The sequence below is a fragment of the Pelecanus crispus genome, chromosome 4 (genome assembly GCF_030463565.1).
Source record: "Pelecanus crispus isolate bPelCri1 chromosome 4, bPelCri1.pri, whole genome shotgun sequence".
Lineage (NCBI taxonomy): Eukaryota > Metazoa > Chordata > Aves > Pelecaniformes > Pelecanidae > Pelecanus > Pelecanus crispus.
The window spans coordinates 27,492,123-27,626,963 of record NC_134646.1 but is presented as its reverse complement, the minus strand read 5'-3'; the positions used below and the strand labels follow the sequence as shown (position 1 = coordinate 27,626,963).

The following is a 134,841-nucleotide window of genomic DNA, read 5'->3' as shown; positions in this document are numbered from 1 at the left end:
AGCGCCTTTGTCAACAGGTCCGTCACCCCACTTGCTAGCTTCTCACCCAGTCATGCTCTCTTTTGGCAAGGAAATTGTAGCAGCTAACTGAATGCTTCCTCCATGGGAATAAAGTTCGTCCCAAGCAAGAATAGAGATTGTTTTCCCTTCAATCTTAAACAAAGATAATTTTTTCAAAGTTTCCTTTAAATCATGGTGCCAAAGGAATGGGAAGAGGAATTAGCACAAGAACAAAACTAAGCTTTCTTTAAAGTTCAAGCCCAGAAAGTTGAAAACCTAGTAGCTTAGGATCCAAGCTTGCAATGAAAGCTGTGAAGTATTTTTCCTGAAATGGCAGATTCCAGAAAGTTTTAAGAGGAAAAAAATGCTTTTGTGGTTTTCAGGTCCAGCTGGGGAAGGAAGTTAAATACCCTCTCGTTCCCCAAAATACCATCTCTGGAGAGAAGGAACTTGTGAAGAGCAACAGCCACTGGTCAGCCAGGTGCAATCCAGATGTAGGATTGCAGGCCATTGCAGAGCCCGCTCTCCCTTTTGCCTAGCACATGAACATGCAGACTGCAACATATCCAGTGCCTTTGCCTCTCAAATCCCATTTCTGGAAGGACTGGAAGGAATAGAGAAAGGCAGGTCAGTAGAAAGCCTGCATGTGGACTGTGCATCTGTGGTAACTTTGCACTGCAGACTAGAGACTGGTTAATACCAGAACAGTCTCTCATAAACCAGGAGAGGTTCTTCGAAGTATTTCTTGTGCACATCTTCTAGCTGGCTTCCAAATGGAGAGCCGTCAGGCTAGGTGAGGACAGCCCTGTTCAAGTGAAACAGGAGTTACGCAATGAGTGGCAAGAACTTTGTTAGAAGAGGGTTCGTGCTTAGAGAGTACGTCACACAAATCCTGTAATTATATGCTACCCTCTAATTATGACATCAAGATTTTCATTTTGTGTCTTTGAAAACAAGTTTAAGAAGTTCTGATGCAACACTTACTCCAAAGTTTAGGATTCATAAATAAGTCCTGCTTGTGAAATATCTTTTTTAAAGGAAAATATTGGCTCCCATTCTACCATTTAATGACCAATGGAGAGACTATCTTTAGTTAAAATACAAAAATATTTTATTCTGGCTCTCTCTATATATTGGCTTTGGAAGCTTTCCCAGTTTATAATAATTATAACAGTACTCAGCTCAAGCTGCAACTGTGGAAGATGCTTAAACAAAGAACTGATGAGTCACTTTTTAACCAATGCTACTCTCTAAAGTTAAAGTTTTATAGTTTAACTTTGTTATTCTAACTATTCCTCCCTCTACAGAGTTATAATCCCTGTAAGGTATATATTACTTAACAGTATAAACAGTCTCTATGAATTCAAGAAGGACTATTTGTACTACTCCTGCACAATTTATGACTACTGCCATGGATGTCAGTAGGTACAGGGAAGTGTGAATTGGAATAGCTCAATCAAACAGCAAAAAGGACTAGAAGTTTCATGTTTTCAGCCCTTGCAAAGAATTATGAAAGTCAGTGGATAATATTATCTTACTTTTTGGAACCAGTGAAAGGCATCCAAATGGGACATGCCAACAAAAGGAGTAACAAATGATGAAATAAGGAGGTAGCTTGTAGATACCTGAGAGGAACTTTGAGGGAAAAGTTAAATAAATAGTTTAAGCTCTGGAGACCCACAGAATTACAACCACTGCCTTAGCCAGATGGTGTCTGTCTCACCTAGGCAATTTCAGTAAAAACTAGAAAGTCTGAAAAGTTTAACCTGCCTAATTGACACTGATTGTGAGGGTAAAGATAACTGGGTTCAGTACACTGATATAAATGGGGCCATCAGTGTTGAGAGCTCGTCAGTCACTGCACTTGAACCCAGTGTTATCAGGAAGAAAAAAAGAAGTCTATTAACAAACTTATTGTGGCTAACAGCAGGTTCACAACTGACTAGCTACAAGCACTTATACACATCTCACCAAGCAGTCAAAGTCATTAAGCCATGGATATAAATAATCCTACATCTGGAGTTTGGTAAGTGAACTGGTTCTGTACATTGCAATGCCACCATCACAGCTCTGTAGGCTATTGCACTTGCAAAGCCTTTGCTTCTTGTTATTCTTAGTACTTTCATTTCTATGTTTTGTCTGGGGACATGTCTCAGGCTCACTTTTTCTACCTCCTTGCAGCAGAGAGGATACAAGTGCCCAGCCAGCCCTGGCCTTTGGCGGTCCGGGCACCTGCTTTGAAGACGCAGATGCCCCATTTCAGAACCTCCAGTGGCAATTAAGTGATTGTGAGCAGCCTCTGTACCTGCAATCTCCTCAGACACATGAAGCGAGTTCAGGTGACTCTTTTACCATTTCATCAGGCATCATCTGGAAAAATGACTCATTTCTTTTCCCCCTTTTCCCCTTTTTTAGACTTGCCAGTGTGTTATAGAGAAACTAGACTGGGAGAAGCATTTGCTCAAAGTAATAGACACAAAGCCAGATGAAACCTGTGTGCTTCACTCCTCTTCGGCAGGGAATGACTCAGAAACAGGCGGCTGTGTGTAGAATCACAGTGGATAAGAGTTTACAAAGGAAGGTCTGCATAAAAACACACAGTTCTTAAACCTGCAGTGTCTGCCATACTGTAGCATTAAGCTTATCAGTAGGAGTGAAGAACAGTTGACTTGAAGCAGTAGCCTGGACTTTTTCTTTTAAACTGCCATTACTGTTTAACTTTAAAAAACAAAAAGTGACAGCTGCAAAATAACCAAGTTGTTGATGTCTGATGAACACACTTCACTCTGCAGGCAGCTGACCGGCACTGTGGGTTTTTAACTATTGAGACCTTTCCCACTGGGGGAGTGAGGTCATGGAGGAGTGGCAAGTGAATGCTGCATACAGGGTTATACAAGCCCTTTTTGAAGGCAGCATCAGGAACAAAACTGTACTCTGTAAACTTACTTTATACTTTGGTTGCCATTTCACAGATCTGCTTGCAACACTGCAAATTCAAAATTTGCATAGGATACTTTCAAGCAAAGAGCTGTCATTCAAAATTAGTTATATGTTTCTTTGAAAATCTCCTGATTTTAAGAACAAACTCAGTTGCTACCTTTTAAGAAAATAACGCAAAAAACTTCTATACATCAAATATTCACCTATGAGACCTTTGTCATTAAAATATTGGTATTTTTATATATAAATGCACACGTACTTTTGATGAGTTTTCTAGATTTCTACAGAATTTGAGCAGTGAAGTTAGCTCCTGGTGCCTCATACTGTCACTATCTTACACAGAGGAGGATGAGAAAGTGGAAAAAAAGAAGAAAATTAAAAAAACCCCACACAGTTGAGAGCAATTAAGAGCATCTCCTAGAGACCGTCATAGAGCTTGGACTTACTGAAGCTGTGCACAATTAAAGTTCACTCCTTTAAAAGACAGGAATCCTCTCCCGGTCAAGGAGCGATGCACGCCCGCAGTCCCCGGTGGGCAGCAGCCCCGGGTAGCCGGACAGCCCGGCACAGGCGCTGCTCAGCCTCCCCAGGCGCACGGGCAAGCAGGCGGCTCCGGCTGTACCAACGTACCGTACCGGAGACACCGCAGCATGTGCTGGTTTTCCAAGCTGTGACAGAGACTTTTGGTCATATTTGCTGTACCTGCAGTTATAAAAAGGCAGGCTTAGGAAAGACTGTCTGGGTGAGGATGACAACTTGTTTGTCCTCTTCCAAATGCTAGCAACATTTTTTCTGTTTTACACCTGAAGTTGTTTAATTTTTTCAGAAATTTAGTGCTTTTATTTCCCAGAGTAAGACCCTCAAGCTCATTAGCATTGCTCTACTGAGGGAGGTGAAAGGGAAAGGAGCCTTTTTCTTGCCCATTTTTCGATGGCTCCTTCACTAGATCCTCCCTATGGTGTTGTATGACGCTAGAAGACAGAGATGTCTCTGTTTCTGAGGCTCCCATGCAGTATTTCCTTGCCAAGCTTTCTTTCTCTGAGCCGTGCAGTTTCATGCACATGGCCTGGAGCTCCTAGCAGTCCCACAGGCAGCACACAGGACCTGCCACCAGCACTCCTGCTGCTCTCCGGGACAGTACACAGCTTTAACACAGCAGCCACCTCCTTCACTGCTACAAATGAATCATTTCTTCTGCTCAGAGCAAAGCACTTTGCCTCACCCACTGATGCACAGAGAGAGGCCACATCTTGAGGTTGCACAGGAGGGACCAAGTAATATTTTGTCAAGGCAGTGCAAGAAGCAAGCAGCCCCTGGGTGCTAGAGTGCTACCGCATGTTGCCCACCCCCTCCTATGACAGCAAGGATGACCAATTTAGCAAAGGAAGGTTAAAGCTGCTTACAGCTGCAGGGAAGAAAGCAACCTCGTGCCAACCTCGTGTGAGTCCTTGGTTGCTGTCTACCAGGGATTTCTATCTGATCCGCTCACACTGAGCAAGCCAGGTGTTTCCAGCCTCTGTGTGCAAAGCCATACAAGCCACCAACATTATACACCACATGCAATGATCCTGGCCAACTGCCACATCTCATTTCTTGTATTCTTCTTCAGCTTGAAGGAACAGGTGCTGCCTGATGTAATTCAAACAAGCCTAGGATCAAGCAGAGAAAATATCAGCTCAAAGGTGTCCTCTTGAAGAGACATATATTGCATAGGAGCAGACATTTTGGAAGTTGGTTCCCTGGCTGTAGTCATGCTTAAAAATGTTTAACTGACACAAATTTTTCTCCTGCCCCACAAGATGTATTGCACTGGATGGTTTTGTATTGACAAGTCTGGCTGCAGTGGTGGAAAGTGGGGTGGGAGTTCACAGGGGAACTCAGCTAGAACCAGGACCTTAGGCTGGAGTCTTTGTAGTTTTCCCAGTTTTCTCTTGAATGCCCCCTCAGCTAAAAACAGCGGATGTTTCTGAGAAGCCAAGTTTCCTGTCCATACCCTCCTTTTCTGTTTTAAATAAGCCCTGTGAAGAATATGACCAGCCAGGTTAGCTCAGTTGGTTAGAACATGGTGCTAATAATGCCAAGTTCACAGGTTCAATCCCTGCTTACTGCAGGGGGGGGTTGAGCTCGATGATCTCTCAAGGTTCCTTCCAACCCAAAGCATTCTATGATTCTATGAGCATCTATACTATCCTCAACATACTACAAGCATTGGCTGCCACACACTCGAATTGCATCTTATAGCTTCAGTCACTCTGCATGGGTGGGTCAAGGTCCTCTTCTGCCAATCTAATACAACAGCTGCATGGGGCAAGCTGAGGGGCAGAAGTCCCACCAAGAGGAGCCCTCAGACCACACCTTGCGGTCAGCCCACCGGCCAAGGCTGGCTAGGTCTTCTCCAGGCTCCCTGGGAGCACCTGCGTCCCCCTCTGCCTCTGTGGGGGAGTTGCTGCCCACAGACGGGGCCAGGGACCCCCCAGGATGGGTATTTCTCACAACTGCAGGATGCTAGGCCCAGCACATCTCCTGCAGATGCACTCTCTCTAGCTTTTGCATGTGGCTCCAGACCCCACGCTTGCATCATGCTGGTTGCCAGGTGTGGGGCAAAGGAGGTGGTGTTTACTTGGGGCTTGCAAAAAGCTCTACCTGAAGCAACAGTTATATGAGCTATGCTTGAAGTGATGTAACATCCTTCTAGCCTAAAACTCTACAGGCGTCTGTAGTCATGAATTAAACTCCGAAATGGCACAGAGTTGCCTTCACAAAAATGCATAACCCTCTTAAGTGATAACAGGCCTGAACTGCTTTTATCTCCCTAGACCTAGCCTCTGTTACACAACAGAAAAAATGTTCCGACGCAAACAGTACTCCCCCAAACAGCCGTGACCTTACCTATCTTACAGACAGATAATTGACAGAATGGTCATAAGCTTACGTGTGCTCAGTTTATCTTATATAGATAAAGCCATGTTGAAAGAAAAGCTTTAGTGAGAAAGCAGAAGAGGTAAACAGCAAAGTCTTTGTTAAATGTATTTAGCTGTCTGTCTAATGAATACTTGGGAAAAAGGATTTAAGCGCCCTCAGCAGTTCCAGTGCCACCATTTGGGTGTAAATGCCAGCATTGGACTGACCAAACCTAGGATCCCTGGTATTAAAAAGTACTGACCCCCAAAAATCCTGTATGTGTGACCTTTAAGGTTCTTTTCGCAAAAAATTATCCTGTATAACAAATTCCAAAATTGGTATTTTCTATTAGTCTCCTTTATTATAACGTCACCTACTACCATTTCCATGGTTACATGAGTTAGATGTAAAATACACAAGAAGCCACATGGCTCATTTTTAACAGGTCAAATTAAATTTCTGCATCATTTGACACTGAAGCTGACACAGTTAAGTGTTGATACTTCATTAATAATTTTGCATGGAAATGCAGTATTTCTATTAATGGTGAATTGCATTAACATCCCTAAACTAGCATGACCTGAACAGGTGACACAACGCCCTGCAATTTCATTCCTATTGGAGGCGCAAAATAGGACATGGAGAAGCTTAGTGCAATCTTCTTTGTCATCTGCCCCATGGGTTAGTGGAGATGCTGGCTGCTCTGGGTGGCAGCAGCTGAGGTGCATTGCTGGGGCATGAAGAATTACAGTGATTGCAGCAGCAGAAAGGATTCAAGCAATGAATTGCAAATTCAAGGAAATGCAGCTGGTGACAGCGGGATGGGGACTGAAGCTGGTAAGCTCACAGGTGAATGGAAAAGTCCTCCTTTGTGGCTAGCCTGGGGCAGCTCAGGAACAAGGACAAAACTGTTGAGCAAAACAGTGGAACTCTGCCTGGGCTGAACAGGCAGACCTCCAAAAACCTTGAAGCAGCAGGGCCCGGGGCTGTCTTTAGGCTTATTGCGTAGAGCAGAGAGGAAAGCTGAAGGGTGGTGCAGATGAGAGGCGAGACACCGTGCCCCATCAGAGTTCATCTGGCTTCACCTGTCTTCCCCAGATTGGTAATTTAGGCAATGCAGCCTACTCCTTTGCTATGAAAGACGTTATAACTAACTCCTTTTAGGCCTTCTCTGGTGACCTTGTGACAGAGCGGCAGCAAGGGTTTGCTCCCTGCCAAGCCCTTAGGCCTCTGAAGGGCTGGAAGGTGGCAGAGCCGGCGCAACTGAAGGCGTTTATGTGGGTTTTTCAGGAAGGGATTTTGTGGACACATCACTCCGAGGGAGCACAGAGGGCACCAAGCTGCTTGGAGGAGAACGCACAAAGAATGTTTATTCAGCATTTTCACATTAAGCAATGTGGCAAAGCCTCAAGAAACTCCTTCGTCAAGCCCAGCATCAACATGAAATCTGTGTTTGCTTGCACGGCCTTACCATCAGCTTTGTGGTGAACCGCTTCAGCTTTGTCTTTAAGGCAATCGCTATGCATGAGGGACAAGGTGTAGTACATCCACAAAAGCTGTACTCCTTTGTTTTCCACAGAATCTTTATAAAAGGAGGATTTGCATGCTTCATCTCTGTTCTTACCTCAAATACAACTGTAATCCAGTCTGGGTCACAGATAGCTTTCAGAAGTATAGAGAGGTGGTTAGTGAGCTACGGAAATGTAGTTTCTGCCATAAGCCTGAAAAAATCCTATACTGCCCACAACTTTTTTTTCTCCCCAGTTATTGTTAGAGTTCTTCCCAACAGCAGAGATGGACCTACCTTGGAAATCCCGCTCTGCTTTGCTACATTTGCCCTTCCACTCCCCCTGTGATAATATTGAAGATGGTAGGCAGCACTCCCTGGTCCGTATATCCAATTCCCTCTTCTTGATGCTCCACTTCCAGGCTGCTCCTTGGGCTGGTTCCCAAACCAGTCCTCAGGAAGGTCACCAGGGTGTCTCACAGCCCCATGTGTGCCCATCATGGGCTTCCCACTCTGCTTTACCTGCCTCCCCCCACCTCCAGCTCATGCTGCCTTTGCTCAGAAACCTGTTGTGGGGCTGGAAACCTTCCCAGGGGGAGAGTGGTGGGGTTTCCGCAGAGATAAGCTGCAGCCCAAGCATTTACACTTTGGGTCCTGCCTCAGTCTTCGGTTAGTCCTGCAATAGATGTAAGTCACCTTATTGATTTGTGTATATGGGACAACCAAGCTTTTAATTTCCTTTATGGACTGCTTTGGTTTAACTACAAAATATTAAGAGCAAAACAAGCCATGAAATGCTCTTGCTGTGCAGAGCAGGGATGGCTATGCCCATCATTCAGCATGGGTGCTTGTCTGCATGAGTTGTGCTGCAGGGAGAGGGATGGGTAAAAGTGATGTTCAGGGAACAAAGGACACATGACTGTTCAGAAAAAGGCTGGTGCAGAAGTGCTACAGAGCAGCCAGTGCCATCAGGAGCTGTATGACAGTGCTGGCTGGGCTCACGGGCGAGTGTTGCTGTGTTTGCATGGTCCCCCTGCTCAGAAGGTATCATGATGGACAGGGGTTTTGTTTCTTACCAGAGATGCAGAGATCAGGATTTCCAAAGTGTAAGCCTGTAGAAACAGGACATTCAAGCACTGATTAGCTGTATGATATGCACTCATGTCATACAGATGCATGTGCACACATACACACACACACACAAAGAAAAAAACCATATAATGCTTCTATGTGGTACACAAAAATATGAACTTGATAGAGATTTGCTGGGAAGTGAAAGACAGAGTAGCCACACTGTAGTCTCATAGCTGGAGAACCGCTTGTCTTTCTCAATAGCTGGACTTGGTGGCAGTATAGAGAATGAAATGAATGTTACAGATTAATAAAACACAGAGACAGAATTTATTTTGAACCAAAAGTTAAAATTTTATTTGGAATATCAACATACCCCCAAAAATAAAAATAAAAACTTCCTTTTATGTAGTGAAATAGCCATTTGAAAATGGTAAAATAAAGATATTTCTCATACTATTATCTCCTAGTTATTGTACACATATTTAAGGTTGTTTTTTTCTTAATATAAATCTAGCTTGAGCTTTAAGGCTCCAAAAAGCCTAAAGCATGTAGTGGCTCTTTTGAGAAAGCAGATAAGTCAATCAGAGCTGTGTTTTTTCAGCAGACAGGCCTGTTTGAAGCTGTCCAGGACTGGACAGAAGTGAGACTTCTCAGGAAGGTCGGTTTCAGGGGAGTATTATTTTATACCCATTGGGAAATACACTCTAACGCCACTTCATGCAGCATTTTATTGAGCTTTATGATGTACTGGGGAGGGCCCTGGTTCCCCTTAGCTGTCAAGTTCTTGTGCAGATCCGATCTTATTTGTGTTGGTACAGTTGGTTTAATTTAAGAAATCAAATCCTACCCTGTGCTGTTTGCTCTGCTAGAAATTAAGTCTGTAACAAGGCACTGATCCCGCCTTCACCCCTGTAAGCAAAAGGTTTCTGTGCCCCATGTATAGTTGCACTGACCGCAACGGCGCATTTACGAAAGGATCGGGGACTTGTCCTTTAGCTTGCTTTTCATAAAATAAATGGAACGGAATGGAAAATGTATTGAAATAAAACAGTAGAAACCCACTGACAATTCTCAGTTGTAGTTCTTCCCTTTGAGAGGGCTCATTGATGCTAGGCTGGAAAATATGACTGAAGACCCACGTCAGGGCCTGAGCGATGCCCCGAGTGGTTCATGTCACCACTAAGTAAACAACAAGGGGATTTAGGTCTTGCATCGCCCTCGGCAACCGGGCTGCAGCGGGCTGAAGCAATGCTCACTGAAGTCACTGGACATCTCACCAACAATCTCACTTTCAGCAGGCATTGGACCAAGTCCTGAACTTACGCGGTATGGTCTGCAATTTGCTTGATTCCTTCCTTGATTAAAGCATGTCTGTATTTATGATTTGTATATAAACATGTTATAGGTCTGTTACCAGTTCTGAAGTATAGGGCAGACTACAACTACTAGAGATATTACTGCACTAAGGTGTTGTATCTGGCACTGCTTACAAAGGCTGCTGTTTCACGGTCACTGTAATTCATGTCTTATGCTCTTTGTTGCCTGAAAACCACCTGAATATTGATCCCTGAGGTACCATTGCTCTCAACTAAAACATTGTCCCAGGTTTTTACTTTCAGGACAGAAAAATGAAATACACCCAGATCTTGAAGTTCACAAGTTGTTAGACCACGGATGTTCCCCCAAACAAATCCACAGACCCACGCTTGCACTCAGGGAGCCACTGCATAATTGACTTCTGCAGGAGGGGGCCCCTTCACGCAAGCCTTTTTCCACCAGCCACCCCATCCTGGGCCCTTGGCACTAAGCAGCCTGCCCTCCTCCCGCTTTCAATTTCCTCATCTTGGGAAGGAGTGAGCATTCAGCCTGGAAATACTTTCTCCTGGGATACGGAATAGGTCTTCTCCCTCCTTGTCTCTCCTGCATCTTGTGCTCAATACTTTATTCCCACTACCCAGCTTGGCTCTTTCGAGTGATTCCTTTTGCACGCTTTGGCCCTTATCTTGTAAGTAAAAGCTTGTATTAGTTTACTGTGAGATTCTGCTGAGAGGTCTCTTTTGGAGCCAGCTGCTCTTAGTTGGGTGTTATCAGTGAGCCCAGACATAAATCATTCGTGACTCTGAGTTACAGAAGGTGTGTAAGCATGAAGGGTTTCCTTCTCACCACAGGCACAATTTAAAGAGGCTGCAGAATTACCCAAGTTTTTGTTCTTCCACTAACTAGTTGAAAATATTTTCCTTAAAGTGTTCACTACACAGAATGAGCGTTCAGGAAGAGCCAAATTCTGCTCGTAGCTGCCTAAGCATAAATCCACACCAGCCTTTCTGGTTTTATTTCAGTACACTGCATTAATGCGTCAAAACATAAAACACAGGCTTTGACCCTGGCAGACTAACCTTATCACCAGTGTAACTTTCCTGGCTTTAATAGTGAATCCTGTAACAGCATTTCCAGCACCTGTGGTGGTTGTCACAGGTCCCACAATGCTTGGTAATTTATATAAAGTTCGAGTCCCCATGGCATGTGTGAATGCAATAGAATTACAGCTTTATTTAAAATAATTAGGGAAAAAAGGGTTCTGGCAGTGGACAGAAAAATTTGAAAGCATGACCCCAAGGCTCAAACCAGGGGGAAATAAATAGGACCCAATTAGCTGTGTTTATATCTTGTGGCTCGTAGGTTGGAACAGCTGGAGTATTGTTGAGGTGTCATGATATTAGGGTTTACTGGCTCAGTATTTAAGGACATGTGAGTGCGTTAAACGTGATGTCTAAACATCATGCGTGCATGTTTTAGGTAGAAAAAAAAAGTAAGAAAACCAGTGCAAGCTGGTTTTGGTCTTATCCTCAATTTCTTTAATGTAAGTTACACATTTGACTTCAGTGGAAAACCTCAGAGGAAAAGCTCAATTGTATAGTAGGGCCATAGGACTCACGTAAATGCATGTGAGATGCGTCATCTCCTGAAGCAAATGGCAGTGTGACGGCCAATTTCCAGTGTGATGATAAATGTACCCTAATTTACCACTGTCCCTTACCTGCCGGATCTTGCTGCCCCTTCCCTACACATATGCTTGCCTCCAGCCTAGTCACCTGCCAGGACACCCACTGAATTTCATGCCGAGTCCCCCCTGTACACCAGGGGTACACCCGCAGTGCGTTTTGAGGAGGTCACTTGGGCTGGTTTCTGCACTGGAGCCGCTTCCCAGGCAGTCAGGCAGGTGGCCCTCGCCCGCCCGGCCCCGGCTGCTGGGGTGGTGGGCACGCTGGGGAGCAGGCGCTGGCAACGGTGCAGAGGTACCTGCGAGGGCTTTGGGAGGATTCGGTAAGAGCGGGTGAAATTCTTGCTCCACTGAAGTCAGTGTCGGCATTGCCATCCAGCATGCACAGGTGCGTTTTTTTTTTCTCTTATGCAATTAAGGAAAACAGCATATGGAACACAGTAGGTTGTTTGCAACCCACCCTGTTTTCTGCCTGTGTTAAACTTAGGCTGCGAGTCCTTGCCTTGCTGTGGCGTCACTTCTTATTGATAAAGTTTACGGGGCTTTTAAGTCATTAGCCATAAGCCTCAAATTAGCAGATGTGTGCGATTCCTTCCCCTCTGCTCAGCTAAAAGGCAGTTGGACACACTGGCCCCGTTCAAAGCAGAGCAAAGCCTCCACTGACTTCACAGCATCCAAGATTTCTGCTCCAGCTTCAGCTCCAGACGCTGGACCACTTCCACCTGCTCTTGCTTTATTTGAGAGACCTAAGACACACAGGCCTGAGGGTCCAAATGGCACAATGGTGGGCTTCTACCAGCGCTTCTCATCTAATTGCAGTAGACTTTAATTTTGCCTTTTCCACTCTTAATTGGTCTTCTTAACCTGCTTCTTAGCCAGGGCAAAATTAAGCACGAGGAAAAAGGCTTATTCAGCATTATAATTATCTACTCCCAAGCTGTATAACAAAATGGTTTACACATTTAATTGGTTTCGTCTAATATTTCCACGTATACAGTAGTCCTATTAATGAATATCATAGCTTCATTACTGCGTATCACATTTTGCTATTTGTTGTGCACCATAAAATAACGTCAGCACATCAATAACTTAAATAACACAAATGTAAACTCATTTTCTTTTTGTTATAATTATGATTTTAGTCTGCAAAGGCTTTTTGATTTGTAAGACCATTCACATAACATGGAATGTAACTTTATTTGTTTTTCTTTTGTATATAATGAGACACCGAAAGCCCTTGTCATCTCTTAACAGGATACTAAAGCAGCTCTTTTTCATGAATGACAGCACAATTAAAGCTAAAAATCATATTAAAAAAACCCCGTTGTACTGTACAATCTCAAATTAAAGCAAGAAAGATAATGACAATCTTTTGCATTAGCCAGGAAACGTGATTCTCTGCCACTGGGCTTTTTTTTCTTGTTGACAATTCACAGAATGTGTATATGGGTGTAGTTATAGGTGTGTGTGTATATCCTATGCAGAACAGCAGTCCCTATTTTGTTGATCTAGTTCTTCTAATTGTTTAGTTAAACTACCTAACTGATACAATTTAGAATACTACATTAACACATTTAACATCAAGTTTACATACTTGCGTCTTTGAAATACTAGGAACTTTTACACATTTCATTTGGCTTTGTAAGGACTGGAATATCACAGATAATGCAATCTACTTGTCTTTGAAAGAATATGGCTGTTCTCAACTAACACTCTAAGGTTCAGAGTGAAATACGTTTCTCCTTATATCTGTAGCTGACTTCAGAGAAGAAAGTGTCTTCTTAAGTGGTCAGTCTGATGTTACAGTACAGATTCTGCAGAGAGAGAGATATATATTTAATGAAGGATAATTCTCTCTGGACTTTAGAGTTAAGCTGTTGCAGCAAAATTACTCCGGTTAGACTAATTTTTTTTATACAAATCTCAAGAAAAACCTATTCCAAGTATGTTTTGTAGTAGTATCTCCACATGACCAGAGGAGGGCACTTTGAACATCTCTGCACTGCCCAGGAGGCAGATGCAGAAGCACAGTGTTACCCAATGTCGCACAGTCCAGCCACCTCTTCCCACCCAGGCAGGTATCCTTGTCTCCACAAAAATACAGAATCCGTATTGCACCACAGGGTTCTGTTCTGAAAACAGTGGGCAGATATATCACTCTCTTCTCACTAACTACGATTTCTTCCGATTTCCCCCATTTAATTCAGTGTCACTGCGGGTTAAATTGAGATTAAGAGATAATTCCTAAAAATCATGTGAGGGGAGTTGTCTCCCTCTCCTGAACATCCCTCTGCTATTAGACCCTGGTAATTTAGCAAATATTGATTGATTTAACCTTCTATGACTTATTCTTCTGCAGAAATTCCTTGCCTTTAACTGAAAAATGCACTTGGAAAATGCACTCTCTGAGATATGTATTGCAACAGTGCATCTTTTCACATTAAACTCTTGTAGAAGTACTGCTCCTTTCTGCCTTCTGAGGGAGGCGACTCTGCATCCCAGATCTGCTCCCCCAGCAGAGTACATAGCGGAGAAATCAATCTCTTCTCTTTTCCATTCATGACCATAGTGTGGGGTTCAGCCACTTTCCGTGCAGGAAACATCCTTTTGGGTTTCATTTTGGCTAAAGGTATCAACCTTCTATGGAAAAGATTTTAATTTTGCAATCTTACTGTTATCATAGACAGATATTTTTTGTCACCTCTCTGCTTTGTTCAAGTTTAACACTGAAAAATTATTAGAAAGAATTTAGAAACTTTTTTTTTTAAAAAAATAAAAGTCTTTCCTCCACCCTGGGGAAACACACTGCTTATTTAATGTACTTTTTTTTCCCTCAACATTATTCCTTTTCTCTTTTCTTGTCTTCTCTTTTCTTCTCTTTTTTTCTTTTCTTTTTTTCTCTTCTTTCTTTTTCTCCTTTCTTTTCTAGAGCAGACAGGTACAAGAAGGAAGTTGTCTTTCATCAGCAGTCCCTTGAGATAGAGTAGAATTCAGTGAGTCCTCACCATGATAGGATCATAAACTTACTGGGTTAAACCAAGATAACTTTCCTTAAGCTGCCAAGTTTTAGCCGCACCATACATATATGTGTTTCCTTGTGCCATTTTCTTTTCTTATGATTTTGTTTTTCTTGATGACCCTGAGCTATGGCTTCTGTCTCGTTTCTACCACTAGTCAACCTTCCTTTCTTTTCTGGTTTTGCCGATATAGGCCTCAAAGAAAAAGTGGCAGAAGAGCACAAAGTAGCTGAGGTACATGAGAGAGGACCAGATGATGTTCTGCACGTGGGAATGGCACTGGCCCTGCTGCATCCAGGAGAAGACCAGGTAATTGATCACGCAACCGATCAACATCTGAGTGATCTGCGACAAGGTGATGAACATGGCGAACTTGCGTGAGACTCTGAAGCCAGCAGCCCGCAAGGCATAGTAAGAGTACATAACGGCGTGTACTCCATAGTTCATGGTCATGAACCAGCCACCGCCAGCCACCATGTCCTTGTAGGAATACCAAGAATAAAGTAACACAGTAATGTGATGGTACCAGTGTAAGAAGATAAGCTTCTGTTTCCTAAGAATAATGAATATTGTATCACCTGTAACAAAACCAAAAAAAAAGGAAAAAAAAAAAAAAAAAAAGGAGGGAAGGAAATGAGAAAACATATTGAACAATTCCACAATTACTGCAGTGCTCTCTTCCCTTTGTTGTTGCTAGCATATACACTATTTTGGAGCAGGAAAACCCACCTCAGCTCTAGATCTGAGAACCTGTCTGATCTGAGCACCAGCTTGGCTCCTAATCTCTATGGAATCTTTGGAAAACCAACATATCCACATTTTCCCGTGTGGATAACCCGTGTTTGAAAACTCCATAGGTTTACTTGGTAGTCCTTTGCTGCAAACATAACCCGTGCAAGTCTGAGGTGAGGTAGGTGGATGTAAATGTATCATCTCTGACTGTGAGATTGTCCATTATATACTGGGACTAGAAGAGAAATGCAGCTCAACAGAGAGCAGAAAACCTGAAGAGGAAGCAGCACAGTGTCCTCTGATTCAAATGCCTACCTGCAAACTGAACCTAGTTAAAATCAGTAGAGCTTTTGAGCTACTATGCAAAAAGCTATTGCAAATGCAACCTACAATACTGAAAGGTATATAATTGCCAGAAAAAATGCTTCTAGAAAGAAATTCAGTTTATGTTGAAATGCACATCGTTTTCTGCAAATTCATGTTGCTGTTGTAGAAAAGTAAATTTTATTCCTCTTTCCTGCTTTTTTCTTCCTTCTGCTTCTCATGATTGCACTGAGCACCTATATAGATATATGTATAGCACCTATATAGATATATGTATATATGCATGCTACTTGTTTTCTATTGTTGTAGACACAGTGTTTCCAAACAGGTCCCTGAGATTTGAATCTGGGGACTTATTTCTACCTATATGTATCCCAGGAAATACAAATCATGAGTATTATTAGTGATGGGTGTAACCAAAACTGCACTGTCTGCACAAGGTCTGTAATAAGCCATAATGCTACTGTTTACTTCATTAGCTACAAGATGTTGATTCACATTTTAATAAGTAATCATACGTTCAATTTATTGTTGCTGTGCAGTTCTAGCTGATGTTTTCCAGTTTCAACAACCACATTTCCGTGGTTTTGCAGTAATCTAAGCAGCTGGAAACCAAGGGATTCTGACACAGCAAGGCAACTGGTGTCTGTCTCTTTCCAGTTCTTATGCTGATGAACTGCTGTCCTGTAATTTGCTGAATCAAATTCTCTGCTGAAAGATAAAGACTTATTTTTGCTGTACACCTGAACACAGTGAGTGCCACAGCCCTTTGAGGTTTAGTAAGGGCATCCTCCAAAATGAAAGCTGGAGGGCTGCTAAACCACTGCCTCCTCCTTCCCATTTAAACAATCCTTTCTTACACTAATAAGCCACGGGATGAGAACACATGCAGACTGGCTATTAAGTTGGCTTTGGCATGTATGTCATAAGTATCCTTACCAAAAAAAAAATGCTGGGGAGACAGGAGTTTATGAGAATCAAGACTGGAAAAGCTAGGGATATTGTGGGAAATTGGTTTCTATTTGGAGGAAGCAGCCAGCCACAGCTTTCAGTGTTTAGGGAGGAAGCACGTTACTGTCCATAATTGTACGCCTACATGTGAATTTAAGGATGAACACTGCAGAATGGAGGCAGAACCTGATTCAAAGCTTCTTGCTAACGCAGCTGCTGTAGCCCACCCTTCACTTCTGTACCCACAAGGGTGCATGACTGCCAATTACGCTACTCATATTTGCCTACAAGTAGCTAAGGAAGAGGTATGGACCAGATTGCTCTTACCTCTTGACTGCCCTGCTGTACATAATCACTGCAGTTTACTGCTGGGCTGGGAATGGTCTTATTCAACTGCACATTGCTCTAACTTCAGCCAAGCTGGACTTAATCTCTAGAGACTAACACATGCAGAGTTTGGGTTTGGTTTTGTTTACTCAGTTTTTCTAAGACTCAAATGAGATTTCAACAGCACTGAGACCCTTCTTGTGCTTCCTGCACAGACATTTCTGCTCTAAATATACATAGTGAGAGAAAGGGACAGAGGGTACTCACCTAATTCGGGTGCTTTGCTTAGCACAAATGCATATGCCCAGAATTTGCTGACAGGTCCAATGTAAAAACCCTGGTCACACACTGACTGCTTCAGGCCTTTGGTCATCAAAATGTACAGCATATAAGCACCAGTTCGAACAGCACCGAATATACTTTAAGACAAAAAGAGAACGAAGAAAGTTGAGGAAGGACACTTGACATCTACATGCCATCACTTCAAATCATTATGAGAAAAAGGCCATAAATATGCTGAAAGAAGTTTGAGGCAGCCTTAAAGCTGGAGCAACTCTGCTGGCTTCTAGGAAGTTATTCCGAACTCAGATTTATAAACCGGACTGCAGCTGTATCCCCTGGCAAAAGTCTGGAACGGTAACATCAATGTTTTTTATTTCATTACTACAGGAATGATCCTTCAGTTTTCAGGAGCAGTAGGAGATACCTACTTCAGCTGAAAACAACATGCAGAGTTTTGAAGCTGACGGCTGGGAGACTACAAGAAATGAGTTGATAAAGAGCTGTCATCAACATAATCAGGACCAATTCCCTCTTCGGATTTCCTCAGAGTTTTCTCTTGTCTCTTGCTGTGTTTGTTACACCCACAGGAACTCTGAGCACAGACAAACCCAGGTAGGGCGCACAGATTTTGATGGGGGCGTCTCAGTCAGGGCTGGTGTTTTGGTGCACGTGCTGACTTCATACTTCATCTCTTAACAGGTCATTGCTAACAGAGGAATTGACTAGTTGAATTGAGTTGTAAACAGCAGATTCACCCTCACCTCATCAAAGTGAGATGCAAGGTAACAGTGTTCTGTAAATGAGAAACATCAAGTGATTTGCAATGGTATTAATTAGTGCAATTAAAGAGGGGATAGGTTCAGCTAACAAGAGACTTCCAGCTGAGATAAGGAACAAAGGCTTCTGTCTCAGCAGTGTGGAGCTCTGCAGAAGGAATTGCCTCACTGTTTTACAGGAAGAACACAGAATCATAGAATCATTTAGGTTGGAAAAGACCTTTAAGATCACCCAGTCCAACCATTAACCTAACATTACCAAGTCCACCACTAAACCAATTAAGGGTAGAGTAGCAATTTCATGTTTCCTGGCTTGGTAGCTGGATTATTTATAATGAAAGTAAAAACTAGGAATCATCAAGATTAGAAAGGACCTCTAAGGTCATCAGTCCAATCATCAACCCAACACCACCATGCCCACTAAACCATGTCACAAAGTGCCACATCTACCTGTTTTTTGAACACTTCCAGGGATAGGGACTCCACCACCTCTCTGGGCAGCCTGTTCCAATGCTTGACTACCCTTTCCGTGAAGAAATTTTTCCTAATATCTAATCTAAACCTCCCCTGGCGCAGCTTGAGCCCATTTCCTCTCGTCCTATTGCTAGCTACTTGGGAAAAGAGACCAACACCCACCTCACTACAACCTCCTTTCAGGTAGTTGTAGAGAGCGATAAGGTCTCCCCTCAGCCTCCTCTTCTCTAGGCTAAACAACCCCAGCTCCCTCAGCCGCTCCTCATAAGGCCTGTGCTCCACACCCTTCACCAGCTTCGTTAACATGCTTGCCCATTGTCCACCATTGTAGCTTGTTGGCCCTTTAAAAGCTGTGATGAATACTGGGTGAAACAAGCAGCTTTCAGAAAAATGGAGCAAAGAAAGACCCAATCTCCTCTGGGGTTGAGTATATCTTACTTAATGCCTACATCATATGTTCCTGCGCCTCTACACAGCTCCATCTTATCTCCCCTCTAGCTTCTTTGTGACCTTGTCCTACTCATGCATCCTGTTTCCTGCTCTGCCTTGATGTCTTTTGTGATTACTGCACGGCAGCAAGCAAACCAAGCAACCTAAAATTGATGTGTAGACACATGTGGACAATGCAAGCTACCATGTGTGCAAAGCATTTGAAATAAGGAACAGTTCACCTGAAGTTAATAGATTCTCTGTTACTTGTCCTTGTCTTGTGAAGTCAGTATTCTTTAAAAAACATGTTTTAAAATAATCAAGGCAGCCTCAAAAGTTGAGGTCTATGGCAGTCCTTATGGCACTTGGTCAGAGTAGACAGTTCAAGTAAGCCTGCCAAGCATAAAAACTGTTGACCTACGTTTTTATAGTTTTTGCACAAAGTATTTCAATTTCCAAATCTGCAGCATTGATATACCCAGTCAAATCTGCCTGCTGCTAAGGAGCAATGCACCTTGCTCTCCCCTGTCCGCTGCATGCACTCTGCAGCTGAGCGGAGTACTGTGGTGCCTGGTGCTCTTCAGGCTCTGTCATTGGCATCACAGATGGGGCTCTACAGCCAGGTCACACCCAAGGAGAAGTGTTATGTCCCGGTTCCTGCAGCATTCCATTCTGATGCCTGAAGTTTCACTGTGCCATCAGGAAATTCAGACAACAGCGAGCACTTAAGAAGCTACTATTATTATCTGCTATTTTTATGGTGGTATTTGCTCATGGGCTCTACTGCCCAATGAAAGATAAAAAAAGCTTCCTGCTGTGGTACAGATTTACTGAAGGAGTTTAGCTGAGTTTGTGCTTCCCATTAGCACTGCCCAAAGCAGTACACATATTCCCAGGTTTAAGCAAGACAGCCGTTGCAGTCTCTCACATTCATCCATCCCTGCATGCAGAAAAGAAAGTACAGTATTCTTAGCATCTACGCAGCCCGTAGTGCATCCTCTCCATGTAGGGTTGTTCCCTCCCAGAAATGCTGTCTCAGCATGCTTTTCTCACGCCTTTCAGGGACCAGTCCTTTTAACTCAGCAGAGTGCCAAAGCCTGCAGGAGGAGTTTTGAAACGAGGTGCAACTCATTCTGTATCTTCTCTCTGGCATTTAACACATGCCCTTTTTTTTTCTCAGGAGTTGCATTTCTCATTCCCAGGAAGACAGAAGATCCTGAGAGATGTGATCTGATCACTTCCTGAGGCAGTGAGCTCCTCATGCTAGCCAGGGCAGGCGGCTGCTTGCTCCTATGTTTGGGGTGGTAGCAAAACTGGGTGGAGGAGGATCAGGCAGAATATCTAATGATACGTTGGTTATCCCATTAGCAAATACTTCAGTGCTGACATTAAAATGGGGGGGAAAAAAGGAAATTTTTAATTATGAAATCAAATAGCTGCAAGCAATACGCCTTTCCTTGTACAGAAGTTGTATTGCTTTTCTAAAATATAATTTATTATTAAAGTTTTAAAACCAAAGAGAATTCTGTGCCATGAACACAAACTCAGATGAGAAGAGCGCTTGTTCGGGCAACAGGCAAACGTTGACTTAAGTGATTTGAGTATGGACACCCAGGGATTTAATCCGGACTGATAACAGAGCCAAAGAGCATTTGCCCTGTGGGGATTACAGAGTTTCACTTTGCTGCCCATGAGATTGGAACGATGTAATTCTTCCTGTCTTTCTGTTTATCAGCTACGCAGAGCTCTCCCGCATACACACACACACATGCACACTTACTTTTCTATAATTTCGCAGCATGGTGGCTTCCTCTAGTTCCATGACTCTAGAATAAGTGACTCCAGCTACAGTTCTACATGGTGTGAGTCAGACTAATCTGAATTTTTAATCAGTAAAAACCAAGTTACATTTTTGCATAATTCACAAGGGAAGGCTTTATAAATAAGGAGGATGGCAAACTGGAAGTAACTGATTCAATTACCTAAATAGATGCCATGAGCAGGTAGCTGTTTATGAGGTGTGCTGCATGCCAAAACACTGTTTTGCCAACAAGCACACGCCACTGGAGATAGAAAAAGATCTACTGCATGCCTGCAAATGTACCTTGGACCCAGACAGCCAGGACTACTTTTTGTGCCTCTGCCACTGAATCTTGTTTGTTCTGTAAGGTAAGATCAACCAACAAATTTCTATCTTGCAAAGACATGATGTGCAGCAGAGTGATGACATTGCTTGCTCAGTAAATCACTTCTGTTCCATTTTGTGCTCGCCCTGCTCTCTGCTGTAGCTTTTGTGAGGTACTGAAATGAACTGCTTACCAAAGCAGTCTGGCTGGTGGGAATCATCTGCAGAGATTTTAGAAATAAGGTAGCAGTGAATTACTGTACAATTACAGCCTTTTGCAACTAGAGAGACTGATCAGAAACAAACGACACCGGCTAATGCAGTTTTATCATCTGTTCAGACTCAAAATGTCCTACATTCTCCTCCCTTCAGGCAGTGACTTCTCTGGTAGATTAACAAGTGCCCAACTGATATTTTACCATCCCTAATATGATCAAAACATATCCATGAGTAAAATAAAAACTAATACTTGTCCCTCACAAACTTGTTTTCAAACAAGGGCCTCAAAACACATCCCATGCATGGGTTAGGCGCACCATTAAGAAGGAGGGAAACTGAAGGCTAGGGAGCTGGCTGCTGGGAAGACAACGCAGGCATTAGTTCTCCTATTTGTGCTTTCTGTTCCCTCCATCCTACTTAACAAGAGGGAGTGAAGTACTTGTTTCTAAAAAGCCTGAGAGGGCAGCAGGTAGCTCAAGACTTCAGTTCAACCCTGGCTGCCATTGTAGCAGGCTCAGCTCCTCCTCGCAGCGAGGAGGGCACTGCCCATTTTTGCTAGGGCTGCTTTCTATGCAGACCCATCACTACACTTGGCTCCTAACACCTCTGGACATCCCAGTCCAGGATCAGCATTGCAGAATTGAGCAGGGAATGTGACTTCCACATAAAAAACAATTTAAAAGTTCAGCACAGAACACAGCAACATTTCCTAAAGCATTTTAGTGCTGTGATAATTCTGCTCTGGTTTGTGTTTTAAAAAACCCCCTTAAACTAACAAAGCACACCATGCAAACTGTTCTGCAGAAGTAGGTGAAGATGGCACTGAGTGGAATAACAGTCTTTACTATGGTTAAGGTGAATGTAAAACACGTTAGCTACAAGCTACATGTCAAAAGTGGAGTACCTTTATTTTCGAAAGCACGCCATCCTGCGTACCCAGCGCCAGCAGAGAGCAGCAGGGAGCCCTCAGACAGCAAGACCCAGCTGTGCTGCACAAAATTAAGGGCTGGTGGGGACTTCAAGCAGACACCTCCTTAACCAGGCCCACAGGCTGTTCAGCATGGCCCAAACCACAGGCGCCCAGCTGGTTTGACCAGTCTCGGAGGCATCAGAATATCTTCCACCATAGGTGTGCTGGGCGAGTCCGGATCCAGCTCCAAACCCTGGGGCCTGGCTGGAGGACAGAAGAAATCTTAATTCTGTCCCGACCTGCTTACAGGGTGACTCACGGGAGTCCCAGCAGGTGAGTCTGTGCCCCGGGCACACAGGGAAGTGGCAGAGAGCACATGGTCCTCCTCAGCGAAAGCCGCATGGAAGAGACAGCAGTCCTGGGAGAGCAGCCGAGATCACCTCACATGTGGAGTCACAGCCCTCAGACTGCAGCCTGCTTGCTTATATCATAACAGCGAGAAAACAGGGATGCAGGTTTTTGGTTGGGTTTTTTTTTTTTTTTCATTTTAGCATGCAAAATATTTACAGAGGAAGCACTCTGAGTTAGAAAGAAATGTTGAAAGGTCAGCAGGTGAAGAACGTGGAGTTTCCTCCACCTTCCTTTGTGACAAATCAAACCGTGTCCACCTTTCCGTTCTATTCAGCGGGAGTATTTCAGTGGTCATATCAAGTTTCCTTTCTGCTGCTGAAGAGCTGGTCTCTTAACACAATAAAATGGCCTTCCTGTGCCCTGCTGATTTAAAACCTGCAGTCCTCAGAAAAGAGGAACGAGTTGTGGTGCTAATGATGCGGCACAGGAGCGCGGGATGCACAGCGACCCCTTGGTCTGACAGGCCAGAGCGGCAGGGTAGTCTGAGAGCACGCCTAGAGAAAGCAGTTACTGGGAAAGGGCAACAGAATATTTCTGTGCTTAGCCAAGCAGCACAAAACATGTAAAATACGAACTGATACTGGGAAAATGCACAGAGAAAGCATCTGTAAGAGAAACAACTCTGTGAACTAAGTTTCTTAAAAAGAAATGCAGCTGAAGCCACCTTCATCAGACAGCTCTGAACTCCCCAAATGGGCAGTTACCCCCAAATCAGTAAAGAAACTCAGAAACTCCTAGTTTTATCAAGCAGCATGTGCCAAAGTGGGTGCATCTCCATGTGAGTATCTTTCAGCCATTTGCTCGCTGTCCTCTTTGATGAATTCCTAAAAATAAGTTTGTAACAAAGCAATGTTGCAACACGACCAGTAGGTTTGTTTTGTAGTTCTTTGGAAGTACTTATAGAGCCTTTCTTCTCCACCTGGTAAGGACGAGCTTCTTTCAAATCACTCTTACCTTCTGCAGTCTCATGAAACACAGTCCCAGAGTACCAGTGCATCAATGATACACACCAAGCAGATGAGGCGGTAGGGTCAGGGCTGGGTGACAGCCTTCTTAAGGAACTGATGAATTTTTTTTTTTTGCCGGAAATGAAACTGTAGGAGACTTCTACCTGTCTCTCACAAAACTCCGCTTCAGCCATGTGAGAAGGAACAGTAGATTAGGCTACCTAAAAAACCACAGAGATGCCTCTGGAGGATGCAAGCATTGAAAGGGCAGCTTGCCTTGAAAACCAGCAGAGAAAGGTTTTTTCCAAACTTGACACAGAATTATTTTTTCCTAGGTGACTTCAGATAAAGTTGGCAGACCAGCATTGGGAAATGGCCCTTTCCAGGGAAGAAGCACATGAGGATGGGACCTAGCAAACAGGGCAGGAGTTCTGGGAACATGCATTTGTATGGCGACCACATACACCATTATATGCAGCTGTATTATAAGAAGATATACCTCAACTATTATCTGTGTAGACAGGTGAGATAGTCAGATTACAGTGTTCTTGCTGCTTTGCTATTCCTGTGGTGATTATACTATCAAATCAGTGGGAAAGATGGAAGATATAATGAACCTTTGGCCTGCTCCCAACCTAAAATACGTGCTTATATTTTGCGGTAGCTTCAGGTCCCGCAGGAGCAGAGTACTCTGGGAAACTGCTAACCTTTCTGTCAAGAAGAGAAGGCCATCAAACAAAATTTTAGTATCTAAATCAGGAGGTTTATGGGGGTCTGCCCTCAAAGTGTGAAAAGAAATTATGAAACTGCATTTCTTCCAGTTCCCCCTGATGTAGTCAGGGTAGTTTGTTTTTAACATTGAGCCGAAATACAAGGGAATGCCCAGGTTAAAGTGGTTATCGGGGTGGTGTCAAATGAAGAAAGGATATTAGGGTCTGCTTTGTGCTGACCAGAACTACAGACCAGCAGCCTACTGATTTTTACTGTCTAGGTGCTTATTTAAAGCCTATTGTTCCAAAATCCTTTTGTGGGTAGACATGCCAGACTGTTTTGAGGCTGGGGGAAGAACTAAAACTATGAGAGTAGCCTCCCCAAGAGCCTGCTTGACAGAGACAGCATTCATTCCACCGTGAGAGGAGACTGGCGAGACCTGCTGTCACATGCCAACCTTCCAGCATATGGAAGCAAAGGGTGAGAGAGAAATATGTTTCCTGGCTAATTAAGTTTCCTTAAGAGTCCACAGGCACATGTTCACAGGGTATCACAGAGAGCGAACGCGGGTCCCATGGGCCCCCCTTTCTAGAAGGTGGACAAGTACAAGAACGTAGCAAAGGAGCAGCACAACTGACCAGAATTTGCAATTGCTTTGCTGTGCTTTCTGACACCCAAGCTGCTCTTGGGTGTTTGTGGGCTGGCTAGATTTCATTGCAACTGTTCCTCCCCTTCTTTTTTTTTAAAAATGGATCACCTCTTAACTCTTTTCATTATTTTTTTTTCCCAATGATGTGCACATTCATCCACATCTGTCCACCTTTGCTGGGGGAAGGGAGGAGCAGTACTACCTTCACGGGGCAATGTGCAATGCACGATAGCGCAATATTTAAAAAAAGTTGGACTTTCCAGATCCAAATGAGAGAAGTAAGTAATTAATCCTATGACAATCTTAACATATAGTTTCACTAGAAGGTTGCCAGACTACCTAAATCAGATGTGACTCAGATGTGACTCCTGTCTTAATTTGCCTTGATTGTATTCAAACACAGTTCCATAAAATCTTGGGTCTTCTTGTATTTAAACAGGTGTAGAAACTATAAGGTTGCTTTAGGCTTATCTCTGATTGCAAAACCATGATATTTTTACTGTACAGTCAGAAACCATATACTAAGAAACCAATTGTTAAGGACAAATGAAATGTGGGCAATGACTGAAAGATATCATTCGGCTGTTGTTCAGTGACCTACATGGAATTAATGGATCTTATTTTGATCTCAAGGCATTAATGAGAGCTGTGGTTAAGTCAGTGTAGTATGACATGTCCTCTAATCTCACAGAAAAGCAGCCTAGAAAAGGATCTGGCACCCAACATCCTAACTGGTCAATGTGACACAAGGACAGCCTATGTGAAATATTCATATATATTAATAACTGACTAGAAGAACCAGCTTTGTAAGTCTGCACCTGGTGATTAAAAATATTTTGCTAGGTTTGTGGAACTGAGGGTTACATTTTCCAAAATAAATGAATCAGCCTCTTGGTAAGTGAAGGATACGCAGCAATACGGTATTCATCTAAGTGATAAAAAAGTTTGAAAAAGAATAGTACCGACTACAGATTTATCTGGTCTCTCTTAACTCTAAATGAGACATTTATGAGGCATTTTACAAGCATTTAAAAGAGAAGACTTCTTAGTAGTGAGTTACCTTGAAACCCTAGGGAGACACTTGATCAAATCACAGCTGATGAACTTAGCCCAACTTATTTTTATAAGAAATGGCAAAGAAAATTAACGTAATTAGCCTGTTGTTTCATCATTCTTCAATATTTCTGAAGTGTTTTCAAGCAATGCCAAGGTTAGTAATGGAGAGAAGGAGACCCAACCCTGCAGAAAGACTGTTCTTGTAAAACACTTGCAAAGCACTTCCCTGTTTTACCTCCCAGAACTGATTCAGGTACCTCCCAGGAAGACCCTGTCTCCTCATCAAATCCACTTGTGATGAAAAGGACATCTTCATTCTCTCCACAGAACAGACCTTCCTGTTGCTGTACCAAAATTGTGGTCTCGTCTACTTTCCAACCTACCACCTCCAGCTTGGGCTGTTCCCAGAATTACCAGTGCCTCAACAATATTCAGGCCAGCAACTGGTTTAGGTCAGATGACCCTGTGTGAAGAACTGCTAAGTACAAAGCTGTCTGTAAGTTGGGGTCTTTTCAGGTTCAGACCTAACTTCCTTCAGACTTACTCTGTCTGTGTTGGCACCTCCAAGGCCCTTAGCATTGTATTTGTGAATATTTCACAGCCCTGAATGGCCTTTACTCTCATGACAGCCTCGTAAGACCCATTTCAAAGACAGAGAGGTGAGGCAAACTGAGATTTAAGTGTCCTGTCAAAAACCTGTGTCTGAGCCAGGATAAGAAATGATGTGCAACATCATGACTTGTGGTTCAGAGCCCTACTCATGAGGTCTACTTGATGTAAGCAGAAAGAGGTTTGACATCACTCTGTATCAGTGAAAAAAGTATTATTGAATTAACAGTAAACACACTCCAGTAGGAGGAATTTTCTTCAGAGTCCTTTGACCTGCTATAGATTTTCTTTTCACTTTTTAAGGTTACTCTCTAAACCTTCAAGTCCTAAACCCTCCATCTTAATTACCCAAGGTACACATATATCTTTAAAGATAAATAGTTTGCAGGCATAAAAGCTTTGCTACACCTCTTAACATCACATTTTCATCATCTGTACATCTGATATTTTGGCAGCATGCTTTCAAGACCTAAAAATACAGAGTGATGCACAGAGAGATACCATGCAAGTTTACAAAGCTGTGCTGTCCTAGAAACACAAACAGCTGAAAACTTCTTGACCTAGCTGGAACACCAGATAAGAGCAATACGCGCCTTCCACAGACTCAGTCAGACTCTTGCTTTCCCTCTGTTTTCCCTTGATGTATTAGGCAAATACCAGTGTGGATTTGGCCTGACACAGCTGCACACAAGCCACAGAGAACGTGAACCTATGGAGTGGATTTTAAGAGCACCTCTGCTTCTGTCTCCCCTCCACCATGCCACCACTTGAATTTGTGTAGGACCAGACCCCAGCAGCCAACCTTGCCATAGGAGAAAATATTTGGATTCTTCTCCCTCGTGGAGTTTTGCAGTTATTCTAACTATTGCATTGTGTTAATGCTCCCTGGTGATCCCCTTACTCACACCAGTGAACTCCAGAAAAAAAGCAGGTATGGATCAGGATCCATGGTAGGGGGTGGCTTTAAATGCCTAACTCCTTGTGACATGGGCAGGTACAACAACCACGCTAGTGAGGTGGAAAATTCAATGCCAATATTCTTAAAAACTCCTGTTTTCCTTTACTAATGCTCTCAGTTGATAAAACTACAGAAATGCAGGTTTAATCCCATTCAGCAGCAATTGGTTGTGTGGGAAGTTCATTTTAAAAGGCTTCTATCTACCCAAGTCTACGAAGGAAAAGCCTGAAGACAACCAGCGAGTCAACCATGGACAAAAACAGAACCCTAAACTCTCACTGTAAAATGAAAAAAATCTCATTATTTCAAAGTCAGTCTTGCAGAGGACTGCAATGGTTGGGTTTTGCGTGTTTCGGATTTAGGACTATCATGATGTTACTATGCACCTAAGCTGGACTCCTTTCTGCTCTATATTGTTTGCATTCACTGGAAAAAAAGATCACACCTGCTATCATTTTCCCATATTTTCCTTTAACAAAACTAACTTTGCGCACAGATGTGAAAACATGTTACCAAGTCTTCCCTGGTGCTCATGAACTATGGTGCCCATTCTGTCTATGGCAATTTTAGTGTAAAACTAAGTTTTAGTGTAAACCTGTAATATCAGAGAAGGAGGTTTGTGCTACCATATTTTACCCCTTTGTAACCGTGTTTAGACAACCACGTGCTTAGTTACCACAACTCAGTTGCTAGCAGATAACTGAAAGCACAGTAACTCCCTTGTGCACCTGTGTCCTCCAAGGCCTAGTCTATTGATAAAATTATTTGGGACCATTTTTTATTCTCTTACAATGGGCAGGAACAAGAAAAAATTATGGAAAAAGCATCTTGGTCCCATGATGTACCTTTTTCCTATGGTAACTTTTAAAAGCACATTTTCAAAAATTAACAAAACAGTCTTTTAACAGCACTTATGTTAATCCCATTCTTTAAAAAGAACACAGAACTCATCCTCTTCAGCCCATGTGTCTGAAAGGCCGTAAGGTATCAGTATTCTTCATAATGACTAAACTATTGTAATTAAGAGCACAATTTTCCAAATGTTTTAGACTAAGAAATGTTTTTAGCTTCCCAAACTCCCTGAGAGCTTGAAATGACTAACGCTTTTGTTCCCACTTGCAATTTTACCTCTCCAGCTGAGGGAACGCATTATTTGAAAAACGTTCATTTTCTTCAAGCAGTAGTATGCGATAACTAGCGACGGGCACTCTCTGTGATTCCTCCGCTTTGAGCTCCCATATCTGCATGCACCACAGTGAGCTCCACCGGTCCTCCCTGCTGCCTGCCCAGTTGTGCTGATTTGTCTGGCTGCATGTCCATGCTGTTTAACTGGACTGGTGAATGATGCGGTTAAAATAGTCTCTCCTCTACTTTATTTTTAATGACATGATTTCACTGGTCTCAGTCACAGCGGGGAAAATGAAGACTGGGGAAGGCAGGAGTCTTTCCAGCCAGCCTTGGTGCTACCAAGTCCAAGATGTGGCACCGTGCTCTGGAAGCTGTTGAAAAGGCATTTAAGACACTGGTTTGCATCTCTCTGCTGGATCTTGTTTCAAACATGGTTCCTTTGGAGGGTGTCAAAAAAACCCAGGACTGATTCAAAAGCTCAGAAATACACGCAGGATATGATTGAGAATGGAGAAGGAACCGTACCAACACTGTATGATTTACCATTCCCATTATATATACATGTTACATATTCTCTCTATATAACCCACTGCTCTGAATAACAGAATTGGGTGCCTCCAAAACATACTCACTAGAATAGTTAACATCTCTGCAAGGGCATGAGAACACCAAGAATTTAACAAGCCCCAACAACAAAACCTTCCTTCTACTGTCTTGCTCCTAGCTGCTCCTCAGCCTCTCCCTCTGCCCATCTCCTACCGGGAAAGAGAATAGATGGGTCTCGCGGCACACGCACAGAGCCGTCCCTTGCCCTCCTTGAAGGCAAGGGAGTCCCATTCAGGGTGGAGTGCAAGCCACAGTATTGTTAGGAAAAAGGTAAGAAAAGGGGGAGATGAGGAATAACATATGCTTTTCTCAGTGTGGTGCTCACTTACCCTAAAACCTGGTGGTCAGCAGTACTGGAAGTGTTTTATAATGGGGTGCTCTAGGTCTCAGCACCACGTGTGTGAGCGGAAGTTGTGCTGATCTTTGCAGTTTCTATCACTCTTTTTGGCAGAAGACTTTTCTCTGCACAAGTTCACGCATACTTTGAGGTTTGGGTTCAGTCCTATCAAAACCCCAAAGCAAAATTTGAGAGAATTCCCTTTCCATCTCTGAAAAAATCTCCCATCACTGAACCAAACACACAAGCCCTGCTTTTCAGACCTTTCTACTGTATCTGATCCAGATGTCTCTCTAGCAAGCTTTTCAATGCAAATCATTTGAGTTTTCAGTTGGGACCAAAACCTGAAGCCAGGCCAGCTCAGAGTGATTTAAAAATTGTGCAAATATTTTACATGGCTCTAAGAAATAATATATCATTTGTGCAGGTTCATATACCCATAAGCATATGCATACATGCCTGGGTGGTTATTACTTTCCCGTGTGATAAATTTTGGGGAGGGAAATGAGGTATATTAAAGTGACAGCTTGCTCTGTGGTTTTCAAGTGAGGGCAGATACTGTGCTCCTTGCTTCAGTCTTTTTTTTCTCCTTGGCATTAAATCCCTCGACCTGGAGCCACTCCCTTCAGCCGTTACCTGTCTTTGGCAGATTTCCTAGTCACAACTCACCTGGATCTCAAAACCATTTCTTTGTCCTTTTTATTGACAAAACTGGAAAGAAAACCAGGCTTAACTTATTTCCTTCCCTTTCGAGGGACCTCATTAAGCATACCCAAACAGTGACATCTCTGCAGGGCTCCGGATCAATGGACACTGTCATCTGGAGATTTTAATCACATTAACACCACAACAGAGTAAAATCCATCTGATTCCCCCTTGCTAAAGTGGCAAGCTCAACACTTCTGTCAATTGCTGCAACTACTAGTCAGAAGACTTATTTATATGTGTGGATAAAAATCAATCTACCATAGCTACCGTCTTCCAGTCCCTCCTCACAGAGCCCGAATTCCCTCTCCAGGAAATGCAATTTGATCCCCCAGACCTGCCTTATGATTGGGATTAGCTATATTCAGACAATATTGAGGAGCAGAGTACAAAAATAATCAATAAAGCGAAGCTCTGTGAGCCGGTGGAAGAAACTGCACGCTTATAAAGCATAGCAGAAAAACAAATGCCAGGGCTAGATTCCTACAAGTAGCTTTTGCAACAAAGGAGAAGATAATTGCTGGAGGTAAAAAGCGTTATACTTGCATGAAGAGTCTTACACAGAGCACTCGGTGGCTATAGAAGGCCTATTGGGTTTTGGCAGAGATAACCAAGGAGCAATGATCAGGCCGAAGGGCAGCTGCACTCAATCATTACCCTAGGAACATGAGAGAATAGCCTAAATTGCTTACAGGGACACCCGTGTAACCATACATTGCTGAAAAACATGTAACTGTTTTCTTTCAATGAATGAAAAATAATTTTTCAGCTCTACCCACACATCCCTGCATCTTGTCTGACTTCCAAAGAGTCAGTTACAAGCTAATCAATAGTAATTACCTATCATCCAGTCTTGCCCTCCTTGATGTGCTGTCACCTGATGCTGCTCCCTGATTATCTGGTGCATGGAGAATAAGAACTTGCAGGAACAGTATTTCTTGATGAAAGCTGTTATTTCTCGAGAAATAACTCACTCTTCCATCACTAAATAATAATGGGATTTTTGTTGCAGGTGAAGATCCCTGGCACCCTGTGAAGGCTGTATACTTGGTGAGATCTTTTTCCGTCAAGAAACATTTCCTAGTTCTTAGATATTTATTTCAGCAAGTTTGGACTGTGGCTAAATTACTAAAAAGAAAAAAAAATCAATTTTCAACTTAAGCCCTGTGTTTTGTACAAAATCTCGTAAGAATTAAGGAATCCATCTAAGGATTTCTAAAGTAGTCCACGAGGATTCATAAGCACAGTGTACCTCCTAAGCAGTCCTTAATGAATGCTGCAGGGGCATTTGCACTTGTTCCTGTGTCGTTACTGAAATTACTCCCAGCATCCAACATTATCTCAAGAAAATTTTAGAATAACCGTAATATTGCAGTGATTTAAATGATAATCCAAAAAAAGCGGCATATCTATTTCTGCAGGATAAATTAAAGATACTTACAGGATCAAATGTATCAAGTTGGTAGAGTAACTGTCATGTATAGCATTGAAATGTATGTATTCAGGAGTTTGAAATTATCCTAGGCAAATAAAGCCAAAAAGTAATAAAGTAAAAGATCTAGCAGAGAATCAAGCCAACCAATGGAGCTAGCCATCACTAAAGCTGTAAAACAGGCAGATAACAAAGTAAGCAAAATCTAAGTTACAGGAAAAGACTAGCATTTAACAGAATAAAGAAGACTTGAAGAAGCTAAAAGTTATAATACAGCTGTAATGAGCTGCTCAGATCCATAAATTTAACAGTAGTCACAGGCCTGGAGCCATTGATCTTCCTTTTTCACTCTGTCCTCCCCGGGGCAGTACTCCTGCAAGCATCTAGGGAAGTTCAGATCTCAGGGATTCTCCTACAGTTGGTAAATAATAAATATATTTTATTTATTCAGCAGCCTAGGGAAGATGCTGAATGGTACAGGCACAAAGATGCACATTTGTTTAGAAGTTAAACTCGTCACAAAACAGTGATTTTGCTAAACCACAGCTTGTCACCCGTATGCAACCCTGCGCGTGAACACTGCTCGGTTTGGCAGTGTTTATTAACATGCTTGTCCGCAGATGCAATGTTGGCTATATTGGATTTGATAGGTCACGCAAGTTAACACCTCTCAGTGTTTTATTCCAACTGTCTTCAACAAGCACAAGCTGTTGGGGGACTTCGAAGAAAATACATGGAGATTTCTGTTCCCCAGTGATTTCTGCATGGGGGAGGAACTTTTACCAGGCACACAAACCAAGTACGGAGGCCAAGTAAAATAGAATCATAGAATCACAGAATCATTTAGGTTGGAAAAGACTTTTAAGACCATCAAGTCCAACTATTAACCTAACACTACCAAGTCCACCACTAAACCAGTTAAGGGTAGAGTAATAATTAATTTCATGTTTCCTGGCTTGTTGGCTGGATTACTTTTTAATGAAAGTAGAAAACTAGGAATCATTAAGGTTGGACCACAGGGGGACCCACGGGACGTTTGATTTCTTTTGAATGAATTCTCTACTTTCTCTCTAGTACGGTTCCCTTCTTAAGCCACCAGACAGATGTTCTTTATTCCTCAAATACACTCTTCGGTCTGCTCCCCACTTAAAATGGAGAGGAAGAGTCACATGCCCAGGGGGCTCTGCTTTGATACGGCACTCATGCTGAGTGGTGGCCTGCAAGGGCTCCAGTGGGCTGGCACAGGGTGATCTCATGAGAAAAGTATCATTCAAGGTGGCAAACTGAGTGTCAGCACTCTCATTGATTGTGACAGTAGGCAGGGAACAGGGGCAAAACAAGCGCAACAGCTGCTTTCCAAATAATGTGTTGAGTTCACTTTGCTAAGATGTTCGGTTTTCCAGCAATAAAGACAAACAAACAAGCAAACAGTCAGAGAAAAAAAAGGGGAAGTTTCTAAAGAAAGGAGGCTCAGCTTAGCACTGAAAGAAGAGATTTTCATAGGAACATTTAGCCAGTCCTATCCATATCTCCTGTAAAGTAGCATCAGCCAGGTCTCACAGTGAATCCTTGGTTTACTTTTAATTAGGCCTGATTAGGTAAAACGAGTAAAGTTAGTTTACATTCAAAATTATTTTGATGGACACAACAGAGGCCACAGCAGCAGCAGCAGAGTGAATGAAGAGGTGAGATTTCAGAAGAGGATGGGCACAGCATTTTGTCACATGGCATCAATTACAATTCTGGGAATAAAGATATTTTTCATGGGATGCTCTCCTTACGTAGAAAAAATGATGTACATATTGGAGATACATCTTCTTGACAGTACTTTACTGCTCTTAGTCTATACATTTTTATCACCTTTACATTGTTTTTTTAATGCCAGCTAGCATTTTTTTGCAATGCATGAATTCACCCTACATAGCACTGTTTGTATTTCCCTATTGGGATTACAGTTCAGCTTACAGAAAATAAATTTTTCTTCTTAAACTGTTAAGTCTCATCCAAGGGATTTTTGTCTTCTCTTCAATCATTCTGAATTCCTACTGTTCACCCAACTTTCAACTTCTGCTCCAAGATGGTAATTAAAAAGATGTTTCCAATATCTGTTATATAAGAAAATCAGGTAAGTACATAAAGATGAACATGGTCCTATAGAAATAATCGTTAAGTAGGTATATATTAAGCAATTTACTAATTTGGGTTCTGAGAAATGTCCTACTGAAAATATGCATTAATGCTTTACAAATATAGGGAATGTTTCACATGGAATTCATTTGCTTTTAAATTTATAAAAGAAAAGATTATTAATTCACCTTAAATGCTGCTTGTTAATTTTAATGTTATCTGGCAAATATTGCTCTTATCAGTACTTCATTTTCTCTTTGAGTGTACTCTCAGGACCTTTATAAAATTTCGAAGTATTTTAAGATTATCAAAACATATGAAATAAAGTTGTGTTTTAATCTCCATGGCAAGTATCTGTGAATGGCAGCTCTTCAGATAGGACATAAATTTCAATCATTTTTCATCAATTTCCTACTTATAAGCATGATAACTAGAATGTATTTCAGAGTTACAAATCCAAGCAATTGAAATCCTTTCTTTAAGCTTATATTTAGTTTTCTCCATTCAGTTCAGCTCATGAGTGAGTTCCTCACATAAAGACGTGTTTTGGACTGCCTTGTCAGGAGCTTTCTGTGGAACAAGTGCAAACCCTTCTATAAAATGCTGCTGTGTTTGCAGTAACAAATCAATTACACAAGTCTCATAAAAGAAAAGCGTGTCACTTTCTCCCAGTGAGCCTTTTTGGTTTTGTCTTTCAAAAATAAGACCTGTTGCTGTTGGGATACTTTGCTTTTGAGGCTCTGGTTACCTTTGTGGCAAGCAGCTAGTGACCTTTCAGCTACGTTTGATACCATTTCTACTTTGAGAGAAAGTGTTTCCCAGGAAGAAAGACATTGGAAACCTTGTATTGACATCAACTGATTTCCACCACTGCTACAAAGCATAGCTGAATTTGGATTAGAATCTAAGTGATCTCCGGTGATGATAACAGCGTTATGGTTGCGTGGTTTGGCTAGACAAAGAGAAAACCCTCCTCTCACTGCACCAGTCATGACTGGGCTTAGCCTCTGCCTACAAATGATTGCATCACGTTGGAAGTTTTAGCTTCGTCTCCTGTACTGATGTGACAGTACTCCCTAGGGAAGACAATCTTTTACTATTATTAGTTAGTGCCTTGACCTTGAGACCTCTGTTGGCAGCCCCTTAAGGATGAGAGCAAGTGAAAACGGTGCCATGCTGCTGTCTTGTGTGAAGACGAGGCAATCAAATACGTGTTTAAGCAATGCTATCCATACACAGACTCTACGGCCTATAAAAGGAATTACAAAAATCCAGCTGAGATGTAATGAAAACGGGAATTAATGACTTCGTATCCTTCTGTGAGAGTCCCGGTCCCAGCTTTGCTGAATCCTAGAGATACCAGCATGACACTTTTGATATACTCCAAGTAAAAAATTCAATGAAGGACCCTAACTTTATGTTCAAAGTGGCGTGAATATAAAACTGGCAACTCAGTTTTGATGTGTTTTTGCAGATTTTTAACCCCAGGAAATATTCAGAAATACAGGGCTGACTGTCACTTTGATGTGTAGGTGAATCAGCAACAGTTTCCTTGGGGTCTTATGAGACTGAAAAATGAACTTTTGTGTCAGCTTCCTAACAGCAGGTTCCCATTGACACACAGCAGCACAGAGCTGCTCCCCCAGGACCTCAGTACATAACCAGGCCGGGTGAAAACACTTAAAGTGTAGAAAACAAAACAAAAGACTGAAAACGTTTCAGACAACAATAAAGCTTCAATGCTTGAAACAAGTCAACAAACCTGCTAGGGAGGAAAAAAACCCCAACCCAATAACCCAAGAGAAATATCCCAAACTAATTTCTCAGCAAAAGATTTCAGAAGACCATGTATTCACAGTGGTTTCCAAGTGAAAAGCAAGATTTACTGTCATTGCTCCTACAGAAGTTTTCACCGAGAATTGGTAACCTTATTCCAGAGACAAAAGTTCAAAACTAGTTGATGCTGCCAAAGGGAAATAAAGCTGCTTTTCTGCCTCAGAAATCCTGCTGGCTGCCAGTGTTGACACAAAACTCACTCTTGACCGAGCTCCTGAATGCTCAGCAAGCTCAGTAGGGTGGTGTAGTTGTTTTGTTTATTTATAAGCATGGCAAGTTTCCTACTGTAGCTGCTACCACATTTAAATGATCTTGGCAAGAGTTAAGGCGTACGGAATACATTCTGAAGAAGGACCATGTCATTGCCTGGCAGGCAATTTCCTTTTCTTTTAAGCCCAAAACACATCTTTCCAGCCTCTGCTAAGTGTTACTATTTCTGAGGATATTTGAAGCAGGTAAAATGGTAGGAGTGCTAGAAGGGAGATAAACAAGGACTCCAGAAAAAAACCTCACACTGACCTTGAGGCAGAACACTGAGGGCTCTCCAGACAGGTTTTTCTTCCTCATTACAACCACTCAGCAGACAATACATTACTTAGAATTTCTGCAAGGTATCGTAAAACGTCATAGCATTTTAGCATCCCAGAAAGGCAAAGAGGAAGTCTTTTTAAAGTTAAGGAGCATTTTTCTGGATCCATACTAAGTCTACAGGCAGAACACTGGCATCTAAATCTATCTGAACTGACCTTCAGAAGAAGCAGAAATGTCTTTCAGGCCAAGCGTATGTAAATGAAACACCTAGTTATGCGAGGAGCCAGAAAAGAAAGATCCGAGTTACTTGGAAAGTTTATGGCATTCAAAGTCTAGTGCAGCTTGTTAAGAGTCAATAAGGCTGGGAGTGACTGATGGCCCTAGAAAGGACAGTGGTGGTGAAACACCAGGAAATGGATGTTCCAATTAACAATTTTTATAAGAAGTCTTCATCTCAGGTTTTAATGAATATTCTGCATTTCTTCTGTTTTCCAGGCAAGAAGACAAGGGTTTTTGTGCTTGAGCTGGCTTTGTATGGGATTGCGTGCTACTATGGAAGCTACAGAGGTTTCATGCTCTGTCTTACTGCAAACATTTTGGGTCATTCTTCCTCTTTCCTACTTCATTCTTCTGCATACTACTCAGTGCCTCAGAAGAGCAAAGCTTTCTAAGGATAGCAATATCATTTTCATAATCAGCTGGTCCCCGCTAGCAAATCCAGCAGCTTAAATGCTCAGTGCTTCTGTGTAGTCCAAACATCCCACACTCCTGTTCATCCCTCCAGTCTCCACCCTGCTGTGTCATTTCCCGACATGCAGAGGAAAAGGTGAGCTCTGCAATGCTTGGGGAACACTTGTCACTGAATGGTGCTATTTGAACTGATGGAGGAAGCAAACCCTGCAGTGGTGAATCCCTCTCAAACTCAAATGTGATTTTAAAATTCATCCTAGACACCTTCTGCAAAGGACGGTTCTGAAATCATGCTTTCCCCCCTCGGACTGGGAATTAAACTACAAATGCTTTGCGTAAGTCAGCTAGTTTCTAGTGTCTACGTTCAATAAGAAAGTGTAATAGGAATATGCGTTTTGGGATCCTGCTGGATACAAATCACTTTATAAACCGGTCCACAAATTATATGCCATCTAGGAACCAATTCAACAGCTGCTGAAATTCAGCCATTTCTGGAACAAACGACAACAATTGCCTACAGGACCCTAACAGCAAAACTATGTTAGACACACAGCCAGAAGTATGGTGCCAAATGGAACCCAATGAACATTATAAATTTTCACCATGTTAGAACTTGCTCTCAAAGTTATCCAGACTGCTCAAAGTTTCGTCTGCACTAGGATTTTTTTTTTTAAGGTATTGATGAAATATTAAAATCAAGCCAACATAGAGTTCTTCTGTTAGCATGTCCTAGCTGGATGAAACAACTTAGAAATACAATTTATTTTCCCCTGCCAGACTTTCAGAAAGTGTCAATGTGATAGAATAATTTTGAAGGAAAAAAAGGAAAAGCCACGAAAGAAAGCAAACTTCTCCATTCCTGCTTTATTTCACTCTGTAGAAACTCTCAGCTCAAACTATTCCTATCCTATGAAAAATCATGCACCATTCACAGCTGCTCAGTAAGCAGTTTTATATATAACAAGTTTTATATAGTTGTGAACTAATATAATCAGTAATTATTATATTGATATTAGAAAAAGATACAGGTATCAGTGTTTGATAATGGTTTGTAAATGGTTTCTATGCTGTTTTCTAACTATAACTTACACTCCCAACAGGCACTGAAGTGAAGGATAATCCTCAGGTCTTCTGTGTACTGTTATTAGTAAATTGTACCAAAAGTTTGTGTGCTTGTAAGGGCTATTTTTATAAGCATTTGTTCATTTATCTTCAGCCTCATTAAAAATTAGCATATTATGCAGCTAAAGTGGAATTCAGCTTGGTTAGTTTTACTCCTGACTTCAGCAGCTATCAAGAATCTGAACCTGACTTTCCCCATACTCGATGATACAGTCAATACACAGCTAGAGAGATGTGCATCACTAAAAAATAGCCTTCCCCTGTGGACCCACCCTTTTGCTACATTCACAAGCTCTTTGCAATGGAATAACCAGAAGCCAGATTCTGATTTCAATTACAGTGGCCTAATTTACCTGTGATCAAAGCATTGCCTTTATTGACTGTAATGGAGATCAGAGTCTTGACTAAATATTCCATATAAGCACCCACATAAATGTAAAACTAACCAGTAAGTGAGAACAAGACTGACTTGTTAGTTAGTTTATTTCCATTTGTAGCTTGCATGGTAAATTTATTTCAATGATAAGCACTTTTTCTTGTGTCCTCACTTTATTTTCCCCTTTGTTCTACAAAAAGGTTATTGATTTCTCTCCTCTTCAAACACCAGGTGATCTGGCAAGTCAAAGGCGATCATTTCAATGGTGAGGAGTGGAGCAGGACACATTCCTGAATAGCAGAACTAAAGAAATGCCATTTCTGGGTGAGGTTGTTGTCGCATTAGTAGTGCTGTTGTATGTGAAGAACCCCAAACCCTCTTCATGGACTACTGTCAAAGGCAGTTGGTGTGAAGGAATGCCTACCTGAAGACGGCAAGGCTCAGGGACCAGAGCACTAGTGGTTTCCTCAGTTCAAATTTAGCTCGTTTGTTCATTAGGTGCCGACCACCAAATATAAAGGCAGCATACAGAGCTGAGAATAGGAATGATTTCTTCCTGCAAAACAAAACCAAAAAACACCTGTCAAGTATTTAATTAGTATTAGATACAGAGCAGAGTTACTTCTGGATATAACTGCCAATGGCTTATGCGTTTCCTTGAAAGGAAACTCTTTTGAAGACACTCCTGCAGCCCAGCTGAGATTATCGTTACTGTATGAACCTACATGCCTGCACACAGGGCCAGGTCCAGGTGCAGGCAAAACTGACCCTGGGGGAGTTCTGAAAAAGGACAGCCAAATTTGGCTCCCATTCTTGCCCAGTTTCTGAAGACTGAACTTCTGTGAGGAACAGAAGAGATATTGCAGAGCCCGGGCACACTTCTACAAGCACATGGTTGATACTTGTACCAGCTGATCACATTTTGTGGCTCATTTATCTTTTTCATATCAATTTTTGTTTCCTGCAGGCTCCTTGCTACCTGGCAATTTAGTTTCCCATTGTTTCCTCCAAGAAGACACTTAAAGATCTTGAGCACTGCAACACAACATGAAAAGCCTCATGAAAAGTGGAGAACCACCAAGGAGAGGTCAATAGCCCCCTTAAGCAGCAACCATGCTGGCTGGCATCGTCCTGCTGCACAAGCCCTGCCTCTGAGTGACGGTTCAGGAAATCCAGTGAATTTGCTTCAGCAAGGTCAAGCAGGGCTCTGTTAAGGAACTTCAACGATACTCTTAGAATTGCAAGTTTTATTTTTAAAACTGCCTGATAGTAGTCCAGCTCAGCAATAATCAGCAAACATTTGAACTCTACTACTGTAACTCACTGTAAATCAACCGTTACAGGTCAAAAATAGATTCAGCCTGGGACTCCTTCCCACACAGCACAATATTACATGGACTAAGAATTAATGATGTATAGCATTAATGGTGGCCTAACTGGATGGGCATATATTTAGGAACAGATTTTTCTCTACAAAATCTATAATTACATTCACAAGTATCAGTGGACTATGGCTTTGCACCAAGAAGTGCTGGTTCTTTTTGGACCTCAAAAAAGAAAGACAAACAATCCCAAGAAAGGTAACTACTTCATTAATATCCTAGAAAATGCGGCAGCAAGCTACAAGATCTTATGTTCCTTCTGATGCTGGAACCCCAAGATGATGCAGTGTCAAACAGACCTGCGATCAGGGCATGGCATGCTGCCCAGACTTCCCATCGGGGGCGAGGTTCACCCGCACTGTGAGTTTTTACAGGCTTTTCAATTGGAGGTTTATATGAAAGTATGTTGCTTCACCTCAAGATAAAGACATGGACATGCTCGTGGTGCCAAGCTGGTGCCACTTCCAGGCTCTTTGATTATGCTTAGCTGGTTGAGGGTACCCCATGGCAAGGGATATGGGCAGCACAGCACGGTCCTGAAGGCCAAGCACTACATGCAGCGCAGTATGGCAGAACACAGTGCATGTCTGCGCCTGCTCAAGGCAACCGGTACACCCATCACGAGCTCTTCAATGGACAAGGGTCTTCCTGTGACGTCCACAAAAACTAAAAAAAGCTGTAGCAGCACATCTGATTGGAAGTACAAAGAAAGCACACACAGCTTTCACTGGAAATAAATGAGTTTTACATGAGTTTGAAAGCTAAGTAAAAGCAAAGTCCAAAGAGACAGAGGCATATTAGTATGTGTGCAGCAGCATGCGATTTTCTGCCCACTTTTAGAATCTTCTCTGTTTCTATTGACATGTTTATAGCTCCCTGTTGCAAAACACAGCTAACTGCATGAAAATCCTACTGGTGCTCTGCACAGAGAAGGGAGGACCCAGTGCCTGCAGTCCCCTGGGTGACCTTTAGCATCTGCACTGGCAACAAGCCCCAGGAAGACCACAGAGAGAGAGTCCTCTCACCTTCTGCATTGAGATGGTCTAATTGCCATGGCAATGTTTACCACAACCGGGTTTTGAAAATCACAAAGCCTCAGCCCTTATTCATCTCCTAATAAAGAAAAAAGCATTCATTTTCACTTCTATGGTCTTGAAAATAAAGAAAAAAGCATTCATTTTCACTTCTATGGTCTTGAATTTCACAGTCAGGGAAGGGGCAGAATTACCACATCTGAGAGCATGATTGCAGTTTAGCTTCGCTGGAGGTCAGTAAATATTTGTTAACCAGTTTGGGTAGTGATGACCCACCTCAAACATGCTCATACCGAATGGCCTAACTGTTAAGACAAGGTTTATTGGTTACAGGACAGGAGCAAACTCTCGGTGCGAGGTTGGACTACGTTCCTACCTCGTTCCCTCTGCAGCCTCTTCAGCAGCAGCATGCAGAGCAGCCTGTTGCCAGCATGGCCATGGACAAGGGAAGGCAGAGGGAGTGTGATGGGCTGTACCAGTCTGCAGTGCTGCCCTGGCTGCCCCAGGGCATCAGGAGAGATGTCCACTCTGCATGCTTCTGCCCTTTCTGTCCCACAAAAGTCTGGGCTTACAGTGCTCAGTGCAGACAGCAATGCACACAACAAGGTATGGGGATACGCACACACATGTACGGCCACTCGAGCCGGGTCACATGCGGGGGCGCCACAGGAGGGACCCTGCAGCCCCATGCCACGAGGGAGGTGCAAACCCTCCATCTCATGGCACTGCATTGGGACTCCCTCACACCAGAGGCAGGAAAGGTCTGTCTTGCACTGATCCGTGCATGGATCTCCAAAGCAACCAAGAGCAGTGCAGGATGACATCTCGGCGCAGGGGAGAAGACTGCAACACAGTGCTGCCATGCAGCTGCCAACAGGACTCGGGCCTCGCAGGCTGGCACAGAAGGAGGTCAGGATTTAAGAGCAGTAGCTAGAGATACTTTGTGGGAAGGCAGGCAGGCAGGAAGCAGTTCAGTTCTGGATCAAATACAGCCAAGACTTCAAAGTAATGGTTCGACTTCAGTTCCAATTCAAGAAAAAAAGACCAGTCTGAATGAGTTAGAAGCTCAGGTCTGTGCTCTGTCTGACTCCCTTCTTCCTGGGCAAGATACGCTATATATTTATACCAAGTAACATTTCGTTTTGCTTCTTATTACTGAAACAATTTTTTGTGAGTTCAGTCAGTCTATTGAGGTCAATAGTTACATTATACTCATTAGAATAGAAAAATTTTAGGTCACTTCTAGCAGCTTTGTAATGAGTTCAGCATTATTTGCAATGATGGTAAATGGTATTCCCACAGTATACAGCTTTGTATTGGCGCTGGCAGACACGAGAAGATTTGACTGCACGCATGATGTGAACTGCAGAGAGCAGCTGTAAGCAGTTTCAGACAAGGAGGGATGCAGTAGTATTATCTCCTATCAGAGGTAAGTACAATACTGAATAACAATTAGGCTGATTTTGAAATCATCTCTGTTTTGACACCTGCTGACAACTTTTGATAACTTTTTGCATCCAAAGGACTTTGAATTTTCCCCTCTTTGCAGCATAATAATGGTTAAAAGGACTGGGTAGTCCAGGTGATAAAGTTACGAAGGGGTTGCAGTGGTATGTTCTCTTAAGATAATCTGTTTAACTGCATTAGACTGGTATTAACCAGATTCCTACCATTTTTTTTCTGATGGATTTTCCTGAAAGGTTCATGACTACAGTCTGTTTCCTGGGCTGGTGACAGAAAGCAATGGCAATCTGACAGCATTCAATTATATCTGATATGGTTTTAGCCAAAGAAGGCCAGTATCAAATGAGCATTTTTAAAGACAGAGTTTTGGAGTTGTTCTGGCACACTGTAACTTTTCATTCCTATTATCTGAAGAGAAACTAAATAGAGCAGAATGACAACAAAAAAATTAATCTTGAAACTAAAAAAATAAAAAAATCCCCCAAAGTAATTCAGTAGCAGACTCGCATCCAATAACTTCAACGTTAGCACATTCATATGTTTGTCTTCAATTCTGTTCTGCAGGGTAACACAGTAGACATAAAGACAGGGCTGCCAAATCCTCCACATTTTTCTGGCATTTCTATTTCTCACAGTTGTCTCCCACCTTCCTACATTTTCATACTTCAGGGACTAAGTACTATCTCTACTGAATACAACTCCATGTTTCCCTGTCGAAAGTTGCCAGCTCTTTCCCCCAAAAGGGAGACGGGAATTTTCTGGAGAACCTACAAAATGCTCTGCTTGGGCTGGGGGTTACTACAAGAAAGGAAGGCAAGAGTTTGGGGCTACAGGCTGAAGATGCGAGGCAGATCTTCCAGGATGCTAGCACAGAGGTGGCCATATCATGAGGCAAAGGGACAGGCAGAAGCAGCTGATATGATGGGAGAAACAGAGGAGAAAGAAAGGATGAATGGTAAGCATGGCAGCAAATAAGGGGAGCTGGCGGCCAAGAGGTGGATGTGAAGCTGGGACAGCATGGAAGGGAAGAAGGCTTGAAATCCTTTCTCTGCTGAAGCCCCTGGAGGGATGCTCCTTGCACCCATGGGCACACCAACGGGCTCAGGCTACCCACACTGAACACAGAGCTTCGGTCGCTCTCCTGCAAAAATCCTACAACAGGGACAGGTGGCATCATCATCCCCTGGACCACAGCCCATGGGTTCTGCTTGTCCCTCTGCACTGTGTAAACCATAGGCAGGTGATGTGTTTTATTGAGGATGGATGAAGGTTTGGGCACTGATGTGTTTTTTAGAAGCTGAAATCCTTTATTAGCTCTGCCCTATGACAGAGGAATGGAGACAGGAAAGAAAATAAGGAAAGTAAGGATACTGGGAACAGGGAGGCAGAGAACTGGGGCTGATAGAAGAAATCCACCCCGCCAGGAACAAAGCTTCTCCTCATTTGCAGCCAGGGAGTCCCACCCGGGAAAGCCCACTCAGACACCAGGGAGCGACAGGGAGAGATCAGCCATCCAGCCCCAGGCAGGAAAACACAACACGGAAAGGGGCAGCAAATAATCCAAACAGGAAAGCAACGGTAAACAGACGGCTAAGGAGTAAGAAATCCTGACTCCCCCAGAAGTACATTATTTATAAAATACTGGAAGTATAAGAATTACCACAGTATTCTAAAATAAGGGGCCAAAGCCTGAGGGTGAGCCTCAGGCGCAGCAGCGTGAGACATCCTGGCGTCTCTGATGCAAAGTGAAATAGCCCAAAATATTGCAGTGCCGCTGAAGGAGGTGGTTTCAGCCCAGATGCACTGTTGTCATTTTTTCCCCTGAAAATAGCAGCCTGAGTCATTATTGTAGAGCTCTCTGATGTTAATGGGTAAACTGAAACAGATACAGATATGTGCTATAAAATTTAGTATTTCCATAGGATTTCCTTCAATCATTAAGGAAAATCCTCATAGAAATGCACAAAGGATGACCTTATCATAGATCTTTTAACTATCCTCTATCATGTAATACAGGATTATCCTCATAACAGCATTCAGCAGGGGAGTAGTAAAGTGAAGCAGTGTTAGCCCCCTCCATTTACATTTTATAGGGTTTTAAAAACTTTTTTTTTATCAAGATGTATTTACTTTGCACAGGCAGAGCTCATTCTTAAATTCATTATGACTTCTTCATATGCTGTAAAGGGAGCACAACAGGTAAAAAAAAAAAAACAAACCAAAACAAAACCCAGGGCAGTTGCTGGAGCAGAGTGCTTCTGGCAAGTAAACAGGCAATTTCAGGCTTCTGTTTTTCTTTTGGCCTTCATCACCATTTCATTGACTTAAAAAAATAGATTTTACTAAAAAAAAAGAAAAGATAAAAAAAAGGATGCTCGGTAAGATGAAAGATAAGGGACTTTTCTTACTGATTTTTCCCAGCTTTCAACAGAAAACAACAACCACCACTTGTGTTTATAATTGAAACTCCTGAGTTTTTTTATTAAAGTGCTTTAACCTGAACCAGTGTAAATCAGACAGCATACCCATGTCCACAGCTCACAAGCAGTGGCTGGTAGCCTTGGCAAAGCTACTTTCTCTCTGGTGCTTATTTATAAATAACACATTCTGTATGTATAAAAAAGGGTGTGAAAACGCTTTTCAGTCTCTCAGTGTTTCTACCTCAGAAATACTGTCAAAGCAAACCTTTCTCTCTCTCTTCCCAGATATTATTTTGACACAACCAACAAGAAGAGATCCAATGTGTGGATATGCCAGATCTGCATATGAAAATAACACCTGTACTCCTGGCTTTGATTTGAGTTTCTGCAGCTCTTTCCCGTTGACCGTACCAGCCTTAATAATGGAGAGGGAAGGACACGCAGAAGAGGAAGACCTGCCTGATACACACATGCCAACACAGTCTGATTTATTCCTACAGTTCAATATCCTTTGACATTTATATTTAGAGCAGCAACGACAACAGTCACACACGCAGGTAGGTGACTCACTGATGATGGTCTTTGACGTAACAGGCTATCAGAGAGTACACAGGGATGTATCTCATGCCAGCCATCTGATCCCTTGATTTCTAAAGCCTGCTTCTCAAAAGACCATTTCAGCCTCCTCATGACAGGTACTGTCAGATATGCAGGTCTGTGTTCCCCCCAAGGCCAGGGCAGCTCCCCAGGCACCCCTCTCCCTACCGGGCGCAAAAGAGGAGTCAGGGCCCCAGGAACACATCCTAGCCAGGGACTGCTATTCCCCCACATCTGCCTTTTCTCTGGGGTCCTGTTTCCATCACCCAATTCATGTCACTAGTGACAGTCAGTACCTGTATCATCAACCCAACTCCTTCACCCATGGAAAGAAAGGAAACACGGTGCTGGGAGACTGCCAGAGGGACTTCTGAGGGAACTGTCCCAAGCTCGACTCGGACAGAAAGGATGGAGGAGAAGAAGGACTTGTGTGTGCACTCCTTGCTCCATGAATGCTAACAGCTGAGCCGAGGCATAGCCTGAAGCCCAGATCCCCCACTGCCCAGGTCAGAGTGGGAAGGGTGAGAGCTGCAGGGCCAGCTACCTCTGAAGGGTAGAGCAACTATTTTTTTGCACTGTATCACCAGGTCACAGCCTGCTGTGGTCCAACCAGAGGCCTGGCTGGAGATAGCCCCAGATCCCCACCAGCCAACCTGCATGGGCATCCTCCCTGGGGAGCAAGGGGCTGTGTCCACCCAAGCCTCCCCCCACATCGCATTCAATCAGACCCAGGAGCAGGAAAGCACTCCCAGGTCATGCTGTCGGCAGGGCAGGCAACAGCCCTAAAGTTACAGAGAGAAGAAACACGGGCATGGCAGCGTGGAGGAATGGGGAGCAACGGGCTCATGTCCTGCACCTCCCTGATGATTGTATTCATTTTGTTGAAATGTGTTTGCCAGTAGTTTGTCGCACTCATGCTTGTAGAATACATGTGTTACGGAGCATTAGGCATAAACTAAAACGTGTGCAGCTAGGGACAAAACCAGCAGCAGCAGCAAATTTTTCTTGCTTTCCCTTTGCAGTGGGAAAACGTACGAGAAGCGTAAGGGTTAGAAAATGAAGTTAGAATTGAGGGACAGGTTTTTTTTTTTCAGCTAGAAGAGGCAAACTCAGCTCTGAAGTACATGAAGTCCCCTGTTCTTTGTAAGCTTCATATAGGCTTAATGAAACAAACCATAAACCCTTAAAAACCCATAAGCTACAGTCACAAATATAAGAAACGTCACAAGAGAAAATTACCCCTCAAACAGAAAGTGCTTCAGAAAAAAAACAAAACAACCTCCAAAACTTTGGGTTTTGAAACCAACTTGCCAAAATTTTGTTATCACTGCAGGCGAATCAGCATCATCTCTGGCTCTGCCCCAGATTTCCTCCACTTTTAAATTATGCTTTGAATGACGATGCAGCCAGCGGAGATGGCAGGTGATAGTGTGCTTGCAGTGACGACAGCTCTGCCTGGGTTCGCACCTCACACAGGCAGCAGCAGAAGCTGCAGCCTGGTGGACTGCATTGCCGGGGTGAGCCCCATCGTACCTTCCCACCCAGATGGCGTCCCAGGTGACACTGTCCATTCTGTGCCGAAGCCAATGTCACCCCATCTTCAATGCTTCCGCTCCTCCCCAGGGATGGGTCAGCATCTGACCTCGCAGTTACTGACACTGATCATAAGCAACAACCATTTTTGTGCAGCACCCCCCGAGATTTACGTCACCAGAGCTAAGAATTTAATCTAGCCCCAGAAGAGTCATAGGAGCCTACTGGCAAAATGATAACCATCCCTGTCCCTGTGAATAGTCTTCATAGCAGGTCAGTGTAGTCAGAAAAACTCCTTCTCTACTGGGAGCCTCTGCTAAATCCATCTGTATCACTGTTGTGGTTGTGGCCAAAACCAGGACAATCACTCTGACAACATACCTAGTTCTTAATACAAAGACTTGGGGTTGTAACAGCTGAAAAAGTAGGGTGTCCCAGTGTCCCCTTGGACCCACCGTGAGTTTGTCCAGGCTTTGCTGGGGCTTTCAGGCAGTCGGTGGAGAGATGCAGAGAACAGGGAAGCTAATGTAGGTCATGGGCACTGCAGTTCTGATGAAAAGCTACAGTACTTTCACTTCTAATTTCATCAATGTAAATTTAAACCTCTGGCCTCCACAGTTAAAAATCTGGAGGTAGTAAACACAACTGCAGCTGAACTTCGGGACTACTAACGTACATCTCTCCCAGTTGAAGTCATTCTGTTTGTACCCACGTCTCACCTGAAAGTGGTTAATGAAGATGCTACTGGAGGTATGTCACGTAGACATAGCATGAAAATAACTAGATCTCCATACTGCCTTACTCATTTGATCTGCTTTATCTGATCAAATCAATCAATGGTTATGACATTTAGTAAGTTTGTGCTTAAAGTTGAGTACATCAATGTAAGGCTTTCAGATCCAGGAAGGTCCCTGAAGCAACTCACAAATGTTATTCATATAGACAAAAGCTGCTTTTTTCACTGCTTTGGGGATATTTGTTTATTTAACAGGACACAACATTACAAGTAACAAACACATCAATAAGAATACTTTACTAAAGCTACCTTTGCCCCTGTGTCTGCAGGAAAACCTATGCACCACAGTGGCGTGGTCAGATCATAGAATCATAGACTCGTTTAGGTTGGAAAAGACCTTTAAGATCATCCAGTCCAACCAATCTCTCTGCCATTGCAAATGCAAGTAATGTCTGTTGGATCTCAAAAATATTTAAGTAGAAAAAAGCAGTCATACAAAATGAAACATGGAAAATGCAGGGATTGCAAGCAGTGTGGTTTTTTTCTACCCATCCTCCCTAAAAGACATTCCAGCAGACATTGCTCCCTTCCAGCCTTCTGCAATACGACCTCAGAAAATGATGTTGCTATAACTGCCAGTGGATTGCAAAACACAGACAAACAAAAACCATTCTGATTTTCCTGAGAGCATTCCCAGCCAAAAAAGACATGCAAGATTCTCCCATAGAGCAGAGCACAACCTTAGAAACAGCGCAGTCAAAAGCCATGTACAAATAAGCCCTTACAGCTAGGGCCTGGTGACCACCTTATGGAAAGGATCGCTTCATAACTCTTTCAGTGCCAGCAAACATTAAATTATCCTGGAGGAAACCAAACTGAGGGGATACCTGAAAAGCATAATAAATTAGAATATACACCTACAACCCTTCTCCTCCCCATCTAAAGACCTAAAATCATATAGACAGATGGGAGCAAGCCAGCAATGCCATTCTGTGGCCTAGGTCTGATTAAAAGGGGATACTGGTACCAGTGACATTGCAGTATGGAACCGCAGAATAAAATGTCTTGCTTTCAAACCCTGTAAACGCTCACATGCCCTGTGGAAGAGAAGGGAGTGAATGGAGGTCATAAAAAAGGACATTTTGGTAGAGAAGCAAATGAAAGAATATTTTCCAGCATCCTTTAGTGAAGAAAAATCAGGTCATCTGGAGAACAACTGCCTGCCCTGACTGGTCCTGCAGTACTTTGATACACTATGTCAAGGACTGCTTGATGTATCTAATAAAATCTTCGAGGACATCTGACCTTTGTCTAGCGCTGAGAGATCAAGTGACAAAAGGATGCTAATGGAAATGCTGCAGTGAACCTGGACCTAACTCTTGACTGATAGAAAACTAGCAAAATCCAGAAAAAAAATGGGGCAATCTTGCCATAATCTTTTCAACCACTTCTCTAAAACAAAGGGCCCTGCCAAGCAGCTGTTTTCTTCTTAATCAACTGGGAAGCAGGTCAGGACAAATACAAAGGTGTTTCATCAGTGCTCGAAACTTGCAACAGGGAGCAGTTGGGAGTAGCTAGGAGGCAGGTTTACATGCTGCTGCCTCCTTACAACATGATGCTTTGCAGCTTGCCCAGAGTGTCTGCCAGCAGAGAAGGTAGTCCTGTGCATTAGCTGGCTAGATAATGTTATCATTATCAAATGGCATTTTCATGAACTAAACCTTGCCGCTACTTGCGTAAGAATTTTATGGTTTTCATTCCCAGTGGAGGCTTCAGTCCCCAGACTAATCTGCTAATAAATTCCCCAGTACTTTCGATCTGTCATGATTCCCATGTCATTGACCTTGACCTATAGCTTCTTCATTAAATCCAGGATTGCTCTACTTGAAATCTGTCAAGGCAGTACCTTTAAAGCAGACCCTTTCAAAGATAAAAGAAGAGGCAAACTGGCCTGAATCCAACTAAAATTATTTGAGGAGAGAACATAAAACACCGTGAGAACTACTGCGAGCGATAAACCAGTAGAAGTAATCTTCTAATTACTGTCAGAGTTTTCAGGATCCGATGCAGACAGAATTTAAGAGACAGGATGGCATTCCTGAACCTGTAGTGGAAATGAAGATGGGACAGAGGAACATAGCAAACACTGTACAATCACCAGCACCCGTTCCTCAATTAAGTATCACACCCTGGCGGTTTTTCAGGCGTTTCCTGCAGAAATCTCACCTGCAGTCCTGAACCAGCCCAAAACAAGCAGAATAAACCAGCAGGCGTGGCACAAGGCAGTACAAAGTACACAGCATTAATGTAGCTTATCTCTATCCTGTCAGCAATATGTTTGTGACAGCTTGTTCTGGCTTTCCACCTCTGCCTACAGCTTCATGCTTGGCACTGGCACCCTCGTCTCTCTCGAGAGGTGGCAGGACTCGCCAGCTCTCCCGAACCAAGGAGCCTGGGTCTTTCTTTTTGCTTCCATCTGCGAGGGTTCAGCTGCCTGCATCCTGCCCTTAGCCACCCCCTCACCTAATTAGATGGGATACTAAACTGCTTAGCAGTATTTCACTTTCCATCACGGTATAAAGAGCCCAGGTTACTAAAGGATTAGCAAGTATAACATTAAAGTGTTATATATACACAGAGAATTGCCTGTCCTAGTCTCTGCTAAATCTTGGTCACAGGGGACCTGTTAAAAGATAGGAGATGCCAAAAGGAAAGAAACCACATACAAACAAGGCGATGAATTTGGACTACGGTGGAAATGGCTGCATAAATGACACCGTGAGAAGGAAAAGGAGCATTACCAGGAGTGAGCAGTAATTGACATTCAGCTCTTCTGGACAGGCAGACGAATGGAGTAAAGGAAGGAAATAAATGCATTTTTAAACAATTCAAATAAAGCAACACTCAGAATTTAATGGCCACGGTCGTTAAGGGGCGAAAGAGAGAACCCGATTACTGCAAATGAATAGGAAAGCCTGTTAGCATGTCAGTGATACTGTTTCAGATTTTTTTTTAAACAGAAAGTAGCCTCCCATGAAGGTAGAGAAATTAAATAAATGACCTGACCTTTGTCTTTTCCTGAAGGTCACATAACCAAAACTTGTTTTACATCTCCAAACATATTCCTTTTGCTATTCTTTTTCTTAATCAGATTGTCCACCACTGATTACCTCCGTAACTTGCAGATTTTGCTCAAACTTCTCTCCATGGCAGGTTTGCTAACTTATGGCTGGCCTATAAGGAGGTTAAAAAAAAAAATAAAATCTCTTCTAGTAAAAAGCCAGGCTACTCCTAAATTAATTTCTGTATCACACAGCCAGTATAGTAGAACACCCTCTATTCTCATCACCTATTCTTACCACTTCTCTTTCATGCGGCTGTTGTAAGAGCACCAATAAATCTGCCTCTTGCATCTACCCACTGTCTCTGTCATATTATGACCAGATGTCGTAACTACAGATGAACCCATTTACATCAGTATCTCATTCAAGGATGCTCTGTTCTTCTGTTTCTTCTTTCATCTGCAAAGGGAATATAAAAGTCCCTTGGCACCTGTGTGCAGGATCTGGTGGGCAACAGAGACGGGGAAGAAAGTGATCTGCTCAAAGGCACTATTTTCCCAGAGGATGCCCTGAGGTGCTCCAGCGCTTTGCAGCGCTCCCAGCACAGCCTGTGCGGGGGGGCTGAACTGAAAAGCCGCCCAGGCAGCCGTCACCCTCGCTGCCCCTCTACCCGGCAGCCCCGTCACACAACTCGCACACGCTGAGGCTGGGCAGCTCGAAGCCTTCTTGCTAAAACCAGCGTGATCCAAGTGCCTACTGCAGTCACCACAGGCTGGGCACTCCACTTTCTGGGCATGAAGTACACATTAACCATAACTTGCTTTTACAAGCTTCTCTACTTGGGAAAGGTAAATGCTACCTCTCGGAGGTTGGTAATGATCAATGCAACTGCATATTTGCCACCCAGCTAACCTAAGTGCCCAGAGAAAAAGTTGTAATGCTGTGTATTCAACAAGTTTTTCCACTTCCATGATACCCTAGAGCAAATGAAAGTTTGCTAACATTTACTGTTTTCAGTGTTGGGTTTTTTTGTTCCTTTAGGTGCAGCCTGCTTTGAGATTTGTGAGTGTAAGCACATTATAAATGCATATCAGAGAGTTTCACAATTACTCTGTGTCTGGACTGAGATTTCACTACAGCATGTTTTTCAAAAGGCAGCCAGTCTTGAATTCAAAATGCCAAGAGGGAAGAGTTTACTCATGTTTTAGGGACCCGTGGCAGTGATTCTCCTGCATTGCAAAGTTTTTTCTACTTTATTTTAATTTCTCTGGCTCACTGGGACTCCAGCCCACTGAAACCAAAAATATTTTAGAGCCCTTGACCTGCACCAACGGTGACTGACACACACAGACACGTGCCCCTGTGTTCGCCTGCATCCTGGACACAGTACTGCTGTGTTGGGGCCAACCCGCACCTGCACTGACAGCCAGCGGTAATGGTCTTGGGCATGACCTCTGCTTTGCTGCTTTGGGGCTCTGAGCTGTTATCTCCACATGGTCAGCACAGTGCAGGGGTGCACTGGCTCACGTGGAAATTTCCAGTGCAGCCCTTCATTTTGCTCCTCCTCACTAGCCTGAATCACTGAGGTAACTGCATGTGCAGAGGGAGGAGAGGCAGAGAAAGGTCTCTGACAAAAAATCTTCAAGTCCTCTGTCTTTTACAGAGAAGGCACAAAGTCCATGTTCAAAGTGCCCTTCAGTTCAGCAGTTTCAGCCCCGTTGGCAGCGCAGTGTCCAGCCAGTGCAGAGCCCCTCCTGAGCGGGCAGAGCCCAGCATGCGGCTCCAGCGCCCCGACCAGCAACCCCCTGTAGATCTCCTGTGTCCCTCACCCGAGCAGAGGCTAGCAAGCATGACAGGTTGGGCCAAGCAAAAACATATTTAGTTTTGTGATTCATTGCAAATTATTTGTTTTCAGCCCATGGTTTATGCTTTAGTCCCTCTAGCTACCTACCGTATCAGCAAAAAGAATCAGCATCTCCCTGCCTTAAGACATTTAGCAATCTCACACGACACTTGTGACTTGTTCAAAGACGTATCAAACCTGCAGTTGCAGAAGTCTGTTCTTTTGGGGATTGAATTCTTACAAATACAGCTTTCAGCTTCTCATTCAGATTTCTGAAAAATGCTGGATCCGTGCTATAGCTGCCACTCCACCCATCCTGCCCCACCCCTCGCAGCTTTTGCCCTAAATAAAACAAGGGTGTTACATGGCTACAAACCAGATGATGGACCCAACTAGACTTCAGCCACAGCAGTACCAGTCCTTATTACTTGAATCACCTTGTGCTTCTTTCTTCTTCTGTCTGTGTATTTAAATATTGTGCTGATATACACCAAACTCCCTATAGCACTGTAACACATTTTATTCATGTCACAGAAGTGCTCATTTGCTTGGATGGTGGGAAGAATAAATCCCACTTCTACTTCCCACTCACTCCTGTTAAAAAATACCAATAGTACCAATAAAAACCAAATAATACTGATAATACTACTACCAGTAACACACTAAATGATCCTGTTAAATAATAATTAAAGAAAATGGGTTCACTCACAAAACAGGTAAGTATGCGAGAATGTGGCCCCATGTAATTGAAACTTAACCCAACAGCACTGCTCCATTTGCATTCACAGTAAGACTGTAAACTTTGAGTAAAACTATACTCAAATGATTTGGCTCAGTTTGTACTCGCAGCCTGTGCTAGGCTGACACCTTTCTGAGAAGGCTCAAGAAAAGGAATTGGTTCTATCAGACCTTCTAAAACCTACAGACGACAAGAGGTGTTAATGAGCAAGAGTTTGGGAGCTCCTTGGGGCCAAGAAAAAGCTGTCAATGATGGGCCTATCTGAATTCAGTGGCTGCAGTTACCCAATAAAGCAAAGAAATGTTCTCAAGCAGCTGCTTCTCTTTCCCACCATGGTATAGTGAAGCATTTTACACCATGGAATGGTTTAAACCATAGGGGTGGCATATTAAGCAGCCTTCTGGCGTACATCCCGCAGCCAAAATGAAAATGTGAAAGTCCTGGCACGAAGCTTAATCATCCTGCAGCTAATGTAACTGAAAAGTGACAGAATACAGGCTCGATGTCCTGAGAGATGCTGGCATGGCTTATTCTTATATGCTAGTCCATTTTGGACAGCATGAACAGTCCTGGAAAACTCTCCGCATCCGGGGCTCCCTGAACCCAACAGGACCAGGGCTCCCTCACACAAGGAGGGCTCCTTCAGTGTTTAGCTCATTTACTCACGAGCTCTCCAAATGGCCTCTCTGGGGGCACAATTTTAGACCAAGAGCTGTAGTTCTTTCCTCACGCAAGTCAAAGCTCTGCATCAGACATTTCAGTGACTTCAGATCAGCCTCCTGCAAGGGCAGCTCATCCAGCACTGCTTGAACGCTCCAACCCCCACTGCCTCTTACTGTGTCTTCCAAATTAAACATTTTACAAAGAGCTAAAGTGGTCTGGGGAAATATTTGGCTCTGACAGGTCTGAGGAAGAGGACGGCAGACAGGCAGCGAGAAGGTTGGGAAATTAAAGTCTCCGCAGTCTCCTGCCAGCAAGGGGCACCCACCACTGCGCCCGGCGCTCCCCGGGCTGCAAGCGTGTGTTGCATGAAGCAAGTCCATACCTGACACTTAAGTTTCTAAATTGTCATTTTCATGGTGTGCGCAGGGTCAAAACACAGGGCTCTGCCGTCCTTCCTGAAGCTGTCAGGACTGGACTAAAAATAATGGAGAAAAAATGTGGAAACAAAAATCTGAAGGAAACTAAATTCAGGTCATGGCTGTGAGTTGGGTCAACCAGCTACAGAGTGAAGGCAGGTCCTTTTCTTTTCTTTCTTTCTCTCCTTCAATGCCAGACTTGTTTAACGAGACTCTCTTTGGTGAATTGTCTTTTATAATTAACACATTAAAAGGAAACATGCTTCTCTGCATTTAAAAAAAAATACCGCAGCTACCTTATGCAAACCATTTCCATTTTTAAGACTGGGAAAAGGCTTTGCTGCCTGTGCTTAAATACAGTCTTACTTTTCAGCCTGGTTTAATTTGGGAGGGAGAGGGGGAATGAGCAAGTGTCTTAAATGATTGAGGATATCTGCATTCATATTAAATTATAAACACTAACAAAATAACAGCAAGAAACAGTCTCTAACACACAGGCTGGGGCAAATCTGTCACAACAAACACAGCGGGTGGCTGATCTCGCAAGGTCTGAAAGACTATCTTGATCCTCAGCGTGTGCTAACCACATATGCTTTACACTTAAAAAATAAAAAAGATCTCTTGATGCTTTATATGGGCTCGCACAACTCTTTCCTGCTACATGTCTATTAAAAAGAACTGGCAGGTTGAGTTTGCTCTCATGCGAGGGGGAAGGTGAGGAAGGTATATAATCTCTCCACTTTTCCTGGCACCAGAACAAACCCGCAGACGCCAGCCACCACTACATGTAGGCAGGAAGACAACTCCCAACCATTAGGACATCCAAACTCTGGGAGATTCTGCTTTCCAAGTGCAAAAACGTTTGCCTGCTTCAAAGATGGGGCTTGGCAAGTTTGAGGGAAAAAAACTAAAGACCAGGTGAGGGGCTGCATGACCTTGCAGGTCCCTTCTAAATAAAACTGGGTTTGGGCTTGGGCACTGCTGCCTGCCACCCCATCACTTCCAGGATGTGTCCTGAAAATGGTCACTGGGAGCACAGACCCAGGAGAGGAAAGGCTCAATGGTGCTTGGTACGGCTGGGTGTGATGCACAGAGGTGGCACAGAAGTCTCACCTCTACCCTACCACAGAGTAGAGCAAGCATGCCAACCTGGCATCCTTAATTTGCGAAAGCTTCTCCCTTGCTTTCTGGCACTTGCAGTGCCAATGCAGCTTCCCCTCCAGGCTGCAAGGCTGGGACTTGTTGAGCAAGATGTACACACTGAAACTCCGACTCAGACTCCTGCACAGTGTGACAGCATAGAAACAATAATACACAGCCATCCTCTGCACAGGCACCTTCCTACAAACCACATCCTGAGGAGAGCTGCAGAGTTATCAGCAAGGATGAGAAATCCAGTGGAGAAAAGAAGGAAAAGTAAGTTTGCAAGCATTAAGGGACAGAGAGATTAAGTCTCCCCTTGCGTAGCCATATAGTGACTGTCAACCCAGCCCAATCGCTATATCCTCTTCTGCACCCATTCTGCATCCCTGTAGCCCCAGCAGCAAAGGCTGGTCTCTGTCCCCAGCGCCCCTGAAGACCAGGGGTGTCTAAACCACTCCGACACTGTGCCCAGGAGCTGGGAGGAGGCCTGGGACATGTATCATTACTCCGGACCCTGAGATGAGCTGGAGTGGCTGCAGCTGCTCTAGCAGTGGGGATCCCAAAGCAGTCCCTGGCAAGGTACCGAGCCTACCTCTGGCACACCACTCTGTAGAGCCAGGGGGTTTGGCTGCACCGATAAATGCTGGTAGCTCAACCCAAAACAAATAAATTAAAATTAACATTCCTTTGGGGTTGACTCATAGCAGAAGTGTAGTCTTTATACTGGCCTGTGCTTCCCTTCCCCCATGAGCTTGTCTCCCTTGCCAGGAGAACGATGAAGCACTGCAGTTTACCCGAGACCAGGCTCCTATCCCACCCCAAGCGAAGCCCGGCTTTGCTCAGCACTCCACATCCCTGTAGCTATGCAAACGGTTTAAAGGGCACCGGTTTGGAAGGCAACTCAGAGCAAAATGTTTAAACACCTCACTTGGAAAACCTCACTGAGCTGTGCCCATGCATGGATCCCTCTTCTTTCTTTTCATTTACTTCGCTGAAATGCTTTGCTGCATCAGTGCATTGATTTGGCTGACAAGAGTGTATTTCTGGGAACTAAACAGTAAACTATTTGCTAGCCTGTTTCTAGTAAATAAATCACTTGCAATAAGAGCACGTGTTTGTTTGGCTTGGTTTAGATCAGTGGCATTCGTTATGCATCACCAAGAATAAGAAGAGGGTGAAGATTTCAGGGTTTGGTCCTACACTGTATGTGCAGAAAGGCGAAAGAAAGGGAGCCTGGCTTTTAGAGATAACAGTATCTATCTGAGCTGGAAGTCTTGGTAACTAAAAGTTTTTACCAGCTGATACTGACAAGTCTTTGGTAGTCTCAACCCTCTGCCCAAGAGACCTCCTAAAGGACAGCACTGCACTGATGGCACTTGGCAGCCTCAGTCGTTGGTGCAGCAGCTGCCAAAAGGGCTGAAGAGGAATTAACTGAGTCACTCTCTCACTCCAGGTCAGGTCAGCCCAGGTCACGGCTGAGGTGGTGCGCAGAGACCTGCACTGATCAACCCGTACGGGAAGCCAACAGGGCTGCCAAGCTGGTGTTTGCTCCCAGTTGTAAATTTACACACAGAAGAAGCACACTGTGCTTTTCCACATAATTCTCTAGCTGTGAACATATATGTGTCAAGAAAAAATAGCAGTAGCATAGGTTACTACAACTTACTGGGCAGGGACGGGAGGGAACAACCCTTGCTTAAGGCATAAGCCGAGCAGAAAGCATCTATTTCTACAGCTGGGAAACACAGCTCAGCAACTCCAAGCCAAACATAAATGCTGCAGGCAAAGCTGCTGTACTGCCTGTCAAATAACAAACATATTTGTATCCTGTCCTCTTTATCTGCACAGGCCCAGTGGGAAATAACACAGGGAGGAGGCCAAGCACTGCCAAAATACGTGGTGAAACTGCACAGAAGCTACGAGAGATTGCACCTCTCTCCTACTGCCAGAGAAATGCTTAGGTCTGGTCCAGAGCTCAGGGGCATTAATGGAAAATTCCCTACAATTTCAGAGCACTTTTCCAAAGTTGCATATTAGTTGGTGGATATTGTTTTTGTCATTTGCCATCTCTAACTCAGACAGCAAAACTTGACAGTTTTAAGAATCTCATTTTACTTCTTACTCCCCCAAGTCCCTCATCCAGTATTTTTTCTTGATTAAGCAACCTTTCTTAGGGGACAGATCAGCTTTCAATGATCTCTCCTTCTGTGTGACCTCTTCGTGGGCAGAGGTGCGTTGAACATCTGTTCCACTTCCCTGGGGTTCCTTGCAGTACCTCTAAAGTGTTCTATACTGTTCTTTACTGACTTGGTTGGCTAGACTGCCACTTCCTATGTGGGTGTGTTGACTATATCTATATTGCTTACTAAGTGAAGAAGAAACATTTGAAAAAGCTACTTCTCATCTAAAAAATTCACATGGCGCAGCTTCCAAGAGTGAGTTAAACAAATGTATCTGAAGAGGGGAACTACACATCTGACCATGTTCCTGTTTTGGCCAGCCGCAGGAGTCAATTCAAGCCATTTACAACCTCTGCATTCTTACAACAGTCATTAGCTGGGAGCAAGAAGGGGATAGATATCACTGCAGGCTTGCCTTCCTGGTTCCTGGAGATCATGCTTGTGTGACTCCCACTCACTGCATGCAGGTGGTGTCACCCCTGGTCCCACTACAGCCTAGCTTCCTCTCGAGACAAGCTGAGAAGACCTCAGGCTGCTGAGGAACATTCATAGAATCATAGAATCGTTTAGGTTGGAAAAGACCTTTAAGATCATCCAGTCCAACCATTAACCTAACATTACCAAGTCCACCACTAAACCAATTAAGGGTAGAGTAGCAACCCCACACCTCCTGGCTTGGTGGCTGGATCATTTATAATGAAAGTAGAAACTAGGAATCATTAAGATTGGAAAGGATCTCTAAGATCACCATTCCAATCATCAACCCAACACCACCATGCCCACTAAACCATGTCACAAAGTGCCACGTCTACCCGTTTTTTGAACTCTTCCAGGGATGGTGACTCCACCACCTCTCTGGGCAGCCTGTTCCAATGCTTGACCACCCTTTCCGTGAAGAAATTTTTCCTAATAGCCAATCTAAACCTCCCCTGGCGCAGCTTGAGCCCATTTCCTCTTGTCCTATCGTTATCTACTTGGGAGAAGAGACCGACACCCACCTCACTACAACTTCCTTTCAGGAAGTTGTAGAGAGCAATAAGGTCTTCCCTCAGCCTCCTCTTCTCCAGACTAAACAACCCCAGTTCCCTCAGCTGCTCCTCATAAGACTTGTGCTCCAGACCCTTCACCAGCTTCGTTGCCTTTCTCTGAACATGCTCCAGCACCTCAATGTCTTTCTTGTATTGAGGGGCCCAAAACTGAACACAGTATTCCAGGTGTGGCCTCACCAGCGCCGAGTACAGGGGGACAATCACCTCCCTGCTCCTGCTGGCCACACTATTGCTGATACAAGCCAGGATGCTGTTGGCCTTCACACAAAGTAAAAGCAGGGTGCTCTCTATTAAAGAATAAACCCAATTTGTCTCTTTGTATTAATTTTTGGCCTGTCCAACACAGCTGAGCCCATTACAGTTCATTTCACTGGCATTCGTGGCAGTACTACAAGACCGTATTTGCACTGGTGCCAGGTTGTCTGCACTGTGAATCTGCATTGAGTAACTCCTTCATTATAGTTACTCCAGTGCAGGTTTCTCTAGAGTACCTCTGAAGAACAGAAATAAACCCAGAACTTACTAGGACCAAAAGTAACCGAGCTTCATCTTTGGTTTACAACAGCTCATTGGATACAGCCTGTATGTTACGTATGTAAGTACCACCTCATTAACTTCACTGTAGGTCACTTGAAGTAACTCAGTTTAGTTGCTCAGATGTAAAACAAATACATAATGATATTTTCAATGTTTGCATTGTTGTCTTAAACTTTGGAGACACCGTCTCCTGCAATGTGTCTGTAACACAACTGTGTTTGCTAGAGCCTGTTAACAACACAAAAATAACAGATAGTAAAGCCAAGAGGGAAAAACTGTCTTTTTCCCTAACTTCTCACTCCTGTGCAGAACGGCACAGCATTATGAGATGCAAAAAGACACATTAATATGGATAGATTCACAGTCATAACTAGCAGTTACTTTTACTATGTACTCATATACAGTACTTTTCCTAACAGTGGGCTGTTTGTATATGCAGATGACTTCAGGCCATAATTACTATACAAACTGGTTCATCTACCTTAAATACCCGTGTAACCCTGTTACTGCTCATGCTCTTTAATGTTTTTACTTCTCCCCAGAAAAGGACAGTGCCATTTTACAGACAAGAGACTGTGGTACAAAAATACAGCTGGTCGCATTCCTATCTCTGCTTTTGAATCCCTTCTGTGGGGGAATGCTGTCCAACGGCAAGAATTAGCAGAAACAGATTTATGACTACTTCTCCTTTCTCTCTCCTCCTCCACTCACTGACCCTAGGAAAGAGATAAACATATCTTAGACTGTACAGCAATTAATTTCTTATAGGGTCTAGGATTATAAATACGGTGCTCTTGAATGATCCTTAGCAAAGAACTCTCTCTTTGGGGTCAATCCAGCCAATTCTCAGCCTGTGACTGTGGAGGAACAGCTTAATGGTTTGGAAACCCTTGAGACTTGTCTACAAACCACTTTTAGCCTACACCTATTCCTTGGTCTCACATTGAGCTGTTCCCCATTTACCTGCACACATGTGGAGGAACAGGCTGTTTCACTGGCCCCACTGAACACCTCTTGGACCACAAATGACCACACAATGAGGACAACTTTGGTTTTTGTTCTTAAAGGCAGCAGGTACCTCCAAGTGTGTGCCTCCACGGTGTCTGTGGAGCATGTGCAAGTTCAGGAAGACATGGGAAAGAAGGGATGACAGCAACGGCAAATAACAGTCCTCACGGCAGCAGTGGGACCAGACCTGACCTGACTTGCTGTACTGGGTACGGGAATGATGTGGTGGATAAATTCACACACTCTCAGCAAACTGGAGTCATCACAGTGTTGGGCTGCTGGGTTAGTGCTCAGGAAACCAGAGCTGCTACATCACAAACTTTCCTGTGATCTTGAGCACAGAAAATCTGACCATGTCCTTAGTCACAATCAGATGCCAAATTCCCATGGAAATCACTTGAATAGACACCCCTGTGGGCTCTGGTCAGATGTCCTCAGTATACCCAGGTCTCATTTCTACATATCCAAACTAATCTTGATACTAGGTTGAGTTTGATTTTATCCAAGTCAATGACAACCCTCCTGCCCCCCAACCTTTCTTACTTTGCAGACTTTTCAGTATCTGAGGGAGGAAATAAGGCTCAAAATATTGCCCAAGACCCTTCCTCTACTCAAACACACTTGTGATTATTCACTTAATTAATTGATTGCATTAGGGAACTGCAGCATCAAGCACATCACATTTAGAACACATCTGCATTCTCCTTTTTAATACCTCTTCATGATTTGCAATGTATTTCTCTCATTTAGAGGCAGAATAACATTTCCTAATGCAGACTGAATTTATTCAGAAGCACAGAAGTCAGTTGCCTTTACTACTGACAGATGCACTTCAATGTAATTAGTTTCATGACTATTAATGAAATAACTCATTTGAACTTTTGCCACTAAAATGTTAATGAGTAAGACCGGATAGTGGTTTGGTAATGGGATATAGATCCTTTTACAGTTTGTTAGTTCAGATGTGGCCCATGTCCACCATGACCAAAGGTCATTACTACCGGAAGACTATTTGATAATCTGCGCGAGACAAGTTGGTAGCATTAAGCCCATGCTTAGCAAGAAACAGCCTTACAATCTGCTGTCAGCAGAAAAGAAAAGCGGAGAAAGGTCACTGCAGTGTGCTGCTTTTACACAGCTGCGGTCAGAAAATTTCAGTCGTTAGGACTGTTCACCCAGCACCTTTCACCAGCAATGAATTCAATGAAGGTAGAAGAGAAAGAATTTGAGTTGAAAAAGCTTGTGGATTTTTTGTGCAAGATACAATTAGCCTCTCTGACTCACTGCCGCAGTTTGTTTGCTTTTAGCACACTTACTAAAGATAACTGGAAAAATAAATAAATACTAAAGCCATAAAAGATCATACCCAGTGTTCTAACTTTTAGCCAGTCACTCATTAGGTTCAGAAAAGCATTTCAGAGGTGAACCATATTACTCCTGGTATATTGTTCCCTATCGCCACTCCAGCAAACCAAAAGGTTACACACGACCTTCAATAGTGGCCCATGCATGCTGCACCTGCTCTTTTAAAAAATGATGCTCTTCTGTTTGGGTCATGATATAATTCAGCCCATACATAAGCACATCCCAAAATTAATAAATTCACCCTGACAGCACACCAGTGCAAGCCTTAAAAATTATTGCTACCTCTTCAGAGACTGTAAAATGTGACATGCAACAAAATCATTTGTTCAAGGACTTAGAGGAACTAGGACTGATTAAGTTTTCATGGGGAACTTTAGGAAGGGTAGGCACAACATAATTACTCAAACTGAAATTCAAACACTGCACTCAAGCTGGCAACCATTCTCTTATGACTGCACATGGACACAACCAAGGTTAGACGTCTCACTAACAGGACGATCCCTCCAGCACCATACTCCTTCACATTGCCATCTAACTCCTGCCTTTAGATCGAGTCACAACACAGCCACAATGAATCCTGAACAAGATCCCTCCTGAAGCACTGATTTTGAAACAAATAGGCAATATTTGCAATAAATGCAATGAATATAGGCAATACATGCAATAAATGCAATTCCCTAGCTTACCTTACCTTTCCTCTTCTTTAGTCTCCTAAGAATATAGTTTTATTTGGACTAGACTATCTTTTGCAAGAGATCATCAGTGAGAGAATTCACAAACCTTCGCCATTCTTCTTGGCCATGGAAAATGAAATTAAAACTGCTGAGTGGCACCCAGGCCTGTGTGGATTTGACACTACGATGGGAGCACTCTTTCAAATGTAGTTATGGGCCATGCTCTTCAAATGTCCGTATGTGCAGAGGTAAGATAAATGAAATACTTGTAGGGGGCTGGTATTCCACAAAATTTTTAAAACAATGATCAAGTTTTGTGGTCATTTTTTTGAAAGTCTCATCATATAAGATAGTAATTCTAGCTTATTCTTTTTTTAAAAAAAAGGGTCACACCTTGGATAAAAATCAGTCACTCATCCAACTGGGCAGCTGTCATATATTTACTTATACATACATATACATATATACATGACTGGGCATCAGCAATTGACAATACATGAAACAGCCAAGAATTTATTGAGCAGCGTTGTCTTAGATTTCACAGGGGACAGTGACTGTTCATGCCTGTGGTTTTCAGATGCCAATATCTTTGCAATGAGTCTGGTTTTTCAAGTGGAGCTGCTCAGTACCTTTTGCAAACCAGACCCTCATTAGGTGTTTATGGCTAGGAACCTATTGGGGAGGTATTATAACCATTAGCCACTTTGGAGAGACAGCAGTAGACAGGCAAAGTTAAGCATCTCACTTCATACGCATTTCAAAGAGAAACTTTCATATTACATCCTGTAGCCTTAACTCCATAGTTATTGGCCCACTCAGTAGCAGTCATCTTCTGCCATTTCCAGCTTTCACACAAATACGTGCAGCAGAGTAATGAATGTTGCACATAAGTTCCAAACAAACAATTCATTAATTAGTTAAGAACCCTCCAAACCCCACACCAACATAAACAAATGTGCTTTTCCCCATGTTATGCATGCACTCTTCAGTAACAACCCAGCTGCTCTGTGCTTGCACTTGACCGTCTCCAGTTGGGATATGGAGTCACCCCTGTGGTCCCTGAGTAAACCCCTGATTTCCCCCAGTCTGGGACAGCCCCTCTCAATAAAACCCTTGACACTAAAAAACGCTCAAACCAAAAAACCTTTGACTAACTACTGCATCTTGATGAGTGGGCAGTACTTTTATATAGGAAGCCACACTGTCAGTCAGTGTTGCCATCTTAAGTACAACCGCATTCAAATTATTTGTTTATTGACTTTCATACTTAATCCAAACAGAATGGATGGCAGTTTCCAAAACTTACTGATATTACAAAGCAAAGGTGACAGAAGGATTACCTTGAGGTAGCACAACTGAATCTGTCTGAATTCAGAGACTCAACAAGAAAAAGGTGCACTTTTAATAGCACTGCTTGAATACTATGCTTTGATTCTCTAGAAATGGGGCATTTTATTCTGTATTTATATTTTTCCTCAAACAGTAAGCTATGGCACTCTTTTCCTATTGACAGATCTTTCTGCTGTTTGCAGTGATAATTTATTTTCTTTTTTTTTAGTATTTGGGATTCTTCTAAAGTAGGATCTTCTGCACTTCACAGTGACATTCCTGAAATAACTTTGAAGAAGAAATAATGAGCCTCCCCTTACTTTACAGGTTCTCTAATACAACGTAAGCAGCTTTACAAGGCTTAGCTAGTCTCTGCTGACCTAACTGCATATTTCACTCCTACAATAAACTAAAATAAGCAGCCTGCTTCCACAACAATTGACTAATTAACATAGTGATTTTGTTAATTTCTTATTAAAAAAAATCCTAGTCTTTCAAAAATCAGACATATCAAATAACAGTGGATGAGATTACTAGAAAGAGAGAGAGAGAAAAATATCATCTCAATAAGCAAATCAATGTTGTGCTAAGGTTGCTGTGCGGGTTTCTTTTTTTTAATTTCCAGCAGCTTAGGGGTTTTTTTTATTTTATTTTATATGCCTCTGATTCATTTTCTCAAGAGCAGACACTGTGTTCAAATCCCTGCTGGCTGCTGTGTTTGACCGCTCGCCAATCAACACTATGGTGTTTATATGGGATCTGTCTGCTACTGAGTCACTGCATCCCCGCAGAGAGCATGAGGTCACTTGCTGCCAGATCACAGCACCAGCGGGGATGGCCCGGAGCTGAGCCGGACTGCGGCAACATCTTTTACATAAGAGACAGGCTCCTCTCCTCTGCCTGCGATAAACTTTCCTGCCTTTCCTCCAGAAGAGACCAATAATGGGCTTTTTATTAACACAGTTAGTAAATTCCGCAAACTTATCTTTCCTATCTGGACCATCTCTGTCTCTTGCACTGTGCAAAAGGGACATATACACTGTATATAAAGACTGTATATATACTGATATTGGGAAGTACTGGGAGGAGAGGATACTTAATTGAAAAAAAACCTAAAACTATTTCCTCAAACTCAGCTCATCACTCCTGTGATGGCAGACAGCATTCAGATGTGATGCTCCCAGCCTATCTCCTTTGTGGGCAACCACAAAGGAATCAGCAAAGATGCCTTTAAATTGCAATCATTACACCTGAGAACTGGTGCCTTATGGAAAAGAAACTAGGCAGCACTCAATTCAGTTCAAGCTATCAGGCAGAAAATTGCATGTTGATGCAAACTTACCTCACAAAGGTTTAATAGTTTTCTTTTCAAGGATTTAGTTCTATCATATCTGAAAATTTGGTTTCTGAACCCCCAGTGGCAGCTCTGAGGAGCAGTATTTGATCAAAACCATGTCATCCTTTGGGTTTATCCACTGCCAACACTTTTTGCTTTCAGAAAAAAAAATGGTTTGCTATCCACAACCAAAGCTCAATGGCCACAGTATTTTTCGATTCCTTATTTTCAGAGCTTCACCTTCTGGCTGATTAATTATCCATAAGCATTGCTACATCCACAGCATGTAATAAAATTATGTACGTAATAGATTAAACAAACACTTAAGCTGATCCCAGGAATGACAGCAAGTAAGGGCAAAGAAAGAGACACAGCTTGTTTACAGCAGTTGTTTATGTGGTGATGAACCTTATCTCCCAGAGATGCCACCATCAGTGCCAATAACACATGAAACGCTACGAATGAGAAAATGTACATGGGAGTTAGATTAATATGATTTTTTGATCTTGTTTCACTCAAGAAATTCCAGAAACTCAACATTCAAGACTTCTAGGTAGGAACTTATAAGAATATGTGTTTTTTCTAAAGATGTGACTATCTCAAGATGAATTGACAGAAAACACTGCCAAAAAGGGCAAGACCTTCCAAGGTGCCAAAACCTTTTACAGTGCTCTCATTATCTAGCTTTCCATGTGTTTTACAAAACTGGTTGGTGTGTGTTTACATCAGAGTGATCAGGACAACACTTTGGGTTCAAAATCAGTCATTTATTCCCAGCCTAAAGGCCAGAAGGGACCGTCATCTCATCTGACTTTCTGAGTGTCTCAAGTCCTCACATTTAACCTAGGAACTCCTACGCTGAGCTCAAGCAGCTAGGTTTGGCTAAGGCATATCTTCCAGGGAGGCATCTGCTCTTGAGAGGAAGAAATCCAGATACGAGTGCACCAATTCCCTTCCTAATTTGCTCCAATGCATAATCATACTTATTACTAGTCACAGTTGCTGTGCACAGGACTTCATCTCCCAGGCACAGACCATTGCTCAGCCTCCCTTTCCAAGATGGAAGAGCTCTTAAGTGGTCAGTATTTTTTTTTCCTTTCCAGTGCTAACATGCCAATTTTGGATAAAATCAGCAGATAAACACTTAAATTTTCCCTCAGAGAGCATCTTCAGTGGCTCTTGAATCATCTGCGAGCTCTTTCACAACTTCTCTAATCTTCCTAATAACATTTGTCAATGCTGGAAACATGCATAATATTTTTTCAATATCCAGAATAATTCTTTGCCTTTCTTCCATGTTTACCTCTTTGGGCATCGATTCGAGCGTGTTCTGTGGAAGGAAAAACCTGACCTGCCTAAAATAGTAACAGCTCGATGCAGAGGCACATCCTCCACAAAAGCTGTTAGAAATCACAGGACCTCCAAGCACCCTTGTATGTACCATTAAAGCCCATAAACACTGGCTGTGTGTGCTTGCTTCCTCTACAAGGCACTTTACCAAAGATTAATAACATCAAGAAAAACTGGGATTTCTTCCTTCTTGGTGATGAAAAACAAATACCAAAGCACTCACTGGCTGAGTGGCACAAGACAAACTGAAAAATGGTTAAGCTACCTACAAATGTTTGACCGGAGGTCATTCTCAGCCCTTGGGAAGAAATATCAAAGAAGAAAAACTTAGGATGGCTACAACTAAAAGCACAGCCTAAGACCTTAACCACTGACTCATCAGAAGGAAGCACCAAGGTGTAGAAGAGCTCCCAAAAAACTGCAGCTCAGCACCTCCTTAACACATCTTTTACGTATCCTTCTCAGGGTAAAACAGCTGAAGAATCAAAGGAAATGCTGTGCAAACAACTCACTATGCAATTTTGAGGTGAAATTTTAATTGCACAAAAAGAAAGGCCTTTGGCTTTATCATTACGAAATCAATTTTATCTTTGTCCTCTTCCATGTTTGAACTGCTCTTGATTGTGCAACTGAACACATCACCTGGTTGTGCAAGTTCCAGCAAGGTGACATTTATTCAGCAAATATATGTAAGAAACTGAACTTCTAAAATGTTAGATGCATAAATGTAGTTGTTTGCTTTCCTGTAATTACTCTAGGCTGTAATTTAAATACCATCCCTCCAATAAAACTATGTAAAAAGATCAACATAGTTGCAAAAGGCATCTTTTTCTGTAGCTGTGGATATATTATTAATCCAATCTCATATTTCATGTTGGATGTCAGAAAATGCTTTTTAATGAAAATTTATGGGGCAGAAGCAAAGTGGCGCTTCACACAGAAACTTCTAAGCCCAACCATGATATTTTCACACACGTATCTCAGTAATACTGAGAAGAATCACTTTGCCAAAGAGTGCACATATCACCAGCCAAACAAAAAGAAAAAAAACCTGATTTTGAGTTAGAACATGGTATTTATTTGTTCTTTCCCTTTCTGTGGCTTACAAAGCATTTTTTGGCAGTAATCCCCCTCCTGTATTATTTTATTGTTATTCCATAAAAACTGCCTTTCAGAAGTTTACATATATGCACCCATCCATCCATACGTCACAGCTACATATGCTGAACGATCCAGATGACTAATACACCAAGTATTACAAAAACCTATAGTTTTTAATTGCAGACTTACAGGGGGACTTAGACAACGATTGGCTGTGTCTTGCTCTGAATTAGCACTACACAGTCCTGGAAAGATCTTAATCCTCTTGGGCAATTCCAGAAGCTTTTTGGCTCATGTATATGCAGTCAAATTCCTCCACTGGCTGCCTCAGAGCTAATGCATCTCTGAGGCTAAATGAAAGTACGCTACAATTCTGAGATCTTCACCAGTGATAAAACTTATCAGTGGCATCTTGAGTAGAGTTTGATAGCATTCAAACCTGCCTCTGGTCTCGCTTATTCTCAGTCAAGAAAATGGACATACCAAGCAGTTGCCAAAAGAAAGTCAAGACTGATGTTCACCCGCTGCTCTGCTTTGGTTACTGCTATTAATTATGCACAAATTCCTTGAACTTTCAAGGGTTTATGGATATCTTGATGTCCTAGTTTCATTTCACTGGCACTGATTAAACTTTCAAAGGACTTGCCTGCCTCAGGTGGTCTTTTCTTCTTCTGATTTGGCGCTACATCATTACTACTGCGACATGGCAACGAAAAAGAAGCCCCGAGGCAAGCAGAGCAGCTCATCCTGCAGAGTTCAGAGGATTATACATGACAATGTTTATTTGTGCAACACACACAACATTCTGTGTGACCAAAGGGCTGGGGCATGCAGCTCGGGTTCCCCAACCATGCAGTCTGACTGCTTGCAGCCAGCACACGCCATAATCATGTGGATCCTTCTCTGGGAATGCCTGCAAGGAAGATGGTGCCAAGCCCGTACTGTCCCACCTCCCTCCTGCAGCTGGCAAGACGGGCACAAACTCTCTGCAACTCCTCTTGCATAATAACCGAGGGCTGAATCCAGCCCTCAGTATTTTTAGACAGCAAACTGAGCTGAAATACCTTTCATTACACGAGGCAGGTTGCCTGAATTGGTTCCAAGCAGATGTGTGGGGGAGCATCACGTAAAGTCAATCAACACACCTCACACAACCAAGGGTGCAATTAAGGGGAAAATTCCCAAATGGCTCAGCCCACAGTTTTGCACAAGAAATGCAATGGAAATACAGCACCACATTTCTTCTCTAATTGTTTCCTGTTTACATGAAACCCAGCATTGAAGGGATCCTATAAAGGCAAACACCAAAATTGCTAAAGGCTGCCCAGGTTAATCAGGTCTGCAAAGAGGTCCAGACTATGCCTCAAAGACTGCCCTCTTCTCTTTCAAATTCTCTCTGTCCTGGACTCAGAGGAAGGGGTTTCAATATAAAAGACCCTCTTCTACTGACAATTAAGCACATTTAGGTTTAGCCATCTTTACATTTGGAAGCCATGAGGAATGTTCCAAAAAGATCAGACAGAATACAGCAAACTCCTCCTGGCCTTGCAGGAAATGGCAGCTTGAAGTGCCTTGCAAAGAAGCTAATTTTCTAAGCCTTTGAGATGTTGACCAGGAGGCTTTGGTGACCTTTTTTTTCCTGGACTCATTTGCCAGTCTTCCTGCTTATTTTCCAGCTATTTTAACTGCCTAAACTATACTGAATTGAACTAAATCTAATACAGAATTATGTAATCATCCTAACAACAATTAAAAAGTAGAGCCAGCCAATTCATTCGTTATGATCTTCTAAAATGACTTCAGAATTTGCCTTTTGTGAAATCTCTGGCTGACCCTAAAATCATCACAAACCTGTGATTTTTCTCTCTCCACATAAGACACTGAAGTGTGGAGAAGAACAGATGGATCTCTGCACAGTTCTGCAAGCAGGTGACTGGGGAAAGAGCACCCAGTGTCCACATGAGTTTGCAGCTGGGGTTGTCCATCGTTCTTCTACTAATAGATAGCAAAGAACATCATTATTAATTCTGTATTGGGTACTCCAGTCTGGTCACACCAATCTGTGCAGGTTACTGCATTGCCTGCTGTTACAGAGGAATAGCTTACATAAAAGCTAAGATAGGATTTTATTGCCTTCTAAAAGGTTACCATTTAAATACAGAGCTAAGTCTGTCTACACTTAACTCTCATGCGAAGCCCCATGCAGAGCATCCAGATTCCCACACGTCATGTGTTGGAGTTTCAATGCTCTCAGGGATTTGGCTGTCTGATTTTACCTTATTCGATCTCTAGGAAAACCTTTGCTTTGGGAAAAGACTTCTGCACCTATATTTGGTCTGCCATGTCTATTGTATGGTTAGGACAGCTATCATGATCCCATCCATGGAGAGCAAAAAGAAGTACTAAATAAGAGAAGAAAGCTTTGGTGTCTCAAGTAAAATAATTACTTTATAACCAAACAGCAATTGTATTAGAGATTAGCTGTTAGTAGAGAAAGTACAACTCTACTCACAGAATAGCCTAAAGACAATGGCGATCTTTCTTTGGAGAGCTTTTTCTGCAAGGTGAGAACATTTCACATCTCATTAAAACTTGAAATAGTATTGCGCTTTTTGCTTCTGGAAGTCTGTACTTTATGCTTCACTTCCTACTTATTTGACTTAAAACTTGGTCCAGATTTATGAATCTACCTGCAGAAAAGCATTAAGTGAAATGCTGAAAACTTTGCTACAGCTAAACAGATCATAACCTGAAAAAGGCAAGGAGCAAGCCAAGAAAGTCATACGGACAGAGCACCAACACCAGGAACCGAAGACTCCAACTTGGGTTAGACGGGTTTCATCATATACGCCTTAACCACTGAATTTAACCAGTGAAAATGCTGTAGCCCTTGATGAACTAATAAACCGCCAGGAAGAATTTAGAGGCATAGTAATCACAGTATACTTGTAAAAAACCAAAATTGTGTTAATATTTGCAGAAGAACAGGTTTAGTACAACTTCCGTAAAATCTGCACAGATCTGATGGAAAATACCCAAACCGGTGCTTCCACTTGGTGCAAAAGTATTCTGTCACAGTTGGGGAAGAGTTAATGAACAAAATCTGTCATGTGCAGGTACCTGCAATATGACTGCAATACATCTGTGGGGTATCCACATCAGCATCTCTTTAGACTCAAGCAGATTTAAACAGAGATTGAGAGGTATTTATTCACAAATCAGTCAAATATGCTAAAATCCCAGGATTTGCACACATTACCTCAAGTTACTAGACGATGAGAGCTGATCCAAAGAAGGTCAGCAGGCATTTAGTGCCAATGTACACTTAAGAAAACAAGCGAAAGAAAAACCTGACAAAATATTTAGGAAAATCGCATAAGGATTATCTCTGTAAGAGAATCAAGTCTCTATATGGCTTTGAATCTCTTCTCTTTTTAAGTTAGCATTCTTTTACAGCTGCTCATAGTAAAGAAGAAAACTTGTCCTACAGCATTAGCAGAAGCTTTGCCTCAGCAAAGTATGGCAGGGCTGGGTTTGCTAGCTGAAACACAATAGCAAAAACAATAGCAGTCACAGGTACAGGCTTAAAATCTTCTGTACATGTTTCTGATACCCTCCAGGTACCAGAAGGTATCCCTCCAAAGGGGTGAACAGTGAACTGGAAGATGCTCTCCGATTGCTTTGCTGCAGTGATACACCTGCAATTCTGAATAAACCAGGAAATCATGAATAATCTTTACTTAAGATGAAATACTGATTCTATTTTTTAAATAAAGCAGATGTATATGTAATGTGCATTTAGTTAAAACCTGATTTACAAGATCAAAATGCCTGAATCCTGGAGTACCACCAAGTCCTAGCTAGATTAATTTTTAATCACTGCAAATCAGGATAGAAACTGCCAGCTAGCAGAGGGCAGATTAAACGTTAATGTAGTCCAGAAACTTTGGAACTTAAAATTGAATTGCTGGACAAGCACCCTTACGCCAAAAGAAAAGATGTTCAAACAACACAGAAAAAAGCGGTGGCTGATACTTATTCTATTGTGCTGTAACCAGCAGGATGTTTCTCCCCGGGAATCCGAAGAGGGCTGGAAGCATCCAGAGCTAGGCTTCATTTCAGTGAACAAGGTCGCACGGTCTGTTGGGCAGCTTCTCAGACCTCCTGGGCTGGTACAATGCTTTATGCCTCATTTGAACCAAACCAAATCCGTTTCTCTCTATCAGCCTTCCGCCCAGTGCCTCCGCCTGGCAGACACATACAGGCCCCCTTTTCAAAGTCAGCCAGTGATGCTGCTTACAACTATAGCATCAGGCTCCCTTCTGCAGATGGTTTTAAATTTTAGTCCAAATGCAGAGCTGAAGACTACGCTGGTTAACAACAGCAGAGAGAAATTCATCCAAGTATCTGGGAAATACAAGTACTCTTTCAGAGAGCTGCCAAGTCTGAAGCTTTAAAAAGTATCAACATACCGTGTAGGCCAAAAAGTAGTACTGGATTAAACATGAATGCTAAAGGTCTATTAAAGTCATTAAAATTAACTTAACAACTTAGACTTAATAACGTCTAACTGCATTAAGATGTCTCAACATGCTTGTAAAATAAACAGCTGGAAAATCTGGCCTAACTATCCATATAACTAATACATGGATATTTCCTTGACTCTGCCCACAGCCCAAAGCATCTTCCAGTGGTACAAATCTCTTCCCTTACCTTAAACAAAAAGCCAAGTGGCCAGCTTTGGGCCGGGGAGGGGATATGGCATGAAGCTGTAGGGCCAGCACTTCAGGGGCCAACAAGGGTGGGAGCAGACTTAAGGTTTCCAGCCTGCAACGGTACTCTGGTAAGGCAACAAAGCCTCCTCCTCAACTCTCTAAAAGAGGGGATTGGAAAGTTGGGTGGCAAAGTCCTGGTTTCCATTTTAAACTCTGCACTGAAGCAGCTGTTCATCCCAGAAATCCATCATGCAGCTGCACAAGGGGACATAAAAATGTTACTGGGAGCAGGTGCTGCAGTCTGGAGGCAGAGGAGAGCTCACCTGCCCCAGTCCCACTGCTCACCCTGTCCTGTGACAGAGTGCCATGCCGAAGAAGAGCTTATTGCTCACCTTAGGCAACAGAAATGAAGAAATATTTTAGTAGAGCAGATCTCAGAGTATGCGCTACCACTTACTGATAAAGATAAGGCATCCTTTTTTAAGCTCTTGTATTATTGTCTGTTCTGGGACAGGTTTCTGTTTACTTGGGTAAAATAAATCTAAATTTATGATTCACAAATAGGTGATGCCAGATGCTCTTTGCCAGCAAATATAACAAAAATTCAGAGGAAGCTGGGATAGAGGAGATGGACTAATTTAATGTAAAACAACAGCTCTGCTCATAATTTAGTCCTCACTGCATGGGTCCAAGGTGCCAGGCACTGCTTTTGAGAATCAGTAAAAATAAGTGGGGAGAATACAAGCACACACCCTCCTGATATTGTTTGCATCCAATATGTATTCAGAATCAATGACAGAAATGTAAATCCAAAAGTGAGTAAAGCTGGTCACAAGTCCTTAGCACTGCCACTGAAATGCCTGGAGGGCTTTCAGAGCTTGGTTCAAGAAGCTTACAGTCATGTCCACCATGAAGAAACAGCTAACAGGAGAAGACACCAGAGAAGCTCCATCTTTAATGCCCTCTAGCACTTACAAAAGTCACAATCAAAAATGCCAAGATTTTCAAACCTAGAACTTTTGTTTGCAAATGCTAAATATCTCAGATCTCACTGAACCTGGAATACTGAACTATGCAATAAGAAATGCCACAAATACTGTTTAGCCTGAAAAAATCAAATGTGCCTAAAAAGAACCAAGAAGGCAGCCTTTCCAGGTTGAAGTTCCTTAAAGCAAAGCTACCGTGCCCAGGCACTCAGAAGGGTGCCTCTGTTCAGCTGCCACCGCTGTGCAGAACCGGCGCGCAGGGGCCGTAGTTTCAACACAGGGAGGGTTTTGAAGGCACTGTCGGTGCTGGGTTCTACTTCGTGACGTTGGGGAGCGCCGTCTGTCTGCTCCCACTCTGACACAGAGTTGATGAGCAGGAAAAGGCATGGAGGGAAAAAGCACACTTCACTCACAGCAATGCTGCTGCAAGGTGATGCTGAGTGGTACGATCTCCTGGGAATGCGTATGCAACGCTCTTTGAACCATGAGGGAAGAAGCAGTCTGCTAATTAGTTCCGTGGTAATTGGCCATGCAATGTTATTCCTTGCATAAGGATTGCTGCGAAGATATTGGACACCATCTGATTAAAAAAGAAAGAAGAGCATTATGTGATGGAAACTTAATGAGATGGGCTCCAAACTAGCCCTAAGCAAGCTGGACAAGAAAAATAAATGGTGGCCTGTTTGGATTGAGATCACGAGATAGTTGCAACCATCTGGGATACCCACAGACAAAATTTAGGAGCCTGGGCTGTAAACGGAAAAAAACCTAAAGACGGAATTGTCTTTGCATACTAACCTGGATCCTCAAACATTTTAGGAGAGTCGCTTAAGACCACTGGTATTTGAGAAGACATGCAGGAAACGAGGTGTACCTCCAGAAGTACACGAGCATTGCACATCAAGAACAGACATCCTTTGAAGTGGCAAGAGACACAGACGATTAATGGCTCTGGGTGAAAGATCAAAGTGGGAAAGCAAGCAGGGCTGTGAGGGCGAAGGGCTGCTGCAGCTCTCCCAGAAAGGAGGAGCAGATGAAGCCCTCCCAGGAGCACCCTACGACCAGGGCGGGTGGTCAGCAGGGCCTTTGATCACCCACACACCTCCTAGAAAAGCAGGACAGCGGGGACCTGGCAGGTCCGTCATGGTTCTCAGCCATGCCCATGTACGGCTCCTACCCTGAAAGTGCTTTCAGATACCGGCTGCCTGTGTTGGTGTCTTCTACAGGTGAGGGTACGAGGCTGAATTTAAATTGATTGAATAGCACTGGGGAGCAGGACCTGAACAGACAGTAAGACCGAATGCAGCTGGTGGTGCAAAGTCCCAGGCAGCGATGCTGGGGATGGACCTGCCCCGCGAGCAGCGTTTCACAGCCCCCCCCTCCTGCACAGGGGGAGGTTTCAGGCCCCTGTATTTTGTTGCTATTATTCACTTGTGGGTGAATTATATTAGCATTTGTATCCAAATGTAGATACCTCCCACTGCCACGGGAGCCAAACACAAACACACTGATTATACATACAGCGTCTGGGGCACAGCCCTAGTAACAGAGATAAAAATCAACACATCCAGGGAACAAGAAAGAAAAAGGCAGTGCAAGAGTGAGTCAGCAAATGTAAGCAATACGTTAGTCAGGCGAGCATCTCTGAATGCACCGCGAGGTTGTTCACGCTGCGGACAAAGTCACATCCCCGATCACCTGGATGACACGCCACCCCGCTGTGAGGGCCCCCTCCCTTTTGCAAGGGCGCCTCTGCATTTTCATACTGTTTTGGGGAAGGCTTTACTGCAGATTTCTTCCATTGCCTCCCCGCCTTAAGTCTGGGAAAGGAAAAAAATCTGTGCCAGGTTTAGAAACATGTAGACATGAGTGTGGAAATCCGGTAAAGCAGAGGAGGCCAGCTGTGCTGCTGCGTCAGGCGTCATGATAAAGGCTGAAGGCTCCCAGGATTAGCCCGGTCACTTTGCAGGCCACGGAACGCTCCACTGAGCCTGTTTACAAATTAGTCTGTGGTCTGGCTCATCCTCCTGCCAGCCCGCATTTCTCTGCAAAACAGGTGACTTAGTGCCTCGGAGTGCCACCGCAATGTGCCCCCACCAGCAGGCAGACCTGCCCCTCCGCGAACGGCCATCGGACAGCAGGGCTGAACCTCTCCTCTCTCGGCTCACACAAATCACAAATGACTACACCGAGTTAAATGGACACAGCTGCAGAAAGCAGTGAGTGGGAAGAAAAAGCAAGGTACAAGGCCAGGAAGTTTTACAGAAGTCAGAGGATTTCAAGTCACCAGCAAACTCATTTGCAGTTTTTCTGATCTAAATCCTGTTTTTCTGCCACTTTGAAAATGCAGACTCTAATTAACTCATATTCTTACACACTCTGGCGCCCTGAAGAGGATACTTGCTTTTGTAAATGTTATTTATAAAGCAAGAGCTAATTAATACCTGCTTAACATATATCCATAACCTTCAAAATGTCTCCTATGAGTCAACACACCCTGACTCGAACTGACACTTCTTTCCCCTTCCTGTTCTGTAAGGCTTTCTCCAGCGTACAGCCACTACCCCAGAGCATGGCAGAAGGCAGCCTAAGCCCCCGCCCACATTAACTGGTTCAACACTGGAGACAGTTTTATTCTGGAAGTGGAGCACTTGGACATTTCCCAGAGATCGGCATGTAAGCCAACCTCTGGGAAACAAGCCCTTTTAAGTTTAATATTCATGCTTTCTAGTGATCCCCCACATATTACCATTTACTCCATCGCCACATCCTGCATTTGCATCCTCTTTGTCGGTATTCTTGTAGGAAGCCCGCGGGATGGCGGCTTATTCTGCCTTCAGCAGCACTCACATCTCTGTCTGAATCAAAGCTATAGCTAATGCTAGAGGCACCTCATGTACTCATGCACAAAAATTTACATCCTCTTCCCATTAAAGTCACAGGCATGTCTTCCACTGACTTGGACAAATCCTAGATGCCAATTTTAATAGTGAAGGTCCTTGAAAGTCTATAGTTCTCCAGACAGGTGCCTTACCCAGTCTTTGAATGAAGCAGGTTGAGCAGGATAGTCTAGGGACCAGACTGCAGGGCGTTACCATAGAAGGGTGCGAGATCCAGTTAGAGAGGGATGTTTGTCTAATTCACAACTTGGAGTATTTGTCCCCGCTCATGCAGCTAGAAGGAAACCACTCAGACCGCATGGGTGCAGCATTTTGGGCACACGAGCCACAAGTCCCTCGGCATACACGCTCTCATGGGTACTAAATACCAAAGGACACATCATCTCCACGCCATGCTGTCTCCGGGACTGCTTTCAAGGAAGGCCACACAGGCAGCCTCCGGCAAAGGCAGCTGGAGCAGTTCGATGATTTACTGCCTCCATCGGTCCCTTCTGCTCTGCTGCGGGATGTCACGGCCCCGGGAGAAGTCATGACAGGCAGCCCTGGCACAGGCGGCTGGTTCACCTAACTGTAGCAGTGGTTGCATCTGCATGGCACGAGGCAAAAGTAAGCTACTTGGAAGCTACTCCAGCGCCAGCAAACTCAAGGCAACCCACCTTGACATCACCCCCTTGTGCAACCTGGGTGACAGGGAGGCTGTCCCTGTTGCCTTGCAGGCTGGTTGACATTCAAGGGGCAGAATTTCATCCAGGAGCCAGGGAAAACACATGATGGTACCAAGTTTATGTCTGATGTGCTTTGGCTTACTGTATGTGCAATGGGAGGCTCTCAGAAGTGCTGGGAATCGAAGTCTTGCTTTCTTTTATCGTCATATAGGACATGGGAGCTAAAAAGAGAGACCTCAGCTGAAAGTCAGTGGAATTGGTCATTCTAATCTAGCAAGACTTCCAGTTGCAATGGCTTCGGGCAGCTCTCAGAGCAGCCCTGGTAGCTGTGCAGGTCCACCACTTTCAAGGCATCACTGCTGTTGTTAGAAAAGTTACATTATAGAGCTCTCTGTCGTTAAAGCATCTAACTCACCAAGAATGTGACTGTGGGATTCAGTCTAGACTTAGCAAAGGGCAAAAAGATACTAAAATATCGTAACTCTCCATGGTAATACAGTGAACACAAGTGTCCCTCTTTCAAGATACACAGCTATTTTAAGAACACAAGAGCTACTTGAAATTCCACCGAGTCAAGACTCATTTGTGAAAACTTAAGGCAATGGGTTAAAGATGTCTAAAGCCAAATTCATGTCCCCTGTAAACAGATACAACACCATCTAGTTTAATGGAAAAAGGCCTACTCTCTACCAGCAACAAATATGGATCATAACTAAGGTCATCAGAACACCACCTATGAAGACAAAATGCTGGAACATAATCATAAAAGAAAAAGTGTAGGCAAGATGCTTGTGGTCTGTCAAAGCCTCCCTCAACTGTATATGCCATTTTAATTGATGCAATTCAAAACTGATCACTGTACTCGCAAGAGGGGCGATAATCGAGAAATCGAGATAAACCAAAGGACCGTCCTCAGTATCTTATACACTTTGCATGCCTACTCTGAAGCCACTGGCATTTCATTAGGCAATATATTCCATGACACCACAACAGCTGAAGTTATGGGGCTGCTAAGGCAAAAAGAGCATTTGGAAAGCCTGAGGTCAAAATCTGCATTCCCAGCTTTAACACCGATACACAACAGATACTAACAGATCCTTTTTTGTTCTCCTAGTCCATTTTTCTTCTCGATCAAGGGCATGCTATTACAGAAAGCACAGGGAGGAGCTCTGCTCATTCACCACACGGTAAAAAGCTGTGGTAGCTCTTATAATTACTATTTCTCCCTAATCTCTGGATTGCCCACATTATCAGCCCGGTGTGTATTTTTTCCTAAATGCGGACACAATATCTTTTCTCTTCATATTCTTCTAGCATCTTTTCCAATTATTCCATGTACAGTAATGAGCATTTCAAAACACGTGAATTGTCATAAACATTTTACATATCAGATGCTACATTACATTTAGCCAACACATACAAGTTCAGGAACTAAATCTCTTACACTGAATACTGTAGACTTTACTTAGGATTTTTCCAGCTAGTGACTGGAAAGTGGCTTTTAAAAGAGAGGCCCCTTTTATACCAGGATATGACGGGGGCTGAGGAAAGCTACAAGCAAGCACTCTTCTTCTTTTGTTATTGCCCTACTCCAGAAATCAAGGACCAAGCGATTTCATCAGAAGGTGGCAGCGGGACTACCCCAACACAGTACTTTTTCTGTCCATCCGGAGACAGCTCATGGCCAGGCCTGTGCTGCCCAGCTCCATCAGCCCAGCACCAAAACACAGGCCAGCCGTTTCCCACTGCGTGGGCTGTTTTACGTAAGCATACAGGGCTTCCCCAGCCACCCGCGCTGCTGGCTTGACTGTTCCTAAACGGGAAAAAGATATACAGAAAATGAAAGAGGGAGGGGGAAAGGGTGATAAAAAGGGAAAAAACATACAGATATCTGGAAGAAGAAGAAAATGCATGGTGGAGGAGAAAGAAAGAAGGATGGCTGGAAATAACTATGGTCCAATTAGCTCCCTGGAGTCTCTCTCTATTCAGTGCAGAGAAGGGAGTGGTTTTAGGATGCAACTTACCTCTCTCAGCTCCCTAATTCAGGATGAGATGACTCAGACACTTTACGCGCAGGCATCTATGTGTGGTCAGACAAATCCCATCACCAGTGCCTGCTGGGTGCTCAAAGGACTGAATGAGTGAACAGTAATACAAACAGTCTGTAATCACCAAATACCAGGATCCTGGACATGCAAACCTCCTGAGCAGGATCAAAAGACATACGTGGAGGAGTCTGGGAAAGGCATGCACCGTAACTACCATCTTTATACAGAGGTACCATTACACAAGGACCACCTCTCATGAACATTTAGGGCCAGGCTTTCAAAATGTTTCTTTCAGTAAAACATTGTCTTTCATTTCTTAACAAGCATGAGCATCCTGCGTACAACAGCCTTCTGACAGTCTGGCTCTAAGTGTTGCAATAGGAACACCTGATGTTGATCCTAACTCTCAAAGTAAATTTTGAAATTTGTCCATGATGTAAGCACTGATGTAGGAGGGGAACTCTTGGAAAATGCTGGAAAGCTTATGGGAAATTGTTAAAAATGAAAAAAAAAAAAAACCAAACATTTCAGACGTGATATTACAGGTCAGTGAACAAGGCCACATTAACTGAGGATTCCTTTCAGTGCTATAACATTATTTTTACCCATGGTGTTTGGCTGTCTGGAGCCCCCTCCCTCCACTGGGACAGCTGCAAAACTCCCCACTGGGTCACAGAGATGGTGCCAATGTAGCTGCACAGATCTGGCTCTCACAGTCCAAGCAATAATTTATCTAAACCTTTTAAAAACTAAGAATGAGTTTTGTCTGCCTGGGGTACTACTAGTCTTAAAATAAACCCACAAGCTGTTAGGGGTGAGACAGAATTTTTCATAGCATCCATGGGCAGCGCCTTGCACAGGGAGAATCTCGCCTAGCATCAGACCCCCAGAAACGCCACAGTATATAGGATTGCTGGGCATTTTCAGCATGAACTGCCAATCCAAGTACAATTTAAAAATAATGGATTTAACTCCACAGTATTTACAAAGTTCTGAAACAACAAATAATGATTTAACAAAATAAACTGATGGTCTGTGTACACAGAGCCATTGCAAGAGGGAAGGTCACTTCCAGACAGTTCTGGCATGACTGGTACCAAAAATAGTATTTCCTTTATCAGGCATGTGATCAAAAAAAAGGTATTTAAGCACACAGGAGCTATCAGGTCAGATCAAAGGTTCAACTAGGTCAGTATCTTGTTTCAGACAGTGGCCAACAGCAATATCTTATGGAAAAATGTAACAGGGCAATGCCCTCACAAAATAATGTAAAGAAAACATTATGCACCTCAAAATACTTCTACCTGTTAAACAACTTGTTTCATCAGGGGTCTACCACCAATGCTGTACACTCTCATGAGCAGTTCCACCCAGCACATCCTCACAGCTTCAGCTTTTACCTAGGAAACGCAGTGAAATCACCACCAGGTTTTGTTGGGTTTGGGTCAGCCACCCATGAGCACGGAGATGCCCTTGCACAAGGGCCAAGTTTCTGTCCACACCTGGGAGAGGGGACCCAGCAAGCCCCTCTGATGATGATGATGATAGGTTGAGGTCTAACATGGGCCAGAATAGCCGTCAGCCCCAGAGCTACTGTGTCAACGGAGCAAAAGTCTTCATGAAAGTGAAGGTAGCTAATGAAGACAAGAGGATCTAGACATTGTCATGGTGTACAAAATAGCTTGGAGTTTTCTGCCTGGCTGTCAAGCCAAGGAGGATGAAGAAACAAGAAGTAAGGAATTGAAATGTAAGGTGTCCACAGAATTTCCTGCTAATAACCAATGCCTCTCTTGGTTGTGACCTGCAAAGACCTGGAAAAGGAGCTGGACAGCCAGTCACTCTGGGGAGAACAAAAAGGAAGAAAACCCAGGACTTTCAGCTGCCTGGAGATTTCATATGTTGGAAACCACAAAATTCCCATTAATGTTTACAAAGGACCTGCATTTAGCAGATGCACAACAGGATACCTAGAGGGCAAAACCCCAATTAAAGCTAAAAGGAAGATTACATAAGGAAAAGCCAGACTTTGTAAAGATTTGTTAATAAACCCACTATCTGCATGGGACAGTGCAACAACTTTGGCATCCTGCTTTTGTTTATACTTAGGGGATTTCACTATCATCTTAAGTACCTCTTAATGGTTCTAAATAAAAAAGAAAAAAGAAAAAAAGAAAAAAAGAAAAAGAAAAACAGACAATTTTATTAGCCAGAAGATCAGACTCCTCAATAGTATCATTGTGGTGTTTTTACTGAGATGAACTTGCCCCATTGTTTCTTCCCCTTAAAATGTTAATTGGTGCTCCCTGGGATTGCTCGTTCCAGGTGTATTTATACCATTGATGGCTGAAGACCTACAGGGCAGATATTTGTCCTTAATAATGCTCTTGGCCAACCTTAAGTTTTATGTCCAGGGGTAACTGAGGCCATCAGATATCAAAACCAACACATTCAATTTGAGGAGCTCATAATCATGGATGATGTCCAACAAATTTTTAAAATTCTATTTAAAAGTTATCATCAGAAGATGTTGAATAGTCTGAAGTTTTATTGGACTAATTGAAGGACAGCTTCTTCCATAAATTTGCAATTAAGAATGGTCTGGACTTTTGTAGTTTAATGCCATGACACCAACAATAAACTGCTTTGCCTCAAATATTACAGCAGCTCTTCTTACACCTCAGTTATCACAGTCAAGGAGACAAACTTTGCCCCACATCCTTGGTAAGAATAATGTATTCTTCAGTGCTAGTACAAGTGTAAAGCTGCACAGTAATACTGTAAGACCATTACAATTTCTGTACTGATTTAATGTAGCTACTCATATGGGGTCTTACCTCCTCAGGGTCACCTTTGTGACATGGTAAAAATCAACTTTGAATATCCCCAGAAAGAATTTGTTCCCCATTTTACAGCTGAGGAACTGAGGCACAAAGAGCAATTTTCAGAGATGACACAGGTGCCCAATTTCCATTGAAATCGTGGCACTCGGGCACTTTCCAAAGAACCACGCCTGACTGATGCCTGACTTGTACAAGGTAGCTATGGCTGCATTCAGTTTGAAGTCAGGCTCCCCATGTCCTGAGATGTATTGATCATCATTTCCCTGCTTGCTGGGTACTACATAAACCACTACATATCCTCTGCAAAGCCCCAAGTCCCCTGGCATGAAGTAAATCGTTAACTTGCATCACCCTCTCTTCTTCCCCACTCTGAATACCAGCTCTTCCCACAGGAGGTCAAGGACTGCTCAGCAGATGCAAGATCTGCCCATCATTTCATGTCATGTCTGCTCTGCCGGATCTGTCTCCCTTCTCTAGCCAAACCGAGTTCACGTCATTTTTGGAGTCCTTCCACCTTGCTCCTGGTCCATCAGTAAGATTTGTGGCACTCAAAGGGTAAGACATCCTCACAAAAGTCAACAAGACTTGCAATGGAAGATTTGCAATGGAGCACATAGTACAAGGCACACAGTGAAAGACAGTATCAGGTACCATTGCTACTTTGGATCTGAAAGCAATAATAACCACGTTGACAAACGCTGCACATGAAGTGACATAATTTTCTCCTTGAATTAGCCTGGGTGCAATCACAGCCCCGATGTTTGGCGTTCTGCTGCCAGCTTGCATAATGCTAACCCGGGTGTCCTTGCAGAGCACCCCACCGGGCTGCACCGGCCTCCCCCAGCAAACCCAGCCCCAGGGGATGTGACGCTGTGACATGAACAGGAACAGCATGCCTTGTAGTAGCAGCAGTTCTGGGACGCTTTGGTCAGGGACAGGGCACCACTGTGCTAGGCACTGTGTAGACACCAAGTAAAGAAAAAGCCTTCTACTCCAACCTGGGACAAGGCTCAAGTGGGCTGACAAAGCAGTTGGCAAGAAAAAAAAATAGCGGGTAGCAGTACACGGGTAACGTGGTTACACAAATAGCTCACGTGTTGATATAGTCTGAGTCAGTGAAAAGTTTATTTTACATTTTAGCTGATGTTAATTTACATTTAAAAATAGTATGTTTTAACCTCTGCCCACGTCCATTAAAAGAAAAAGCATCTAAACTCCCTCTTGATTAAGCTTTCCAAAAAGTGTTTTATGTCATCTTGCCTTGTGCAGTCCCAGTGGACCCTGTACTACAAAATCATTCTCAAAGCTGTGTAAAGCTCCATAAACACTAATAAAAGTTTACCCTCGAAGCAGAAGATGAAACCCCAGCTCTGTACCCTCCAACATCTCCAGCTCTGTACTGACAACACCTTTGCAGAGAAGGGTCTCTGCATTCTCCATCAGTCTGTCCCCCCTCCCTGGAACCCCAACACACCAGGGGTACCAGCCTGCCAGTGCTAACACAGTCATGAAGACAGAGATACTACAGCTTTTCCCTTACAAATTTTTTCCCCTTTTTACTCTATATTTATCGCTAATAGTCAGCAGATCAAAGTCAGCTGAAAAGGGCTTGGGACAGGCTCTTGAACAAGAGGCAGAGACTGTGCAATGACATAAAGGAAGAAAAAAGTACAAAATATCCTTTTATTCCCAGTACCACTATAGATGGTTGCGGAGAAGACACCGACAGCAAATGCAGCGCACAGATTTGAGAGTTAAATACTCCGACAGACCTTTCTCTGCTGAAACCAACGGGAATGTGACCACATTGGACTTTTTAAGGAGCAGTAAATGTACTGGACATGAATGCTCACTGCGTTTTCAGCAGGGGGGTCAGTTATGTTAGGCATTGCAGAAAATGGAGTAATCAAGACCCCTAATCACACAATGAGTTACATGCACCCATCTCCTGCTTACCCTGAGCCTCATTAAAAGGCAACATCTACCAGCACAGACCTCATTATAAGACCAGGACATAACACATGATTGTAGCCTGTCTACCGTGTTTCTCTTAGCAGATTATGGACAACCAGACTGCGCCCATTTGAGGCAGGGGGAGATTATGGAAGCCATCCCCACGTAAATTTTATTCACTGCTTTTAAAGAAAACATTTTTTAAAGATGTCTAGGTTGCAAGGGACATGCACGTGCAGTGTCCACCGCAGAAAAACTAACAGGAGGAAAAAACGCACCAATCTAAATAACAGTGGCTTGTCATCAAGGTATGATTAAAAATTCACAATCGGGAAAGGAATGCCACTGCAGTGCCTAGGAAGAGCCCAGAAGCATGTGCAACCTAACAGCAAAACAGCCTATAGCAACTCAGGTGCCATCATACAAACTGCTGTCTTCTCAATGTGGAGGAATGACTTTGGCCAAAGCTGCGCTTTGCGCTCAGGCTGCCTTTGCCCAGGGTGCAGAAGAGCCCATGGAAGCTGATTTCAGGTTGCACTTTTGCTAGGACTGATCAAGTAGAGACACTACCACATTACCGAAAGGATATCCGCCTCGTGCCGCCCCCAAAAGCCCTGTCACCACGTCCTGTGAAACTACTGCTTAGCAGACTGGGAAGTTGGACCACCGCGCAGGGTGCCTCCTCCCACCAACTCTGTGTGAATTTAACCAGTGAAGGATAAAGGTCTGTCTGCCTGTCTCTGCATGGGTGCCTGTATCCACAAGCTAGCAGAAATAGCCACAGAGGTGAAAATACCATCTTCCATGGGAAAAGTTCCCTGCAATTCAACCGGGCCCAGGGCGTTTAGAGAAGGAATGAGATAGCTGGGCACCCTGCACTCCAATCCCAAGGGAAATCAGCTTCTTCCCATCGTTCCTTCGCCCACCCACAAAAAGCACCGTCACTCCAGGGGTTCAAGCCACCACTTGCTACTCAGCCTGAGCTTGCACAAACACCCCTCTGCTTTCTCAGCGTATGCCTAGTTGAGGATACAAGCTACTCTTTCAAAAGCGCCAAAATAATTCAGCATCCCACATCTCATCCCAAACCAAAATGCTCCTGAATGTCCATATTCACTGTTGAAAATGATGACAAGCTCCTAAATTACTTCTTGTTCCACTCTTACAAGTTTATAATTCCCACAAGCACATGGTGTTTCGCAAAGCAGAAGAGAGGTCTTCACTCTCAGAGGCTTAAAAATTAATGAAGCAACATGATAAGAGATGTGTTCATACTCTAAGGATAGGGTGAGCAAAAGGCCAAAGCCTATGTTTCAGTGGTAGGCTGAATCCAGAAGACACCTTCAGGATGATATTTTTGTGCCACCATCTTTTTTTTTTTTTTTTTTTTTCCTCCCAAGCATGCACACAGACAGAAAATACCTGAACTCTGAAAGGACATGAACTGTTATTCCCCATAGACTCCATCCTTGTATTTTCAAGGAGCCAAAGCTCTGTGATACTCCAATACATCGGCCTTTGGCTCAGAAAGGCCTGCGGGATGGAGGAAAGGCAAAGGAGCAGGTATCCTCTAATCTCTGCAGCACCAAAGCTGCCATGCACTGGTGGCCCTGTCAGCTTTATTGCCAGTTTACACAAGAGAGCAGCAAAAAGCCCCTCTGGGGGATGAAATATGGAGGTAGGCTAAATTCTTGGGCTGACTGAATTTTGCTCAAGTAAAACAGTCTCTCTGTGGTAAAGAGCAACTCATACATCTTCCCTTTGAGTCCTTACCGCGGCACAGACAGAAGGACAGGGTGACCACAGTGTCCCCTCCACATCCTTCACAGGCATTTAGGAAGAGCTTGGGGGGGGGGGGGGAGGGGGAAGGTAATTTACATCAGTTTTTGGCTGCCACGCATGTATGCCTGGAGAGATACGCATACAGCCTCTCACTCTTGATTTCTGCGTGAGGTAAGAGTAGCTTAAGTGGATGAGGGAAGCTTCTTCTGCATTTAGGAAACAAACCTGCCTAGGACAATGGTTGTGTGAATTATTGAAAGGCAAGCGCATTTTCAAATCCAAATTAGTTGACCCTCTGCTCTTCCACACCTATCTCCCGTTTTGACCAGAAAGAGAATTACAAAGGATAAATTTCTCTCAGCATCAGCTGCACTTTCTGTCTCTCGCCACACAGAAGTTTCAGGTAACAAAAGGTTAAAAATAACTTCCTGCACCAGGATGGCTTTTTTCAAATATACAAACATTTATACTCATGTGAGGTTTACAAAGTTAATTTCAGAGTCCAGTTTGAGTTGCCAGTGCCTTTTAAAGCCAAAAAAATGCCCAGCTGCCCTTACGCATTGCTTCTCTCTTTGCTGAAAGCTCATTAACGAAAACGGCCACTTTCTCCAGCAAAGCCCCATAGCACCTCTACGGAATAACCAGCCCACGTCTGTCCTGCTCGTCCTCCTCCGCTCCGACTCCACTATCACCTGCGAGCACGCTGCCGGCTGCCAAGGGTTAAACCTTGGCTTTTCAGGGAGAAAAACAGGAAAGGGAAAAGTCAGGAGAGGCAAAAGGGAAGGGATGGAGGGGAGCCTGCCCGAAGGCAGCAGCCTGCAGGAGGGGAGCAGCGCCAGGGGCAGGGATGGCTGGAGCTCTGCAGCAGCCGGCGGAGCAGCAGAGGAAAAGTTTCTGTGATTTTAGGCAAGCCCTCGCGTGACGTCATCTTGCCCAGATAATCCGGGCGCAGTCAGCGCAGGCCTCCTGCCTCCCCATTGGCGAGCCCCTCGTCAGCAGACATCTGAAGATAATTATTATTGGCCAGACAATTATAACAGGAACAACTGTCACTTCGTGCTGATGCCCGAACCTGGCGCTCTGCAGCACGATGGAGAAGGACGCCAGTGGTCACCGCTCCCTCCATGCATTTCTGTCACTTTTGCTTTCCTAAGCACCGGCCGGTTTTTGCTACCTCACTGGCTGCAGCTGGGAACTGGGATCTCAGCGCTGCAACCCTTTTTGCTGTATGTCTATCTGAACTGCGAATTTTCTGCAAAAATAGTAATGCATTTAGTCACAAGAAACAAAAGACTAGAGCTGCATTAATTCTCTTGCAGCAGTTTAAGGAAAAAAAAAAAATCCTCTGCAGATTATTTACTTCATCCCTTTTCCCTCTTTGAAGAGGTTTGGGAGGAGGTGCCGGGAAAGTTTGATTTGAGGAAATCATTTGAAGCAATTATTTTAATAAACATTTGACTTAATCCTGATATTACTGAAATCAAACCGCCCACGGTCTGAGCACGGTAAGATCAAAGCGATACCATATCTTATATCAAAAGCCACCTACCTGATGGCACTATACGTAAATGTACATCATCAACAACAGCTTTCCCGCAACATAAAGTGTAAGGAGTTTCATGAGAGTAAATGGACCTGTTAGCTCTTTAACCTCCTCAAAACCTGTCATCGCTTGTTTCGGGAAGACAACTAATTGGTGGCTCTTGCCCTCAGAGACCAGCAGGCTGCAGGTCTGCCTTTGCAGCCCGCAACCTCGCTCTGCTGTTCGTGCCCCCCTGCAGAAGCAGCAGGCGGTCTGGGGGCTATACCATAAGGGTGTGCATACATACAAAGCCAAGCATTCAGGGAGGCACGAAACCCATCAGCTTATAAGTATCAGGGAACAGACTGTTCATTTTTCCTATGTGTCAGAACAGTAGACTCTTTACAGCACTGCTAATCTAGGCCCAGGCTCTAAAGAGGTCCCAGCGCGATGCACGTTGCAGGATGGGGGCCTCCCTAAAGTGAAGCAGGAACATCTGGAATGAAGCAGGGAGGACCTCGTTCACTGCCGTTAGACCAATTCGCCATCAGACGGGCTCCCTTCATGCTAGCCCCAGATAGGCGATCTCCAGGGGAGGAGGACAGTGAGGAAACAAACCCTAGGATGGGGGTGTGCTGAAGAAAAACCTGGGTGTCAGCGATCGGTGTGCACAGAGAGCACGCACTTGCCCCAGGGAGCGATGGAGCTTGGAGCAGGCTCCGAGGACAGAGGGAAAGGAGGGGCGAGTCTTGGCTGAACAGAACCAGCCACTTACTTCCTTGCACCGTGATCCATGCAGACCAGCCATACCAGTACCTAGGGGCATGCCACTACCCCCAGGCTTTGCATTCAAGCTTTTCCAGCTTTAGGCTTACGCAGTTATAATTAAAAGGGCTTGTCAGTGCTTTAACCAGCTCAGAACCCAGAGGATATGTAAAGAGATTCACGTCCTGCCTCAAACTGGGCTATGTCTTCATATGCGATCTAGTCAGACCCCAAAGATGCTTCCAAAATCCAAAAGACAGGGTCAGCTCTTTAGAGTCGACTTCATCCACTTCAGCCCCCTAGCACCCTACAGCCTTTTTTTTCTGGCCTTGTAAGGTATCAAGAAACATTTCTGAGATAGAAGTAAAATAACAAATGCCACACCTATAGAATTTGTTTACCTCCATGTTAGGCACTGTAATAATATTGCATCCTAATGTAAATGGCGATTACAGTATAAAATCCTGCCACAGTCTTTCCTGAAGCAAGTCCACTTAGTCCATCTTCTTGCCCAAAGAATGAACAACCGTGTTTATCCCTACAAATTACTACTTCACAATCTTACCTTAGGACGCTCTTACGTTAATGATGTGTACATTAACTACAAAGTCGAGAAGCCATGTACTGCCACTGACGTCTGTGTAAGCAAACCTATCGTGTCATCCTGATATGAAGTAGAAAAGCCTTCTTGTTGGCCCTTAGCTGCTGTATTTTACCTGTTCAGCTCCCCCGCAAAATTCAAGAGCTAGAGTAGGACCTGTTTCATTAAGCGAGTGAATTTCCTGAAGATAAAAACACACAATTTAATCTGAAACTCGGAATAGTCTTCAGCAGCATTTTCAGGAAAAGCCTGCCACGACAGAGACCTCAGCGGGCACAGCTCTCTTTCGTTTCCAGAAACATTCCCAGGCCACAAGCAGATTGCTCTCCTCCTTTACTTTCACGTTAATCAAAGGTATTAATTCATCAGTTCCCTTACAGAAGGCAAAACTAGACCAAAAAGCGTGTGCTCACAGATCATCGTTTCTCTTTAGCTGTACAGCAGCAACGTAAAACTGATGGTCTCCTCCTTTGAACCTGGGAAGTGGGAGCCCGGCGTTACAGGAGTCCCAGCTGGCGACCTCTGCAGCACACGAGACTGCCAAGGGAGATTTTAATAACACTGCTTAGCATTTATATAGTACCTGACATCTTCAAGGCACTCAGCAAACATTACCTAAGTCATCAAAGTGCCTCATGAGGGCATTTCAGCATTATTACTTGCCCCCGCCTCAGTCTTTCCCTGCTGGGGAAACTGAGGCCTAGGAGAGGTTATGTAATGTTCCCAAGGTCATGTCATGAAGCGCAGGAGAGCCAAGGAGACGCAGGAGTCCTGGTTCCTAGTCATGTTCTTTAATCTAAACTGCATCTCTCCTGGGTTATTTGGCTATTGTACGCACTCAGGTATCACCCCCTCCATCCTCTTTTACCAGTTTGTCCTATTCTGATGCCAATTTTCTTCTGGAACACGGACAAAATGGGAAGCATCCAACACTCCCAGCCCAAGAATATCTATGTGGTCTCCCTTTTCCTGCAGCATGAGTGACACCAGGCACCCCGCAAGAGCTAATGAGCTCACCTGCAGGAGAATGGAGGGAGACAAACACACACTTAAATGGTCATTTTAATTATACCACCCTTAAAAGTCCCCAGACAAGTCACTGGAGGACTCTAGCAAGTCCCTGGCTGAGATCTACCTAGGATCTGGGACCATTCTGCCTTGCAAATGTAGGCACCAAACCTTGGACCCAGAGCCAGTCCTATCCTGCCATCGTCACACGAGGGTGGCACGGGGAAGGTCCGGGATGAGGGAGCCCGAGAGGGCAGGTGGCACCGCCAAGGGAGGGCACACCGGCAAGGGGAAAGTCGGGGGCAAGCTGGGGACAGAGACCACAGGAGCAGCAGAAAGGGCAAGACCGGGCACCAGGCGAGGGTGGCCGGGGACGGTGCAGCAGAGGCGCAGGTGAGCGCGGGCAAGGGGCGAACGCAAGGCCCGCGCAGGTGGACGAAGCTAGGATGAGGACCGGGAGGAAGGTGTGGGCAGGCGTGACGGAGAGGGGGCTCCCGGCCCCGAGGGCGGCCCGGGAGACCCGCGGGAGCGGGCAGGGGCAGCTGGGGCACTCCCTCTGCCCCCGCCCCCACGCTGCCGGCCGAGGCCCGGGACCGGGGATGCCCCCGGGTCAGTGCGGGGCAGCGAGCGGGCTCCCGGCACAGCGCTCCCCCTTCGGCGGGCAAGGCTGCGTGCGTGTGTCCGTCTGCGCGTCCGTCAGGCTCCGTCTCGCCGCGGCCCGGGAAGCCCCGCCGGGTCTTTGCGCAGCCCCCCCCCCCACCCCCCGGGCACGGCAGGTCCCGCCGCGCCTCGGCTCGCCCGGGCTCCCCGGCCACACGCACACGCCCGGAAAGTTGATAGCCGCACGGCTGCAAATGAAGTTTTATTAGGAGCCGGGGAAGGGGAGGGGGGTGGGAAAGGGGCTCCGCAGGCACACGCGCGACTTGTGTTGCCGGGCGCGGGAAGGACGGGCAGGGAGGGACGGAGGGGAGGACGAGGGCAGAGCCGGGGCACATGTGCGGCTCTGCGCCGCCGGGCCGGCCGGAGGCGGCGGCGGAGCTCGGGGCCCGCACCGCACCGCGCCGCACCGCGCCGCCGGCGGGATGCCCCGGCCTTGCGTAAGGCGGGGAGGCGGCGGGGCGAACCCCGCCCGGGCGCGCAGGTAGCGCCGGCGGCAGCGCCCGTGTAACCGCGCAGAGCCGCGCAGAGCCGGGCGCAGCCGGATGGGCTCCGCCGCCTCCCCGCCGAGGCGGGCGGGCGGGCGGCGGGGCCCGGCGGCGGCGGCACTCACCAGTTCTCCTGCATCCACTGGATGGCCGCATGCTCGTTGAACTGCTTCTCGAATTCGTATTCCTGCAAAGTCAACACTGACATGTTCATTGGCCCGGTGGCTGCGGAGCCGCTCCCCGCGCCGAAATGCTGCCTGCCGCCGCCTCGGGAGCCGGGCCCCTGCGCGCCCGCCGCCGGAGAGCCCCCGCCTCTGGCCTGGCCCGCCCCGCCTCAGCGGTACCCCGGGTTTAGCATAGCTCCGCTCCCCTCCGCGCCTCTCCGCCCGGGCCCGCCGGTCTCCTCCTCTTCTGCGGCCGCCGCGCAGCGCCCGAGGGCGGCGCGGTCTTAGTGCCCGCCCGCCGCCGCCGCCGCCCGGGACACCCGCCCCCCGCCGCCGCCCCTCGCACCCCCTCCCCCGCTGCTCCCCGGCGGACGGCGCCGCTCCGCACCGGGGCTGCGCTGCGGCCTGGCACAGAGGACATCCCCCCCCCACCCCCCGCCCCGGTCGTCAAAAATAACTACAAAAATAGGAAGCCCCCATCCCCGTGTTGAACGGCTACCGCAGCGGCCTCCGCGCCCTGCCCGGGAAATAAAGAAGCACAAGCTGAAGTTTAGCCAGAAAAGCAAACGCAGACGCTCCCCCCAAAAAACCTTACCGCCCCCCATCCCTTTTGCGTTTAAATTTAACATGCACCTGCCGTGACTGCCGCCGCCCCGCGGGGGTGCACCCTCTGCCCCCGCTGCCCGGCCAGGCCCGGCACCGTCCGGCAGCGGGGCGGCCCCAGGCTCCCCGCGGTGCGCGGACACGCTTTTGGATGTTATCCTACGGGTGGGGCTGGTGGAGCGTGGGGCAGAGACCCCGAGCGCAGCTCTCACCGGCTCAGCTCCTCCCGCAGCTGGGGCGCGCGGTGTTTGTGGTCCCTTCATTTTGCCTTCCCGTCTCATCTGCCACATGCTGATGTCTCCAGCTGAGTTCCTCCGACTCCGGCAGCACCCTGGACGTGCTTTGTAGCACGAGCTGGGCTAAAATAGCGGTCCCAGCCCCCACTGAGCCTGCAGTCTGAAGGCACGGGGAGAACAGCTTTCTTGTCAAGAAAGCCAGCCGTAAGCGAGCAGGTCGGCACAGGTCAGCATGCTCTTGACTCTCGTGGACTTCAGTTCTCATTGACACAGAAGTTCTGAATGTCATGAAACCCAAGCACTGAGGGGGGGGGAAAAAAAAAAAAAGAGCTCTCAAGTTGTGGGACATCAACAGCCTGACATTCCTGCTTGCATTTTGACTATTGTGCTCTTCAGAGTCATGTTTTTCAGCTTTCCTCTTCTTTTTTTCTGACAATTAGAGCTTTTATTTTTTCCTAATGAGGGCTGAGTTTCTCGCATTGTCATCTGACTGGGGGTTTTAAGCAAAACACCAAACATCACGCTGCTCACACTGAAACTGCAAGGCGGTGCTAAATTATTATTTATTACTGTTGTACCCAGAGGCCCTCAACAGACGAAGGTCCCATAGCCCTTTTCTCAAAGAGATTACTGTGTGTATAGACAAGAGGAAAGGGAAGAGAAACAGTCCTAGTCTTGCTTTCTGGATGGAGAAGCTGAGTGCTGCAGGGGTTTTCAAAACTGCTTCACATCAGCTTTCAACAGCCACTGAACTGGCCAGTGGAGTGGTGTTTGGGCAAAGCTGACTTCATTTGCACTTCTGCTCCAAAAGATCTGCCTCTAAAGGTGCGTGTTTGTCTTCTAAATCTCCACCGGCAGGCAGTTTCAGTGGATGGGGACCCGAAGGCAGATGGGGGAAGACGGGTGGAGAAACCTCCAGCGCAGCCACAGATGACATTGTGTGGCTGGATGAAGCACGGCGTGACGGGCTCCTGGCAGCGGCAATACTTGGGCTCTGAGCCATGGGACCGCTCCTTGCCATCATGCCGGAGGATAAACGCTGCCCCACGCCAGATATCGGCCTGCACCTCCTGCTCCTCTGCCAGACGCTTCCTGTAGGATTATACATGGATGTGCCACCTCCAGATGAAATATCTCCTGGTGGTGCCCTCACCACAGCATGCATCCGCACTTGCTCCATCGCTCCACTTGCTTCAGGTGATACTGCTCGTCCATCTGAACAGTATCTTTAATACAGAGATGCAAAGAAATTCATCTGGGACACAACAAATGCTGGTGTATGTCAACTCTCTTTGGTAGAAAATGACTAGGAAATAAACACAGGAATCTGGACCCCAATTTTGAGAGAATATTTATGTATCTTGTACATTTACTCCCATGAGTAGCAAAGTATTTTTTCTGTCTTAAACTGTGGAGTTGTTACAGAGAGACGGTTACCAGAAATTTTAATTTTGGTGGGGAAAAACCATCAATATCCCTTTTCCTGCAACTCCAACCTATTTTGGATTAGAAACTTGAGTGACTTAATGACTTGTCCCAACTGATTATTTCATGAGTATCTGGTGGGTTGAAGTTTATGGTCTGTGGGCTTCTTTCTCCCAGAAAACAGTTGTTCAGAAGTGCCCTGAATGAGAAGTTTGCAGAGTGCATGGATGGACTTCAGAAACCCTGAAGTGGCAGATTAGCCACGAGGTCTGAGACCTGCTCCGTTACACTGGCGGCTTCCTAAAGTCAGTGCCAGAGCTGGCGAGGTGCACAGGATGAAGCTGAAGGTTATAAAGTGCTATGGCAAGGGCTCCTCTAGGGTTAGGGTGGCCACGGGGCTTCAGATGGGGTTGACTATTGCCCCCAGGGTTTCTGCCTGGAAATACCTACTCTGGGAGCTCAGCTGCTGTCCAGACTCACAAAGCATCTGTGTGGCGTTCGGCGCTAGTTCAGGAGTGCTGCCCGTACAAAGCATCAAGTAGAAGTTAAGTCCCAGCAACACCTGAAAATCAGCTGTAACAGTTTCAGGAAATACAGTAGCAGCCTCGAAATGCTAAACCCTGCTGGGATTCATATGACTCCCAAAAGCTCACCAGGGACTTCTCCAGGTGTTCCATAGCTCACAGGACTTCTACATAGGTTAAACAATCTGCAATGAATCCTTCTTTCCTTCCTGTCCTGGTCCCATGGGGGCTACCTGAAAATTCCCCCTAGCACGTGACTATCTGCAAGTTAATACCAAAGCTCGGGGTCACTTACAAAATCTGCGTTGACAATGGAAGAACGTATAAAATCTTCTTGGCCTTGAGGAGTTTGTAAGCCCTGCTTCTAGTTGCTTATATCTATTGCAGTCCAGAACAGTAAACAAAAATATATAGTCTATTTTAAGGGGAAATAACTTTTATGTAACCATTTTTGAAATAATGTAATTAATTCTTACATAAAAACAGGAGCTTGAAGTGAAAGTTGTAAATACCTTTCAGGAGAAAGGATGAGAATGGGGAGAATGATATGGTTTCAAGAGACAGGGAATACAACCTTAGTCCCACTGCGCACATTCATGTGCATACCTTTGTATTTTTTTTCTACAGGGTGCCCATCTCGTTCAGTAAGTGGATAGTTATTGAGCATTACTTTTTATTCCCCTTATTTAGTGTGTCTCCTAAGGCTGTATAGAAGGCATAGCAGCTAAATGCTGCATTTTATACCATAGACGTTAATGCCATCTCCATTTTACCCAAGACCCTTTGGTTGAATAATGCAAGCGGGTTCATTCAGGATTTACAAAGGACTGTCTAATCAGGTTGGGCACCTTACCATCATCATTCCTGTTACTAAGCAAATACTTTTTCCTCCCTGTCACAGTGTTAATTTATTGCAAAAACCATTAGGCTTCTATTGCCATAAGGAGTAATTTTGAATGGTTTGTCGTACTGATATATAGCTAAGTCTCAATGAAACTCTTAGCAGCTGCTGGGAAATGAGATGCTATATCGCTGACAAGTCAACATAAGGTATAGTAAGTGGCAATGAGAGTTGACATTGTGATTTAAACATAACATCAATTACTAAAACAAACAAAAACTTGAAGGAGGCCTGTGTGCTTGAAAGCTTTTTTACTAGTTGTATCAATTAATGCATCAAAAGACTTTGTCTGTCTGTCTGCAATTTTGCCATACATGAAAGCAAAGTGACATACAGATAATGGAAGCCATGGAAAACTGGGTTCTCCCATATGCCCCATAATCTAGAAACAATTAGGTGGTGCCCTTGGATAAGATAATGGGAGTTGGTATCAAGAATGAATAAGGGACCTCCCTAGGACTACTAACCAGTCCTGACTGGTCATAACAAAACGAAAGGTTTCATCAGGTGCCAGGGAATAAACAAAAAATGGCCAAGGGATGTTTATGGGCAGCCCAAGTCTACCTGGCAAGTCAGGCCTGCAAATTGGGTTAGTCTGTGCCATTGCATTATGCCTGGACTCAACCACAGGCAGCTGGAAAGCTGCTTGGACAAATGCCGTGGTAAGCCTAAGCAAACCCTATGAAAAGATTGTTGTACTTAGGAAGATTCAGCTCATAATAAATCAACAGTAAACAGTAACCAGAATTAAAATGTTATAAGGAAATTTAAAGCAGAATTATAGTGTGATCTTTCAGGTCTATAAAATAACCCACATCTCACAGTAGTCCTGTTTGGTCGTGCTACAGTACCCAGGGACTTCAGCTTGATCACGCACATAAAAATCACCCGTGTGCTCTGAAACCACCTAGATCTATGCTCTTCTGTGATATTTTTAATGCAGCTCATGCCATGTACAACAGAAATGACGATGGGCAGGAGCAAGCTGCAGAGTGCACCGCAGGGGCTGGGCAGCAGCTCCAGGGTGCAGCCCTTGTGGGTAGCTTAGACAGAAATCTGCCCCTCCTCATTGTTGGGGCTATGGCTTAGATTGGCTCAGTAAAAGCTCACTGTGGTTGTAAGTGGGGTAATTATATCTTTGTCTTCACACGGTTCACCTCCTCAGCCCCTCTCAGTACTTTTTTCACAGCCACAAGAAGCAGAAGCATTTTTCAATTCATGCTGAAGCTCTAAGCCATGGTTTGTGGCAAGAAGTGCAAAATGTCTGTGGTTTCGAAGTACATGAAGTCTTGTGCATAAAATGCAATCCAACAGCAAGACCTCCCTCATTATAGCCATTTCCATATAAATCACAGAATCCGAATTTCCCATCTTTGCATACACTAGTAGCAGTTCTAAGCATATTCCAGATGGTATTCATTCATAGGCAAAAGACACGAGGTTTTCTCTACATTATCTGCCAATCTGCAGATTTGTGGAGTGCATCACCCCTACGAGCCAGGGAGAGCATGACACCAACAGTGTACTTCCTTCCCTACAACCTTGGGCTGGACAATATCAGTAAATCTGAGAGAAAATAAATTGACTTTCATTGCTGAGAGGTCAACAAAAATAATCTGCTTTTTAAGGGAGGAAGGTGAGATGGAGAAGCAAAAGGCGAAAAGTTCAAACATGGGCATGTCACTTTGGAGCTGGATGTCTACACCGAACCACCTAAATTTGCATGCTGAGGTCATGCTGAAAGTCTATGGTACAGGTTGGAATAGGAACCAACTTTTATGGTGTTTGATGTCGATCCATATATTTGTTTGACATTTCTACATAATACTTTTTAATTGAATTAGGTTAAAATGGAAAAGGTGGTTGAAATAACGGGGTCTGTGCAATCATGTTCTAAAGACTAATTTAATTTTACATTGCAGTACGAAAGAGCCACAGAAGCAGAAAGCACTGCTTCAAGTGTTTAGTGCTGCTATTACAGGTGTCTATTTATGGGTGGGTATGTGTATATTTTGGGTGGAGAGATACAAAGGTAAGTGTGTGTACTTCAACCTTAACTTTCTATACTTTTTTATACTTTGAATTTCTTGAAAGCTTGTTTCTGCATATTTCACCGTCTTGGAAAGCAAGCAAAAAGCTGACAGGCACTGTGATGAAGTGGCTGCAGAGCAAAATACGGGGCACCCTGAAAATCTTGTGGTCATGTTTTTCTCTTCACAGTTTCAGCATCTAGCATGGAGCTTGGCTGCCAACTGCGATTAGGAAAGTGTCATCAAGCAGGCCTGGACTTTTCACCTGCTTCTGCTCTGTGCAGGTTTAGCTGCTTCCAGAGCCAGCACAACTGATACTGCTCTCTCTCCTGAATGAATCAGTTCACTCCCTTCCTTAAAAAAAAAAAAAAGATAATGCAACAGTGGTGTTGCCAAATGGCTCATAGGCTCTATCCCAACTGTCACAGCTTGCAGTACATAAAGATCATGATTCTGATGCAGGGTTTTGTAGTGGCCCTGGAAAGTCCTGCTGACCTCAGCAGGGATGAGATATGGTGGCATGCTTGCTGTCTGAGGCAATGGAGTCAGTGATGGGGTTTGGAAATAGTGCTCAGAACACTCACTGCCCATTCAAAGATGAAAGCCATCACCTGGCCTCCTTCAGCAGGAAGGCAATAACAGGATTAATTCCTATTAATTATTGCTTAACTATTACCGTTAGTATTACTATTACTTACCACTGTTATTAAATCAAATGTGAATGTGCTACAGAAATCCCATGGAGAGATTATTAAAATGAAGGACAGGACTCAGTCATCAGTTTTGCTCTATAACCTCCCTGCTGCTGACAAGATCATAGAGGTATGCACAAAGGCTCACTGATTAGAAAGGGGAAAAAGAAGGTCTCGCTCTTCCATGTAACAATGTGACATTTAACCATACAAATATTGATTGTATTCTATTTTAGGGATTTACCAGAAAAAAAACCAAAACGATGCCTAGGCTGATTCTTCAAAACTGAAAATAGGAAATGATTGCTGAGCTTTTCTCTTGTTCTTTCATTTCATCAGTTGGACTAATCCTGCAGTCCATGATGAAGGGGGTACAAAAGCAGAGTAAATCTTCATAGTCACCTCCTCTAAAATCTTTAGCTTTACATAGCAAAGTCACTTGCTCTGTGCCATCTGGAATCTGTGCAAAAATAGTCTATAAAAGAACTTTACTTTGCAATTTAGAGTTGCATGCACTTTTGAGTACAAGAAAGAAAAGTTGTATGGAAAAGTAGTTGCACAGTTGCACAGAGAATCTGTTTTTAAAGGGCTGCCTTTAATTTTTAAACACATCTTTGAACAACTTCTGGACTGCACAGGTATTTTTTGGCCTCAGAAGTGCTTTTTGTTGGCACAAAAAAGTGCCCTATGTTAGCATTAGATTGAATACATGAAGAAATAAGAACAAATTAAGATGATAATAAAACTGCCAGGATTTTTGTAGGAAGTCAGTAGGGTCAAAGGGAAGCTTTTGTACCCAGCTGTATATTTCATCTGCTGTTACTATTTCAGAGGTATGGGGAAGTCTGTGGGCAGGCTCTGCTGCTGCTACTCAAGCCTAGGAGCATCCCATCTCCCAGGCAGTTTTATCAGTGTAGGTGGAGCTATGTTGTGTCATTGCTGAGATCTCTAACATTAGCCACTTCAGTCTCAACTCATTTTCAGAGAGATGGGTGTCTGGTACTGCCATTTAAGATGTCCTCTAGTATTCTCCCTGGCCTCCAGCAGCTGTTCCTCTAAATCCCATGTCCTGTCCGCTGGCCCCAGGGTTGTGCTGGATACCCTAGCCCACCTACCTGTGGAAGCAGACACCTGCAGTTGGGTACATGACCATGCCTGTGTGCCACAAGCTGTTTGCATTCCATCAGAGGAGCCACAGGAATGACTCTTCTTGAGGCTGCCAGTTGTTTGGAGGATGAGTGCTATTTGGGGTGTGTTCCAAAATATCAGGTCATCCTGCTCTCTGCGCTCCAACCGTTTGCCACACTAGCAGGCAGAGACTGCCTGGGTGGAAGGGCTGAGCCAGCCTGGTTGCCACAGAAGGGCAGTTTCTGCTCCCTGCTCTCCTGTTGGTCATGCAGTCCCACTGCTTCCCCACCCCTGGCACTCCCCTGATCCCTCTGTCAGCTTCAGCTCTCTACAGTGGGTGGGTAAGTCACCTAAAAAAAAAAAAAAAAAAGAAGAAAGTAAATAGCTTGTTTAGTGAATTGCATTGGCTCCCTGAAGTGTCAGGTCTGGCCCGTGGAGGGGGTGAGTACTGTGGCTGGTGGAGGAGCTGGAGCTGGCATGCCCCCTTGCACTCTCTCAAATGGGCCAAGTGAGCCAACAGGTTGCAGTGGCCAACTCTTGCAATAATGCACTTGGCGCAGGGGCTGCAGGATGGGCAGGGGAAGAAAGACCACTTGCTGAGTATAGCAAGGGTGCTAAAAGGTGAAGTGTTAATTCTCTTTGGGTTTTATATATTCCTGAGCGGACAGGTTGTTTCCCACTTTCAGCTATCTGCTTGTATTTATCTTGTTTTACTGCTTAAGTGGTCATCTATCTACCAATCTGTAAGTTGGGAAATGCATATTGCTACAGCCAGGTGTTGTCCAAGGATAAGCCTGCACCATTGTAAGCTTACAGCAGAAACAACTTCTCACTAATAGGAGCAGAATGCTTGAAACAGATTAGCCCTAGGCCAGTTATTCAGACCAGAAAGCAGCAAGTTTTGGTTTGCTTGGCTTGGTTGACTTGCGCTCCATGCGGGAAAGGGCCCCGTTTGAAGTGATCCTGGTTTGGAAACTAGGGATTTTAGAGTTCTGGTACTAGGGATTAAGCTGTAAATTGTCACATGGACATAAGATAGGATGTGAATATATCTGTTTAAGTATTATTGAATATGAAAAAAAAAGGTGATAAAACCTGGAACTATTATTTTTTCAGCATTTTTAAAGGTGCAAATATTGGGAAAGATGTTTCCAGGGATAAGAATTGCCTTCTAATAGGAAGATACAGACATATGCCACTGTCTTTGATACCATACTCCTTTTCCCAGTCATTTCCCTCTCCCTTTTCCAGGACAATCCAAAGAAAAGAGATGAGTTTTCTGGCATGCTCATATGACTATCAAATGAGGGTTTGAATATGCAGAGGTCAGATATGACCACCGATCACCATGAGGACCTGACCAAAGGAAGAGTCTTTGCATATCCATCCAGGGCTCTTCACTAACTTCCTTAGGAAGGACAGTGAATCAATGCATTTCTTCTCTGAGCAGCTCATCTGTTCAAACCAACACCCAGAAAATAGGAAATTTCATCACTTGCTTCAGATGTGTATAACTTGTGTCACCAGAAACTCATGGCTTGAGGTCCAAAAGTCAAAGTGCGTATTCTTAATTACAGGAATTAATGGAATATTTGCTGGACTTCAGTCAGGCCCCAGAAGCAGACACACGCAATTTATGGCTATACCAGAAAACTGTGAACTTAAAAGATTTTTATTCATTGAGCCTAAATGGGTCAATGGCAGAGTTTCCAAGAAGCTTCTGACAAGTCACTTCTCTGCTTCAGTTTTTCTCTGAAGAGCAAAACTAACAACTCTCCCATCACAGCAGATACAGTGAGACTAAATTCATTATTGAGTGTTATTTTATGTACAAAGCATAATTATTATGTTGCTTATCTGCTACATACATTGTCCATAAAATTAAAATGTGTCATATGCACACTGTTAATAGGATAAACACTTGTCTGTGATTTGTGATCATCAATGAAGAAAGATCTAGATGCCATAGCGCTGTAGCTAGGTGTTAATTACTGTCATGTTGTATAGTATGAGGATGGCACTTGCCATGATGCTCTACTGAGACAAATAGAGAAAACTCAAGTGTGTTTTTAATTATGCCACAGAGGGAGAGTCCTGACTGGGGAGAATGCAGATCTAAAATGAGCAATGGGAGGCATCGTAGGAAGAAGGGCTCCCTGAGCTCTCCCTTGCACAAGGAGGGCACATCTACTGATTTGTACCTCCCTAAGAGCGTACATCAGTTCCCCTGCACATGCTGGCTCAAAAGGAGGGATGCCTTCCTCTGCTTTGGACCCTTTGGAATGCTGCACAGGGTAATGGAGGGGAAAGGGGTCAGAGTGGTTCCAGATCAGAGAGGAAAGGTCTCTGTGCCCTCCCTCTCAGTCCCACTGCTCACAGGTAGACTGGGCACAACAGCTACAAAAAATGACCATCTTAAAAGTTAAAGCTGGTGGTTTTTCTGTTTCTTGCAATGTAAGAAAATGAATCATTGAAGGACACTTGTCACCAGGCAGCCCCCAAATTAGTAGAAGATTTTGGTAAATAAAGAACAAGAGCCAAATTCTGATCTCAGTCATACATCCTGACCTCGTATCAATTACCCCTGGATCAAGTACCGTATAAGTGGGAAGAAATGGTAACTCTCAGTTGCTACCTCAAGCAAGCCTGCCTAATGCACATATCCAAAATAAAATCAAATGTAACACTGCAAAAAAGCATTGTTCTAGCTGTGCCAGCTTCTTTTCACCTGCCCAGACCTGGAGACCATGTGCTCCAGTGCCAAAAGCAGATGCTGCATCTCTTTTGAAAGTGGCAGGGACCAGTGTGTTTTTCAGGGAGAACTTCAGCTCCTTTTAGGATGCAGCTGTGGCCAGCAGGAGCCAGCCCTGCTAGCTGCTGGGGGAATCTCTGCTCCCAGGAGCATCCTCCTGCTGCTGCTGCCGCTGCCCCAGCTCCCCACTTCTGCTGGGTGGCTGTGCCCTCTGGTGGAGCCTGCGTTTTGGACACTCCTGGGTAAAGACCAGACCCAAAACCAGGCTTGGGGAAAGGTGCCAGTCAGTGCTAAAGTCCAAGTGAGCCATCCACAGCCTCCCTCCCCTCCTACCAGCGTCTGCTCCTTAGGGCCGGGTAGACTGTGCTTCCCCAGCCTGGTGCTTCAGGGACGGGGCCGGTAGCAGCTCTGCCACGCGTGTTTTAAAGTCCCAGTTGGTTGCAATGGTGTCACTGTTGGATGCGGGACAGTCGCTGGACAACCCCCCCAGCAGCCCTAGGGGCAGGCACCCGAGCTCTGGCACCCTGCTCCCAGGTGAGTTTTAGGCACAGAGTGCAGAAACACTCTCCGTTGGTCCCTCTCTGCTCCAGTGGGGGTTTAATTAATTCCTGCGGTCTGCACAGCAATTTCCAGCCTGCTAGCATGCTTTCTTTCCCAGTGATCACTCCATCTTCCTCCCACGCTGAATAGAGGGAAGGCAAGTGCCAGTCTTGGGACTGGGAAACCCTGATAAGTGGGTTCTGCTGCTGAGCTAGCTCATAGTCTTGCTTCCTCCTCAAGGAAGGGAGAATCAAGACTGTTGCATCAAGAGGTAATTTGGAGATTGGCTCTGAAAGATGCGGACTGTGGGAGGCTTTTGCCAAGGCTTCACTGGATGTTTGAGCCATGCCGAGTTTGCTACTCAGTACCATCTTTTGTACTGTCCTGAGTATTGTTAGCTACTTGCAAGCTATTTCCTTCTGTGCAGGGAAACACAGCTCATACAGAGTTAAATGAAGCAGATATAGCAAATACGATGCTCTGCCTATGCAACTTATTATTTATAAACCTCAGGGGAATGAACCTACTGAAATGTATTCTACTGAATGATGTCCTGCTCTGGAAGATAGTTAGGTAGGAAGAGGGGCACAAGATGGGTGAAGGTACTTCATGAAATTCATTTGCTAATAAGAGACAGATTTGGGTAAGGGCCAGAATTACTAGGGCAGATTTTTACTAAGTGTCAGCCACTTTAGTTGTGTGGAAGTCAGTGGAGGTAGGGCAGTTTACATCAGCTGGTCTGAGTCTGCTATGAACTCCATCACAGCTTTTTCCTCTGCTGACAGCAATGTAGGGAAAGATTCTATTTCACCTCCACATCCAGTGCAAACATCCCAAATCATGTTCTCATTGAATGGTTTTGCAAAGACCTCCTAGAGACCAAAATGAATAATAAAATGCGTTACTGGCTTATTCTCTCTGAGATGCCTTTATTGACGCACGTGCTCTGAATTTTGGGGATAGTTTCTGCTCTCACATACAAGAAGGGGTGTGGGTTCACCTTGAATTTACCTCAGAATAGTTAAGCATTTTCAAGGGGAGACTCCTTGGTAGTGCTCCATGAAAGTTAATATTCATGTACGCTCACAATTACTGTGGTCTACACGTAGTGATGGAAGAGATTCTAATCCAATTGCAGAGTTATACTGGAAAATCCTCCCATATTAATAGCATTCTGGCATTTATAAATGAAAGCTTCCAGACTGACCTTTCATGGACGGTCTAAAGGGTCCCCTCAGGAGCCCTGAAGCCAGTGCTATATGTGGTCGTGTTGTGGTTGGTGCCTAGATAAACAGACCTTGTAGCGTATCAGGCCCACAGCACATGTAGGTCACAGTCACAGTTTCACTCAGATAGATAGGAAACAGACATATTTTTTCCATATTTATTCTTCAGTCCTCTGATAACAACAGTGTTTCAGGGTTTTTTTCCTGGTGGTTTTCTTCTTTCAGACTTCCCAGTTTCATTTCATTTCCCAGTTTAGTGACCTGAAACCTGTCACCTCTCAATTCACCCAAAGCTAGTAAGCCTGATTTTGGAATAGTTGAGGGAATAAAGATGACAAACAGCACTACACCCTGTATAGAATAAATTGTTACTCCAAAAATTTAATAAAATAAACAAATACCAAACAGAGCAGAAAGAAATCACATCTTTCTACCCATCTGCACACACATGCCCCAGAACCTTTCAACTGCGCTTGGCATTTTGCACTTCTACACCACAAATTTTTCTAAGCACATTGGCCTAAATATATCCTTGCTATAACTCCAGTGACATTAATGACTGGCTTTCACAATGGCTACGTTTAACCTCAAAGGCCTGATGCACTTGTTGGGATCAGCACTGCTCGAAGGAAATCTTCATCATTTTCAGTCTCAGGCAAAGCAGTCAGACTGGCTGTGAGACTGTACTTTTGGTTTGTATCACCTAGCTGGACCCTTGGAAATTTCCTGTGAAATGCTGTACCTGAGTGCATTTAGAATAAAGCCCTGAATTTCCATAAAAGCTCCTAGACTTTATCTTTCAGCCCTTACTTTTCTGTTGTGATGGCCAGGAAGAAGATCTGGAGTCAAATCAAGCCCCTTTTGAAATCAATGGCAAAACTCTTCTTATCTGTGTTTTCTCCACAGGGGAGCCTATACTCTGAACTAGAAAACAAAGAGCAGGGACAAAAACTACTGAAGATCCATGAAGAGAGGAGAGAAAGGAAACCAAAGGAAAAGGGAAATCATTCTGGGGAGAGATTCAACTTTGTCACCACTGATTTTTTTTATAGAAACACTTAATGAAAAAATAATTTTCTTTTCTATGCCTGTGTTTTAAACAACCATGCACCTTACTTTACCATACACCTCATTAAAGGTAAACAGTATTTACCTTTAATGTAAAATCTCCTAGGTATTTTGTAAAACGCAATGTAACATGCTGTCAACTAGTATTTTGTATATTGTAACTTGTTTGTAACACTGAAATGAAGTAGGACCAGAGATTGATTCAGCTCTGTATATACCTACATACATCATGACTGACGTAGACACGCTTTTTATTTTTGACAGCTGAAACTAAGGACAGTTTTCCTACTGCCTTTCAAAAGGCATCAATCTGCAATTTCAGCCTGGAAGGTCACCGCCTTTTTTTTCTAACAGGACAAACCCTCTCCACAAAAAGCTGTGCAGGAGCTCAAGATGCAGGGAAGACTGAGCGAAAACACAGTATGATGATGGAAGTGCAGATTTTGGACTTTTATAGTGTATCTGTAGCCCCTGTCCTCCTGCTGGCCATAATAATCACTGCCTTGCTCCAGCATCTGTTTCTTCACTCTCTTCACATTTTCAGAGCCTGGCTGACAAACGGTGACCTCAGTCAGATCATAGAATCATAGAATCATCTAGGTTGGAAAAGACCTTTAAGATCATCAAGTCCAACCATTAACCTACACTACCAAGCCCACTCTAGACTAATCAAGGGTAGACCAGACTAAACCATATCCCGAAGTGCCACATCTACCCGTTTTTTAAACGCCTCCAGGGATGGTGACTCCACCACCTCTCTGGGCAGCCTGTTCCAATGCCTGACCACCCTTTCCGTAAAGAAATTTTTCCTAATTTCCAGTCTAAACCTCCCCTGGCGCAGCTTAAGCCCATTTCCTCTCGTCCTATCGCTAGCTACTTGGGAGAAGAGACCAACACCCACCTCACTACAACCTCCTTTCAGGTAGTTGTAGAGAGCGATAAGGTCTCCCCTCAGCCTCCTCTTCTCCAGACTAAACAACCCCAGTTCCCTCAGCCGCTCCTCATAAGACTTGTTCTCCAGACCCTTCACCAGCTTCGTTGCCTTTCTCTGAACACGCTCCAGCACCTCAATGTCTTTCTTGTAGTGAGGGGCCCAAAACTGGACACAGTATTCCAGGTGCGGCCTCACCAGCGCCGAGTACAGGGGGACAATCACCTCCCTGCTCCTGCTGGCCACAGCATTCCTGATACAAGCCAGGATGCTGTTGGCCTTCTTGGCCACCTGGGCACACTGCTGGCTCATGTTCAGCCGGCTATCTACTAACACCCCCAGGTCCTTTTCGGCCAGGCAGCTTTCCAGCCACTCCTCCCCAAGCCTGTAGCGTTGCATGGGGTTGTTGTGACCGAAGTGCAGGACCTGGCACTTGGCCTTGTTGAACCTCATACAGTTGGCCACGGCCCATCGATCCAGTCTGTCCAGGTCCCTCTGCAGGGCCATCCTACCCTCGAGCAGATTGACACTCCCACCCAATTTGGTGTCGTCTGCAAACTTACTGAGGGTGCACTCGATGTTAAGGAACTGAAGCCATGACCTGTTGGTTGATATCTCATTTATTCAAATAATTCATAAATGGAAGTGGCATAAGGACCTTAACTGCAGAAGATGCTTCAAGGGCAAACCCTGCTCTATAGATTATAAGCAACCCTCACCCCCTAGGTAGAAATATTTCATGGATCTTCTGGTAAGATTAGTCTAATTTGACCAAAGCAAGTGCTAACACTTTTTAAACACATCTGTCTTTACCAAAATCAAATCTTCAAACACGAAATAAGTCATTTTTATAACACCTTTTCTTCAATATCTAAAACTATTTCATATCAGAAATTTTAATTTAAATAGAGAGAAATAAAAAATAAAATAGGAGTGCAAATTTATGAGAAGTAACATTAGAGCCAGGCATAGACATGTGGGATCCATCTAGACTACAGCATGAGCATAGTTGTACCATAAACTTCAATTATTAAACAGCAAAAAAAAAAGAGCAAGGCTGGATGAAATTTTGTTAGCAAACACAGCTAATTGTAATAGACAATTCAGTCTCAGGTGATCACACATGAATTCAGCTGAATTAGGTTGGATCCTGTGCTCCCCTCTGCCTCCATATTTTAGGATAATCCAAAATTTCCTCTCAATGCCTTTGAAACCTAAAGGTTCAAATTTTCATTCTGAAACGGTTTTTCTTTTCACTTTTCAGCTCAAGAGTGAAAATAAAGGCTTCAGTTACCAGAAAACCAGAGAAATATTAATTTGTGGCTCTATTCATTTATTTTTGGGGGAGGAGGGGAAGAGAAAGACCACTCTAGACCAGCTTCAAGCTCATTGCTTCTGTTCCCAACCTCCCTCTGGCCCTTCTGGCCCTGCACGCCTGCCCTAGGTTCCCCGCAGCACCGCTGGCACTCCTCCCCTGCCTTCCCCATCGCCTGTGCATATCTCAGGCCCCTGCTACTACCCTGGATCTTTCAGCCTGCATTGTAGATATTATAATGGGAAACACTGACCAGCTTTAACCGTAGGTTTCCTTTCCAGCTCTTCTGCTCTCTCTTGTGAAAAGTCCATTTACTCTTTCTTTCCACGTCAGAGTGCTGGGAATAGGTACTGCCGGAGCCAGCACTGAAATGTTTCAGCTCCCCTGTACGGGAATGTACCTAATTAAACCCGTGTGCAGGTACAGCTATAATTTGTGAGGTGTGCACTGAAGTGTGCAGGCAATGATCCCAGCATCGTATTTGACAAGCAGACAATAAGGTTCTCTCCTATGCAGCTCGGCCACCGACAACTTTCTCAGCCCTGCCGGAAAAACAGCAATCCCAGATTTTACAAAGCAGGGTTTGACTGCCGAAGGCACCAGGCTTTTAACAGCTACTTGAAAGCAGCTGGGAACTGGAAGATTTGAGGTACTGTTATATTCCTGGTGCATTATTATGGGGTACTCAGTCTGTAAAGGTTATGGTTATAAGGAGCCATAGAGCTAAAAGGTTGTGGGGGAAACCATGTTTTTGTCCACTGAATGTAGGAGCTGAAGCAAGCAATAGGTTTAATGGGCACCTAAATTCCTCTTAAGTGCTGAAGGAAGCAAACACATTTTCCATTTCGTTTAATAATAGTGGAACCCTGTTGGAATTGGTCAGTATTTCCTGAATTTCAACTTTTAAGACAAAATGCTAATTGACATTTGAATTTTGGCTCAAAAGTGTGTTTTTACTCATTCTGCAAAGGTCTGTGGGTATTGTTTTTTATAGCCAGATTTCTTGCACACTTGCAAATGAAATGGACTCCTTCCTCTCCCTTCTATTGCACCAGCAATTCCCCTTGAGCAAGGCAGTAAGGTGTCCTTGGGAGCCTCGGACTTCAGGACTGAAGGCCAATCATCTGTCTCCAGAAAAGAAATACCAAAAGCAGTGTGCATGATCATACTGGCCTCCAGAAGTGGAAAGGCAGATCAGTTTCCAGCTACAACCCTTCCTTGAAAGTGCAAGTAAAGCCAGTCACAGTGATCTCTGGGATCTGGACGTTCATCTCATCAGAGCCGGGCTGCCGGCGTTAGCCGTATGTGCCAGCAGGCAATGGTCAAACAGTGATGCGTTCTGGTCATTAACAACTGGGACTATATTTAAACCAACAACCTATAGATTTTCCCTTCTTCTGTCCCCTAAAATGACCTGAGAAACCTGAAGTTTCATGAGAAATGTCACTGACGTTAGGGCTCATCAATGGTGAAGTTGAGGCGAACGCCTTCAGTCGTTAGTTTTTTATTCCTTAATGGAAGCTGGTCACTGTTGCAAGCCCTCCCCCTCCTGTACTTTGCACCGTGCACTAACTGTTGCGCGTGACTTTGTAAGGGACGATCAGTGTGTTGCTGAAATGCTTATTTTGTTTATAATTTCATTAAGGTATTCTGGGAACATTTCCAATCCATTTTCTGTATCTGTTAACTTTGCATTCCCAGGTAATATAGTTAGTTACAGCAATGTCACTAAGAAGAAAAAGATCAATCATTTGATCTCAGTTTCTTTTATCAGGCTCAGAAATACATATTCTTTCTAACCTACCTCTAAGCACAAAATAGTAGCAACTAAAGGCCTTGGTAGAAATCACAGTCCGAAATACCCTCTGTCCCACATTCTGCTCAATGGGGAGAGGGGAGGTCTACACACCACAGTTGCTATTTTAGTACAAATCACGCTATTATATACTGGTTTTAGCAACAGCAACAAAAAAAGCATAATATTCCTATTACACAAATACAGTATCCACATAACTTTGGCAATAAAATAATCAAGACTAATGTGTACCCCTTATGCTAACTATGGCTGATCCCCAATAAATAATCTATGTTGAAGTCTGCTGCCTTGTAAGTATAGGATATTATTCTTCTGACGGAGAATTTTGTGGTTTTTAACATACCTAAGTGTCAACATTTGAGTGACTAATGCATCTACCTGACTATGCAAGCAAGAAATTGGGTCTGCGCTCTTAAGCAAAACCAGGATTTTGCTTCTTCCTGAAATCAGTCTGTCTCAGGTCTAGTAAACAGCTGAATGGAAATGACTGGCAAAGGAGGATATCTGCCAAGAAATGTGGAGAACGGCAGCACCATTAGGATTGTAAAAGTCCATGTTCTAGTTTCAGTATCTCTGAATTTTGCACAATCCTCATTTATACCTTTAATTGTTACACGTAAGAAGCAAGCTAGCAAGACGCACGGTGCTTCTCCAGGAGCAATGGCAGCTGTAATCGTGCAGACACTATTTATGCATTTATGCATTTGCAAAAACCTTTCAGTGACTCTGACAGGAGACAGGCGCTTGGATTCTGTAACGAGGTGGAGGCTGACGAATATTTATTTTTTCCTTTAGTACCTATCTTGTCTGCTTTAATTGGCTGCTTGGGAATGCACTTGGAAACCTAGCAGCAGAGCACTGAGATGCCATCTCCCTCACTATGGCACTCTGGGGCACAGGTGGATGCCATCAAAAACATTTGCTTTTTAAACTCAAGTGGCAGCGGGGGAAAGTTGGAAGATGACCAATAACAACTAATAAGTCCTATGCACACGATCCTGCGCAAGAACTTCAATTTCCCTTCCTCTCCTTTCCCTTGCTCTCCTTTCTCTGCTCTTGTCTGCTTGGGATCTACCTTCTTTGAGTTAGGCAGTATTTTTTCTTAGGTGCTCTTGTATTACCTAGCATAGTGGGACTGCCATACAGAATTAAGAGAAATCTTAGCAATAATAGTAGGAATAATAACAATTATAATAATGGCACAAGGCTGTCCTGGAAAAAACACTGACCTCCCATGAACCTGAGTTCTCCTGCAATAAATACAGTTACTTCCTCCTGAGCTGAATTTGGCCTATTTTGGAAGATACTGAAACAGAAAAATAACCTAATTTCTTGGGGTATGAGCATTCCACTGGGAAAGTTTGCAGTCATTACCTTTTAAAAATCAGGCTATGAATTTTTCTCTTTGACATTTTCTAATGAAAGTTCATAATCAGTAATTTTAACCATCTTCTGGTAAGATTAGAACTGTTGGAGGGAGGGCAGAACAGAGAAAACTCTCTTTTCAGTACAACTTGCTGAATTAACTGAACCTGAAATGCTTTGCAAATGTGTGCCCATGTCAGTAAAATTTAGAAAGAAAGAAAGAAAGAAAGATCTCTTCAGCAGGTTTCTTGCCTGTCCCACTTCCTAGTCACTTGGCAGCTCTCTTCCCTGGGGAAAAGACGCCAGGGAAGCTAGTCCGCCTGGTACACAGATCCCTGGCAGGCAAACATTTTGGGGACTTCCAGGACTGAAGTGTCTGGCAGAGTCTACTATGCAGACAACATTAGTCAAGGGTAAGGATGCCTTCAGTGCTGACATGGGGGACTCAGAACGTTTTGGTTTTCCACTCGAATTAGGGCAAAACCAAACTGCGAAATCTCCAAATCCTCAAAAGCATAGAATTACATTTCTCTGCATAGATGTCTAGGTTTGGACAAGTCACTAATTAAATTAATAAGGGATTTCTGAATGATGGTCAGAAAGGCAATTAGAAATATTCTCCAATGGTAAAATCTTGGCTTTCACTATGAAAGGCTCCCCTGCTTGTCAGCAAACCCCTACATTCAGCATATTGTATTTAAAAACATGGAGTGCTTGTATAGGCCTGATTTCTTCCCCCATTTAAAGGTTAATCAACCATAGCAAAACAGATTTTCACCTCCATAATGATGGCAACAAGATGACAAAATCATTTTGTTTTCCTTTGTTATTTTCTTCCAGTGGCAAAGCTGTTAGCACTGCCTGGACAATAAAATACCAGGATTTATTAAACTAATACTAACAAAACCTAATAGTTACAGGAAAATTGCTGAATGATAGCAAGATCATGCAAATATTACTGTTAATGGAATATCCTAGCTGCTACAGAATTTGAGAAAAAAGAGGTATGATTGCTTTACACTGCCTCTGGGCAACTGCTAATTGCATGCTGTAGTTATAAGCATGTTTCCTTAGTTAGTCTAGAGGGTAGGTACGTAATGAGAGTGAACTGTAATGATAATTCAGTGCAACAATTATGCCACGCCTTTTTATTTCAAGGACACTTGCATCTTGCAGGTGTCCAGTTGACGGCTGTGTAAACTGTCTGCTACTGGTTCAGCACCAGTGTGGATGCATCCGTCTGCTTCAGCAGCTGCAAACAATCTAGGGGCACCACAGAGGCCGGTGCAGCTATGAATATTACCATGCTATGGCTGAATCTGTGAATAATAGAATCATAGAATGCTTTGGGTTGGAAGGGATCTTGAGAGATCATCGAGCCCAACCCCCCTGCAGTGAGCAGGGATTGAACCTGTGAACTTGGCGCTATTAGCACCGTGTTCTAACCAACTGAGCTAACCCAGCTGGTCAATAGATACCATAACTGTTTGTGGCAGATCTGAAAACTGATGAAATTGTGACTGATGATGCGATAGAAGTTACTGCTATGGAGGGAGCAGCAATTCAGCATTGTGGGCCTGTGACGAGTTTGTGGCCTCATCAGTATGTAGGGCAAAGCAGCTGCTGTAATCACAAATGACAGCTTGGGGTTCCTGGGCTCCTGAGGTCTCTGAGAAGACTTGCAATTCACAGGCTGGCCTAGTTTTCCCTGTCTACCAGAAAGGAGGAGCTCATACGCCAATGCTTGCTTTTCAGCTATGTTGGGGAATATCAATCCTAAAGCTTCCTAAGTGATGAGGAAACTTCTCCCAATCACTGCTCGCCCCAACCAGGAGATATCAGGGCGATACATTAGCGATGTTCAAAAAGGCAAGGAAGAGCTTGGGCTGTGCACTGTGCTGCTAGGGGTCACATGCGTACCAAACCAGCACAGGAAGGCTGTCTGCAGCCTCTTACCGGAGGAAACAATGCTTCTCCATGCAATTACCATCAACGTCATATCACACGTTCTCCTGCTTTTACCTCCCTGAAATCAATTTATGTATCATATAATTTTTTTAACTAATAAACGTCATGGATAGTTTGAAAATATCTGCTTCATTTGTTTTTCAAAACACCTGCTGCATTTGCTCACATATATTAGGTCGGCATTAGGTGGCAGTATGGACTGGAGACTTCAGCATGGGGCAATGGGCAAGATATTCGTACTCCTGATTCCAGCTGTAACAGGGAAAGATTCTCTAAACTTTCTTTTCTGTCTGAAAAATGAAGGTGTGAGTAATGATCCACTGACATCCTGTGAGGATTAATTAGCTAATGTCTTGACAGAGCTCTGTGCATGAAAAATGCACTCCGTGAGTAGAGAAATAGTCAAGTAGAGAATTTTTCTTTGACATCAGTTTAATGTCACACATTGTGTCCTTGGTTCCTGCAGTGACACATTTGATCCATAATTCAGCCCATACATTCTCAACTATTCTATTTTTAGATTTCAGAAAGACTCCGATAGGAATTTATAGCTAAATCTAACTTCCCAAACCATAGTCTGACAGGACTGATCAGAGCTAAGTACACAGTAGTTAGTGAAGAGCTGACAAAGTGCTTTCATAAAGTCATCGCAAGTTAAAGATGGAAAAAGCCTCATGGGTCATCTAATCCATCTCCCTGCCTCTGAAAGGTTTTTCTTTATTGCACAATTTTGCTAGTGCTGTATGTAAGCTGGCGAAAACATCATTAGAAGTTTTCTAGGGAAATCCCCTGTCTGACAACCAAGGAAGGCCCAGATTTCCAGATCAGCTTCAGCCTCATATTCCCCTAGTTTCAGCCCATAACTTCCAGCAATGTGCCTCAATCCAATCTGCATCACTTTTCAACGTGCCAAGGGGAGTTTGGCTAAAGCCAGTCAAATATCAAAATACCCCAGATAAATTCTGATCCAAACATACTTTGACCCACAGCTGGGTCCTGCTCAAACTCCTTTCAGTGACTTCAAAATTGCCCTGTATTAATGATATTTCAACTCACCGAGCAGTATTTCTGTTCCCAGGAAAGCAGAACTTTGGCAGGGCAACTTCACCTGATGCTGTGCCTGGGAACTGGCAGCAGACCTTCCGACAGGTAGAGCCTAGACTCTGAGCTTGTGTTTTTACATCTGAAATCCAGAACAAATGCCATCTTTTATGCCACCATATCACACTGCAGACCCATTTCACTGGCTCTGTGCTCCCATCTTTGTACATTTCTTATCTTTCAACATAGCCGTTCTGTACGATTTTTCCTTCCTTTGGATTATTTCCATCTTCTCCTCTGCCTCAGTGAGTTAATTTACATATTTTCACCCCAATCCCACACCATTGTTCTATGCCCATGTTGTTATCCTCTACAGCTTTTTTTGTCTCTTCTATTTCTTCCAGGGCAGTTACTTATACTTTCACATCATCTGTAGTTTCCTTTACTCTCGCATTAATGAGGACACCTGCATAAAAAGCGAGCCTAACACAAATCCCTACCTCATCCATTTTCCTTTGAGGATTCATTTCACCCTCATGTGTTTGTGCAAAACCCCACTCTTCTCAGCCCTCCTTCCATGGCAGGAAGTTACTTGGCTTCTCTGTTACTCTTATTGCTCCACACCTTACCCATCTTATTTGCCCAACCAACCCTTTTAACTTCCAGTCTTGGATTCCTTTTTAATTTTAGCCTCAAACACTGGAACCTTCTTATATCTGTCATGACAGCCAGTGTGCTGCAAGGTGCCTGTTTTCTATGTACATGTGAGCAGTCTAGAACAATTTTCTCAATACTCAAAGCAGTATAAAGAATTGATTTGAGGTAAGACCCTGACCCCATGCTTGTATTTATGAATGTGTGAATGATCATGCGATTTTAAATTACGTATTGTTTTAAATACTCTCAGGAGTTTTCTCAGATTCATAGCTCCCAAGGCCAACAGTGATAACTCTTGAGCAGCACTCCCCCATGTTAACTCTCATTTAAGTGTAGCTATAAGAAAAAAAAACACACAAAAAATAGTTTTACAAATTGCTACCATAAATTTTAATGAAAGCCTCACTTTTAAATCCTCTGTCTTATTTCTAGTCCCATTTTTCTGGCTTCAAGACTGCAGAGAGCCATCACCAAAGCTTTCCTCCCTTATAAGCTCTTATGGACTGCAAATAAGTCACCCTTTAACTTTCCTTTTATAAAATAGATGCTAGCTCCTAGATCCAGGATTTTCTGCCCATAATAAATATTTTCCAGCTTCTTAATTGTTCTCATAACTCTTTTCTGAACCCATTTCAGTTTGCCAATATCCTTCTTGAACTGCGGATGACAGAACTCGACACAGTATTCCATTAGTGCTCTCTCCAGTGCCAAACACAAATATCATTAATCCATTGCTATTTGAGCTACCTCTGTTTATACACAGAAGAACAGCATTACACACTCCCTGTCAAGAAGAACCTTATTACCCAAGCAGCTCAAATTACCCTTCCAATCCTTTCCAGAGATGCTGCTTTCTGGGACGCAGGAAGCTTTCCTCCCCTCATTTTTATTCTAAATTTCACCCAGATCATGTATTTGTGTAATAAACTTCAGGTTAAGACATGCATTGTTTAGCTTATTCTCAGTTTATCCAGAGAACCATGTTGTTCCGTATGGCTTTTAAGCCCAACATTGCTGTCATTGTAACCTTATTGGTTACTGGCAGTTAGTCAATGGCCAAGAAGCAGTTACCAGCTGACCACTGTAGAAGCACATACACTTGCTCATGGTTACCTGCTTATAGCCGTGACTGAAGACCTGTCATGCATCTTACTTGTAAGACGTGCCATGGCGATTTTGTGGCATTCTTATTTATTATTCAAAATATTATGTAAGACCTAGTAAAATTCTTACCAGATGTCTAAGTATATTATATCCCCAATGCCATCCAAATTTATCCTATCTTTATCTAGCAATCTATTTCAAATATCATAGAATCATAGAATGCTTTGGGTTGGAAGGGACCTTTAGAGGTCATCTAGCCCACCCCCCCTGCAGTGAGCAAGGACAGCTTTAACTAGAGCAGGTTATGAAAGTATCCATTTAAGCTTTTTAATAAACAGTAACAGGTAAAAATCATAAACCCGTTAACTGTCCCCTCTATTTTCTTATTGTATCTCATTTAAAATATTTTACCCAGAATGAATGTCAGAATGAGAAATAGCAGTTCAAAGCATCTGGGCCATGCCATCTTCTGACCGTAAACATTGGCATAGCACTGGAGATTCCTCTTTGTCTAAAGAGTTTTTTAAATTTCATCCTAGAAATACTGAGGTCCTCAACCAGCTCATTTAAAACTCCTGGGTGTTGAGAAAGCAAAATAGTTTCTTTTTCTCATTTTAATGGCAATTTTTAACAAAAGTTTTTGTCTAAGATGTCTCAGACTTGTCTGGGAACACAGTGAGACTGTCTAACAAAAGATGGGTCTATGTTTCAGGTAGTTTCAAGACTTCTCTCGGCTGCCACCTACCCCTGGAAGCAGTAGAAACCCCATTGCATCTGTATTTCTCTTTCTGGGACTAATCCCCTCTGAACAATCAAACTGGTACTTTTGCTCGTGTATCATACTTGCAAAGCCAGCTCTTGCAGGTGTCCTCTGGACAAACACGCCAGGAATCTCCCAATAGCCCCTTTAGTCTGGGCCTTGCTCAAAGCTCAGTGGGAGGTCTGAGCCCCGCATACACCCTTTCCAAGGAGGTGACCTGCGGTATGAAAGGCAAAGGCACCCGCTGCTTGGGGTTTTTCAGTTTGATTTGGTGAGACGGGAGCCAGTTGTGGTCCTTATCTCTGGGGGATGCTCCTGCGTGGACTGTCCCAAGTGGATTCCCACCAGCCTGGATTTAAAATGAGATGAAGGCTTCAAGCTGCACTCCCTAAAGCATCCGTCCCCACAGCTGGGGCCAAGGCCTAGCAAGGACCCCCTTCCTGCTGCTTATGGCCCAGCTCTCTGTGCTGCCAAGGATGCACACAGCCCTGCCATCAGCATACTCCAGGCACAGCTGGTAAAACCCCTCCTGGGAATTCAGCCTCAGGGAGGGCATGTTTCCCCACCTGAACTGCCCCATTTAGTGCATGTTTCCTGGTGGGAAGCACAAGCACAGAATGAAAGAGAAATATAGCCTTCTAAGTTTATGGCTCCAGATTAAAAAACCCAAAGGTTCAGATCCTGTGTCATACATGACCTGGCCTCTGGCTTTATTCAGCGTTATCTATGTTAAGAAAATGTTCAGCAGACGGGGGAAAAGGAGAAGAGGGTGAGGACCTTAAAGTTGTTTTGTTGCTACAGAAAGAGTAGGTAAGAATACATCATATAAAAATAATCCACCCAAAAAATAAGTAGAAAAATAATGCTAATCATATTTAGATGTGGTAATTCTCACTATGTGTTTTATTTATGGAACAGTAATCCTAGAACAGTAAATAGTGCTATTCTTTACCCTCCCATGAAGATAATGTGATAGCAAGACAGGTATATAGCATGAAAAAAAGCACATTAAAGGAAGAAACTGATCATGTAATTAAGAGATTTTTTTCATGGAGCTTAAGAGTGTTTTAAAACAGCCTTACATAATGGAGATTGATAAAGGATTGCTTTCACAAAACATATAGTACACTAAAAATGAGGGAAAAAAATACCCAAACATGTTACATTTCAACTATTTGGCATTGTACAAACAGCCTTTGTCTACTGTAAAACCAGACAGTTTCAGATGAGACTTGTTAGCAGGAACAACTGCAGCTACTGCAGCTGAGAACAGGCTTGTGTATGCCTGTGTGAACGCGAGCCACACAGACTCCTCATTTGCTCCTCAATTTTCCTTTCTGCGCTAGTTCCCAAGGACTATTTGGCAGTCCTGGTTGCCCACCAATCCCCCGCAGTTTCCACACTGAGCTAAATGCTGTCATGTGGGGCCCAAGTCTCTGCCCATGTTGTGCTAACTGAAACTTGGCTTGGGGAAGGAAAAGAAATGAGGAGAACTGTGGCTGGGTCAGAAACCAAAGGTGAAATTTCCTGGCTGGCCAAAGATCTGAATGAGGTAGGTCCTGATTTTGTGCCAAAACAGGGCTCTAATTTGAGCTGGAAAAAACCGTAAATACCTACCATGGTTTTGATCTGTCACCTACTGAAAAGCACATGATAGTTTTATACAAGTAAAGACCCTGTTCTTGGCTTTATTCACCCAAAGTTTGATTGCACTCTACAGGGCAACACTGAGTGATGGCACAGAATTAAGCAGATTTGACCTGTAAATCCAGCCATTGCAATAGCTCCTGCTCAGGACTCCCACTTTTATTCATTTAATAGTCACGATTTGGGTTGGACGTCTCAACCTGTGTGGTAAGGAATACTGTAAAAACATCTTTTCTCATGACATACACCACTACCCTCTCCTTTGCTGTGATGGTGGTATTCTGGGAGCAGGATGTACAGATTTCTTACTCTCTTCCTGGTTCTGCAGGAGACCACTGGTGGCTCCTCCACAGCCCTCTGCCCCTCCTTGCTTTGGGGGGTATATTCAATGAGACCACCATCCATGACTGCCTTGCTGAAGCCTGACCTGTAGCTTTCTGCATGTGTGTAAATTCCACTGCTCACTGGGTCTATAATGCTTTAAAGTCCTGTGAAAATATATAATGCTTTAACCTATTCCTGCACCTGTGAAATTGAAACTTCTCCCTCTTATGGAACAGCAAGCCTCCCCCAGCCAGGATGCTGTGAGAAACAGCTCTGCTTCAGCTTGGTCCTTATGGCTTGATACTTTTATTTTTCTAAATCTTGAGTAGTTTCCACAGCTATCACAAATGCCAACTAATTCTGAACGAAGCATTTAATGCTTTTGTTATTCATTTTCTAAAATGTATTAAGGAATTGAGTAAAGCAGTGTTTAATTTAGAAAGCAGCATTATTACAGTCACTAGAGATTGAAAATGGAGGACCATAAAAGGCACAGAAGTGTGTAACAAAACAGTAATCGACATGCATTGATGTGGATATGTGCATATGTATATGTTCAGAAGTAGCGCTACTCATTTGTGCTTTGTGTAAAGTGGCTTATCTCTGGCAATGGCAACAAACAGGTGGTGATTTACTTCAGTGAAAGATGTGACCCACAGTTATAGGACATACAAGAGCATTTCACGAGTCTCGACTGATGGTGAAAGGCAAAATCCATCAGTATTTTGGTCTGACTTTTTCTTGAACCTGGAAGAGGAGCTGAAGACTATTCCTGCCATCTAATTTGAAGCCTACAATTGGATCAAATTTGTTAGTGTGTTTTCAAGTCCACCCTTTGCTGTGAACCTCTGAAGGCTTTAAGGTAACTGCTAGCCCATTGACATTGAGGAAAGAGACAGACAAGGATAGTTCTGGGTAGCCCAGGCATCCTCCTCTTTTCGCCATGTCTGCTGAATGAGCACAACCAGAAATGTCTTGTCTCTCTCCCAGCGGCACACCGTGTGACACAAACACTGAGCCACAAACATCCTGTGCCTCACCTGGAGTGAGGAAGAAAGAAATAGCCCTTGAACAAACTGAATAATGAAGTAGGAGACCTATTCATCCAGGCTACCTGGCACTGCTGTGGGAGGCAATACTGCACACTCACATACACACATGCACACACAGACCGATGGCCCTGAGCTGCAGCAGAGACAAAAGTTGAGATGGGAGCAGAGAAGAATTTGGAATTCTCTAGACCTGAGGGGACCCGTGGGAGGAGGAGTGGGTGCCTTGTGCCAGTCTGGCACAGGAAGGGCAACTTCTAACCGGGGCTGGAACCACCTAGAATTGCTTTGCAGCGTCCAGTTCCCTGAAACCAGACACAACTCATTCCAGTGCAGTCCTGTAAATGCCCCTATTTTCCACATACAGCAGAGGTAAATGTTGAGGTGTAGCATCATTATCATTACCAATGCTGAAAGTTGCACAGCACAGTGATTAGCTTCCTGGCAGTGACTTAGATGAGCTGGGTTTTACTCCTGCCCCTGCCACTTGGGCAGGCATCCCTGCCACAATGACAGAATCGTGCACATGTACCTAAGTTAGAAACTCTTTAGGTTAGCTACTGCTGCAGCAGGTTTACCACTGCAGCATAAAACTCAGTGTTTGAAGTAATCACTTTGCTACTCGTTCAGCTTCTCCAACCTGTTCTGCAGCACATTCTGCACTCCATGATGTTGTGGGTATAACACACAGACGTTATCTGCTCTGTTGCAAACTAAGCCCTCCTGAGCCAGCTGGAGACACTACCACCCTGCAGTACCTGTTGAGAGTGAATGGAGAACCTTTGTGATTAACAATTCATGTCTCTATTCTGCCTCTCTGCAAGAAGGATACTGAGGACTGTTGCTTACCTGTGTAGTGGTATGAGGACAATAACGTAAGCAATTTTCTACTCATCAATTACATTATGCCTTAGCAAATCAGCTGGTGCACAGAGAATCTGATTATACAGGACTGGAAACAATGTCTACCCACAAATCGGAAATAAGTCTTGACCTTCTTGCTTCTGTGAAGGCCATCTGGTGGTCAATTGGGCATTGGTTATGCAAGTGATGATGTGCACACACTACAAAGAGGCTTTACAGAAGAGCATGGCACTGCAGCAGAGCTCCTCTGGCCCCTGCTTCACAGCTTCCAAAAGAGTGGAGCAGAAGTCTGCTCTCCAGACAGCAGTCAAGTGGACGCTGGCAGTATTTCCGAACTGGCAATATCTGCTCAGTGCCCTTATATGCATGCATGTGAACTTCTGCCAGCCATTTTCCAAAATTATCCATTCTATTACTTTAAAAATCTGTACTTCAACAGAGGCCAAAATACTGCCTGCAGTCATTAGAAGGACTGCGAGCAGAAACAGAAGGGACTGGGATTTGCTCCTAGGCTGGCCTTGGCATACATGATGAGTGGTGAAGAGAGAGGGCTGTCTAAAATAAAAGGAGAAAACATCTTTTTTTTAAAGAATATAATTGAAATAACTTGTGTGCTTTAATTCCAAGCAGTCCCATTTTCCACGCAATTTTTTCCCTATTGCAGCCAGCCATTCATATGCAGCATAACAATTTGCAAAGAGCGTGAAACTATCAGAGAAATTTTGAAACTCTTGAGTAACATGTAAAAAAATTAGGCTGCTGTTCAGATTTCAGTCTGAAAAAACCAGCAAGCCACCCTACGCTAGGGAAATTTGGATTGCATGAGGCATGTGCTGGCTACTTTTGAACTACTGCACATTTCAGTGTAGAAGCCCTGTCAGCACTTTACAGTTGTCAGTGGGATGCCTGGCTAAGAATTAAATCCTGAATCAGATGGCTCTCTCATATGACTATATGGCAATCAACTTCTCTACTCATGGCCACTGACAACATCAGTATCAGTCCCTGCAGATAAAACCTCTTCTTCCCTTTCTGCACACTGGGCTGTAGCCCCTGGCTTGAACTCTGCACTGCAAAACAGACATTAAAAATCATTTTGCTGCATGGCTCAGGGAAATGTCAATGAGTGGCTGCCTTTGCTTTTTGAGCACTAGTAAAATTCCAGCTGGTCCCTTCATCTCCTGGTTAAAGGCAACTGAAAGCAGCTACCATCTGCTTGTGTAATGTTTCTCTCTTCTCTCTGAATAATTGGTATCACCAGTCAGTCATAAATGCCTGTGTCCATACAGGCTAAGTATTTCATTTTCAGCAAGCAGTTTAAGCACTCTAAGGGGCACAAAGAGTCCTGAGTTACAGTTTTAGTCTATGGATGAGTAGCAATTCTGCCTTGGCAGTAGCTGTATGGGAAAAACACAGTGCCAGTTATACAACACAATGCTGACAGCACTCCATCTCCTGTGTAAGTAGGTAGGGAGAGGGGTGGTCTGGGCAGAAGCCTGCATGTACTATCAAATGGAATTTGTCTTTGGAGCTGTCTAGGCACAGGGAGAATAACACTCTGGATCTACCAAGGACTTGTCCTATCTTTCTGGCAGAGGAAGGAAGCTGAGTCATGGAGCCCCGTCTGTGCCTTGCCAAGAGCAGCATGTCAAGGGAATCCCCAGTCCCTTCTTACCTGCTTTTGCAAGCACACTTCATTAGCTTTTTAGAAATTTATATGCCCAGCACTTTACACCTCCATTTACAGCAACTTCTTAAACAAAAAGCCAATTTTTGTTGTTGTTGTCCCAGCTCCATTCCCATTTCCAGAAAAAAATGTAAAGTGAATATCACTGGGTAGATATTCTGCTCCTTGTACTCAAAAATAAGGGTTTTTTCACAGATAACGCAGACAGCTGAATTTAACAGTCAGAAATGGGGCTGGATCTGAATTAGCTGCTCTTGCAGGGCAGTGCCCATAGCTGTCCCTGAGAGTGCTAGTACTGACTGTCTCTGGGTGATCCCAAAGAAATGGTGGCTGGAACTTGACATTGCTGCTAATTAGATAGACATTTTGGAGCTGATCCCAATATTTAATTGTGTGTTTAGGACAGAATAGGATACTAACTGAAGAAAAAATATATGAAAAGAACAAGTAATGAAAGGGAAATTACATTGCTGGAATTGTTCCCCACTTTTCTGCTCCCAAATTGCACACTGAAATTAAAAAAATCCCGATATACAGCTGGATACTGTACACAGCTGAAGGATATGATATTAGATCACTGTATACTGATACAGCTAAATGCTGTCTCATTCCAATGTCTCCTACAGTATTTTAAGTGGAATGTAATTAACTATTAACTATTGGTTAGTTAAATATTTTTAGTTGAAATTAAATCAATGACACTTTACTTCATTTCCCAGAGTGAATGTGCTCTGCAGTATGAGTGAGTACCTTCTTTGCTCTAGGTCAGTTGAATATTTACATCTTGCTTCAAGTATGCAAAGAGCCCTTTTGCTGCCATAACTCCTACTCCACTGTTCTGACAAAAGCATGTCCTGACTCTTATTATATAGTCCCGGTGGGGAAGGTAGATTTCACCCATGTGCATGGTACTGTCAATTAAGGAATAAAGTAGTAATACTTTGGAAATGATAGTATCTCCTACTTCCATTACAGAACTTGGCATCAAAGCTGGTCTGAGTCAGCAAGCTCTTTCCATTTAAAAGTTGACTATCAATCTTATTCTTCTTAAAGAAAAAACTCCAGAGATACTTATCATAACTTTTTGTCCATAATCAGTAAGAAGGTGCATTTGTTTTTTCCAGGACATAAAGACATTTTGTGGCTAAGCAACTTCCAGGTTTCATTACAAAAAAAAAGCCTGCAAAGTATGATGGAAATTTGAACCAGGGTTAATTCCTCGCACACTTCCGTCGGTGTGAATGACAGGGAGCCTGGGAGGTCAATGGCCTCAAACAAATGCAAGCCCCTCATGTCTTCCCCTCAGTATGTCTGCTTGTTTCAAAAGCTTATCTGAGAAACAAACACTTCTTCAGTGGCAGAAATGAATGGGATTAAAAATAAAATGAAATTAATTTTGTGTTCAAAGCTCCTTGACCGTCAAACTTCCTCCCACGCTTTCCCATAAATATGCCTCAACATTTGACAGACCACATAAGTAAATGGTGGATTTGTGACCTTGAATATCTCAGCTTTAAATCAGTGCCTAGCAGTACTACCAAGCTTGTTTTATATAATCAGATAACAATAGATGGTAAATTCTATTTACTATCAGACAACTAAGTGTAAAAGGTATGAAGAGTTACATCTGATCTACTCTGTTTCCTTGAACAGGTTTATAGGACTGGCTAAATGTATGGGTGATTCCAGCACCTGTACTATATCAAATCTATGGAGACCTATTAAAAAAGCAATGGGAAATAGTGTGGTAAAATATTTGGCTTTGTTTCTTTCCACCTTGCTTGCATCTCTGCTAAGCCAAAACCATGGCCCTCCCTTGCGACCAGAATTGTGCCGCTGTCTGGATGGAAGCAAAATCTAAATGGAAAGATTGTTTTCTGATCAAAACTGCAGGGCTCCGTTTTGAATATTTAAATTGTGGGGATTAAATTTCTTCACAGCAGCATCTCGTGACTACTAAATAACTCACTGCTCTTTCAGATTGCTGAAGCTTCTCGTGAGATCGTCTCCCACTTGAAAACCCGACTCAAAACAGAAAGGTACTGCTTAGCTGCTAAAAATGGACATAGACAGGTAGCAAAGACCTTCTGGTACAATCACCAGGCACAATATGTAAGAGCAGACTAAAATGTACAAATTTATTTGAGTGAAGCAGGAAGGTAGCGCCAAGGGACCTGTGGAAGCATTGCCATTCCAGGATCTGCAATCTCGCTGAGCATTTCAAAACCTTCTTAGCAATTTTTTCTATTGTACTCACCTGACAGACATGCTGTCTTTCTGCTAATTCAGTGGAAGAAGGGGGATGGCATTTATGACTACTACTGTCTGCTTGCAGCTCTGCCATCCAAGAGACAGAGAAAAGATGGAATGACCTAAAATAAACCATTTTCTCCAGTAAAGCAACTTAATGAGAAAGGGGCTAGTAATATGCTGTTTCTAGCCTTTTTTGCCTGTATTTCTTTAGATTTTATCCTGCAGCCTGCCTATAAACCTTGCCAGAATATCTGGACTTCCTTTTTGTTTGGCAGCAGATAAGGCAGAGAGGCCCTCAGATTTAATATAGCCTGGAGATAAGAGGTGATAATGCACCTAAATGAAAGTGCAGTAGCTGAAGTTTGCTTACCTGCCCTGACTCCCTCCAAAACTGCAGACGTAGCACAGTCACATCTCTAAGAGTCCCATGGTGCGGGACACCAGAGGCACATGATAAGGGACAGCCACTGCCCCAAAGCAGGCAGGACAGGGTGGGTGGGAGGAGGAGCTGGCTGCCCTGCTTGAGGAAGGCCCCCGAGCGGGGCAGCGGGAGGTGTTCTCTGGAGGTGTTCTGGTCACCTCCGTGTCCACCAGCGTCTGACACTGCTACGCCTGCCTTTGTGGAGCCTAGAAAAGACCCCGATATGTGTTTTGATTATCTGCTTTCTGGCACTTGCCTTGAATCTTTGATGCTAACACTTCAAAAGTAGTGGCAAGCCTGCTAAAAAAGGTAATGTTTTGACAGTGCTGAAATTCAAACCGTACGCTGAACATTAGCTTTTACTACTACTTTGTAAATAAAGTTATCAAAGATGTTGATAAGAAGAAAGTTCTGATGATGACAAAGTTGATCACATACTGCAGCACGAGCTTTTCTCTCAGCTGCTTTTTGAAAACTCTGAGAGTTTTGGTATCCAAAAATAACATCTCAGGAGTTGACATAATAGTTGTTTCCTGCAATGACCTGTTTTCACTGTAAGCTTAAAAAAAAAAAAAACAAAAACCACCAACCAAAAAACCCACTTGCATGAGCCGGGTGAAATTTAGGAGAAAGTAACTTTGCACTCAATGAAAGGGAAGTCCCTTGGTCTGGCGTGCCCAGGGTCACGCGGTCACCGTTGCACAGCTCCTTTTGCCAGCCTCGAGGGGCAGAAGCACGAAACACAGCAGCACCTCTTTGCCATCGAGGCCCCTGCCACTGCCAGCTGGGCCGATCCCAGCAGCAGGTGTGAATCGGTGTGGCAAGGGATGGTGCACAACAGCTTTTCTGCTTTCTCCCTTGCGTCTTTAAAGGGCACTGATGATGCCAAAAGCAGGCTGCCTTTCACAGCTTGAACATATTTTTTTCAAGCTGCTGTAGAGTCAGCTGAATTGGTGGAGGCTTCCTTCCCTCCTTTTGCTGCTGCCTAACTCACTTTTCTCTCCTCTATCCTTTCACCTTTACACTTTTTTCCTTCAGCTTTCTGCTCCTATGTCACTTCTGTTCACCTTCCTGAGCCCTCTTAACAATGAAACAACAATTTAAATAGTTGTAAATTGCAAAGATAGCCCAGAATATCCTTGTCAGATGCATTGCTAATTTCATGTTGTGTATTACAGTCAGCAATACCTTCTCTGTTTTATTTAATCAAAGTTTAATTCCCACTAGTTGTAAAAAATAGTATTTTTCTAACTCAGCTTGTGTTCTCACACTGAACTATATTTTCAGCTACAGTTTTATTCCATTTGCAGAAATCATAAATCTCTCTGTCCAAAAGAATCCAGCTTAGAATGCAGCTTAAGTCCTTTTACAAATATGCACTATACTATCATATTTTAAGAGAAAGGGAACTGTTCTTTATGGACAAAAGCACAGTCAATACCTTTGGGGTATTTTAATGAGAACTAGTCCCAGCTGAATAAATTAAGATTCAAGAGATTAAATTAAATTAAGATCCAGAACACCAAGCTGAGTGGTATGGTTGATACGCCCAAGAGATGGGATGTCATCCAGAGGGACCTGGACAAGCTCGAGAAATGGGCCCATGTGAACTTTGTGAGGTTCAACAAGGCCAAGTGCAAGGTCCTGCACCTAGATTGGGGCAACCCTGGTATCAATACAGATTGGGGGATGAAGGGATTGAGAGTAGCCTTGCAGAGAAGGACTTGGGGGTACTGGTGGATAAAAAGCTGGACATGAGCTGGCAATGTGTACTCACCGCCCAGAACGCCAACTGCATCCTGGGCTGCATCAAAAGCAGCGTGGCCAGCAGGTCGAGGGAGGTGATTCTGCCCCTCTGCTCTGCTCTGGTGAGACCTCACCTGGAGTGCTGCGTCCAGCTCTGGAGCCCTCAGCACAGGAAAGACATGGACCTGTTGGAGCAGCTCCAGAGGAGGGCCACAAAAATGACCAGAGGGATGGAACATCTCTTCTATGAAGAAAGGTTGAGAGAGTTGGGGTTGTTCAGCCTGGAAAAGGGAAGGCTCCGGGGAGACCTTACTGCAGCCTTGCAGTACTTAAAGGGGGCTTATAAGAAAGATGGAGACAAACTTTTTAGTAGGGCCTGTTGTGATAGGACAAGGGGTAATGGTTTTAAACTAAACCAGGGTAGATTTAGACTAGATATAAAGAAGAAATTTTTTACAATGAGGGTGATGAAACACTGGAACAGGTTGCCCAGAGAGGTGACAGATACCCCATCCCTGGGAGTATTCATGGTCAGGTTGGACAGGGGTCTGAGCAACCTGATCTAGCTGAAGATATCCCTGCTTATTGCAGGGGGTGTTGAACTAGATAACCTTTAAAGGTCCCTTCCAACTCAAACTATTCTATGCTTCTAAGAGTGTGTAGAATTGAATTTTTTTTCTATTTTGAAAGTTAGAAATTTAAGAAATGGGTTCAAATGTCCAAGTGTTAAAATAATCCTTTTCTACTTACTATCAAGTTAAAAAAACAACAATCAATCTCAGGCTTTCCCATTCAATGGTGCCAACAAGAGAATAAATCTCAAGGAAGTTGTAGGAAAGAGAGTCAACAGAATAAGCACAATAGCTGCAGCAGCAGTCATGTAGCCACATTTATGATCACTTATAAAACAAAGCTTATGGTTTAATAGCTTAATTTATTAAGTTATAACAGAAGACAATGGTCCTTGTTGATTCAGCCATGGATTCAAAGCTACCAGGAAGGACTTCACTCAGAAAGGCCACTTGTCTTCATCCCTTCCCAGGCATGGGCAGGATCTGGTCCCGCAATGAGGCTGAGGGAGTCGTTCTTTTTGGAAGAAACCCAAGTCCCTTGCAGGGGGGGGTCATAGCATGTTCCATAAGATCCCGGGTTCAGACTCCAGGACACTCTGCAGGATATTTCTACTGCATGGTACTATATCAACTGATGCATGCCAAAGAAAACAATGCAGATAGGATCCGCAGGATGGGCAGCTATAGCCCTGAACAGTGACATCTTAGTTTTGGCTGACTTGTATTCCATTTAGAGAGGTTTTGAGGGATTCCCCAGTTCTTAGCTGGTCTAAGCCGTAGGGACAACTGAGAGAGGGAGGAGGTCACCGCTCTTGTGCACAACGACACATCAGAGGTAGCCCCTGCTAAGTTGGTGGGAATATCTGCCTTTGCTTCTGACCTGTCTCATGTGGGAAAACTTCACTCAAAGCATCTTTACCTCCTCAGCAGACCTAGGGAGATCAGCTAATGAAATGTTTTGTTTCTGGTGTCTTGTTTGGGCCTCCCAAAACATTGCACTAGGTGCCCCAAAGGAAATAAGTAGGAAAAGAGAGCCAAATTTCCCTGCAATGGCAATGTATATGAAGGGAAGACAACACAGGATCAGCACTCCCTGGAACTCCTTGAAGCTCTAGATGTGCTTGAAGTTTGTTGCTTTTTGGGACACTGCAACTTGGCTCTGTTAAGAGGCATTGATTGAGCTTAGCCCACTGTACCAAGCACTTAGACTACATTTGCCAATAGGGAGTTGGATGTGAAAAAGCAGAAAGCTCAGCACTATGCAGGCTCACCTCCTGTTTCAGGCAAATACAGAGAGAGGAATTTTGCTGTGTTTGTTTTTAAAGGAAAATGGTTTGAAATGGCCTCCCACGTGCCACAGTTTGCTCTCAGCTTACTTTTCCTTGGAATTCCTTATTTTTTGCCTGCTCCAGACAGGTGACTAGAGCCAGAGGAGTGATCACACTATGCAGATAATATAGAAAACACAGAATAAGTAATACTTAACACCTACACACAGCTTTTATCTGCAACATACTTTGCAAAGTCTGATCTTTTGCTCTGCAGTGAGTTGCCTGTAGGCAGACCACCACAAAACTGACGAGAGGTTAATGCAAAAAAGCAACTATCAACAAAAATACAGCCGATCACTGTATATTTGCCATTCCCAGAAACGCAGCTATTCACAACAAGGGAAGCACATGTGGCTAAATGAAGTAGTTTGAAATCCTGCCCCAATACTGCACATACAAAATGACCATGAGGTTGTAATAATGGTGACAGCACCGTTTATCTGGCTGGGAGTTACTGTTTTAGCAAACAAGCAGTATTGCTGAAAGAGAGAGATCTGTGCCCCAAGATACTATAGTGGAAGTGGCAATTAAGAGTAGATAGCACATTGCTCTCTTTATGATAAACACAATTATATAACATTATTATGCAATGATACTTTTCACAGCCTGCTTTTATATATATGCCATTTTAGAAACACAATAAATAACTGGAGGTGTTCTTCCTGATAGATTGGACTGCCTGAGGTTATTCACATACTAGACATTCAACGCTCAGAAAGCTTTAAATAAACTGAGCCCAAAGAAAGGAAGAGAAATCGAATGCACCGTTAGAGGAACAGAAGAGGATTTATTTTCTCAGGACAGTACTACATAGGAGTTGTGCATCAATTGCTGGTGCAAGTACAAAATGAAAACAGTGGCTTCCAAGCTAAAGGGTGCTGCTAAATGGGAACTGCTAACAGTGGGCTAGATGCACATTGTTTCTCACTTGTTTCTCTTTCCTTCACCAAGCAAAAAGGGACAGCTTTTCTTCTCAGTTCCTCTCAGTCTCACAATCCTTTTTCTTTTTCACGCTAAGGACAGAAACAAGGATAATGGAAACAAAGACATAACAATCACCTGCACTGAATTTCTTTCCCTCAGCTCTGTTGTGCTATCTGATGGCAGGAAAATAAAGGGTGGAGGGTAGACTGATAAAAGGGATTGACTAGTTTTGATGTGGGAATTGGAAGAAAAATGCTGGCAACTATTACCGAAAGTTTCCTGTTTGATTTGTAAACTAGGGAAAGGATGAAAAGTCATGAAAAGCTTGCAAGAGAACTCAGAGCGTGTTGATGTAGTCAACCGTACTAAATCAAAACAAGTGTAGATCTTCACAGAGGAAGGGAAAATATATGAGCAGTGCTTTCAAAATAGACATTTACAATCAGGATATTTCAGATAGATGCCGAGGATTTATTTTTTAGCCTCCTTCAATAAATTCACAGTTAACATCAGATTCCTCATCTGTATGAGTCTATTCTGAGACTTCAGGTTTAGACTGCAAACACTTCACCAGTTTTCAGGAAACTGAGTGTCATTTTCTATACAAACTCTAAAGCAGTATTCCTTAAACCTTTTGCAGAGGCATCTCTCTTTGCAGTGCCTTCCTTTCTAAGTGTTTACACAAGCCAGGAGAAAAGCTACTTTTAACTGCTGACAGGACATCAGTCACACCAAGGTGGATATTAGACTCAATTGTAAAGATCCCAGACTCCTCCTCTTTGATCCCCAGTGATCAAAACACACTGTCTGAGACACATTGACTTGGAGTATAAGAAATAAGAGGGTTATTAGTGCAGCTGCTGTTTTTTCTGCCATTCATAGAACAATATTGTCTGCATGAAGTCCATCATTTCAAGACAGCTATAAAGAAGATATTAATCATAACTATAACCCTCCAGAAAGTCAAATATTTCTGGAAGCTCTATGAACAAACTGAACTCCCAGAGATTTCTGCTGTTTGAAGAATTCTTCGAGAATTTGTGGCACCTCCTTAGCAGCAACAATTATCTTCGGTACCAATGCTAGCCCAGATATGGTCCTGTTTTGCAGAAAAGCAGGAGAGAGATTCTGTGATGTAGTGAAAAGTTTTAGAGAAAACAGTGTCCCAGCCCTTGCAGAAGCTCCCACAAGAGAACCAATCCAGAGCAGTAGTGCTTAGAGGGAAGACACTGCAGTGTTTAAAGGGTGTTATTGTACAGTTCACCCTAGACTGTAGGTTAGATCTACAATTGGATACATTATAAGTGGGAACTCTTAAAGCAAGAAGCAAATGTTTACAAATGGAAAAAAGTGTCACTGAACTACTCTTCAATATGAAGGTTGTTTAATGAACTGGGTGAAGGGATTTTCAGCTTTATACAAGGCATTTTTATAGTTGGACTATGTTTGTTAAACTTGCATTAAATTCATTGCTGGTGTAATCCCAATTACATTAGGCGCGGGAATGCAACCATTGGCTGGGGCTATCCAGTTACAACTTCAGTAAGACTAATTTCCTCACCCTGAGCCTAATCAAGGGAGCACACAGACCTGGGTCTCAAAGAGGGAAAAAAATCAGATAAAGTTGAGTGACGAGTGAAGTGTCATTTAGATGCCTACATCCAAAATTAAAGCCCTGAATTTGCAGTTAGGTGCTAATGCTGGAGGCACATTTTGTCTGTAGATACTTCACTGTTCCCCCAGTCTTGACATAGCGAAGCAACACAGCTCTACACAGTGCCCAAGTAAAATCAGGGTCCATAAAAACACAGTTTTCTGGCTAAAATTCTCTGCAGACTTCAGTGCAGTAGATATTTCTAGATTGCTACAGAAATCCTGAAATCAGCATCTACAACAGAATCTGACTGAAGAATACATATATGTTCCATACCATTAAAACAGCAAGACAGAAGCAACTGTGGGCTAATCATATAGATGTATGATAGGATTTGAACACCTATGGACAATCTTCGTATTATTTATGGAGGAGAGAAAATACTGCTATGTAGAGCCACTTTTGGGAGTCACACCAACTTGTAAATCTGTGTTATTTATAGAATCCAAATAATGAATACCATATAAATACTTTATACAAAACAAGAATGAAATCCAATTTACTGCCCCCCATTCACATTTGTATATTTACCTTGATTTCACTTGTGTTCAATCTATTGATTGCATCTTTTATCTAGAGGGTTATTACATTAAATGTATCATGCCATTTGTTTATACTGTATTTCAAAACCAGCTTTTCAATTAAAAAATTGCTTTATGACAAAAACACTGACCATATGAAGGTCACCTGAGGTTAATGAGTACTCAGCTGGGAGAAAAGAGACAGGTGGGCTTTTTTTCCAGCTTAGGCAGCTGGAGAAAATCCATTCCCAAGCCAAATCTTAAAATTCATGTTTGCATGTATGAACAAAAAACATTTTTGTAAACTAGGTGCAATGTTAAGAGATCTGTTCTTATTTCTTTTCCATATTACAGAAAAGAAATCCACAGCCCAACAGTTAGGATTCCAAATTTAATGTAAAATCTCCATTCTGGCATCAAATTCTGATCTCATCACTTTAATAGTGCTTCAGTAACTTAAATGACTCTAACAGAACCTTAAATTGCCTTCACGAGTCTCTTAGTTTCTTTAACCATGTTTCAGTCATTTATACTATGAGAACTGCTGAAGTATGTTCCATGTAAATTCAGACTTGGCCTTTTGTACAGATTTATAATCGGAGATGAACATTCAGGAGTGATATAAATAGCCGTTGCAACCTAATTGAGGACAGCCTCAGTGTAAAGACCTGAGAGATAAGAATGAAACTACACAGAGATCCTTAAACTTCTGATTTAAAAACTAATTAATACAATTTATTTTGAAAGAAAGAAGAGAGTGATAAGGAAGAAAAAGCTCTTCTGAAAAAATTTCAAGGATTGCAGCTGAGAGAACTCTGTCACCCAGACAAAACAAATGGGGTTTTACAGTCAGGAGAGGAATTCAGTAAACATGAGGAGGGTGTCACTTGGCCAATTAGATCAGCCGAAACTGTAAAATCTCAAAGGTCATGCCAATTATAATGACAGTGCTAGGAGAATTAATTAAAAACTTGAGAATTGATTTCCTCAAAGAAGCAAAAAGTGAAGAGAAGACAAGAAAGAAATTACCATCAGCAGACAAAGATGTACAAAGTTTTAGGGAAGAGAAAAAAAGAACACACATTAAATGTAGAATGCAGACATTAATTGATAGAAATTAAGGAAAACCCAAAGAGTTCTGGAAATGCACACTGACTTTGCAAGAGAGATTCATGACTTACTGCTTTGACATCAAAGCCTTATCCGTCCTGAAGATGATACACTTGAGAAGTTAATGTTAAGCTAAATGAAAACGTAGTTATTTTAAAAGAGAGAACACTTAGTGGATGAGAATTTCATTCCAGCTCCTTGCAAGTAAAGTTTGGACTCAGAAAGGGAGAAATTCCTCATAACCACTAAGGATTACACACTTGGTGGTTGTTCTTGATGTCGAAAGTGATAAGACACTAAGGTGAAACGTTGCAGCACAGAAGCATGAGACTGATGGATTTGCTCCAACAGATTTGCAAAGGGGATTTTTTTTTTAAAAAAAAAAATATTTTTTAAATTAAAAACTGGGTTGGTTAATTCTCTGTATCTTTAATGACTTTTAAAGTACATTTTACAATTCTAAGCTATTTATACTTTTGAGGAAAAGATGCAGTGTGATTTTTTTTATGTGCTGGCGCTATAAAGGTTCACTAGTTCTACCTACAAACACCAGTTAGGTACAGCTAATCAGGATATTTGGGTGTTCAACTCTGGCAGCAGCCGCTGGATGAACTCTGGAGATCTGCGTCACTGCTTGCCTTTTAAGAGTCTGGCAAGTAGGCTATTGGATATTTCCATGAGATTTTTATGACAATCAAAGTGACTTGAGAAAGAAGTCACATGCTTCAGAGAGCACTCTGGGGTTACAGGCCAAATTCATCCCTGGGAAACCTAGCAGAAGCCAGCACTTTTACTGCCAGCAGAGGACTCTGGGTAAGCCTTAGGAGGTGACACTGAGAAGGTTAAGCACAACAACGAGCAGTGGTAAAACCAGAGTAGTCCAAAGACAACTGTACCACATCCTTTGTGTGTCAATGAAAAAAACTCTCATTGGTTTCAGTAGGTTGTGATCAAAATTTACTGGAAGAAATGCTCCAGGACAAGGTTTGCAAGGAGTAAGAGGAGACCTTGACTGTGGGTATAAAAGGAAATACTACTATTATTTACTACATCTAGTCTTATATTTCACAGAGTCTCCTAGAATTTCCGATTCAAAATAAATCATACATAGTGCTGGTTGAAGCAATTGCTACTGAAGGTGTCATACATTTGTAAGACGTACAACTCCAACATGAGACTATTTGTGAGATGAAGCAAAGAACTGAGCAGTACCACAGCTTGGAGGTAATTTCAGATTCTTAATTACATCAGCTCAATCGAGTCAGTACAATTGTAATGGGTCTAGAAGGGAAACAGCAACCTGGAAAATGAGATAACATTTTTCTCAGTTCCATGACTTTCAACATTTCTGTCAGAGCAAAGAAAAGGCAAAGTGCCCCTAGCCAGACAGAAATGCAGGAGAATATCTCATCATATTTGTCTATACCTGACCTACATATTCTGTTACTTCTTCGTAAAGTTAAGCAGCAAACATGGGTACATCAGAGCTTTTCTTTGAGAGAGAACATTCCCAACAATCAGCAAATGCAGTACTGGTATCACTGGGAGGTGGACTTTTCTAGTATGGTCTCCCATTAAAACTTACTGGTGAGGTATAAGCCTGAGCTTCACTGAGTGCTTACATGTCAATGAAGATAAAAAATACCTATTTCTTGTAGAAAACCAGCTAATATTAAAGGCCTCTAACAAGGGCAACAAGTTGTGACATTCCATAAACGCACCAGTCTGACATGCGAGGTCACCTATTGACTGAAGGCGCAGAAATCCAAGATTTTGCATCCATTTTCACTGAAAAGATGAACTGTGGATTCTTTTTTTCAAGAACAGTAGGTGCTTCTGGACTTCTTTTTCTCCCATAATAAACCTTATGGAGGAAGAAGAAAAGGTTAGGAGCACTGGTGTAGAAGAGACTACTGCAGCAGCCTAAAAAAAAAGAGTACTGAGGAATGGGCATAATAGTAGCCTCCGAGTATGTAAATGGTGTTCATCTGCTCCCAGTTCCACAGCGGCTGCACAAAATGCGCTGGGCTTACACTGATTTAGGAGGATGGGCTAGATAACCTCTCAGCCCTCAGCCCTATTATTTTCTATGAATCAGCAGAAAGAGAAACTCCCTTCTTGTACAAATCTCAGTTCTTGAGGCTCCAAGCTCCCATTTTTCTTTTTAGGTGTCTAAATTATATAAACATAGGAATCTTATCATTAGACATAAACCAGACCTAACATAATTACAACACAGATCAGTTATCAGTAGATTCTTGGTCCTGCCCCTGTTGACTTTCTTAGAAGAGAAGTGCAAATATATGAAATACACATGATGCATACCTTGTCACACACACAAAAAATGAGGAATAATAGCTGTGATGATTCTGTTTGTTGGATTTGATCATATGCAATTTTGCCAATTATTGTCATGAAAGGAAGTCCATTTTGTTCATACATTATCAATGTGAGCTAGGAAGCTTTCAAGGTGTTTAAGAGTTACTGCAATCCCAAAATAAGAGACCATTTATTTCATGCCTAACTTAATCTTTATTCATCACGCAGTACCCTATAATTACACATACTCAGAGATTTTAATAAACAGATTTTTACTGCCACAGACATCTTCACCATATAAAAGATGTCTAGTCAGGCTGGCAAGCTTCCCTTTCCTCAGAACTGTTTTTACTGTGTATCAAAAATGAGATTGTAGCACAGCAAAACCGGGTGAAATGGGCTCTTCCTGAACACATACTGAACATAAAGGTTTGCTCCATCTTTCCGCACAATACCAGTTTTCCTCAGGCTGCGTCATATGATCATTTATGAAAGTCACTTCATGATCATTTCTGGTAGTCCCAAATTAGCCTCTGCTGTTTTGTGCTGGAAGACAACCTGCCAGTTTCTTGGAGAAGCAAACCAGCAGCACCATAAACGATAAGCTCTCCGAAGTCAGACATATACATGTTTCTTGTTTCAGCCCTGTCAGACAAGCTACAGAGATCTTTAACTTCAATTATTTGTAACTGCCTGGAAATCAGCATAAACTGTCCATATGGGAAACTTGACAAAGCTGTCAATAATGCCTGTTTCACTGTAGATCTATGCCAAAGAACCTTCTGCTCATACAAAATTAGACAATGATTTTAATTTTTCATTTCAGTTCCCTTCTAAGTATTTTAGGAAGAAAGAAATGAGCCTACAGTTAGGTAAAAATATAAGTCAATGAGGTATGCATGAGCAAAGTATAGACAGCAGTAAACTAGCAAGCATAACACTGTGTCCATTACTGACCCGCGGGTACGTATTGACTGAAGCTACTTTTGGCAGCTGGCACACTTTGCACACAATTTATAAGTGAATTGTGTGTCACTAGTTTTGGAGTGTAGGCAGATTAAGTTTGGCATCTGATTTTCAGTAATATACAGGAAACACTGGAATTATTTATGCTCCCATAGCACTACTATAAACGCAGAGTAATGCAATTTAAACCAGTAAAATGTATGAATTTGCATCTAGGATGTTGAATTCATTTATTGCATAGCTCTGCAGTTTATTTCTGAAGTAAAACCAAGACTTTGTTGAAGTCAATAGGCATTTTACCACCTGCTTCAGCACGGTCCAGATTTTAGCCTTATCATGTGTGCTTGCACAGCAGAGGGAAAGAGATGAAAAAGAGATCAATAGGATTTTTTTAGTTTCATACCTGTGGCTGAAATGGTCAGAGGTTGGAGATGGGGACTCTTTTCAGACACTGCTAATTTTTAAATTTGGTCAGGAGGTCTAATTTGGTACCCTGCGGCTGTGGCTGAGGAGGGAGATCCTCTGTGGCCTAGGGAGGCTTCAGTGGTGCAGGAAAAGCATCGCCCTCCTGGGAGCGGCTGCTGCGAGGGCTTCTTCTGGCTGGGAATAGCTCAGCACACGCTGCCAAAAGAGAGAGAAAGGGGGCATTGCCCGGCCCATTCGCCCTGGGCCTCTGCAGGCCAGGAGGCGGCAGGCTGTGGTGCTTTCCAAGCAGATCGAGGCCGGTTTCTCACAGCCCAGATTTGGCCCCAGCTGCGTGTTGTTCCTTGGCAGTGTCCATGCTGATTAAGATCACTGAAGCAAACGGGGAGAAGAAACTATCCTCTCCTCCCTGAAAGCAGTCTCTGCAGTGCTAGGGTTAAGCAATGCAGAGAAGCTGGATCCCATTGTGCCACCTTCTGGGAATTACCCACACAGCTGCCTGAGTCCTGTGCCTATTTGTGACTTCTCACCAACACAGAGCAAGTGTAAATGATGTGGAAATACTCCTCCCCATAAAACTACAGCTCCTTTAACCACTGTGATACAAGCAATTCTACACAGAAAGCACCGGAAAAGCTGGTATTACCTAGAACATTCCCCATGAAAAGTCAGA

General features: G+C 43.6%; 1 protein-coding gene across 1 annotated transcript; it reads right to left on the bottom strand.

Annotated features, from left to right (window-relative positions):
* Positions 1-14,593: 14,593 nt before the first annotated feature.
* On the bottom strand, positions 14,594-90,325 carry ELOVL6 (ELOVL fatty acid elongase 6). The gene is made up of 4 exons (XM_075709624.1): positions 90,237-90,325; positions 38,645-38,776; positions 17,042-17,193; positions 14,594-15,018 (listed from the first exon to the last, which is right to left on the bottom strand). Exons 1-4 carry the CDS (start codon positions 90,323-90,325, stop codon positions 14,594-14,596), a joined length of 798 nt encoding a protein of 265 aa, XP_075565739.1.
* Between the last annotated feature and the right edge of the window lie 44,516 nt (positions 90,326-134,841).

What these genes read in the sequence shown, in the direction of transcription:
- ELOVL6 (XM_075709624.1), bottom strand. Translation starts at nt 90,325, where the DNA reads ATGAACATGTCAGTGTTGACTTTGCAGGAATACGAATTCGAGAAGCAG. An exon ending in CAGTGGATGCAGGAGAACTG is followed by an intron (nt 38,777 to 90,236) that starts GTGAGTGCCGCC and finishes TTTGTTTTGCAG; the next exon opens with GAAGAAATCATTCCTATTCT. An exon ending in AAGCAAAGCACCCGAATTAG is followed by an intron (nt 15,019 to 17,041) that starts GTGAGTACCCTC and finishes GTTTTGTTACAG; the next exon opens with GTGATACAATATTCATTATT.